Genomic DNA, 128540 nt, shown 5'->3' with positions numbered 1-128540 from the left:
AAAAAATAACAAGCATTTCTTTGTGTCTTACACGTACCAAAAAATATTTTTTTCTCTAATCCTGATTAATCGTTGAGATCATAGGGTCATTTACAGCATGTCCAGGGGACTTTTTTTTTTTTTAACTTGACCACAATAATCAACACTTAAAAATTTAAAAGAATACATAAAAAAACATCATAATAAAAAATTATATTGTTAAAATTTAATTTATGCATGATTAATTCGACAATCGACAATAAATAATTCAACAAATAAATTGCAAAATATATATATTTTTTTTCATATATTTTTACGTGAACAAAGAAATTATTTTTGTTGATTATATTAACAAAATTTTACCACTCAAAATGACGTCATATTTTATTTGTTAATTATGCATCTCACGAACTCGATAAATTCGACTTCTTCTAAACGACTGATTTACGACTTGCATGTTACTGAAGATTCTTGGGATTGCAAGGATACATGGATATTTCACATATGTGGCAGAAAAAAAAAAAATTTATTTACTTTTTTTTATTTAAAATATATAAGTCTACGGATATTTATATGCGGATTGTATATAATCGTTTAAATAAAACCAGACGATATCATGAAATTATTGAATCAAGTCCGGTGATTTAGTTGCAATTATTATCTGAACGGGTTTTCGATTGGCAATTAACGTTTTTCATAACGAAAAATAAATCTTAAATTGTGTTGTTGGCTACTTTTTAAACTGTTTATTTTTTTATATTTTATTTTTTTAAAAATATTCAGTAATTTATTTAAATTTATATTTTTCTTTTGAAAAAAACAAAAATTAAATATCAAATTTTATATAATTGATAATATTTTCATATAAAAATTATGTTTACTGTTAATTTTTTGATTTATTAAATTCAAAAAAATTATACTAAAATAGAAATTAAATTTTTTATATACAAAGATATTTTGAGTGTTAATATTTATTTATTTTTTTTTTTTCAAATTTGTTTATAAATCATTTAAAAAAAAAAAACATAATTATTATAATTATTTAAATTATTCATTACTACAATAACGCCGCTTGGTTCACCAATGATAATATTATTTTTTTTTTAAATTCTACAACGACCTTGTAAAAATTGAACAGTCATTTAAAAAATTTTATCCACAAAAAACGAAAGTCAAGAAACTTGAACATAAACGAGCACAAAACCAATTAATTTTATCGACATCATGTTTAAAACTTGCCATAAAAAAATACATATATATATGTTCAAAGTTCAAAAAATAAAAAATTTATAAAAAAAATAAATAAATAAAAACATAAATAATATATGAAACTTGGCAATTAAAATGAAATTAACGGAGAGACATTTCAAATTGCAATATAAGAAAAAATAAGTAAAACTTTTTTTTTTGTTTAAACATAATAATAGCAATAATAGTAATGATAATAATAATAATTAAGTTAAAAAAAAAAACAGAAGGCGAACACGACGACGACTCGCATTTCGGTCAAAGATCACAAGACTGTAATGGAAAAAACTTGTCCATATGAACAAAAAGTCGACGAGTTAGCCATAGTCCGTTGTGTCCAAAATTGAATTAAGTTCATAAGACACATATATAGAAAGAGAGATACATACCCCTTCCATCAACGTGGTCAGGGTAAATTAAAGGCAAGAAAATTGTTGAATCGAGGGGGTGAAAAATAAAATAAACGTTGACAACGCTCTCTCACACAGACACAGCTAAAAACTAACTAAAAAAAATTGACAATGAAAGGCAAATAAAAGGACAAAAAAATTAACAAAATAAAATAAATTATAACAAAAAAAAAAAACAACCGTAGATATATAAAAAGAGTGGGGATTGAGAAAAATAGGAAGCGACCAAGGGTCACAGATGGGCGTTGCCCAGCACCTATCAGATTTCAAAGAGCCACCAGATCAAGCACCTTCACATATCTATATATATTTTTTCTTTTATTTTCGATTTTGCCCTTTTTTTTTTTGCTGCCCTTGATCGTTGGCAGGTAATACGCCAGTTCGTTACGCGAGCCATTGATTACAAGAACGACCAGTGGTCGGTTTTACCTTTTCTTTCATTCTTTATTCTCAACTTTGTCTTATTTTTCTTCATCATCATCGTCATCTTCTTCTTCTTCTTATATTTTTATTTTTGCCTTCTGTTTCATTTTTGAACCCAATAATAAAAAGAGGGACACACAGGGCACGTGCGACCTATGGAAATACTCTTCAATGTACATACGTTACGACCTTTTTTTTTTTCTTCTTTTTCTTCATCAAAGTTTTTTTTTTTTTGTATGAAAATGTTGCGAATTGGATATAAAGAACATACAGTGACCGCGGACAGAGTTTGAATTTAATCGGACAGTGGGGAGTAAGAAGTGTATATAGGTTTACTCTGGGGAACCCATGGTCAAAGAAGAAAGAAATAAAAAGTAACGGATATGTAAATTTTAATGTAATTTTTTTTTTTTTTCTTTTTCTACTATAACCAACGGGCGTTTTACGCTTTTTTATCTTCTAACTTGGCGCGTTTTTTTATATATACTTTATTTATTATCAAATTGATGAAAGACAACTGGATATTTTCATTTTTATCATGAGGTGTTATTTATGATAAAATTATATGTCATTTATTGCTTTGAATTGTCAACGATTAATTATAATAAATTTTAATTTTATATAAAAATAAATATAATTATCAATTCATGTATCCAAAGTTTGAATGATTTTTTTTTTCTCTCTTATTTATAGATAATGTAGTCTTGTGTATTTTTAATTTATTTTTTGTTTTTTTTTCGCTCAGTTTTTATGGGTATAAAGTGTGAATGAATGAAAGAGGATCCTTCACGCCCTATATATATTTATTTATATACATGTATATGTATCTTGCGATGCTGGTTTTGATGGTGAAAAAAAAGAAAGGGAGAGTTCGGGAATGCCATCAGGATTGTGGTCCATATTAATGCGTGGTCTTCTGGGCACAGAATGACACAGGTGTTGGGACTTTTTTATTTTTTTCATATCTATCCCTCCTTCCCCCGTTATTCCACCCAGGGGTTATTCTCTTGATTGTTGTAATACTTTGATGCTGGTGTAACTGGAGCTGTATGCAACACGTGCCTTTGGTCAGTTTTTAAGCCACGAGCTGGACCATACATTTTTTGCTTTCTCTAGTATATTTTTTTTTCTTCTTTTCATACACTTTACTTTATTATTTATAATCTTGTTTTTCATCCCTCGTTGTATACTGAATTCTGTATGAACCTTCATTCCAGTTTATTTTTATTTTTTTTTATTTTTACATGGTCCAGAATAACAGAGAGACATATAAGGTATCCCATTTTGTTTCATGGCTTGACAGTAACATCAAATTATAAATAATAAAAAAAAAAAAACAGTAATATGAGTAAATAAAATGAATTTAAGTAAAGATAAAAAAAAAAATAATAATAAATAAAACTCGTGATGTATAATATATAATTTAAAAAAATTTTACTAATTGAAGAGACCAACTAAAACTTTGTTGTTTGTAATTCGTATGATGCCAAATTATTGTCACTTGAAAATATGTCATTGGATGTACAGCAATACTTGTATTTACATACCGCACTTGTCGAAAAGCCCATTAGACAAATATATATATATCAACTGAAACCATAACGAATGTCCGGCTTACCACAAGCCTATAAGTCAACGACAACTATATACATTTGTATATGTGTCGTGACAAAAGCTCTTGTGTTAGACATGTTGAGTGGTGTCCATCGTGTCAAACATTAATCAAGAAAAAATCCTTGTTTGACACGACTTGAAGACATTTATCTATTATTATTTTTATTATTATTTTTTGCTGAACTTATATTATGAATATTCAAGGGTTGATATCAAAAAAACGTTGCCAACAAATATTTCAAATCTCTAACGACTTTTTATTCTCAAAATAAAACCACATGATTTTTTTTTTTATTTTTTAAATGTGTAGAAGAAAAGTAATCCGAGTAATAATAATAAAATAAAAAATTATTGTCAATAGCTGGATCAGTTGAGTTATTGTGATCAATGAGATGCAAAATATATACATAAATTTTTATTTCTCTTTTTTTTCATAGCGGATTTAAAAATTTTATTATTCCAATATGAAAATAAAAAAAAGAATCATGGAGAATCAATCAAAACTTTTTTTTTTTTATAATATTTTTTTAATCGGGGGTTTGAGATTACATAATGCATATGCCTAAAAGACATTATGAGAATATCGAGAGCATCAATGATGAGGGACCATCACCATCAGGTATAAACATATATAAACCTGTACAAAAATTATTTTTGCATTCATTTTAATAATACGAAAAATACAATAGGTAATATATATTTTTAAAAAAAAATTTGTATAATCCAGTAAGCCTTTTGCACTTGGACGAATTTCGCGATTGATATATATTTTTTTGATGTATTTTACAGAGTAGATATATTATTTTTGTCAACGGTTTTTGCATCTATTATTATATTTAAGGTCATATTGATATTTTCTTATATTGAAATCACTCATCGTGACCTATAAATCGCAATTCGTAAATACGTTACCAAGCAAGAAAAAAGAGAGAAAAAATATAAATAAAAAAAAAAAAAAAGGGGAAGAGACAACAGTATGGCACTTGGATGGAAAGAAAAATATCACAGACCGCGGGAACGGAAGAGATGTTAGAATTATAATGTTAAAGGGATGCCACCTAGATCATTTGTGTTTGTGTGTGACTACATCATTGTATAAATTTTTTTATTTTTTATTTTTTATCAAAAGAACTTGGCAAAAGGGGAGAAATTAAAATGTAAAAGGGATGATGTGCGTGAAAAACCAGAGCCCAATTTCAATTTCTATCTTTCCCTTTTAAAAAATATATATATTTATTTTATTTTTACTTGTTATAGGTATAATTTTGCTGGGAAATTAACAAGAATATTGAGATAGAGGGGATGAAAAAAAATAGGAGGATAAGAGGTACTAGATGATGTAGAAGGGGTGCGATAGAAAACTCACGTGTTCGAATGAAGCGGAAGCTGACAAGCACACATACATCCTTCCCACAGATTTCACATTACTTTTTCTATTTTTTCTATATTTTTTCTTGATGATGAAACGGAAGGTGCGTATCAAATTCAATCTCAGATATTTATTTATATATAGGCATAAAACGCAGATGTATGTATATAAGTCGTCATTGTAACTCACAAATATATATAAAACCAAATCAAACATAAGATGATATTTATTTTATTTTTTTTTTCTATTTATTTTCATTGTGCATATTTATTGAGCTTAATTGACGTGAGATTATTTTTTTTTTTTCATAAATTTTGTTGATAAATAATTTAATGAATAGCTATAAAGTTTGATACCTTATTTTAAAAATTTTCTAATATTAATTAAAGAATTGATATGAATTATCCAAGAATAGAAAAAATAATAAATTAATAATAATTTATTTTTAATTATTATTATAATAATTATTTGCAAATGATGATTTTAAATTTGTATTTATAAAAATTGTGACACAAGTGAAGATGAGAGATTATATTTAAAAACAGGAAGAAGAAAATAAAGAAAGACAGAGGAAACAATACAGACAAGGTACCAGTTGGTTGTTCATATAGTTAGATGAAGGGTATATAACGCGTGTGTTTAACAGTAGATACAGGTGATCTTCTCCACCGTGAGAACATTCCCACAGCATCCCCATCATATACAGATCAACCCCTTTTATTATTTATTTTTTTTTTTTATTATTATCCTTTTCTCCTGAATCATCTTTTCGTCTCGCTTCTTCGATTCACCTTCACATATTCATCACTAATACTTCTATCTTTAAAAAAATTCATGTGTATATATATGACACAAGGTGGTACAGTAAATTGCCAAGGTTTTAAAAAATAGACCCCCCCGGCTAAATAACTTCAACCCCTCAACGCGGATTCTACGCGATTCATAATGGGAAACGGTTAGGGGCATATTTCTTCCGGGTTGTAGATATTTTTTTTTTTTTCTATCAATTTGATTTTTTTTTTTTTTATATTTATTCTGGCGCCGCGAATGTGTGTACCAAAAAGCAACGGGGCATCATTGTCCTAGATACAGAAACTGACAATTGTCAAATACTACTTTTGTAAAAATAAAGGATAATACTCAGCTGGATATCTCATCTTTTTACTCGTCTGCCAAAAACAAGTCTTTTATCTTTTTTATTTTTTTTTTCCCTTACGATTTTAATAATAATAATAAAATATTATTTTTATAGGTATTTTATATATATACAATATGATATTTTATTGTGAAAAATATATAATATTAAAAATGAATAAAAATAAAATACATGTATAGCTTTTTTTTATTAAAAAAAATATCAACAAAATATGAAAATTAATTCAAATGAAATTTAAGTTATTTCCGGAATTTGAATGATGAGTTTATGATTCATGAAATACCTTAGGATTGACTAATCTCTTTGGATGTTGAGGTCAAAATGTGTAGAAACAGGCGTAACATTATGGTTATTGTGGGACAATTTTAGTGAATGTATAGTAGAGGGGAATTGCTGGTTATACTAAATTGACTCGTCACTTGGTCCTTTGGTCTTCTGAGCAAACGCATTCACGCCCATCGACTCATGCACTGACCCGTAAAAGCCCAATGTCCGGTTTTCATCTGGACCTATGACCGCAAAACAGGTCCAGCGCACTTATTCTATACATTGTTCAAGCCAATGTCCAAGGCAATATACAGACATTGTCTGACATAGCGCCACTCTATTATAATATTATTTTACGATAAACATCCCTAATAAATTTATGCCAAAAATTATATTCAACATTTAAGATTATTATTTTCAAAAAAATAAAAATAAAAATATATATAATAATAATAAAAATCTTTTAATTTATTAATTTTCAATGAGAAAAATAAATAATTAAAACAACTAATTTTTTTTTTTAATTTTAAATCTATAAACAAAATATCTTTTTCAATATTATTTTTGTTAAAAAAAAAGAAATTTTTTAATCCCTTTTAAAAGTCAAACAAAAATAGAAAAAAAAGCTTTGTATCTATTAATAAAGATAAACAAAAAAAATAGTAAGTAAATGTACACCTCTGGGAAAATTTTCCAATGATTCAGGAAATCCCGTTGGCTAGACAGGTGATCCCAAAGAGCTTCCGTCTCCTTGTGTATACACCATCAGTACCATCAAGCGGATTTTCAAGTCTGTATATATGCGTGTGTGTTGCTGTTGTCAAGAATCTTGGCAAGATGCACCTTTTCTCGTGGGAGAATAATACATCATATACATATATAATATCAACAAGGCCAAAAGATCTGAACCTTACAAACCAACAACAAGCTGGACTGACTCAAACTACAGACACTCTCTCACATGCACACAGACAAATACTATATAGAATATAGTAAAACTTGCAATATAAGAATATTTGTGTTGGTTAAGTATATATACAAAGGCTAAAGTAACCATCATCATCATCATTATCATCATCATCAACTCATGTATACACAATTTCAAATTTAAACGACAAAATAATAAAAGCATGCACAAATTTTATAACATACACATTTAAATATATGAGTATAATTTTTTTCTTATTTCTTTGAGCATTGTATTAATGCAGCTAAGTATATGGTTAAACCAGGAAGTAATAAAATAATCACATGGACAAATCACTTATGATTACCAATCTAGATTTCAATGCGGTACGTGGCATAACCAGTTGATGGATAATACACCAATTGGTACTGCAAGTACACGATCAGATAAAAATAAATAAAAGTAAAATTTCTGATGATGGAATGATGGTTATGGTTGGGGTCATACCCGTGGGATCCTTAGGTCACTAAAGTCGCGAACTTGTCTATGAACCGGAAGACAAACTTGTAACAATTCAAAAACTTCAAAATATTTTTTCAAATACAAAATCCAGTTAAAAATAACTGGTAAAAATTATTTTATCTATGTACGCGAATTTTATTTATTTTTAAATATAGTAGAAAAAAAAAAAAAAAAACTTTTTATTCATTTTGAAAAGGATCGTTAGCACGCGCGCTATTCACTTGATACCTGTTGAATTTTTATCCTGTTTTTATATGGGTTTTTAAAATTCAACAGGGTATATCAGTGACAAGCTGAATTCATTGTTGGATATTGATATGATGAAGTTGTATTCCAAGTATTTTGTGGATTAATCAAGTGATGCATCAGGTAACGGTCAATTTAGGTCGAGTTTCAGGTCATGAACGTTGACCATTATCATCAACTTGAACTGGACACAGTTTTTGTTATAAACCGGTGATTGTAAAATAATATTAAATAATAACCTGATAAATCAAATAATCATCATGACAATAACAAAACTTGTTGGTGATTTAATACAATGTGTTGATGTCTAACGTAACGTCATGAAATTATTGTTGTTTTTTATTTTTTTTTTTTCAAGGTGAAACATGAAGATATAGACATTGACAAGGCAGTTCTGGATTATGATAGGATAATGGTAAACTAGATTTTATGGTACTGGTTAGTCTGGACTATATGTCAACGGATTATAAGGTGAAGAGTGCAGCTAATTGTGAGTTTGACCTCTTGTTATACTTGATTGTTCATGAGTGTTTGTAAGGGTAAACTTGCAACTTGCTATCACCTTTACAAATTATTTAAAAAAAAACAGGTAAATAAAAAAAAAAATCAGTCTATATACTTGAAGAGAATTTACGATTGTAAATATAATGTAAATTATTTTGCACAAGCTGAAAAATACTACAGAACTCGAGGCTATATTCTCAACCCCATCGTTAGTTTATAGTTATATAATATTTTTTCTCTTTAATACAACCTCTTAAATATTTAATATTATCATCAAACAAAATATATTTACATAAGCTAGAGTTAATGATTTTTTAATTCACATAAAAGTGATATTTTTTTTATTAAATCTCGTTTTTTTCTTTTTACGAATATATTTTAAATTAAATAAAAATATATAAAGTTTGTCAATTATAAAATAAAGAAAGGAAAAAAAAAAGAAAGGTAATTTTAAACAATTTAATATTATAATAAATTATTTAAATTAATATTCATTAAGAATAAAAAGAATAAAAATTTTTTGTTTTAAAATAGTAAATCAAGTTTTTGATGTGGTTAACCATCTGGAAGTTTGTTGAAACTTTTATGTAAGAAAAAAAAATTAAAATCAAAGTTATTATCAAAAAAATTCACCTAAATTAATATTTAGTTGCCTAAATTTAAATGTAATTAATAATTTATATCAAGGAGTCAAAAATAATTATTATAAAAATTTATAAATAATAAATGGAACGATATGAAGGAAGATAAATAATTAAAGTGATTGTTATTTTTTTAATCCACATTGTTTGTTTGGTTTTATAAATAGATAAAGACTAGAAATATATTTTCAATGGATTTGCAGCTGTGCACAAATCGAAAGGGTTTACACATACACAGATTAGATAGTACAAGAATTTAAGTAAAGTGATGGCATTGGTCTTGGAATAAAGCGCAGAAAAAAAATAAAATCACATGATGGCAAGACTAAAGAATAAGTCTCCAGTCTTCAAAACATATATATAGATCAACGACATGAAATTTTCTATAGAACGAATAGGATGATACTGCACATATACACAAACACTGATCTCTTTTGCCATGACGTAATCGTTCTACACACTAGACAGCTGTGGCTTTTGACCGAGCCAACCCAAGATTGATTGCAAGATTAGTCTAAGTACTTGGCTTCAAAATATAAAAAATATAAAAATACATAGGGAGGAGAAATGATGCACATCGATGAAGAGAAATGAAAAAGAAAAAAAGGGTAGATGATGTTTAAAGAAAAATAATAACAAAAATACTACTCGATAAAAATAGGCTCCATATCATTAATAGTCTCAACCCTTTGGATGTTGGTTTTTTTTTATTTTATATTTTTAATAATTCTACTTGTTTTCATGCCTTATGCTGATTTATGCCTCCATCGAGGGCAAGGTAGCTTTTTCATATTACTATACATTCTTTATGATTTTTTTTTTATTTCGCTATATATAAATTCTTTGTGATTATGTATAGGATTTACAGTTTTTTATTTCGTTTGTACAAAGGGTAACACCTTAAATTAACTTGAAATTATTCTGATTCATTCGCATGTATATTTCATTTTTTAGCAACAATGTCACTTTATGAATATTGATAGCTTTTTATGTTTTTTATTATTTTTAGATTTGGTAGAAAAAAAATTATAATTGTGAGAAAATGAATGATAAAATAAATATGATATAGTTGTTAACATTCACAAAGATTTACGAAAATTATTATTGAGCAGTGTTTATTGAAAGTGACAGGTATGATAATACATGAGACTCTTAAAAGTTGCCTGAAAAAACACTGGCTGTCCATCAAATATCCGTAAATATGACGTTGAGTATACAGAACACATAATAAAACCAAAGAAAAAAAAATAAAAAAAATTATATTGCAACTTATTGTGTTTAAAAATTAAGATTGTATATTTAAAAAAAAAAATGAAAAAAAAATTTAATAAATAAAGAATTTATTAAAATAAAATAAATACATAAAATAAAGATAAAAAAAATTTATTTAAAGGTTGCAATATGTTGGAAATAGAATCATGATATGTTTGGAGACCACACAGAAATTTTCAGAAGTGTAAAAAAAAAAAAAAAAAGAAAGTGTTGGATCTGATAAATGGCCAAGCAACACGATGCAATGCATTTGAGTTTTTTTTTTTATTTTTTCTTTTCTTTCTGGACGATGGTGTAGCAAACACTTAATACTTTGGAGAAATGTACCTGTTGCCCAATGTTTATGAGTTACATTAATATACTCTGCTTTGCTTTATCATAAAATTTATATATTAACTGTAGACTCAACTTGACAAACTATTGGTCAATTGGTTTCTTTCAAAAATTGAAAAAAAAAAAAAATAAAACAACCAAAAAGAAAAATCAAATGAATGAATAAAATAAAAAAAAAAAATAAAATGCACTTGTTGAATGTGTGCATTGAAATAAATAATATAAAAATAAAATTTTACTTTTGAAAAATATAAATAATTGTAAAAATAAATTTAATAAATTTAATAAATAATTATTTTTCATTAAACGAGAAAATAAAATAATCATGACAACTGCAGCTGCAAGATGATACTCTCTGTTCAATTGTACATAATATATTGTCTCTTTGATATTTTTAAACATCACATATATATATACAAACAATATAATCTCTACATATATATTTTATATTTTTATATATATAAATACCCAGTGTGCCAAGCTGTGAAAATAATTACACCTCGAAAGACAGAGAGAAAGATGAAAAAAAACGGTTCCCAGGATTCGAACGGCTTCGTATGTCTCATCTATATAAAGGGAAGATTGTACATCGGGGGTTGGATGAAGCCCCGGACCAACATCAATGTCTTTCTCTTTCATCCCCTCAACCCACCCCACTCTCATCTTTTGCCCACTTTCCTCCCTCTTTTTATCTCCATCTCTGCTTCACCACACCATCAACAAACTAAACTTGAGATATCTCTTTTTTTTATTTTATTTTATTTTATTTTTTTTTTTCTGTGTAAGCAGTACACATAAAACGCTTTATAAGGGGAAAGATACCTCTGCATCTGCCCCTTCGTTGTAATGATATCTGCTAAAAGTAGAGAAATTGAAGAAGAAAAAAAAAAATATATATAAAAATAAAAAAAAAATAGCGTATTGAAGGCGACACTCGGCCATCAATTTGGCTCGTAAATGGAATCTCTACCCAGCAACAACCACCCTTAAACTAGCCTCCCTAACTTAAACACCCTTCCTCTTTTACTCCTCCCTCCCTCTCCCTCCCCCCCGCAAGGGCACAAGATATATTCAACTTGACGTGTAGTGAGTGCGTGTGTGTTGTAAACGCGAAAATCGATTTATCCTTATTCTTCGTATTACACGTTTATACTCTGAATTTTTTTTATTATTTTTTTCTACTTTTTTAGACTATAATATTGTCTGTGTATATGTGTGTAGATATATAGGAAATAAATTTTCTTACTTGATGAAAACAAAAAAAAAAAATATATAAAAAAATAAAAAAAAAAAAAAAAACGACACTTATGGGCATAGTCATCTATCACCAAATTGATTTCATCGAATGGGGATTAAAAAAAAAAAAATCACAAATATATTTTTGATGTAACTATTTTTGTATTTATTCAAACGATTTTCTTGGGTTTTTTTTTTGTTTTTTTATCTATTAGGATATACATTATGTTCGTCAATCTCTCCTCCCCCTGTAACGTTATTATTTATATTTTTTTTTTATTTTTTATTTATATTTTGTTTTGGCATTGTGTGTCAAAATTGATGGAATTAATTAATCTCAGTCACTTATTTTTTTGAATTTTTAAAATTATTATTCAGATTTTTTTTTTGTTTTGAATTGATTAAGGGGGTTGTTTTTGATTATGCTAATTGAATAAATTCTAAAAGCCATTGTTGTGGATATAATTATAATAAGATTATATTTGTTATTTTTCTTCAACATTTAATTGAATAAAAAAAATTTAAATTTGCACAATAGGCATATCAATAAATTTTCATTGAGCTGTAGACTCCAGGTGGTTTTGAATTGAAGAAAATAAATTAAACAAAAGAACAATGAAAATCAGTTTTTCCTGATGGACAGTATACATTGATAATTCAGTAGAAAGAATAATAAATTCCGTTACAAGAAACTCAGCATGAATATTTCGTAGAAAACAATAAATATCTTGACGCCATCAACACCAAGGGGGTTGTCTGGACTGGTCAATATGACTAAAAAAAAATATAAAAAAAACCTAGTTTTCAGAGGGGGATGCATAAAAAGATTTCTCGAAAAATTTTCTAAACGTATTTATTTTCTAAAACGTATATTTGCAAAGCAAAAAAAAACCAAAAATAAATTTTATTTTCTATTATTTAAATATAGTAAAGAAAAAACATTTGACATAATTTATTTCTACGTATTTATTATGTAAATATTTGTTTAAAAATAAATAAAATATCGATGTGATATCTGAGATGTTTTGAGAAATCTGAGATAAATCAAAGGGTTTTATTATAATAAAAATTTTCAACTTGCCGATATTATTAAACATGTAATTATCAGTGTGTTCAATTATATCAAATGTAAAAAAAATAAATAAAAATATTTGTATATGTCTAAAGAGAATATACTAAACAAGCGATTTGAATATATTTTTTATTTTTTTGTTAAAGACAAAATGTAAAAAGACATGTGATGAATATTTATTTATTTAAAAAAAAAAAGGGCTGTTTAGAATAATAGTTGATGTTGTAAGTAAGGGTAAGTAATATATTCAAATGAATGATGGGTATGTACACACCCTCTAATAGTCATCTAGCTATTATCTTGTCCAATTGTTTTTTATCAAAATTAAATTTCTCAAAGTGTATTGTTAATTTTAGTAAATATATAACTACGACGATTGGCAGTTTAATAAAATATATACCATACATCTTAGACAATGTTGTCTCGTCTTTCAAATATTTATTTACGTTTTTGATGTTATTTTAAAATAATAATCTCTGCTATCTATACACTCGAGATATACATGGACAAGTATTTTCAGATGAGAAGCTTGACACTTGATATACCTGATGGTGCTCGTGAAACAAACGGTATAAAAAAAAAATTACATAGAACCACAAAGGGACATTAGAGATCTTTGATTATCTTTTCAAACGAAATAGAGCTAGTTTTTTTTTTTTTTCTTGTTCTTTTAGTTTTTTCTATCTTTTTATTTTTTCTTGGTATAATATATTTGATCTAGATTTTTGATAAATATATTTATTGATTATAATACACTATTTTTTTTTTGTTTCATGACGTCGTTTATTTTATGATGATAATTTGATGTGAAAATTCTTTTTTTTTTATTTTAAATTTTAGATAATGTATAGTTTTTATTTTCTTTTAATTTGCCTCAATATGTTGATGAAATTTTCAATTAAAAATTAAATATATTGCCAAAGAATATATACAGTATTATTATTATAATGTTTGAAAAAATAAAAAATTTAATTCTCGTTTAAAAAATGATCAATCTGGATAATAAAAAAAATTCTGGCAAAGATTCAAAGATCATTTTTCATTAAAAAAACGACCACACAATGCCAGAAATTTGAAAAATGTCGAATGGTCATTTCCCTGTCATCAGCCCTATACTATTTTTTTTTCCTAAAAACCAATGCTAAAATTTCCCATTTGAAAAAATCATCTATATAGAGAAAAGAATAAGACACTAAAATATATAGAAGACTTGTCAATACCCTATATTTTGGTCTCATTTTACTAAAAGCCGATCATATTTCATTTACAATTCTCACTTATATATTTTTTTTCTCTATCGCAATACTCTTGCACGTTCATTATAAATTTTTTTTTCACATTTTTTTGCTTTTTATATGTCGGAATTTTGGGGCTTTTTGTTACCCCATATACATAAAGTATTTCAAAATTGTAACCTGACTTCTTGTCGCGACTACTGCACCAGGGGTTTTAATTTTTTTATATATTTTCTTTATGTCTTTTGCCCCAATTTTCATCCCCAATATCGCTCAATATAATATATCGTTTTATATTTTTTATTTTGCTCTTTTTTTTCCAAGTCATTTTATAGTTTTTTTTTTTTTTTTAAATTGTAAAGTGAGCATGAAAAGGAGGTGTATTGAGACGCGGTCATTTGTCCGCAATTTGACCAGATATTGAGCAGGGAATACTATATATATTTACTCATTGTTTTTTTTTTATATATGTTTATAAAAAAAAAATTTTTTTTTTCATATTCTAAAACATATTTAGGGCGATCTCGTGTGTGCTTTTTATTGTTATTTCTATATGCAAGCCAACACGCGTGTGTATACAGTAAAGTTTTTTATTTAAAAAAAAAAATATATATTTATTTTTTTATGGTAAAAATGCCGAATGATATAAAGCATCATATCAGCTGAGATATAATATATCACCATGGGATCGTATGCCACGAACCGAAACGAGGAGCGTGGAAATTTTTAATTCTGGAGCATTTGCAACGGATTCGAGTCACGCGCAACTTTTTAAGGGGCTTATAAACAAACGTTAAATTTTTTAAATACAGCAAAAAAATCATACAAAATTTATATACAATATTTTTTATACAAAAAATAAAAAAAAATATATTAATACCTAAAGATTATTCTTGACTTGTTTATTTCATAAATTTTCATTTAATAAAATAATTATTTATCAGCTGTATTTTTTTTTTTTCTATAACCGTTGGTCATTTTTATCTAAATAGATGAAGACACAATATACGCATATGTATAAAAATGTACCTGATTTAAAGATACACGCATTAGAAAAAAAAAAAAAAAAAGAGTTCAAAATGTTTTGTATTTTTTTCAACGGACACTGTAAATTTTTTACCTGTGAATTTACAAATAAAATAATCAGGTCAGTGTCAGTTGCAAATTTTTAAAAATATATAGACCAATGTGATAGAAGGGTTAAAGAATACATTGTTCAAAGGCAAAATGTAAGTTGTGAAAAAAAAAAAAAATAAAAAAAAGGATAAAATCACTTTACGGACGATAAACGCAAGTGTCCAAGATAGTGTCCTTTTTTTTGGGGAATGATTTTTATGATTGAATAAAAGTAGAGGGGATATTAGAATAATTTATTTTTCATTTTGACGAATCAAAGAGTGGCTGTATAGATGAAGACTACCCACAAACAGATGATCCAAAGGACAGTATATATTTCGTGTCCTTATGTTATACAGAAGATCTCACTTTAAAACTTTATATACTGACAATGGATAGGATATATATTTTGGTTGGTTGGTTGGTTGGTTGGTTGGTTGATTTAGTTTGTTGGTTAGCTAGTTGAATTTTCTATTTAAAGTATAGAATATAATATTCAAGTACTGGACAAGAAATACGTCCGTTGGAAGATTGTACTCTCAGTGGACTCACAGTGGATTAGGGGGCTGCAGGCAATGTGCGTGCTTTATACAGATTTGAATATTAATTTTGGTTTTGGCATATGCATTATATATTGCAGGAAGAAAGGTTGACTGCTTGAAGGCAAACCATCAAAATTAAAATTTGAAAAAACAAAATAATAATTATAATAATAAACAATATAACAAAAAAGAAAAAAAAAAAATCTACTGTTTATATATTAAATAATTAATAATAATAAATTATTTATTAAAATGTTTTTTTTTTTTTTTTTTTTAAATTTCATATAAATTATTCATTGATAAATAGCTAGCTGAATTTTAAACTTTAAAAATGAAATTATGTTTTTTAAATGTTGAAAAATTAAAAAAAATAATAATTTTTATAATTTTTCTTGTTTTTTAATTGCTATTATATTGTTAATAATTAAAATAAAATAATAAATAAATAAATTTACTATTTTTAAGAAAAAAGTAAAATTTATTTTTAAATATATTTTTAGCCCCAAATAAATAAAACCTATAATTAAGTAAAAAATTTCAAAAAAATAGCGGAACATTTTTATTCGTATATAACGGTATTAATCAAAAACCTACTATTTTATATATTGGTTTATTTATATTTTGAACATTGTTTCATTCTTTTTAACGATATGTTGTTTTGGTACATATTATCATAGCAAGAATGTTCAAAAGAAGACCCTTTCATAAGTTTTATTTTGGCAAAACTTTATCTCATGTTCCCGCCTTGACTTTTGTTGTTTGATTTGTTTTTTTATTTTGAATTTAGTTTGTTATATATAGTTGAATTTGTTCGATGCAAGAATAACTATTTCGATCGATCCTTTGCGCAACATTGTCTCTTCCGAGAAAAACGTCCTTTCGCGGATACATTGGAAAGACAAACGCCGGTTGAAGGCCATCAACGAAATATCTCGTCGTCGGTAAAACGACAAAGCAACTGCCGCCGGCAAAACTAGAAAGTAATATTCCCGCGATCAAAAATCAAGCTTTTGTATACTATATCTAGTTATATATTTATTGATACGAGTGATGAGAATTTATTAAGTCCAAAAAAATATATATTTTGTTTTTTGATGTATTAAGGAATATTATTGTGGAAGATATTATAAATCATTAATAAAGTATATATTTAAAATTTTACAAAATTAGAAATATTTCTTTTTGAAATTACATATTATCGGAAAAAAAAATTAATAAATAAAAAATTAAAGTACATAAATTCAAAAAAAAAATAAAAAGAAAAAAAAAATATTATTGCGAGATATTTAATTTATTTATTAAAAAGCTTTTTAATTATTTAAAAATTAATTAAAATATTTTTTTTCTTCATAATACGATATAAATAATTTCTTTGTTTTTTTTTTTCAATTTTTTTGCTCTGTATAAATTTAGTGTGTGTGAACCCGGCGAGAATTACTGTCCAACTTTTAGTCGCATCGTGAATTTAGCAATAATTCAATTAGTCCGTTTGAATTTAGTGAAATGAAATAAACTATAACTCAAGTATGATATACGCAAACTATCAACAAACTGGACAAACATAAATTTATTTTTTTAGCATGTATATTTTGCTCGGTTTCTAGATGTTTTTGTCTAGATGTCTTTTGCTGTTGGCATAAATTTCAAATGAAAAAAAAAATATATATTTATATATCTAGCCCTTAGACACGATACCTTTTAATACAAATTTAAAACTCATTCATCCCTATATCTTTAGTGCGTAAAAATCCTCAAGGTAGGTATATATTTATTATTTTTTTTTTTTCTTCAAACATTGGACAGTGAACGTTGCAATAATTTTCCACATCTAATCTATGGATTCGTATAATATGGATGGTACACACAGTGGCTATTTGAACAATTAGAAAGGTCGAACATTAGATTCTTTTGATAAAGGGCTGTCCCAAGGGCATATTTTAATTTTAAACCGTTATATTGCAACGTTTTGTAAATTAAAAATGACGGGTCAGTGATGTATGGTGGACCTTGGTACCTGTTGGTATAAATACCGTTCATTTTTACATTTATTTTTCTTGTTAAATAATTTTATTATCATTATTAAAAAATTTAACAATAATTTTTCTTTCTATAAATATACTTGTATTTTATTTTTCATGTAATTTAAATAACCAAAAAAAAAGGACAAAAGTAATTAAACCCAGACAACATATAATACATAAATAAAATTTTCAATTTTTGCAAATCCATTTTTTTTAAATTGTAATTAAAATATTGAAATATTTAATAAACATATATCGTTTTCTTCTAGGACCATTATAAATTCATATAAATATATTTATAAAAAAAAAAAAAAAAAATATATATACATTTAAATAAATTGACGGCAATCAGTGTTCTTCCGGGTTTCATTCTGGGTGTCGAGTTGATTGTCGTTATAAGGCGGAGAAATGAGAGAGAAAAAAAAAATAATATATATACCGGTACGGCCCGTGCCTGAGGAAATAACTGGCGCGGTCAACCCTCGGCTATATCCTTTTGGTCCTTTGCTCGTGTGTTCATCTAGTTTATACATTTTTATATATACGAACCAATGACCAGGTCATTCACGGGGTCAGTGATGTCCGACCAATGACCTGTTCCGCCCCCTGAATACAATTATAAATGCATTAAACTCACCCCTTTACAAGATAATATTTAAATCAAGACTGTGTGTCTTGCAGTTGTTGAATTTACCAAGGGTAAATAATAATAATTTTTTTTTATATTTAAAACTTTTGCGTCCACTCATAAACCAATTTTATTGCGTGTATTTTCTCTTATAAATTTATCAAGGGGACAGGTATACATCAAGTATAAGATAATATATAAGACACATCAAAACCCTTTAAGGGTGAAACTATGCGCCACGTCATAGGGTCACTCGATGGCAGTTTTTTTTTTTCTATATACTTTTCTATTTCGTCGTACGCGTACACATCATATATTGCAAAACGGACAAGACATACAATAAAAAAAATGGCAATAAAAATATGAACAAAAAAATAGCATGTTTCAAAAGACCTATGAAATAGTACAATGAAAAATTAGATACATGTTTTTAGGACCTAGGGAACTTTTAGTATGTGTAAAACACGGTTAAGCAACTCGTATTTCTTCTTGTTCATTTTAATTTAAAATAAATATCAAAAAATTTACGTTTTTAAAAGATTTTTTTTTTTACAAATTGTAAATTTAATTTTTATTTTTACGATCTCATATATCACAACGAAATCCATATTATTATATTGACAGTTTATATTTTTAACGAAAAATATGAAAAAAAAAAAAGGTCGGTGATCTTTAAATTGCGTCTAGTAATGTTACTAAACTTTTACTGTTGATTTTTTTTTATTATTATTTTTTGTAAATATTGCCTCATGAATCAAGCATAAGGGTGTTAAAAATTTTATATATTTTATATATTTTTTTTTCCATTATTTCAAGCAAACGATTACGACTTAATAATACCATAATCATATCGAAATTTTGAATTTTTGAAATTAAATTTGCGAAAAAAAAAAGAAACCAAAAGAAGGGGATCAATAATTTTTGTATATAAAAATTTATAAAAATTATAAAATTCATTTTATTTTTATCTATGTTTAATTCATATATTACTCGTTTCCAAAAAACACTTAGGATGTATATATAGCCTCAAGATGAACTAGGTAAAAAAAAAAAAAAATTTAATATGTTAAAATAAGGCATAGAGAAAAAGGAAGAAAGATGAAATGGAAAAAAAAAAGAAAAAGTAATAAGCCAAGAATGAATTGATCTCAATTGAATGGCGAGTGAATTGGTTCAATTGATAATGAGTATTGGATGAAATCAATTGTGTCACCCACAACCACAAAGTATATACATTTACGAATGAATAAATCTCACGTGCAACTTTGAGCTAAGGTTGAACATTAAAATTACAATTCACCATTCAAGTTTATTATAATAGACCTAACGATGGTCTTATTCATTTCTCATTTTGCTTCAACATATACACCACTACTCTACGTGCCTAATGTCATCTCAAATCATCAAGTAACCACACTTGAATATATACAGCAAGTATTCATCATGAATAGCTTGATCGATAAAAATTGATAACAAAAAAAATATTCACTTCATTTCACTATCATTGATAGAAAAACGAGTACTCACTAAATTAAGTCGTTTTATTTTTCATGAAATTTTTGAATTCACATGAACATTGATTGAATAAAAAATAAAAAGAGAACTAAAAATTATTAAAAGACATCGGAAGTGTGGTAAATGGAACGTCAAGCTCATTCGGGTAAACGCGGAAGAGATCGACCCTTCTCAAACTCGGTCAACTGGGCCTGGTCTTGATATAATTCTTGCACGTTTTTTGCCTTCTGATTTACTATTTTTATATACACACACTGTCCAATTGGAAGGCCAAATGTTAAAATAAATAAAAAAACGATTATAATAAAAAAGGGAAGAAGTGCCAAGACCAAGAGAAGGATGATAAAAAAAAACAATGAAAAAAGAAGAAAACAATATTCAACTGGCCCTTGGAAAGTCTTCCAGGCAACTGAGCTGAATTAACGTTTATAACGAACGAAAATTCACTGCTTACACAAAGAGGTTTAACAAATGTATATAGCCTCAAGGATTCTACATAAAATTACAATTTTTGTTCCTTCTTTTTTTTTCCCACTTTGGGATTTTTAATAAATATATCTATTTGTATTTATTATTATAATATGGTCACTGATTTCATATGAAAAATTTTAAAAAGCTAAATGAAAAAAAAAACTTGTTCTCATATTATCTCAAATTTCAGTTGGTTTAATTTTTTTTTAAATATATGTAATATCAAAAAAATTTTGACATGCGAGGTCTCGAATTTGATGAAGTTTTTTGTTGGAAAAACTTTGATATTCATAAGGGTCGACATTTAATATGTTGGGAACTCGTGCGGGAGCTTTTGCATATGGTAGAAATATATCAACTATTATGTAAAACAAGAATTTTGTTTGTCAAGATATGGACATGTGTTGGAGACTTATATATACATTTTTAAATTAATTTTTTTTTTAAATTACAAGGAATAAATAAAATATGATATTGTAAATTTTAATTTTTATGTGTTTTATTTTGGTTAATTTAATTCAAATTAAAAGCACATGAATATTTCTAAGATATTTTGTTTAGTCTTTAAACATGTATTCCTATTTTTTTTTTCGTATTTTTTATAAATTATTTTATATGATATAAACTTTGCACTAAACTTTGCAAATAAATTTTGGAAGTGAATAAAATACAGTTAAAAATCTAAACTTGATCATTGAAATGAATTGTTGAAAAAAATAAAATAAAAAATAGCCATTAAAAAGCTTGATGATTAAAGTTGCAGGAATAAAAAAAATTAACCATTTATTTATTTTATCATGTCATTATATTAATTGTTAAAAATTATTATTTTCCCCAAATAAAATTGCTTTGATAGATTATTAGCAGAAAAAAAAAAAACATGCGTGTTCTATTTTTGAAAGTACTAATTAATGTTAATTTGATGAATAAATAATAATAAAAATTTATTATTAAATTTATCAAATGAATAATTAAAAAAAAAAAAAGAAGAGATAAACAGAATTTGAATTTGTCGACAGAATGGCGCGCTTTTTGACCGAACATGGCGAACGATCAAAGAATTTGCCATCTGCCGGAGAAAGTCGCAAGCAAAATTTCGCTGTTTTTTTTTTCTTTTTTTTTTTTTTTCGTGAAAAAATAAAAAAAAATAAAATAAAGTAACGAAAATAAACGTGGACATTGATATTTATGAAAATATCAATTAAAATATCAAATTGTATTTTGTAACTCTAATATTATTGCCGAGTATTTATAATAACTTATTTATCTGATTAAAAAAAAATAAAATCAGTTGAAAAATGTAAACTTGTTAATTGTGAGCAAACGCCGACAAAAAAAAAAAAAAAAAAAAAGTCATTGTCGTTGAGGATCGTTTGACAATAAATTAATCTGATTTTTCATTCGCATCATTGAATAATTAAATAGAAATATCAACAATATAGATAAATAATAAATAAAATAATGGCATTAATGAATTGTAAGCGCAATCAACTGATTCATCAAACGGCCATTTTTCAAGGACAAAATATCATGCAAAAAAAAAAAAAAAATTATAAAGACACAGTACCAGATAAACAGCAAAAAACAGGAGCACAGAAGAAGGTAATGATATCTACACTATGTAACACTGATAAATAATTTAATGACACAAAAAAAAATCCAACAAATGTAGGAGCACACACACGAAACAACAGCTTGCACTTGAAATTCAGACTAGATTCTGGAGTAATGCAGTACTCATGGAGTCATGAGTATTTATGAGTCATGCCTCCCACAAACCGAAAACTCGTCAAGTGCATTGGTCAAGTGATTTCCCCCCACAACAATAACAATATGGTGACATTGACCAATCAAAATAAATAACTTTTTTTTTTCTCTAAGCAATACTTGAATTATATACTTATGTATGATTAAAAATAATAATAAATAAAAGATCAAATATATAAAAATAAATTATTAAATAAAAAAAAAAAATTTAATTATGATAATTTTATAAATATTTTCATTTTATGTTTTGCGAAAAGACACAGGGCTTCAGCTTCATATAAAATTTAATATTATACAAGTAGATTAAATTCTTGTTTTTCTATTTTTTTTCACATAATTATTTATGATGAAATATTTAATTAGACGTAAAAAATTATTTTTTGAATACATTACGCTACCTGGAAAGTTGCTTTGAGTCAGATATAATTTCATACTCTCTTAATCTGCTAGTCTAGCATCAGAGGCACTGCAAAAATATCTCTCTCTGTCTCTCTCACAACAAAACTAAAAAATAGGCTTTTCTAATTTCTAGTTTTTTCTAGTTTTCTAGTCTTCTTGCCCTTGAACGAAAAAAGAAAAAAAAAAGATTGAGAACTCGATGTCAGGTGCGTCAGTTCTGGTCAAATATTAAATATTAATTTTAAAATGACACTACACCAAATAATTGTTTAAACAAAATTATTAAATAACCAGTGAAAATAAATTGAAGCCACAAAATTCATATAAATCCATAATCTAGTGAATTTTTAAATATCAAAAACATTGAATCCAAAAAAAAATTACATCATCTTGGATAATCTTGGTAAGTGTGCCATCCTATTTTTAATATAATACATTTATAATTAAATTATAAAAATTAATAATTTTTTTTATATAACATATTTTAATTAAAATCAATCTAAATCAATGACATTATGATTAAATAATCTTTAAATTAATAACATAATTACATTTACAAAACATAACCTAAAATATAATTTATACTTTTAAATTGAAACAATAATAAAAATTAATTTTATTGTTTAAATAATTAGGAACAAGACTATCTAAAATCATGGGCAACACAGTGACATCAGCAACAACAGTGTTTGCAGCTGACCAATCATCATCAAAAACAAAATCAACTCATCAACATGTGCATCAAAGCATGGAAGGTACACCACCACCAGAATGTCCAATGCATAAACCAGCTGATCCGAAAGAAAAACAACAACAAGCTCCAAAAAGTGAATGTCCAATTGATCACACAAATCAAAATGACATTAATCCTCTAAATATGGTTAATACAATTTTTATTTTTATGCAATTGAATTAATAATCATATAATTAAATTAATTATTTTTATGTTATATCAACAGATGCCACCAGCAAATCAAACACCATCTCCAGATCAGCCATTTCCATTACCAACTGATAGACAAGTATCAACAATACCAAAAGCATCTGGTGATGGTGACTACTGGGTTTATCCATCACAACAAATGTTCTGGAATGCCATGAAAAGAAAAGGTTGGGTATGGCAAAAAGATGATGTCAAACCACAAGACATGGCTGATATTATTAAAATTCACAATGCAAATAATGAACAAGCTTGGCAAGAAGTACTTAAATGGGAAGCACTACATGCAACAGAATGTTGTAATCCAAAACTCAAAAGTTTTGGTGGAAAAGCTAAAGATTATTCACCACGTGCTAAAATTCGTAATTGGATGGGGTAATTTTATAATTAATTTTATTATATTTATTTTCATGTAGTTTTCATGGTTTGATTAATTGTTTTATTTATTTTCTTCAGCTATGAATTACCATTTGATCGTCATGATTGGATCATTGACAGATGTGGAAAAGATGTTAGATATGTTATCGATTATTATGATGGTGGTGAAATTGATAAAGATTATAAATTTGCACTTTTGGATGTCAGACCAGCAATGGATTCATTTGACAATGTTTGGGATAGAATGAAAGTTGCTTACTGGAGATGGAGATTTGCTGATAATAATGATCAACAACAAACTGTAACTGGATCATAATTTATATATTAGAAATTGAATTAAAATTTGATGATTCATAGATTTTTTTTTTCTTTTTCTTTTTGTCTACCTTGGATAAATACTCAATGACCTAGTTAACTTTTTTGTGATTTTAAAAATATCTTAATTTATTTGTTGTCATTTAATTTCATCAGTAGAATTTACTTTCAACTTTTAAGTTCAGTATTTAAATAGAAAATTAAAGAAACCAAAATGTTATTAGATTAATAATTTAACATTTAAAATGTCAATTGAGGTAAAAATAAAATTATTGATAATAAAATCATCAATTTATTGACACAATTGTTTTTTTTTTTTTTTTTTAAATAAACCTTATTACTTATTTATTCATTTTAATAATTGCTTTTTGTTTATTTCAACTTTCTTTATGATATTTTTTTTTTTTGTCAACGTAAAAATTATAATGATTTTATTTATTTATTTTTTTAATTACTGACCAACAGCTACGTATTATTTATTTACAGTCAATTTTTTCCTTGGTGTTTTCGAGTGGTTTGCTGTTTTATTTATTTTTATTTTTTTTTAATCAATAAATTCATCGATGCTATATTTAAAAATTACATTTGTTTATTTAATATTATTAATTGATACTCTTGTACTAGTTTTATTTTTTTTTCTTTCTTTTTTCGTTGATGCATGATAATCACCAAGTGATACAGCACATGATAAAATAATTAGCTTAATATTCTAGCTTTAAAAAATAGCAAAAACAATTTAATAAAAATACGTAAATAATAAATAGTAAATTGAAAAGAAAAAATAATAAAATTCAATATTAAATTGAATGATGAGGCAAAAATCCTAAACAATTATCAGAGCCACAAAGACATGGTGTCTCACTAATATTATTAATATTTTTATCAAGACCACCAGCATAATCAAATGTTATTTCTTCATTAACAATAATATCTCTTGATGCAAATAAACATAAACGTGGAATTAAATTATCAACACGAACAGGCACTAAATTTGCATTTGGCTGACAACTATGATTACAATAACGTCCAATATTACCAAAATATTTTGGATCAATACAAGTTATTATTTTTCTATCACCAATATTTTCTGTAACAACAAGAATATAATTCATCTCTTTATTTATTTTATTATTTTTATCTCTAAATTTAGCTTCATCAATACCAATTACTTCACCAGCATATTCGCAAATAAATTGATTTTTTTTAATATTACTATTTGTTATTAAACCAAAACCTTTATTATTATTAATTATTTTTAAACAATTTAATGGACCATTTTGAACAATTCTATTATTGCAATTGCTATTATTAAAACATGAACATGCTGAATTACATTCAAATATTAAATCATTTAATTTTTCGTCATTTAATAATAAATTGTCAATATAATTGACTTTATTTCTTACACATGAACACATATCATTGCATTGCATTTCTTCACATGAACATCCATTTAAAAATACAGATTCAAAATCATCAATATCAATTCCTTTACCTGGAATGTTACTAACAACATACATCACATTGTTCAATAAATGCTCGTATTCATCAATACTACCTTTAGCAATTTCCATAATTAATAACTATAAATTCTAATTGTCAATTAGTAACAATAATAATGATAAATTTAGATGTTGTTTTTTATTGACTAACAGCAACTTTAAATAGTCCCTCAACCGATGACTTTAATGATGATAATGTTGAACCAATTGGTAATGGAATATATTTATAGCCTACATATATAACAGCACCAATTAATGATACTTTAACAGTAATTTTAATAATTTTACTTGACATTGTTTTTTCTGGTATTTTCATTATTGGTATTATTTCATCTGGATTAACTTTACCCCATAGTTTAATGATACCAGGCATATGTCCAATACCAACAATACCAACAACACGTGATGGAATAAAACCACGTGAACATTGTATTGGATGTGATGCCAATTGAAGTGAATGAGTTAAATATAAATCACGTTCTTTAACAAATACTTCACCAAGACATGGAAATTCATAACCCATTTCAGCTAATAAATCTTCAAGTAAATCACGACGTTTACAACGTTCAACATCTTCTTTACTTATTGGATCTTTTGAACGTAATAAATTCCATACGAGTTTTATTGTTTGCCACCATGTTAATGAACTCAATGCACGTTGAAGTGTTATATTAATTGGTCTATCACCAAGATGAACTAAACATTTTGGTATTTTAGTTGCTTCAGAAAATGCACGTCTAAATTCACCACCTGGTGCCATACCAAGTTGTTTTGTTAAATGTGCTGACATATTTAATAATAATACATAAAGCATACCATTGAATAAACCATTTTGTCTTATTGTTGCACGAATTGTATCGAGATTTAAATTTTCAGCTTCTTTTAATATTGTTTTTTCATCTAATTGTAATATATGTACACGGGCTTCACATAATTCAACCATTACAATATTTGGCTGTACTGCTTGTATTATCATTGACACATCATTTTGACTTTCTTCACTAAAATGAGCAGTACCAATTAGATAAACTTTACCACCATCTGGTGTTCTTAATAGTGTCACTGTGTCTGGTAATCTTTCATCAATTGTTGGATCATATTCTCTTCTTTCTTGTGTCGTAACAATCATTTTATTTTTTTTATTAATATTGTCATGATTATTATCTAAATCTCCAGGTGTTAAACTGCTATCTGTTGATGAAAAAAAATTATTAAAATGATTCATCAATTATTTGTTTATATAAATTATTAGCTCAAGTGAATTTTTTTTGTAATTTATTTATTTGATTAGTAAAAGTGCTAATTTAATATATTCACTATGAAGCCAAGTCAGTTTTTATTGTCAATAAAATATGTGTCTTCTTAAAAAATAAAAAATAATCAATTAATTAACTTACTATCACAATCTTGATTTGTTGATGTTGATGTTAATACAACTCCACTTGCATCATTATTTTTTTTATTATTTAATAAAACATTATTTGACAATTTTTGAGAGTCCATTTGATATTCTGATGAATCAAGTTGTCCTTCACTTTGATTGTCTATTAAATTTTTCTCCATTATTATTATTTTTAATAAGAAAAAATAAATTCTGTTGAAATAAATAAAAAAATTAATTAAAAACTTTTTTTACTCTTAATCGATATTTTTTTTCCCCAACAAATGTTGAATAATTAGAAGAAAAAAAATGCTAATCATATATTTTTAATCTTAATAATAAATTAACACATAAATAAAATATAAACAATATGTTTTTTTTTTTTTTTAACTTACATGACTGGTTACTCCAATTTTTTTATTTCTCACACAAAGAAAAAATAAATAAAAATATAAAAAAAAATATATTGACAAACAATAAAATATTATAATATTTACAAATTAATTTTATATAGTAATTGATAAATAATAAACAAATTATTCTGTTAAATAATATGTTTTTTTAAGAATGATTGTAAGTGTAAATTTGTAACGTGTGTAACATGGAGAAAAAAAAAATGTGTCAACGAAAATAATGCCAGCTGCCACGCACTAAAAATTGTCTTGTTGATATTACGAAAGATGGGGCTCAATGACAATGTCAACTGTGTTTGTTTACATTTTAGCTTGTCAACCAAGCATCTGTCAAATGTCAATTATAAATAAACTAAACAAACATTTAATATTACATACAGTGTATAAAATAATAATATTAACAAATAAATTTATAATGAAATTAATTTAATAACAAAAAATAAACTTAATTATTAATAATTAAGAAGCTCAAAATGTTGAAAACAGAGATAAAACCAAAAATCAGGTAAATCCAATATCTTAGTTACCACATTTTTTAATTATTTCAATTAAAAGCCAGTATATAAAAATTAATCATTTCTTTTTATTTAAAAATTAAATTAATCATTTATTTTATTTTACATATATTTATTTTTTTTTTTTTCAGCAATGATAATCGAAATTTAATAATTGACGAATACGAGACGATTATTGATGATCTTCAGCATGAATTAAAAACTTGCAAAGTGAGTTTATATTTTTTCATTTGACCTGTTGAAAAATAAATTAAATTATTTTAAATTTTTAGATAGTACAATTACAATTGAAAAATGAATTAGAAGCTGTAAAAGAAGAAAATAAAAAAACATCAGTATTAATACGTGAAGAATTTAATCATGCAAGCTGTGTTGATTGTCCAGGAAGTAATATTAATACTGAATTAATTGATAATTTAAAAAAACAAATGACAATTATACAATTTGAAAAAGAATCAATTTATCAATTATGGCAAATGTCATTGAAAGCTGTTGATACACTTGAAGAAGAAATAAAATTATCAAAATATAATTTTAATGATAAACAAGTTAATACTATCAAAGAAACATATTCAGAAGCAATAAAAGCACTAGAGGAAAAACTTGTTCAAGCTAAAAATAATTTTATAAAATATGAAAAACTTTGGGAAACAGGAAAATTAAAAATTGAAGAATTAAATAATGAAAAAACGAATATTGAAAAAAAATATAAATCATTGCAAGATAATTTAATGAAAAATAATGAAGATAATCAAAAAATTATAAATAATTTGCAGCTTGAATTAGAAAAAAAAGAAAATGAATTATTAATTAATAAAAATTCAATGAAAAAATTAGAAAATGATATTATTGAAACGAAAATATTGGCTAAAAAATTGACAGTTAAAGATCAAGAGTCAAAAAATAAAGTAGCTGAAGCTATTGAATTAATTGAAACAGCAATGAAAGAAAAAGAATCAATAGCCCAACGTGAAAAAATATTAATCGATGAGAAAGAGAAATTAGAAAAACAATTAACAAATCTTGCTGAAACTTTTGCAAAACGTTTAGAGAATGAGCTTGAAAAATCCAAAGATAATTATGATAAAAAAATAAATAAATATATTCTAGAAATAAAAGAATTAAAATCAGAATTACGTGAAAAAACAACATATCTTGATCGTTCACAAAGAGAATGTCGATTATTTGAACAAGAGCTAGAAAAAATGAACCATGGTTCTGATGATTTTAATGAAAAGACAAGATTAAAAGTAATTGAACTTGAAGAAAAATTAAAAGAAGCCAATGAAAAATTAATAAACAATGAAGAAATTTATAAAAAAAAAATTCAAGATAAAATACGTTTATCTGATGAGCGAATTGTTGAACTTGAAGAGAGACTAGCAAGTGTTAATGATCGTTTAAGGCGTAATCAAAGTTATACTGCTAGAGAAATGGAAGAAAGAGTAAGAGAAGCAGATGATCGAGTCAAGGATGTTGTTGATAGATGTACTGGTCTTGATAAACGTTTAACTCGTGCACTTGATGAACGTGAAAATACAACAAGTGAATTGAGATCATTGCAAATAACATTTGATCGTGAAACTATGCGAAGAGAAAATGAAAGACGTTTGTTGGAAAATAGAATAAGAGAGTTGCAAGATAATTTAAAAATATCAAATGATACTCTTGAAAAGTCAAATGATAAAATCAACATGTTGACTAATCAAATAGAATTATTAAAAACTGAAAATATTCAAAATAAAAATTACATGTAAGTGAATTTATTATTTTAATTAAGTAAATAGTAAATAGTAAAACTTTTTTCTTTTTTTTTCGTTTTCAAGTAACAGAAATGAAATAAATCAGTCAATTGATGCTGAAAAATCATTTAATTTTAAAATGATTCAAGAAAAATATGAAGAAAGAATAACAGAGCTAACAAAGCATGTAAAAATTCATCAAGAATTGTCAAACAAGTAAGTACAATAAAAAGAAAAAAGTAATAATTAAATTTAAAATATAAAAAAAAAAGTAAAATTAATTATATTTAAATTATCTGTTAGATGGAAAGATGAAGCTGAATTTTTGGCTGAAAAATTTCAAACTCGTTACCAAGAATTACGTTTAAAATCAGTCAATTTACAAAAAGAAAATGAAGAATTAAATAGAGAATTATTATCATGTCGTCAACAAGTTGCAATGTGTCGTGCCAGGATAATGCAAAGGTAAATAAAAATATTGATTTATCAATAGACTCACCATTTATTTACATTGTATTTTTCAATAATATACATTTTAATTTCCTCAGATGCCAGACAGATGAGAGTGACAGGTGACGTCAAAATAAACCATACACCATCATTAGTCAAATGTGGAAAAAAACTGTAAATAATAAATTAAAATATGTAAATAATAATAATGAAGATGATGATGATGATGATAAATTAAATATTAAATGTATTACCATATTGATAGTATTTATTTTATAAAGTTGAAGTTGATACACAAGCATTGAACATACTGGGAAACCAATAAAGAGTAATAGTATCAGCTTGGTCATCTAGCCAAGCAAGTCCCATTTTAACCATGTGATCCATGGCTTTTTGTGCTCTATCTTTTTCCCATTTTAATTCATTTTCTAATATTGATACTGATGTAAAAGCATTGCCAGATGCACTTGCTTGTTGAAGAACTGCTGTATGATCCATACTCAATTCACCAGGTACTGATTGAACTAAATATTTACCTCTACCAATTGGTACAATTGTAAATCCATTACCAAATATACGTAATTTTTTAGCAGCTTCTAATAAATCTTCATTTGTTATATCTTGATGTTCTTTTCTTCTTCCACGTGCTTGAACTAATTTATCACGTAATTCATCAAGTGTTATTAAACCACCATTTTTATAATTTGTTGCAAGACATACTTCAACAATTTGTACAGCAAGTTCATAATAAAATTCACCAATACCAAGTACTGACCAAAAACCTTTACCAGATGCTAATGGATCAACACCAATTGATGCACACATTTCAGTAAATTGACGACGAAATTGGGCATTTTTTTTAATATCAATTTTATGCTTTGATGAAAATTCTTCAAGATTTGTACGAAATATATCCATTTGTTTTGTCATTTTATCAAATTGATTGTCTTGTATTTCAGTACCTTTGTCTTTGTATTTTTCTTGTTCAAGTTTTTGTTTATGAATTGCACCAATTCCTGCTCTTCTTCTCATTGTTGTTGTTTTTTTTTTTTTATGACCTTTAATTAAAAAACAAAAAGAATAACATTGTTGTGTTTAGTATTATTTTTTTTATCTACAAAAAAAAATCGTTACACTTACTTATTCAATTAGGTAAATTATATTTTTAATGTCAAAAGTGTCAAAAACATACAAAATATCAACACAAGAACACTTTCTCATATAAAGAAAAAAAAAAAAAACATTTAATAATAATAACAGTAATAATGCGCTCAGTTATTAAGCCCAGTTAGTAACTAAAAAAATCTACGCAGACATTTTCCCCAGATATAAAGTTGAACAAATTCAAAACTTGGAAAATTAAATTTATCGAAAAGATGTACCGATGCACTGGATGCACTGCGGTCTGCGATGCACTTTCCAGCACTTTCTGATGGAGTGTGCAGTGTGTATTATCATAATTATCATCCCCGCTGAAAATATTTTTCCAGCTATCTTGGATATTTCTCCGCTAGTGACCTGATCCCCGAAAGTTTTTTCTGTCGCTGTCGGAGAAATATTTCCACCGTTGTGTATAAAACATTCGACAGACCTTTTTTCCAGCAATTTAAAAATATAATTCAATTTTATTGACTGTATAAATCATTTTTTGTCTATTATTATTCAGCAAGTAATACTACAAAATATAATATTCAGCATTCTGACATGATTTTTTAGTATTAAAATTCAGTCATATATACATATAGACAGCTGTAATTCATGATAAGCAATAATAAACTTACAAAGTAATATTGAATTTTTAATCATTGGAAACAACAGTAATCACTATTTGATTCAGTGGACCAGTATACTTTTTGTTTAAATAATTGTATAACCAAATATAAATATGTAAGAATACAAATTATATAAAAAAAATTTTATTTCCATCGTATAAGTATACTATATAGTATTTTATATTATTAATATTATAATACTCATACTGATACGATAAAAATAAAATTTTTTTTTTTGAAAAAATATTTGTTTGATAAGAAAAAAAAAATTTACATTCTAAATATGTACTTATTAAGATGCCGAAACTTTTCTTTTCAAATAAATATTTTTTTTCTAGTGTCTTCCACGAAATAAATAAATTTAAAAATTATAAATTGATTTGAATTTTAAATTTAAAATAATCTTCCAAAAACACTGTATACATTATTATAAAAAAAACAAATATCACTAAAAAAAATTTTATATCTTTTTTCGTTAAATAATAAAGATATATTTGATTGTACACATGTATTAAAAATTAATTTACTAATTTACTAAAAGTACATGGTGAAAAAATAACAAGTACAAATTTAATTGAAAAAATTATTTTATATAAATATTTATTTCTTTTTTTAATTATATTATTTAATTGACAGTAATAATATTATTATTTTTTTTTTTTGCTTAAATAAAATAGAGAATAGCTGACAGAGTTCCAAGCTGATCTATCTCAACGAAGAACCAAAAGTTGAACAAAAAGTTCTGATTGTATCAGGTAGCTGACTTTAATATATGTTAAATTTCACCAATAAATTACCAAGAAGATATTGAACAAGTGGTTATTGTTAACAAGCTGATGTTATTCGTCTTTCAAAAAAAAGGAAAATTTGACTTTTTAAAATATAATTTTATTAATTCCATAAAATTTAATTTCAAGTATTCAGTGTGTTGATATAATCACACATATTTATTGACAATACAAAATATATAAATGTTCATATAAATAAATATAAAATTACTTGAATATAAATAAATAATTTTATATTGTATATATATTTTTTTATTCACCAGTTAATAGCTTATGAATTTTTTCTTGATTTCTTATAATATTACCCTTTATTTGATAGATACTTTGTTTCTGTAGCTTAACAGAATTTTCAATTTCACGTAGTGATTCTTCAAGTGGTTTTATTGATTCTTTAATTGAATTTTTTTCAATTTGTAGCTGTTCATTAATTGTCTTGTATTGATTACGCCAACTCATAAGTTCTTTTTCCATTATCTCAACATCTTCTTGAAGAAAATCAAATAATTTACCCAATGGATTTGTTGTTCTTGTTAATGTTTGGATGGCACCACGAAGTTTATCAATTTCTTTAACAACCGTATCACGATCTTTTTTCAAGCCAATGTCCCATTCAATTTGTACTTTATTTGGAATAATATCAACATTACCCTCATTAACTAATTCACGTTGTGTTTCAAGTATTTGAGCAACAAGATATCCATGCTCTTGGGTCAATTGATTATTCAATAAATCTGTACTACCCATCTGTGTATTATCATAATTACTCATTGTTTCCATTACCACCATGCCATCTTGATCATCTTCTTTTGTATCAAATGTCTCAACAATAACATTTACATCACCCATTTGAGTTAATGCATTGGGTTTTATAACAAATTCATTTTTACCTCTAATTCTTGGTGCTCCTGGACGAGCACTAGATGGTCTAACACTTGGTGGTCTCAGTGTCTCATTTGCTGGTAGTGGCATTTTTGATTCTAAAATAATTTGAGATTCTAAATTTTTTTCATTTAAATTATTTGATTCTGTTGATAAATTCATAGCTTTAACTGGAATTGTTGAATTTTTTTCTTCTATTTTATCAATTTCAAGATGATTTTCTTTTTCAGCTTCCAAATTTTCATCAACTGGCTCATTTGAAATTTCTTCAATCGATATATTTTCATGAGAGCTTGGTTTTTGTTTTTTTTTTTTTAATTTTTCACCTGATGTTATTGATTCATGATTTTTTCTTGATGTTTTAATACTATCAGATGAATCTTTTTTTTTATTTTCTTTTATTTTAATTTCTTTCTTGTCAATAGTATGATCTTTAGATCCTCTTCTGATTTTTTCATCTTTCGATTTAGATTTTTCTTTTGATGACACACGTTCTGATGATGGAGTTCTTTTTGATGTTGATTTTTTTCCATTTTCATCAGATGAAATTGATTTTTTAACTCTCTCTTCAGATGAGCCATGAGCTTTATTAGATTTTTCCTGCGGTGATGAAGATTTTTTTAATTTACTTGTATTTGTTTTTTTTTCACCTGATTTTTTATAATGTTCAATTGCTTCAACACTTGATATTTTTTTATTCAATGCTTTACCAATTGCCTGGAGTAATTCATTTGTTTTTATTGGCTCTTGACCTGATATTATCTTTGATGCTCTGACACCAATATCATTGCCAGTTATTAATTTAACAACATCAATTAATTTTGTTAAATATGATAACTTTGCATCTTTTTCTTTAATATTAACACTGTTTGATTCAAATTCATTAAATAATCCTTTTAGAAAACCTGTCTCCTTGACTACTGCTGTCACAATGTCATGTAAAAATCTAAAAGGTGGTTTACGAAGCAATTTTTCAGTTAATGGTGGTTTTTTAATATATTTACCCAATAAATCTTGAGTTTTTTTTATGGATTCTTGTAATTTAATTTCTTCAGACATTTTTTATAATTATTTTATTATTGTTAATACAATATAGCTTTATTATTTTATCAAAATCAAGATAAACACTCTCTGGTGAACGCACAAGTGTTTTTGTTATGATTTTTAAATAATCAATGGTTGCCATTGGTTACCTACTTTTGACATTTAATTTTGTTTCATTTTTTGTTCACCATGTAGCGCTTACATAGCAAATTGTGTCCGCAATTGCCGCCAATAATTTTAGTCGCCATTGGTGTATTTTTTTTTTATGTTTTTGTCATGTTCATGTTTGTCTATATAAAAAAAAATTATAATAATTGTAAATAATATTCTATAATAATTGACTAATGAGTGAAAAAATAGTTGTATAATTATAAAAAAGAAAAAATATGGCAAATTTTAGTTTTGGTACACCATCAACAACAACAGCCAATTCTTCATTTGGTGCATTTGGTGCAAAGTGAGTTTGAGAGGTTAAACACCACACAGTATACAAATAAATGTTATTCATTATTTTAATTAAAATTTATATTATTATTAATAGACCAGCAGCACCAGCATTTGGTACACCATCATTTTCTACACCAGCACCAGCTGCTGGTGGTGGTTTAACATTTGGAACACCAACAGCAACACCAGCAACAAGTGCACCAACAATAAATTTTAATTTTGGTGGTACATCAACACCAGCAGCAGCAAATGCAGGCTTATTAACAAATCCAGCAACGTCAACAGGACAAACAACAAATTTTTTTGGTACTCCAGCACCAGCTGCAGCAGCACCAACAACAAATTTATTTGGCACACCAGCATCAGCAGCTCCTTTAACTGGTAGTCTTGGGTTTGGAGCTTCAACTACAACTCCAGCATCAACTGGAGGATTAACATTTGGTGCTGCTCCAACTGGGGGTTTAAATTTTGGTGGACCAACAACATCAGCACGTACGTAACTATATTATCAAATATATAAACAAATTTGTTGTTTAAAAAATGTAAATATGTTTGATTTGTTGTTGTTTTTTTTTTTTTTTAAACAGCATCATTTGGTGCTGCTCCAGTTGGTGGTTTATTTGGAGCAAAAACAACAATATCAACTGCACCAATTACAACAACAATCAATACAAATAAAGGTCTTGGTGGTTTAGATGTTTCAATTAACAACAAAGGGCTTTCACATGGAAGTAGTAGTCCAACAGTTGCCAAAGAAAATCAAATTCCCAATGAGCTCATCCAAAATATTGATAGATTCAAGTAATTTTATTTATTTATTATATATTTATTTATTTATAAATTTAGCTATTTGTTTATTAATTTTAATTATTAATTATAGAGAATTTGTAAAAACTCAAAAAGGACTAAGTTCAGATATTGCCAGAGGATCAGCAAGACCATTAAATCGTTGTGCTGAAGATACAGCATCATTGATGGAAATGCTTACAACTCTAGCTGGATCTGTACAGCGTGATCGTTCACTTGCTGATAAACTCAAACAAGACACAGCAAAAGCACTACAAAATGCTGAAATTGCACAAAGAACTCATGACACACCATCTGGATTACAATATGAAAATACAGCTCCATTATTATTTTTCATGGAATTGGCTGAAAGTTTTGAACAAGACTTGATGTTATTTAGATCACAAATTGAAACAACTGAAAAACATATACAAAGTATGATGGTACCAAGAGCTCTTACACCACAAGGTATTTATTTTTTCTTTTTTATTTATAAATAAGCCATAATTAATAATAATTAAATGATTGATAAATAAAAATTAATGTTTTTATAGAGTTGACAATGGCAATGAGTAAAATATATGAATCATTAGTTGCTGTTGCTGGTAGATTACAAACAGTTCATGCTAAAGTACAGCAACAAAAAGAACAATATCTTAATTTACGAAAATATGTTCTTAAAGATAGTACAAATGTGTTTGATGATACTAGTAGAATTGTTGGTAAAAATAGTCAAAGTAATATTGGAAGAGTTACAAGTGGTCCAACACCATTTGGTCCAGGTAAATTTACATAATTAATATTTTTATTTAAAAAATTTCATTTATTAAAAAAGAAAAACAATTTTTAATTTACAGGAAGTACTAGTTTTTTATCATCAACGACAATCAATTCAGGTAGACAACCTGGTTATAGTACACAGAATTCTCTTGGTGAGTAACTTTGCTATAAAAGTGAATAAGATATTAAAAGATAAATTGTATAAAACTTTACGTGTGAATTGAAATCAAGTATATAAATAATTACAACCATGAGTATGTCTCTACCATTGAAGTGTCCTCCGTTCAGGTCTTGCCTGGATCTAGCGTGAGGTAGAGAAACACTAACTATATTTTGCAAATTATGCTGTATAAAATATTAAAGTTGAATTATTCTTTAAATTTTTTATTCAATTCTTTTTACAATTTTCTTTTTCTTTAATTTCACGAGTCGAATCTTTTTCACACATGTTTTTTATCGTTTTTATTATTTCAATCTTTTTTCTTTTTTTTTTTTTTCATTTTCCAGGAGAAAAGTAATTGCTGTATTTTTTTTTTTATTATTGAGGTATTGAAAAATTTGAATATTAAATTAATATTTGTTGTCCTATTACTACACTGAAAAAAAAATGTATAAAAAACAAAATACAATTTTTGAGGGCTTTCGTTTTATAATTTTATATAAAAAAATAAACAGGGAAACAAAACTAATGCTTATTATTTTAGTATAAAAACATGATACTACTTTTTTTTTTTTTTTAAATTAATTAACTCACTGATCACACCTTGACTATAATAATTTTAATTTCATCTGCGTAAAAAAACTAAAAATGCTTTTTCTTTTTGCTTGCGGCTAATTGCTTTATGGTTTTTGTTTTTATAAATTAATAATAACCAATCAACTAGTTTTATTAACAATTTTAATATTTATAAATTTGCTAATTAATAATATTAAAGTAATTTTATTTTTTTTTATTAACGAGTTTATTTTAACTAAGTAAAGGAAATACGAAGGAATTTTCTGGTTCGTATACTCTGTTATTTAGTCGTATTGACTTCAATAAAAATAGTTGAATAACAAATAATGGTGTACAAAAAAATGAAGAATGCAATGATTAATCAGCTTGTAAATTTAATTATTACAAATGTTTAAATTGCAGCTTGGGGAAATGCAACACCAGTACCATCAGCGACAAATATTTCATCAAATACATCAATGAAACCACCAACAACTGGTTTAAATTTTAATCCACCATTAAATTTGACAGCACCATTGTCATCAAATGAATCAAACACAAGCTTTCAATTACAAAAACCACCGGTTGGTAATAAACGAGGAAAACACTGATGCAAATGATGGCGTAATGCTTGATTAATTTAAACAAAATTAATCTAGTAATACGCAAATTTAAATGCCTTAATAATTGCTTCATTGCTCATGACAATTAAAAAACAAAAAAAAAAAAAAAAAGATTGAAATTGTCATTCAAAGAACACGAAAGTATTCCACAATTGAATTTAGAAATTATTTGTTTAATTTCTTGACTGGCATCTAGCCATGCCGACTAATAATGTAATTGAAAAAAATAAAATAATTTTGTAAACATTAATTTGAATAACAATGATACTCATTGGCAGATTTTTATTTAAATATTTCCCATGATTTATTAGTAATATTATAAAGAAAAAAAAAATTAAAAAAAATATAATTTTAATAAACAATGATTTTTACAATTATTTGTTAGTTGAATAAGAATTCCATTTGTAAAAAAAAAAAGAAAAATAATTATGATTAAATTTAATATCAAAAAACAAAAGAAATATTTTGTTAATTTTTTTTAAATTGCGCCAACTTGCAAAATAGGCATCAACAATCGGAAAGCATCTTGTATGTAAGAGCTTGCATTGCTTGCCTCCAAAAAAATGGTGGTTATATCAACAATTTCACTAGGTTTTTTATATTTTTCAATTCGTTCATTGAGGCACTTTGAGAATAAACTGGCAGCAATACCAATTTGTCCAGATAATATTTTAGTCAATTGTACCAATGCATCAGCTTCATTGACTGTACTACGACGTTCTTTTATTAATAATAATTCAGCTGTTTTGTGAAATCTTTCAACTGACACAGCTGTAAATTTAGCAAGTGTTGATATGGCATTTTGAAATATTTCCAAGTCAGTTATTGATGAATCTGGCTTTGAAATATTATCAATATATAATTTACTTTCTTCCCATATCTAAAACAATAATAAAAACATGTTTGATTTAATCATTTTTTTGTTATTATAATTTAAAAAAATAAAATAAAATTACCTCATTAATTTTATGATAATTAATATCAACTCCAAGTTCTTTGCATGAATTATTTAATTTATCATTTAAATTTTCATCATCTTCATTGTCTTCTTCATCATCTTCATCACCAAGATCACAAAGTTCTTTGATTTCATCAAGTGTTTCTTGAATTGAATTCATATCATCTAAATCAAGTGTTACTAATTTTTGTTGTATTTTCATAACACATTGTTTTGATAACATTTCAAGTGCCTCTAGATGTACAAGTCCCTGAAAATCATCAAATAATATTTCAAAATGTACTTTACGAGCAAATTCTTTTCCTTCAATTGATTTTTCTTCAATTTCAGCTTTATCCTTAGCTTCTCTTAACATTTGTGAAAGTATTGGCTTATCACCTTCATTCATAAAAAATGCTCTTTTCTTTTTTAAACCAGGATCACCATCTTGTAATACTTCCATTGTTTTTTTTCCAATTGTTTCTAATGTTTCTAATCCACCATTTATAACTTTACTTCCTGTACTTTCAACTAATTTTGTTATTGATGATACACCATACATAAAATTTTCAAAACCAAATGAACTTGCTTGACCATCTTGAGATGTTGTTTCTACCTTGTCTTCTTCTACAAAAAAAAATAAATAACAAAATAAATAACTCCCATGAATCATTAAATAAATTTTGTTTCCATCAACATTTAAATGACTCATCATTTGCCCAATTTGCCAATTAATTTGTCCTACATAATTGACAATTTACGTTTTAAATGAATAAAAGTAAAAAAAGCTGCTACATTGTCTCAATGTGAACAATGTTAATTAATGACATTTAAATTAGTTAAATGAAACAAAAATATTATTAACTTACCAGTCATTTTTTTTTCACTCAATTGTTCAATTGGTTTTTCAACATCTTCTGATTCTGGAACATTCATTGTTTCTTCTAATAATGTAAGACCATGTGACACATGACTGCTAATTGTTGATACTCCTATACTCGCTGTATTTATAAGTGAATTTACACCCCAACTACCCCAACTTCCCCATCCACTTGATGAACTATCATCAGGTGTTGTTGTTGCTGATGGTATTTTTTCTAAAACTGATTGAATTTTATCTTGACTTAAATTTTTTTCAATTTTTTCATCATTAACTGCCTCCCATTTATCTAATTTAAATACTTCTTTGAAACTTTTATTTGACTTTAATTCTTCAGGAACATCAACTAAATCATCATGTACATCATCTTTACTTTTACTCCATTTAATTTTACTTTTTTGACTTTCTTTTTGTAAAATTTTCATAGCTTCTTCATCATTAAATTCCCAGCATTCTTGATTACTTGTTGATTTTTTTTTTTCATCATCAATTGATGCTGACACTTCAACAGATGATTTATCTGGTATTATTTTAGATCCTAATTTTTTAGCACCAAAACCAGATGGCTTATTATCTGTCTTTTGTTTACGTTCTGGTTTTTTACGTTTTTGTAAATTAATTTTTTCCTCAGATAATGATGATTGTTTTTTTAAATTAATTTCATCATCTTGACTTTTTGTTACATCTGTTGATTTGTTATTTTTTACTTTAGATACATTTTGTACATCTGATATTTCAGTTGACCACGAAGCAGTATTAACATTTGTTGTAACAAACTCGTTGTCATCATCACTGTCTGAATCAATTGCTGAATTAAAATTACTTGACATTGTACGGTTTTTATTGGCTGATAAATTTCTCGTTGATGTACCACGACGTACTTCAATTTCTTCATCAGCACTCTCAAATGCACAATCACTGTCTGAATCCATTTTTTATTTATTTATGGTTCACTTACGAGAAAGTTCAAATTTATGATAATTATTATTATTTTTATAATAAATTACGTATTATCAATTTGATAATATTTTGTTGTTATCAATGATTCAAGCAACAGTGACGTGATTAACCTCTGCAATCTAAAATTATATTATTATTATTTATTATTTATGATTAAATTAATTTATAAACTTACACAAATTGTTGAGCGATATGTCAAATTTAACATGTGTTGAAAAATAATCCTGTCACGTGGTAGTTAAGTTGTAATTTGTTTTTATTTTTTCTTTATTTAAGCAATATTATTGTCATTTTGACTCGTCGTCGTGGCGTTTTTTCAATGTATTTTTTTTTATTTTTTTCTTTTTTTATTTCACAGGTCACGATTTTATTGCGCATGCTCGGTATAATATCAGGGCCGTATGTGCTTCATACATTTGAATTAATAAAAAGACCAGAATTATTATTGTTAATGTTTTTTTTTTTTTATTATTTATTTCTCTATAACTTGGCCAAGAAAAATCGTTAAATTTTATTTATTATATTTTTCGTTGATTTATTCTATTGTCAGCTATTGATTAATCATCGATAATATTTAAAAATAAATGGAATTTATATTGATAATATACAAAAGCCTCGAAGGATCATTATTATCAGACATGAAAAATATTTTATCAATAAAAACTAATTTATATAATTCAAATACAATAACAACTATGAAAAAAAAAGATAAAATTTAAAAAATGAACTAATCCATTATTTAAAAAAATATTCTAATCAGTATTAAATTAATTTATAAAATTGAAAAAATAAAAAAAAAAACAGTAAACAAAAATATTGATAGTAATTTTTAATTTCTTAATAATATATCAAAAAAAATTTTACATAAAAAAAATGAAGAATTTTTAAAACCAATAAATTTACAGTAAATTTTAAATAATTAAATTTTTTAATTTTTAAATATTGGCTTGTTAATTAAACAGTTGATAATAAAAAAATTTAATAAATGATTATGAGTCTCAATAATGATGAAATAAAACAGCTGGATATGTATTTGAATTTTTGTCATTAAGCGACAGGTGTTCGACGTAAAAATATCTCATTTAATCGTTAACACAAATCATGTTAATCATGTCAATAAAATCTTTAATTCAAAATTTTTTATAGAAAAATTATAAATAAATAATCATGTCTTGAATATTTGTCAAAATTCATTAGCCACAAAAATTTCAAAATCATGACAAATAACAATAAAAAAAATAGTTAAAAAATAAATTAACATATAATTTTAATTGATCAAAAAAAACAAAGAATAATCAATCAATAAGTTGGTCATTGATGCTATATTTATTTAATCAAATACATAATTATTATTAAAAGAAAAAATCAAGAAAAATATTAAATACAGACAGAATGCTAATGAATAAATGCATTTATTTATTTAACAATAATTTTAACTTGCTCATCTTGTAATTTTATCGTCAATTCAATACGCATTAGCCATAACAATTACACTCGACATTGTATTTTTATTTGAGCACGTGCTCACGCATAAGCAAAATAATATTTAATAAAAAAAAAAAAATAAAAAAAGCTTAATAAATAAACAACATACAACATTATTATCACTATACACATATTTAGTTATTGATATATTGAAATTTAATTCAAATAAAAAAAAAAAAACTCAATAAAATATATTGCATTGAAATTTAACACCTCAAGAATTCAAAACACAAACTTATCTCCAATAAATATTTAATTATCTTTAAAAATATTTCTGATTATTTAATTTATTATATATTTTTTTATAAATAAAAAAAAATTCTTTAATAATAATCTCAATGAAAAACATCTGTATTATTTTAATTTTCAAAAAGTCAACTTGAAATAATAAACAAAAAATTAAAAATTAAATGACACCGTATTGCAATTTTATGTCCCTCGAATTTTTCAAATTCAATTTTCAAAATTACATCGAGATAATCTTCGATATTTTCTATAAAAAAATTTCTAAAAATTACGGAGTAAAAAATTTTTCATAGCTTGCCCGGAGATTACTCCGAAAATCACCCTGTAATTTTTCAAAATCCTCCGGAGGAATTTTTTAACAAGTACAATTTTCAATCATATAAATAAAAATGATTAAAAAAAAAAAAAAAAAAATTATTGACACGAGCCAAATACCATTATATTAAGTGCCGTCCATAAAAATTTTTATTTAGTTTTCCCGCCCCCTGTTTATTACCCTCTCCTCATCGTTCTATTATTCTATTTCTTTCTATCCTCAATGAGCTACAATTTAATTTCCTTTTACATTTACGCACCTGCAGTCCTGCACCACATGAGATGAAATATTTGCATAGTTCAAAGAGAGAAAAAAAAAGAGCGAGAGAGAGAGAGCGAGAATTTTTGCACGTACAGTGGCGCCACTATAAAAATTTATACGGAAAATATGTGAATTAAGGATCGCAAAAGGCATTGGTTTGTTACGGTCACAGGCGGGGGTAAGGGGGCGATGAGAGGGGAATAAAGTTGATGGTTACAACTTTGGAGTTGTCGTTGTCGTTGTCGTTGTTCGTGCACACAGCGGTCAGAGACACGAGAAAGACGTTAAAATACATACAGTGGGAGACAACGACGTGACAGTGTAACTGGCTATATAAAATTATATATATGTTTTTTAAATAAGGATAGATGCTTATGTGATATAACGTGCTCAAGTGAGATAAACGCGTGTGTGTGTGTATTGAGGCAAGCTGTAAAAAAGCTGAAAAAAAAGAGAAAGATAATCAACGCGAGAGAGAGAAAGAGAGAGGGGAATTGAGAAAGACTCGCTTGGCACGGCATGAAAATGTTCAGGCATGTCTCGAAGCCCGGCATGCTCGTTGCTGGCGAGTCGTACGTTTAATATTACACTCACTATATTTTAAATTAAAACAATATATATTATTATTACATTATTACCATTGTTATTAAATATAAATTTCAATTAAATAAATTATATATTTATTATTAAATTTTTATTAACAAATCATTGTGAAATATAAAAATCAAATTTGAATTTCGGAAATTCTTTTTTACATCAATTTTTTATATAAAAAAATAAAACACAAAATTTAATTTTCTTAAAGAATTTTTTTATTTGTCTTTTTAACAAAAATTATACAAAAATATATACAGGGATAAAATTATTTCGCTTTTTTATTTATCCGAGACATGTCGATTTGTATTTTCGTGACTTGACAGTGAATTACCGTGTTTATTATTATTATTATTATTATTATTTAAAAGTGTATTTTGTGTTGGTGATTTTTTTTTTAAATTTTAAAAAATTTTTTTTATTATTACTTGACTTGAAAGACACTTTGAAGAAGATTCAAGCATTGTGAGTAAGTGACAGTGCGTGTTTTGTTATTTATTTTTTAAAATAAATTTTTGAGTATAGTATACTTGACTCCATATAGTTGAGGTGTTTCAAATTGATAATTCAATATACAGCCAGACATGGGAATATAAAAAAAATATATTTTTTAAAACAAAAGTTGAATTGTTTTATTTAAAGTATATCCAGCTGTGCAAGTCAAGCTTCGATCGGATTATAATCGAAATATTCAAAGTCAATGACAAGCTGTCTTGTGTCATATGCAAATAACACAAACGTGTTGGTGTTTTTACAAAAAATAAAAAAAAACATTAAACATATATTCTCAAAACTGAGGTTAAATAATTCAAAAATTCCACTATTAAATACATCACTGGAAGCGTAATTAATTTAGAGAAAAAAAAATTAAATATATTTTTTAGAAAAAAAAAAAAAAAAATTCTTGAAAAAGATATTCTTTAGGAAGGAATGAAAACAGGTTTTTTTGGTGATGTGAGTGCGTTTTAAATTTACCGGGAAGTGGCTTGGTTTTTTTTTTGGTTTTCTCTATTTTTTTTTTTTTTTTGTTTTGTTGAATTGTTACTTGTTTCGTTGAAATCAAGTGTAAAAGAGTAATATAAATAAAAAAAAAGAAAATTGAATGAAAATAAATTGCAAAAAGGGAATTTCAAGTGCAAGAGAAGAGAATAATCCAAGAAAGTGTGTCTTTAGAGAGGAATATTTTATTCATTGGTGATCGTGTTTCGCAAATAATATACTTGAAAACATATACAAAGTTAACATATACACATATTTGTGAATACATGTACCCTGGTTCCCGGCAATGTTAACGGTGGAATTTCGCTCAAGAGGAATCTGAAGGCGGGGACTCTGACGTCACTCCGCTGCTCATGATAATGAGGTATTCATGATGGCGGATATTATTTTTGCAAAAGAGTGCATTGAGATAAATATAATTCCATTTTTTTTTATCATTACTGTAATTTTTGATATTACATTCAGCATTTAAACAAAAATATCTTCTTTTTTTTTTGCCTTTTTGGAGCACAATTTATCCAGTTTTACTCGATTTTTTGAGTCCATCTCAATGAAAAATAAAAAAAAAAAACAACCTGACCATCTGTCGATTCTTCCATCTGCCTTGTGTCTTCCAGAATACTTTCATATATCCATGTATTATGCATATAAACACACTATCCAATAAAAATATTTCAAAAAATTCCATTTGCTCTGCGTGTTTATGTAAAACTTGATTCGAAAAAAATAAATATAAACTTGTTGAATATAGTAAAATTAATGAGATAAAAAAAAAACATTAATTTATCTCAATTCACTGTTTTAAATATAAACAATATTAATGATTATTAAATTAATTTAGAGCGCTGTAAAATATGCCAAAGAGACGAAATGGGGAAATACCACTTCCGGACGGGTGGGATGTCGCCGAGGACTTTGACGGAAAGGAGTATTTCATTGATCACAATACTAAAAAAACCACATGGATTGATCCACGAGACAGGTAAATAAATAAATTATTATTATTTTTATCACATGAAATTAATACCATGGCTTTTTCATGATTTTGTCTTTAATTTTAGTTGCTCTTGTGTGTATTATTATTTTCTATGAATATTATATAGATACACACGCGTGTTAGTTTAATTTTTTTTTCAAATTTTTTTATTTAATTTTTTGTATATATGTGTATATTAAAGTGAGTGTTACTCTGGTGCACGCATACAATGTCAGACCAATCGTTCGCCGCGCCCGCATTCCAGGCGCCAGGGCCGACGTTATATCTTCAATATGCCCCAGGCTATTTTAAATGATTAAATAAATAAGTAAAATTATTACTGGAGAAATGTGAAAATCTCATTTCCAGGCCATTCAACGGTCCTCAATAACATCCTGCAACCAATCATAAATTTTTCAAATTGAAATTACATTTATATTTATATTTTTTTTATTATCATTATTATTTTATTACTTTGCGGTAAAAAAAAAAAAACGTACGATGCACTTTCGTTTCAGATTAATATTTTTTTTTCTTTTTTTTAATATTGATAATTCTAGTTGTTTTTTTTTATTTTGAGTAATGCTACTCTTATGACTAGATACAGTGCATATTGTAATCATACTTATTTTATTTTTCAATGCGGAAAAGTCACATTGAGAAATAAAAATAAATAAAAAATTACAAATAAATAATAATAATGGTGTGAGGAAAGACGAATGATGAAAAAGGACGGGTGATCTTGGAATGCGAACGTCACGTTTACTTTCACTTGCTTGATAAAAAAAAAAAAATAATATTCAGACGTTACCTAAAATGATGTTTATGTATATGTAAAATAATATGTTTATTTATTGTGGGAATTTTTTTATTTTTGTATTATTATATTTATACACTGGATAAATTCAATTGTAAATTCTTTTGTGGAATTTTCTTGAGAAATTATTTTACATATATTTTTGTTAAACTTTATGTCAAATAGTTTTGGAGCTACTTTTTTAAAGGGATTTCTATTTTTTTTTTTTTTCTTTCAGCCTTTTATAACACGTGTAAATTGCATTATTTATTTATTTTTATTTAGCTACTGTGTATCAAAATATTACTTTAGTCTGCCGCGATGGAATTTAAAAATAATAAAATATATAGAAAAAAAAAAAAAACAAAATTCATCATGGGAAGTTGTGTGGTAATGCCCGTGACATATTTTTGATAATTTTTTTTTATAAATATTTTTGTTTTATTTTAACAACATTGAGCGTATTTCTCAATTGGGCAAAAAACTTGTTTGATCAAGGTTGCGAGGTTTATAAAAAAAAAAAAAAACAAAAAGTATAAATAATAATAATGATAATAATTAAATTTTAAATAAAGATTGAGAGAAAAAAAAATAAAAAAAGAACGGATATCCGGCTAAGAGTTTTGTCGTCGTGTAATATACAAATACGTATTTTTTTTTTTCACTATTCTTTGGTAGAAATATTTCTCTGGATTATCTCGATAATTTTCATGAGATAGCTCCAAAAATTTCCGGCCAATTTGCGTGAAAATTCTAAAAAAAATCCAAAGAATTTTTTTCACCCGATGCTTTGCTTATTTATTCGCGAGATTATTTATAAATTTTCTCAATTTAAGCCAGGAAAATTCATCAGAAAGTTTTATAAATTTTCGGAGTAAAAATTTATATATTTATTTGATATTAGAGCAGAAATTGTTGACAGTATTTTTTTGACTGATCCGAATATAATAAGCTAATTTTTTATCAAACGTGATTTGATAAAAAAATCTTCCAAGTCATCACCTGGCCCAATGGTATCCTCATCCTACACACTTATTTGACTTAATACTCGGCCAACATATTCCTAAAATCGTGATACGTTTGCTAAATTTAAATTCTCAGTTGTTGCACAATTATTTTAGTAATATAAAATAAAAAATTTAAAAATTTCTACTCATAAAACAGATTTTATTATATCTTAAATGTTGTCATTGGTCAATTGAATATTTATTAATTCGATAATAAAAAAAAAAAACAACCTTGATTAATAACAATAAAAGTATTTCGTCAATATAAATTTCAAGAATGTTAAGTCTTGTTCTAGGTCAAACGAAATATCATTTATTTTACTTTAAAATATATTCTTTTTTTTTTTTTTTCATCAAATTCTTTTGAAATTTTTTTGAAAAATATTTGTTCTCGTTATCTTTTAGAATTTTTTTTTGAAAAGAAACCCAGTGTGAGATAAGATTATGATAAATGTCTACATTCATTTCTTTTTATTTTTTTCTTTTGTTGATTTTTGAAGGGTGCTCTTCGGGGTACATTGGAATTTCAATGACAAACAAATCAACCTGCAGTTGCTTAATAAATAATAAATTTTTCTCATTTTTTCTTTTTTCTTTTACTTCTATTTTCCTTGGAAATTTATATTAGATGAAAATTCTTTAAGACACTTTTCACTTAATCTTTTTCTACTACATTCCATACACCCTGCATTTTTTTTTCTGGAATAGTATTATCATTATTTTTTACTACTTGATTCTTTTACTCAAATAAATTTTGAAATAAATTTATATTCCCAGACGACTATCAAATTTATCTTCTCAAGTTAAATTCCAAAGGTCTTTATTATTTCAAAATAAATTTATAATAAAAAAAATAATTCTATTTCAGCTACTTTCTTATATTTATTTTACAATAATTTGTTATTTGTTATATATATTTTTATTTACACACACACAAAAATAAAACAAGTTAATTTATTCTTTTTTTTTTCTATCATTATCTTTATTATTTACATGTTTTTTTTAAATAACTAATGTTTATTTAATGTTCTTGAATTTACCCTTATAACGTCATAATAAATACTCATAAATTTATAGATATTAAATCAACATATAGTGAGGTAATCCCCATGGTGTGTCTGATATTTGCATTCGTGGAAACGTGACCTCAGTTCTTGGAAGCTGATCGTCACCGGTAGTCCTTCTTAAAAATAGTTTTAAAAAAAAGGTGCTCGCGAATTGTGGGGTCCAAGGGGGGATCAACGAAAACAGTTAAATAAAAAATAAAAAAATTACCAAAAAAAAAAAAAAGGTATACGCACAAGTTCTCCAAAAGAATGAAGAATTTTTTTTTTTTTTTTAATCCATTGGTTTAGACTGCCTGCCATTCTTTTACTTTTTTTTTTTCTTCCTTCCTAATGTTTTTTGTTTCTCATTTAAACATTTTTTTTTTTACTTCGGTTTATCTACCTTTGCTAATGGCGAGAAGTTCCGAATCACCTTTTGTTAACCAATTTGTAAGCCGTCGTGAAAGATGGTGATCTTTTTTAGAGGATGGAAAAATGATTTACGATCAAATGCGTAACGGCTACTGTTTGAAAGGATTAGAGTCACCAATGAGTGGGTGGTCACTAAAATGACTTACGTTATATCAAAAAGAGAGAGAAAGATTTAACGAAGATGAAAAAAAATAAATAAAAAATCCAACATACATATATAAAGATAAATAATAAAAAAAAAAAAAAACTTGGCTTCTGAGTTCCTCTCAGGTAATTTAAAAAACTCATAAAAAACATTGACATTAAATTTTTTTTTAAATATACATATATTTTGTTTGAATATAGTTTTTTTTTTATATACATAAATATTTTATTCTTTGATTATAAAATATTATATGATTGATTGATCGTTACAAAATAATTATTGACTATAATTTTCGAAATGATAAAAATATATTAAACTCATGTTGAAGGTCTGTTGAAAATTTTTATTAAAATTACTACAATCAATAATAGTTAGTTTTAAAAGAGAAATTATTAATTCCGACACATTATGAAAAAATAAAAAAAATTTGAAGATTTATTTTTGAACTACTATCAAAAAAAATTTTACTACTATCAACTACTATCATAAAGGAATCTAAAAAAAAATTATAAATTTTTTATTTAAACTTCGGGGGCCAAGTTCACAGACCTATGTGTTGATGCATATTTAAAAACATTTTTTTTTTTTAAATTCTAAAATCTTTAATTATTATTATAAATGAAATACCACAAATATATATACTTTATGTGAAAATAATAAAAAAGTATGTAATTGCAGTTTGAGTATATGAAAAATAAAATATAAAGATTGTTAAATCCCGCAGGGTCATAAGTACTGATGTTTAACGCACGATGGTCACGTAGTTGATGAGCCATTACATCTATGGTTATTACGATGTTAGACTTGCTTCCACTGTGTATAATATATTTGTGATAATTAGGCATAATCATGAATACATTTTAATTTAAACTCACTATACTTTATCGAAATTCTTGGTTTTAAATTTTTTTAAAAATATCTTGAATGTTTATTTATATTTTTAAATTACACTTTTTTTTTTCTTTCAATTTTATTATCAAGTATGTAATTGCACTGTTAAGTGCATGACTTTTGTTAATGGAAATAATTATTACAGTATTATTTATAGGATCCATTTGATATTTAAAATATAAATAACATTGCATTTGATAAAAAATTTATTTCTCTGATGGTTTTAATCGATAAGCAACAAGTGTTTTTTTTTCTTTTTTTTATTTTTTCAAAATTTTTGTGGTTGATGTAATTCCCAACGTGGGTGGTCAAATTTTTTTACGACAATTTTTGATGCTCAAAAATACCATCAATTATTGACACACCCTTATGAAATACCACAAAAAAAAAATATAAATATATCATGATAATAAAATTGTTACAAGTATAATTTAAAAATTTTTTAGTTGAAAATAAAAAATAGTATTTTTATTTTTTGAAGAAAAATATATAGAAAAAGTAAATAATTACTAGGGTCTGAATATCCTCAATTTGAACCATGAGGATGTTTTGTTAATTTGGGTCACCGTGACGTTGCCTGGTATGCATTCTGGAATGCGTTCCGCATCCGAAAAGAATTAAATGCTGAAATGCCAGACGAATAAACCGACAGATTTTTACCGCCTACGCACATTTGCGGCTTTCCAAAAAAATATATAAAAAATTAAAATAAAAAAAAATACTGGGTCGGTTCTTTTCAAAGCCAATAATATCCCTCACCTCTCATTGAGAATTTCGTCAATTTTGAAAAGCAATTATGCCAGTTTTAAGGAAAAAAATAAATAAATAAATAAAATATAAAAAAAAAAAAAAAAACAATAAATAATAATGAGAAACGCTAAAATGAAAAAAGAAAAAAAAAAAAAAAAATTTTCTTAGCCAACAGATGGTGCTCATGATTCGATCGAGTTTTGGAGTGTCTGGACCATTTGAAGAAAGAACTTGCAAAGTATTATTATCTTTTTTTTTTTTTATTTATTTATTTTTATTGTTTAAAAGTTGTTTATTTTATTTGGATGTTGTTTTTATCCGAGTATGGAGTATACACACGCACGTGCAAATGCATACATGCATCTCTTCGTTGGTTGCATTGAGAACTGCCTTTTTTTTATTTTTATTTTGTTTTTTGAACGACTCGTTCTCTTTGCAACCGGTATATAATGTATGTAACCGGCCACTTGTGCCTAAAAATAGAACCTTGCCGGCTTTTAAGTGCATTCCCAACGAGAGATGCATCCGTGCGAGTCAAAGAGGGTTGCCCCTTGGGGACACATACATTTTTCGTACTTGACTTAATTCCTTATTTTCTTTTTTTTCTTTTTTTTTTTTTATTATATCAATCCTCTCTCTCTCTCTCTTTACTTTTTTTAATATGTATCGTGTTTTATATTTTTTAAATTATTTTTATACTTCACATTAATCGGTCTTCATTGATAACTGACAATTTCCTTCATAAATCGTCTCTTCAAAAATTCCTTCATTAAAATACCAATATAATTTTTATTTTTTTTATCAAATTATCTTATTATTTATAATTATTCGAATGATTAAAAAATATATATATGCTGAATTCATGAGACATTCATTGCTTGTTAATTCATATCGTGAAATTCTTGACACAAATATGAACTTTTTGGATGCGAATCTAGAGTTGTTTTATTTTTTTAATTTTTAATGTGAAATATAAATTTTTTTTTTTTTTCTCTGAGTGGTTAATGAACTTGTTTATAAGGAAATAATGTCAATTGAATAATTTTTTTATTATTTAAATTAAATATGCATTTTATTGTTGTAAAAAAATTTTAAAATTTAAAGATTAAAAATACTTGGTAATTGAAAATTAAGTATGACAATTATGTATAGTGTATATTAGATAATTTTGTAGTCAAGTTTTCCTGATGAAAATTCCAACGTACGTGTGCGTAAATCTATTTTTATAATAATACTTGTTGGGCTAGTAGTTTTGGCTTCGATAGAAGAAAGAATGCCATGAACTATAAACACACCAACCACGAAGACCAACATGTAATCCTACGAAAAATAAAAATATCAAAGTGAAGGCTATATACAAGTCAAAAAAAAAAAAAAAAATAGACATGATTTAAGAAAAAAATTAAATAAAAAAAAAAAACATATATGTTTTTTAACGACTCAAAGAATGTGTGAGAGATTTTTCCAAAACACAGATGGCGACCAGTTGGTCCACAGACTTTTTATTTTTTTCATCATCATCATCATCATCGTATTTTAAATTTTTTTTAAAAGTATTTTTTTATTTTGTTTAATCTCTTTCACACTGTGTCATTCTCCCTACTCTTCATCTTTCTTCATCAACTTAATATATACGCAAACGGTGCAAAGTGCAGCGTTCGCATTCCAAGAGATTCCAAAAACGGAATCTCAGGAACTGTGGAATTAATTTTCATTCGTTTTTATTTTTTTTTTCTTCATTACAAATATATATTTCTCTATTTTTTTTTCAAATTTATATAATGTTAATATTTATATATGCATTTACATGAATTCTGTGAAAATTAACAGAGGTTTTATAGCAAAATCACACGTGTGGCTACCACCACACTACCACCACCTCAATTTGTCTCTTTTTTTTTTTATTTTATTTAGTATATTTATATGCACGCGATAGTAACTTGAATTATTTCTGTCCTTGTTATTCTCTTGCATTATTTTTGTTGCACATAAACATACCACTCGAGAGAGAGAAAGATAGTATGTGTAAAATAAAAAATATAATAAAAAACATATAAAAATAATGTTGCGATCAGTGAGGACCATGACACGAATTGTGCCTGAGGGGCTTCAGGAATCTTTCCAAACTTGGATATTCAAGACATTCCCCTTGCGTGACGAATAGTCATATACCCATATTCATATATAATATGCATTTATGCTACAACACTACATCTCCAATAATGGATTTATACCATGCGTTAACAACCAACCAAAATTAACATTACATTATTATATTCACCTATGCATAAAATTGATAATTTATTAATTAAAATAATTTATTTTTCATTTAGCAACTATTATCTAGTCGTACAGTATAAATTATCATTTTTTTTTTTTTTTTTCAAAATAAAATTTCAATGATGCCCTCGATACCCTTGATACTCTCAGGGCCAGGTACAGCAGGTAGCTCCGCAAGTAAATGAAAAATTTACCTATATACAAATTAAAATATAAATTTTATATTTTTATTATTTATATCTGTTAATAAATTCATGTGATAATTCAAGTGATATATGTTCACCATGCCCACACATATCGTATATAAAATATTGGACATATAAAATACATGCTTTTTTTTTTTTTATATTTTCTATATATCATATAGATGTTTAATGTTGGTAAATGTGTGGGATTTAAAAGAGACAAAATATATATGCATATAATAAAACGCGTGTACCGGTAGCATTTTGCAAATCCACCTGACATAGTCACAGGTCGTACTGAAGTCTCAGTAAGAAAATAAATAAAATTAACAGATTACTATATACTCTATGCATGTACATAATATATACTTGTTGATTTATATAATATACATATTTTATTTTTTTATTTTTTATTATTTTTAAATTCACATGTAATTTGTGGTGAATGTCTGATGGAAATCAAAGCTAATATCGAGTTATTTCAAGACTCGTATATATTATAATTTATAAACTTGCATTACAAAGTAGCCTGGACCATGCAATACATAAAAAATTACACAGTATATGTACAGTATGATATACAATGCGGCGCCGTGTCTATCTTGCCTCAAGGAAGCAAGGCAATACGCCCACGGAAAATATTTGAACGCCGTTTAATTTTCTAGACTAACCGGAAAGAATATTTAAAAAAATTTATATTACAAAAAAATGCTTTAAATATTTTCATCGACTTTTATTATAATATACAATTTAAATATATGTATAATTTAATATATATCATTTTAATTTATATAAATTATATTTAAAATTTATTATGATTATTATTATTTTCACTGAAAAAAAAAATAAAATAAATAATTTACTCTGATTAATTTTTATTGAATGATTAAGAATGATTCTTTTATTCAAGAGAATTCTTCCACCACTTAAGTCGTTTTATGTCGAGAACGTTCGGACAAATTCTGGGTCACTGGTCGACAACGAGTGAATGTGTATGTCGAGTATATTTAATTTTTTTTTAAGTATCATTGCTTTCTCAAACACCATGAATTACATGAAAACTAGTTTCTACCAGATAATGAAAAAAAGTCATTTAATCTATGCAATTCATTCTTCATAATATATTTTGAATCGTCGTGTTTAAAAATAATTATATCACACACAAAAAAACAAATTGTTTGATAATAAATAAATAATTTACATTACACAATAATGATTGAATAAAAAAATGCTTATTATATAAAAAAAAAAGAAATGATAATTAAAAATATATAAAAATTATTCGGAGTAAAAATTTAAAATATAAAAAATAATGATAATAAAAGCTAGGAATTTTTCGACTCATCGTTCATAATCTGGGCGTATAAAGAATATATGTTTCTTTAAGAACAATAGGATGACTGTGTGAAAAAATATAAAAAATAAGGTGAATATATTTATTGTGCTATATGGACAATTGGTCTCATGGTTTATTCCTTCTACTCTCTCTCCACTGATTTAATTCCATCACCGACAATTTTATACATATACATGTACATATAGATAAATTTATTGTGTACAGGTATATATATGCATGGTGCGCCTACTTTTACGCGTTCGGTGCTTTGTGCTCGTGGGATAAAATACAGTTTGTACAAAACTATTTGCAATATAGTTTTTAAGGCGCGAGCTAAAACACAAGCAAGCATCGTTGGAATGCAAGTGAAACCTTTGTATATAACCAGCCCAAATGATATGACTTTTTTTATATATCTATATCTATATAGGTATGTTTTTTTTTTTTTTTTTATTTCAAACTCGTTGTGCACTCTTTTATGTTCTCTGTTTAACAATTACCTTATATAAAATATTTTTTTTATATGAAAATATATTTATAACAAATATCTAGAAAATAACATTTCAAATATTTAAAATTCTTTACAATAATTATATTCATTTATGTGTTTTTTTAATATGTTAATTTATTATTTATTAAAACAGTTGAATTTATATTTATTATTATTGTTTGGAATTTTTTTTAAATAAACAATTGGAATATTTGAAATTTTCAATTAGAAAAAATAATTAAAATTCTTGGAAATAGTTATGCATAATTTAATTATAAATCTGCTGAATTTTTTTAACTGTAAATTTATTATATTATTGTTTAGAAATTTTTAAAACACATGGAATAATTTTTCGATAAGAAATTTGTTTTTTTTTTTTCATTCCTGAAAGTTTTTCTGTTTATAAAACAATTTTTATATTTATAATTTTTAATTATTATTTAGTTTTATGTATTGTCATATTTATACTATTGACTGTTTATCTTTAATTTGCAATTCACGTGTTTACTCGGTTGCTTGATTGCATTATGTGCTTGGAATGTTGGGGTCATGATAGTGTTATGGACGAATCTCAAGTATGTACAACGTAAACATTAATATCCCAAGGTACATTACGTATATTGAGTATAAATAAATGAAGATAAGACCCATATCTTTAAATATAATAAAACAACAACGATACAATAATTTTAAACACTACCATATTTTTTTTTTTTTCGACTAAAAATTCCAAACATTAAAAAGAACAAATAAGGGAAATAATTTTTTACTTTTTTATCATTCTTTTTATCTTCATGGTAGTTTTTTTTTTTTCATTTATTTCTGATCGTAATCTTAGATATGTCATGTGAAAATAAATAAAAGAAATTTATCTTTAGTCATTAATTATTCAAGTCATTAAAAATAAATAAATGAAGTTATTATTTATATTTATTCATAAGATTAATAACACAAGTATACAAATTTTTTAACAATTAGTTCCTTGTTTCTTTAATTTGATATATCGTTAAAAAAAAAATATATATTAGATTATACATATTTAAATTTATTTATATTTAAAGGTATATGTGTAAAATTATAACTTGACTTTAAACAAGACAACTCCACCCAAGTGTATCGAGATGCAATCTTTCTTCTGTCATCGTTCACAAGATATATGAGTTTTTGAATTTTTTTTATTTTTCAATTACCTTTTAAATTAAATGACGAGTATATAGGTTTTGTACAAATTCAGAGCACGTATACACCTTTTTCCTGTCATTGTAATAAAACCAGAAAAAAAAAAATTATATATTTATAAAGATAAATTAAACAATTAAACAAATCAAAACATATTTTTCATATTTTTTTTATGAAAAAGAATGTAAAAGATTCAGCCAACAAAAATTCATTTAATCTAATATATAAATTCCCTCGTATTAAAAATAATTATTTCTACAAGCATATATTATTTAAAATAAAAAAAAAAAAATGTAGATTCATTCATTGAAAGTAAACGATAGATTGACCTTCGTGTTGAATTAGCCTTGTGAATAAGTGAGTCATTATATTCTCGGTTAAATTCTTGGTGGAATGAGCATTGCAACAAATTACTCTGTTGATTATTACACAATAATGTACAGTATACAATTGTATATAATACGATTGTATATTCAGATTTAAAACATGACGTTTAATAAACAAATTAAAATATAAATAAATTAAAATATTAACTGATGCATTATTTGTTGTTGATTTATACTACTGAATATTTTTTGCTTGACTGCATTCATTGACTCTTGTGTATGATTTTTATTTTTATCTATTATTATTTATCATCAAAATCATGATGTAACAATATATTATAAAGTTTTATTATTAAATAGATGTTGTTTTAAAAGTAGCTACCTCTTTGCGTAATTGGAAATAAAATTAACGTTCATTTTTTAAGTATGATATATGTCCACTTGTGCATCACAACATTCCAACGATTAATTGCAATAATTTTCTCTCATTATTTTACTAAATTCATTCTTAAATGTTGAAAAAAAAAATTTCTTATATGAAAAATTTAATCATCATATTGATGGCTGAGTTATTTTATTATTATAATTTTTTTTTTTGTCATTTTTAAATTTTTATCTGCTAACGAATTGGTTTTTTTTTTTTTTTTTGACTAAATAAAGATATTTATGTATTTTTATATTAAATTTTCATGCGATCGTTAAATTTTAATTGTTAATATAATCCAAACCGTGGGAAGCAATATTTAATGACTATTTTATAAAAATTTTTATCTCAAATTTGTGCTGAATTTTCTTAAAAAACTTTTACGATATTAAATTTTGAATTTTAAAGCTTTTACATATGTATTTTGAATTAATTTTTTCATAAATAATAATTATGATTGTTTTATTTTTAATATTAATAATTCATCATCGATATAAATTTTTGATTATTAGCACTACCTTGAGGGAAAAAAAATGATAAAATTGTTGAAATGACAAAATTATCGAATCAAGATATGAAAAACAAGATACATAATCTTAGCTTGAGTTTGGTTTTTCATTTATTTTTTTAATTCGCGATTTTTTTATTTTAATAATATATTTTTTTGCCTCACGCTGTGATTACGTGGAATTTTTTTTGGGATCATGTGTCTGATGGTTTTTATGCCAGGGGACGAAATATTTCGCAGCATCGCAAAGTCAGACACTAAGTGAGAAGAAGACGAGTAAAGTTTCTCAGAATTATTGTCATTATAATTATGTTTTTTTTTTTAAATTTTTTCTTACGCTTAATACAAGTATATATTATGTATCTGTATGGTGCGATTCGTCTTTCATATACAGAATGTTAATTAGCTTTTTTTTTTTTCTTTATTTCTGACGTACGAAAATTACGATATAAATTTATAAAATTTCCTTCAACAAAAATAACATTGAATAAAAAATGTAAATAAAAAGAGACAAGAAATTTAAATAAAAAAAATATGTTATTATTTTTATTTAATTATTTTGATGAGGTGAATTTGTTGGCAACACCAAGACACATGACAGCTCAAGTCACTTGACTCGTGAAACTACTTAACCTTGGCATACCAACGATCGCAAATAAATGAAGAATAAGCATTTTCTTTTATTGTCAAATAACGTCATCCATCGAGTATTTATACATATATCTTTTCTTTCATTATACTCTTTTTTCTTTTTTTGTTTCGTTATTTAAAAAGTAAATAATAGATAAGATTATATATGTGGAATTAATGTAAACAGTTTAAATTGATAATGTCGGCAAGTTTTTTAGTATGAATGAATTTTTTGTCAGAAAAATTATTGATATTGTATTGTTTATTATTTTTTTTATTTTTTTTTTTTATTAAAATGCTTATATTATGTTGATTAATAAAAATTCCTTGATTCATTTGATGCGTAATAATGAATCATTTTCTAGTCTGTTGAACTTAAAATTCATGAGTTTCCATAAACAGTTATTTTATTATTTTTTAAAAATAATATTAATAATATTTGAAAGATATAAAAAAAGAAAAAAAATTATACATTGAGAACAAAGAAAAGAAAATTATATTTTAGGTCAAAGTCAAATGAGTTTTATTTTTATTTAATTTTAAAATAATTTTTCAATGTTTAAAAGAGAGAAACTCGTATGAATATTAACTGGGCCAATACAGAGGCCAGAATTGACTCGACTAAAATAAAAAAAATATAATATTAAATTAATGCAAATAAATATATTTAAATAAATAAATAATGAAATGAAGAGGAAGGCTGGTCTCACTTTATGATCCAACATTAAAAAATTTACCAATTATTCGGTTGCATTAACACGCCTCTGATCTCGTGTCCCAAATTTTTTTTGACTCAATATTTACTTTTATCGTACATTTACCTTGAGATTAACAATATTCAACTTGAATTAACCCTGCTATATTTTCCATGATATCAAAAACAATTTAATGAAAAAAATATAATTTTATTAAGAATATTAATTATTATAAAATAATTTAAATCATCAATGACCTTTTATAGTAATTAATAATTACATTTCACATAATAACATAATAAATTAAATTAACAATTAATTTCAGACCCATTGTCTCAATTGCCAAACATCAAATTAAATAATTTAAATTATTAAAAATAAAATTAATATATATTATTTAAAAAAAGATATAAAAAATTTATCTCTCGATGAGTCACTAAAAATTCAAAAAATACATGATGTCATATATATTTTTTTCTTTGCAAACATGTATATCTTGTCTTTGATGTGTTACAAAGACTTTTAAGAATATTTATTTCCTGTTATCATAGTGTGAAACGTTGATGGATGTGAGACAAGATGAAAAAGAAAAAAGCAAGAAAACGAAAAATATTTAAATACATAATATAACATTGTGATGATGAGTTTTAAATGTGCATGTAAGGGTAGAGACATTATTTTATACCTCCCCTATATACCTGTACAATTTATAATAAAAATAGTTGGCTTGCGGAAACGAAGGCTTCCCATCCAACAACCTCACATTCCATTCTCCTCCCGCCATCAGCAAATAATAACGCTCGATGCGCGCTGATGCCTTATCGCACCGGAGAAACACACCAGTATACCTTACCCTTTTTTAATTTTTTTTTTTTTAGTTTAAATTTTTTTTATCCTCTTTAATTCCATCGTAAACCCTCCTCTTTTGCCGACCCTCCATGAATAACGTGCGAGCACAACAACATGCTTCTTTATAATTTTTTTTTTTGATTTTTTTCAACATCTTTTATTTAACCCTTTTTTGTATTTTTTTTTATATAAATTACATTGTTTCTCAGCTAAAATTTTTCTCAACATAAATTAAATTAATAAATTAAAAAATAATAAAATATTATTATCAATGAATAATGTTTCGTTTTTTTTTTTGTTCAACTTGAAATGTTTGTTTGTATTTTTTTTTTTTTTTTTTATCTTTAATGGCATCATTTGTCTGATGATGATGTAGTTATCATGATGAGAGAAAATTTTTTAAATTAAGATCAACATTTGTTTTTTATTACAGATTCACGAAGCCTCAGACGTTCGCGGATTGCATTGGAAATGAGCTGCCATTGGGCTGGGAGGAGGCATATGACAAACACGTGGGCGCTTACTACATCAATCATGTTAACCGTAAGTTTTTTTTTTTTTTTTGTTAATTTTTTTGTAGTCTAGTAATTCATAACATACCATCACTCCATATGTAATTTTAATATATTATATTTTTCTTTAATTACATTTATTTGTAAATTATTTTTTTCATTAAAAATAAATGTTGAACTATCGAATCAACTGAGGCACATATTTTGCTATTTCTAGGAGTGCAATTTTTGTGTTTTATTGACTCTATATACAAAAATGAAAAAAAAATATTAATAATAGAAAAGGGTTCGATTGGTTTTAAGTTTCATTCGAAATAGTAGGTTCAAAATTGATTATTTGAAAAAAAAAAATTTTATTTTTATTATCAGAATCAACCCAGCTTGAGGATCCCCGTCAAGAATGGCGAGCCATCCAGGAGGCAATGCTCAGAGAATACCTTGAGACCGCACAAGATGTCCTCGAGGTAAATTAACTATTTTAATATTTTTTTAACAATAAATTAGTTCAATAATTCAGGTCAATTTTTTCGAAATTTTCTCTATACGAAATAAAAATAATTATTTCAACTATTTTTCGGTTTTAATAATAGACTGTGCGTATAAGCTTCCAAGAAAATTTGTTTTCATTCAACATAATATATATATTTTTAAAATAAAAAAAAAAAAACCCACGTCAACGAAAAGTTAATGAGGCTTGTGTCAAAATATTCGTTGAAAAAAAAAGGAAAAAAAATGGCATCAACGAGATGAAGAGAAATAAAAAATTGGTAGGAATTTGAAGCATCAATTCTTAACGACGACATAAACATCACATTGGGTCCGAGTGTATAGCTTTGGATGCGGGTCATATTTTTAACGGGGACTGGTTGTGTTGTCTTCCTCATTTTATTTAGGTGCCATCGTGTCTTGAATTTTTCAACTTCCTGTTTAACATGAATAAACCGTTTGAAATGAAAATAAAAATAAATATATCAAGAGATATATATATGATAAATAATGTCTTAGAAAATAGAGGAAATAAAAAATATAAAAAAAAAAAAAAAGGAGAGAAAGTGTTAAAGATTAAGGTGGGCGTTAACGACAATCTGAGTCATACGCAATTGCGTTGATACTAAAGAATCTCACTTGACCATTGTCAAGTCACGAACTCGAATCTTCAAGTTTCTTTGACTCTACTTGCAAATAGATATACATTAATAAAATTATTAAAAAAAAAAAAATACGTACTGAATGACAAGCTTCTCTGAAAATGTTGTTCCTTATGTACTTTTATTTTTTTTATTTTTTCAATTTTATTTTTCGAGTCATAAAAATTGTATTTAACGATACCTCGTATAGTCATGCAAGTTATTCTTTATGTCAGATTTAAATGCTGACTTAACTTTTCATACTGAGCATTGAATAGGAAATATATCTTGAGCCACATTTTTGATGGCCTGTTGATGGCTGCTTCAATGCCTCAGCATTTACAAAAGAATGTATCTTTACAACCCCTCTCTCTTTACCATTATTTATTTTTTTTTTTTTCATTCTTTTTTTTTTTTTTTCTGCATTCTTTGACAATTGACGACAAACAATATATATACCTTAAAGTCTTCTTAAAGCAGTGCCATTGTGTATAATAGAAAAATGCAAGGTGGACTTGAATTGAAAGTAGAAATTTTTTTTTTCTTTATTTTCTTTTTCATTGAAAAAATTTTTACAAGTTTCGAAAAACCTTGAAGGTATATAAAAGAACAAATATATTGACTAAAACTACAGACCGGAAATTTACCTTGACGTGGGAAATTGCAAGGTTTCCTGTCCTAAAAAATATTAGTAATGTAAAACACGATGTTGCATTTAATTTTGTTATTTTTGTGTTACCTTTTTTCGTTTATTATATTTTTATTTGATTTTTTTTTTTGCTTAACGAGATGAGTAAACACGTCTATGTGTGTACGTCAGCAGTGATTTTATATATTCCCAAATGTTAAATTGTTAAAATTCTTGCACGCAAAGTTATACAGGCAAAATGCCGGGTGATTTACTGCTCAGTGACTGTGTCGCTCCAAGGTATTTTGGTATTTACACACGGGCTTTTTTGTCCTCCTTTGCTATTTTTCATTTTAGATTTTTTTTTTTAAATTTTATTTTACTCCGTATTTTAAATTTTCCAACAATAAGATTTTTTCCTTCATATATTCTCCGTATTAGAAATTTATTCCATTATTATCAAATATTTTTTTGAGCTTTATATTCATCTAATTAAATAAAAAAACCAAATTATCATAAATTAATTTGTTTAATAGCCAAATGTGAAATGAAAGTTTAAAAAAAAAAGAAAATTCTGTTATTAAATGTCGAGAGTTTTTTAAATACTAATTACGGTAATAATTAGTTGTAATGATTTTTAATTTTATTTGTGTTTATTTTATTTAATGACCTGTCTAATTGACATTTTATATATCGCCTAGTCATTAGAAATATATTATTTTTGTTTAATTAAATTTGAAAGTTTGTTATACAACAATATATTGACAAAACATTTATTTTTTCATACATAATTTTTATTTAATTTCTATACAGAATTTTATTTATAAATTCGCATGGTTGTATTTGCAAAATGAAAAAAAATAAAAATATTAAATTTACACATGGTCAACGAATAAAATACGTAAATTGTGCTTGCAGTGAAAATGTATACCATATGTTTATAAGTACATGAATTGAAAATTTATATATGCATTTGTGTATATGTTTGGCCAAAGCGTGTGGCATGATGCGGGGGCATGCATTCCGATGCAAATACTCCTCATCCCACAATATTTCTGGTCCCGTCGTCCTCGCAGCCACTCTTGCTCTTCTCCTTCTCTTGCCTCTTTGCCCTCTGATACTCACAAACCACCAAGGGTCTTTCTTTTATATATATTATATATTTTATTTTTTCTTATTTTCTATCTTGCCATGGTCAAACGGCCCATACCACCATCAAATTCAATACATACTTTCCTTTCTCATCTCAAGCCAACTTGCAAAAATTCTCAAAAAAAAGAAATTCACTTTAAATTTTTATAAAATGATATATATTTTTAATAAATTTATATATAATTTAAAAAAAAATATAAATATAAATACATAGTTTAAAAAAAGCTCTACAGTGGACATGTATAATTTTTTTGTTGAAATAATAAAATTAACATTGCTCAACATAAAGATTTAAATAGATATAAAATTTATATTGAAATATTTTTATAATATACTGATTTTAATCATTTGATAAATTAATTAATATTTCTGGTTGATTATTGTTATTTTAATTTTTTAAATCAACTTTGGAATTTTTCTATTATTTATTTAAAAATATATAAGCAGAAGGCAAAATGTCGTCGCTTGTTTCATTCGAATATGGAATCGTTGACCCGAGAGTTGTGTGTGAGTTGACTGTGTGAGAAAAATAAAAAGGGGTACAGAAGCCAGCCACTAGGGTCTTTGGAATGGTTTTGCGCGACTCGCGGAAAACGCAAAATGGCTGACGCGGAATCTTGCAATGCGGCGTGCAACTATGCCAGACGAGGTCACACAAATCACAAAAAAATATCAATAAATAACAAAGAGAAAATAAACTAAAAATAATCACTATCTCAACAAACAACAACAACAACAACAATTATTGCACTTTGAATTATTTCATTTCTTTTATTTCTGTACATATTTTGAATCTTTTTTTTTCCTTTTTTTCAATGTTCTCTACCATATATTGTTTTATTACATGTATTTTTTTTTTTTCGTATATACATTTAGTTTTATTTTGTTTATGTATACAAGATCAATATAAACAAGTTGAAAATGTTGCTGGCAAGTGTACAAGTTATAAAAGAATATACTCGATGAGTGCGTTACACCTGTTTGACTTAGCAAAATCCGACTAGAGTTAAAACTTGTAAAAGCAGTATATTTTTATGTTATTTTTTTTTTATCTATATGTATTTTATGTTTATACAACACATGTGTATACATGCATGTATGAAGTATATTCCTATTTGAAGAACATGGTTTTATTTGCACCATTGAGGTTGGTCAGTCACCACAGGGTTTATTCGTTATTTATAAACAATATATAATTGATTTAAATAACTTATTTTTATTCATTAAACAAAGCTACAGCAAAAAATGCTGATAGCTATTTAAATTATTATATATTATATATTTTTAAAAACTGCATGTTTGGTAATTTTTTGGTTCTTTTTTTCCATTGCTTTATTCAAATTACAAAAATTTTATTTTTTAAATCATTTTATTATATAGCAACTTGGGGCACTTTGAGTTCGACTGCTAAAGTATTTATATTAAATTGGTAATTAACATTGCTGTATCTTTGAAATGTATACGATGTACTCATATCTGAAGTTATATATCACGAATTTTTTATTCTTCATTTTGCCATTGCCTTTTTCGTGTATATGTAGAAACAGTGTTAAAAATTCAGCTTAATGATAATAAACACGGAGTAATTTTTGCGTGGTCGTTCAAAAATAAAAAAAAAAAATAAATATGTCAGCTTCAGGCCAAAGAGAATATCTTCTATCGCTTCTAAAATTCAAAGAATTCTTGGCCATCAAGCAACAGCCAAAAGACATCCAGAATGATTTTACACACACACATACAATTTCGATATATATTATCATCAATTTTGGCTACAAGAAAGCAAACACACAATTATTCTTCAGAATAAAGTTCAATTTTAGTTGATGATACAATCTCCTAAAATTGTAAATTCCAAATGATCAAAAAAAAAAAAAAGTAAATAAATAATAATAATAATAATTTTTTGGCTCATAATTTTAGAGGCAATTCTAAAATTGATTTTTCTCCATCATATAAATAATAAAAAAAGGATATAATAATCGTCCCCCATCATTAATAATCCATTTCAAAAAATTTTGATAGACTTCTCCGAATTGAAAAATAAAAAATTTGAAAAAAAAAGGAGAAAAAAAAGCACGTTCACGCAAACCCACCTGGAGTGTGTGTCTCGCCTGAAGAATCAAAACAAAAAAGATAAATGAAAAAAGTAAAAAAAAATTGAAATAATAATAATGTTAAAAGTACATTGAAAAATTGAATTTTATTTTCTTGTTTAGACCCCCGTTGAGAAGTGAGATAATTACCGTCAACTAATCTCATGGGATTAAATTTCGCACCATATTTTATATGAAAAAAAAGTAAAAAAGAAAAAAAAAAAAAAAAAAGAGTAATAAGTGCACGCGTGTATTGTAAAACCATATACATATATAAAATGATATAGCCAAGAGGCAACATGGATCTACATTGGTTTGTTTCTGTTCTCTTGATTTTTAACATCACATGATGATGATTCTTGATGTTGCTGTTTTGTGGTATTAATTCTGTATATACACATACATGCGACAATAGTATGGTCAATGTTTAAAATGTGAGTAAACGAGAAAGAGCATAAAAGTGACTTGGCAAAAGCCAAGTTGAGAGCAACAGGCCCTGCCACGAGAGATTGGAATGTCTCCTGCTTTTTTTTTTTTTTACCTTTTTTTTTATTTCTCATCTCTCTTTACAAGACATCTTTTTATCTTTTTTCTTTCAACGTCTATTCTCGCGCCATTCGTATATATCTTGTCTTATCCCCCTGCCTCCCACTTGAATGCATCGCATAAAGAAGAAGCAAAAAATGTGGGCCCCAAACATCTCTTTACCCTTGTCCTCACTTGATCCTATATCGTTGAATCGTTTTTTTTTTTTCATTATATTTCTTTCTCTTTTTCTCTTTCACGATATACTTTCAGTTGTCTAGATGAGGCCCCCGCACATCGACTCCATCCAAGACTTTCGGCGTAGTGGCTCCCGGTGTTACGCTCGTAGGGCCCCTCGGGTATTTTAACCGAACGACACCGACAATTCCCGATGTAACAACACAACAGGATTGGTCATTATTACAATGTGATTGCTCTACACTCTTATTCATCTGCTTTAAAACCTCTTTCACATATTATACACAACATTTTTTTTTACCAAAGGCCCAAATATATATACATATATAACATTTTTATATACGATAAGGATATACCGTAAATCGCTTTTCAACCAAAAATAACTTCACCCTCGGGTGCCATCCAACTGCTATATAACCCGCATGCTCTCCTGACATCATTTGGATATTTCTTTTTGAATATTATTTCTACACTCAAAGTATAATTTTATTTTTATTACTTGTATTTTTTATTTTTAAAATTTATATACTTTATTTCATTTAAAGAGGAAAAAAAAAATAGGTAGTTTAGGGATTTATTGAGTTGAATAAATATCTAAACATATTTAAATTTTTAATTAAATAATTTTTGATTTGTTTTTTTTTATTTTTTATTATTTACTCTTTTTGCAAATATTTGAAAAAATATCAAATATCAAATATAATTATATGTAAATTAAATATAGCTATACAAGTTTGAAAAAAATTTTTTTTTTTTTTTTTATTACATCAATATAATTTAATTAAAATTAATTTAAAAAATAAATTTTTATTTATCATGTTTTAATATAAAAATATTGAAACTTATTTGATGCTGGTGAATATATTAAATTGGAGAAAGCATTGTAAATGTCTGTTGTATTGTGGTGATGACGCGTACATCATACAGCTCTTTTTATTCGTAATGACTTTGACCTTTGAGGTCGATAGGTGTAGTGAACAGTTGGATTCTCAAGAAGAGAAGAACATACACTATCTGTTTATACATACATACACGCTCCATAAAATATTTCATCATTAAAATAATAATAAAAAAAAAATTAAAAAAACATTTTCAAAGTAAATTGAAATTTTATTTTTCAACAAATTTTATTAACTCTTGTGAAGCAAATAAAAAAATAACAAAAATAAAATAGAATATAAAAATTGCAGGTTTATATTTTTTAATTGACAATTCAACAGTTAATTCTATGCTCATCTAAATTCTCATTTCTGCATTTATATAATATTATACACGTCTGCATACCTGGCAAAATATTACAAAGTGTTTCTATAAAATTTCAATTGATAACTAATAATTATCAAGTCGTAAAATGATTCTACACATGATCATTATAAAATTTTTTACATTTAAATTGTTCATACAAAGTAAGCACAAGAAAAATTAAGGTAGACGTAGAATGTGAATAATAAATACACGTTTGATACTGTCGTATTTGAAAAAATGAAATGATTATTATTAGTTTATTTTATTTTTATATTTTGTAAGGGAAAAAAAGCGTATTAAGTCAGACAGGTAAAAGGGGAATATTTAAATGCAATGAAGCAAAAACAAGAATGTAGATGTAAGAAAAAAAAAAAACATACAAAAGGGACTGGAATGGTAGATAAAAAGAGAGAGAAAATCTTTGGTTACATGGTTCCCTTGGTTGTTGGTTTGTATGGTGGTGACCTTGCCATGTGTGTATAGGGTCGACGTACGCAATTGACTGGCTTCATAGTAATATACTTCTTCATACTTTTTACTTGTATATATATTTTATCAATATTATATTTAATATCACTTGTTACCTTCCTTGAAGCCAATATGTGCTCCACTGGGATTTACGTAATTTCAAATATCCCATGTCACACATCTAAGATTCTTAGAAGCCACATATTTTTTAATCCATACTTTTCTCAATTTTTTTTTTTTCTTTTCATTTCTTAAATATCTTTAATGTATAAAATTTACTCTTTTTTTTATCTCATGGGAATTATATACTTACTTGATAAATATTTCTGTTTTTTTTTTTATTTTTTGTTTAAACACTTTTTTTTTCTTTTTTTATATTTCACATTACGTATTATTTATGAGTTTATTTTCATTTCCCACAGGTTGTTTTATATGATATACCTATAAGACGCATCGTTCATGTTTTTACTATTTTTTTTAATTGCAAAATGTACAAGAAATTTGATCAATATACTTGTCTTTATGATTACAATTGACAATCTCGCTCCATTATTTTCTTGTTGGATAATAATTGATAATTGGTTTGTTTACCTTCAACTCACGAGGTTATTTTATTTATTTATTATTATTATTATTATTATTATTATATTTATTATTGTTTGCTGCATCCATATATATATCTCAAGGATTGTATTAATATATATATTTTTATTTTGATATAAATTTTGTCTCAGTTTAAATTTAAAATGAAAAAATAATACAAGCAAATTCTTTTTTGTGTAAAATTAAATGAACATCAGATGTTGATAAATTTGGCATGATATATTTAAAGATGTATATAGTTGTAACAGCTGTGGAATTTGTAGGTAATACTTTGGCTAGTATTTTTGATATTTCTAAGAAATATTTTGTGTATATATATAAATTTCATAATAGCAGAGTGTGTGCATGTGTGTTTTTAAAATACTTGTGGTAAAATTTGATGCGCATTTGTAATCTCAAATAGATGCTACATAAATACATATATGCGTTGGTATTATATCTGTATAATAATGTACATTTAGATTTGAATAAGAAAAAATAAAATGTAAAACGTGATGATCGGCTAGGCAGATGGGTTGGAAAGTTCGATGTCCGGAGCATCGAGCAATAATCATATACCAATCTGGCTTCCTCAATTCACTGATCTCATTTACAAATAAACAGTTGGACATATTTAATAATAATAATATAAATATCAATATTCCATTAATCTTTTAATAAACTTGATTTCTATTTTTAAATCATGCTTAAATTTATTTATTTTAAATATTTTATGTACAATCACATTTAAATTATCAAAATGAATTTTTTATTTTTTTATTTTTGATTAAACTTGTCATGATGATATATTTTTTTACTGATGAAATGCATATTCAATTGGAATGTGTTGTAATAAATCTAAGAAAAAAAAAAATAATTATTTATATTTTATGAGTATTTTGATACGTATATTTATAAAGATAACAACAAAAGTTTTTTTTAATGGTTAATTTCTTTAAAATATCATCAATTATTGTATTTATATTTTTATCACTAATACGTTTGATCTAAAAATAAATTACGTAATACAACATTCTAGTTCACTTGATGCAAAATGTATAATAATATTATTTTTTTTTTCGCCTTAATGCTTTGAATTATTTTTATTTTTTTATTGCATTCCTAGAAAGGAAAATTAATAGTCTAAACGTAAATAACTAAGGCTTATATGATTAATTCAATTGAAAGGAAACAAAAAAAAAAAAAAAAATATTAAAACTTTCAATTTTGTAATTTAAATGATAGATATTTTAAAAATGATTAATACTTTGATATTATATTTTATTAAAAAACATTTATTTCAATGATCATTCAAAGATATCGCAAAATGATAATAAAATATATTAACAATTGTTTGATATCATATCGTGATTTATTTTTAAGATATATCAACAATTTTGTTTCAATAATTTTTTATTTATTTATTTTTACATTTATTAATCGAAAATAAAAATCACAAAAATTTTGACACGTCGTGGGACAAAATATCATGTATCCAAATTTCCTCAGTTTGATAATTTTTTTTTTTTTCTCAATATCAGAATTTAACGAATTTTTTTATCATCAATTTAATGGAATTTTTTTTATGTGTCAAAGAGATATGGTTATATTGCGATAATACCATCACATTTCAATTTATTATGTCAGCTATAAATTTTTTGAATAATACCATCACAAACTAAAAATATTTTTTGCCTACGTGACTTCCTTTCAATTTTATAAACCACTCAATTATTTCTATTAATAAAAACCAAAACAATTTTTCTAGAAAAATATAAACTGTTTATTATTATTACTAATTTTGTAAAATATTTAAAAAAAAAAAAAAAAACTAATAATATAACGAAAGAATTTTGTTATTTTTATTTTAATACGCAACTTATCGATTTTAAATAACTGCGCACCACGTGCCAACGGCATCAAACATGCCACAAAACTCCGTTATCATCAATATTATTATCATGATATATAAACCATTTGTACATGTATGCAATTATTAAAATTACACACAAACACAAATGTGTTTGTGTAAGGTAAAACAGCGAACAACAACACGACGTATCATCGTTTCTTTTTAATTGGCGCCGGCGTCGGGTTAATTGGAAATTCGCGAGTAACTACCGTACACGAGAATATCGATGAAACAAAAAATAATATAAAATTAAAAAATAAATAAATAATTAATGTAGAAATAAGTGAAAAATAAAAAGGGTTGTCTTAACGATGAATAATTTTCAACACAAAAAATCATTTGAAAATAAAAAATAATCTAAATGAAAATTAAAAAAAAAATATTTAAATAAACTGTATAATTTTTGTTAAAAATAAAAATCAAGTATTATTATTTTTCTATTATTATTATAGTTTATAATTTTCATTTAATTTTTATTTAATAGAAGAATTTATTTTCTTAGTTATTTATTTTTTTTTTCATTGTGCCAAGTATAATTACTTGATTTGTCAGAGAAAAAGCAATAAAAACATAAAAGGCATGCATTAACTTTGTTTATTTAAAAAAATAAATAATTTCACAGCCAATTAGAAATAAAAAAAAAGTAAAAATGATGTGCAAATTTTTATAATAATGTGGTAATATTAAGTTTGATTTATTAATTTATTTTACCTGTTGGAATTTAATCGGTAAATATATTTTTTATTTTCTCTTAATGCTTGAGAAAATAAATAAAAATAGAGCATATAATTTGATGCAAATAATGAAAAAAAAAAAAAAACAAGTCATAAAAATAGAGATGTGTTGATCATCATCAGGCAAGGAAGTTGGCAATGATCTACGTTATTATTATATGAAAATCAAAGTAAAGTAATTATTCTGAGCAGATCCTGGGAACAATATGCAGTTATTTAACGCAACTAAAATGATAACAATAATATACTGTTTTGTATTAATTAAAGTGGATTAAATTATCATAGTTCTCACAAAGATTGATGGTAGCTTTTTAAATACATATTACACCCTTGTAAAAAAAAAATTAATCTCGTGACAAATCATTACCAACTTAAATACATAAATTTACAATTAAAACAAAAAAAAAGATTATTTTTTTTTTCTTGATTATTCTTTTTTGTTCAATTTAAAATTTTATATATTTAACTCGAGTTAATTACATGGAATTTGATAATTGGTAGAATGTGAATGTGACATGTATGTTACCTTACTTGGTAAATTGTACATATTACATGAAAACTTGTATCGATGAATTTCACAGAATAATTCAAACATTTTCTATATCACTATTCTGCGAATAAATCATGGGAATTTTTTTACATTTGTGTTATCCATGAAATTTAAAATTAAGTCAACAAGTCACTTTCACATATAAAAAATTAAAATATAATAATTTTTCAACTGACCTGATTGGAAAATGAAATAAAAAATAAAGCAAAATGCAACAAAATTAATTAATATTATTTATTTTCAATAGAAAAATAATCCTAAGCATTTCATATGAGTATCTATAATTTTTATTTGAATTTAAAAGTGGTGAAGATATAGTATCAACGTTGCCAATATATTTACAGGAGAGAAAAACTTTCCACAGTTGGAATTCGTAAAATATCTCGTTGAATCTTGGTCGGTGTAACGGTCCTTATGTATTTTTATTTTCTCACTTATGCGTTGTTGTTGTTGTTGTTGTTGTTGTTGTTGTTGTTGTATATGTTTTTTGATAATACATATATATAACAGCATCATATGCATTTATTGTGTGTATGCAAAACTCACATTGATAAGTAGCTCCTTGTCCTTCTCACCTATCTCGCATTTCACATTTGTCTTCGTGGTTGATTCTCGAGACACTTGAATTTAATATTTTTTCATATGTGTGTATATTTGTGTTTGATATAACCAGAAAAATTGCATTGACAACTAAAATATACACAACGACATTGACATATAAGATAATTACATAAAAAATATTTCGTGGGAAAGTCAGATAACCATAACGATCAATCTCCTGTATCAATTAACATCATCAGTCATAAAAAATTAAAAATTTAAATTAAAAAAACATTGATATTTCTAAATATTGATAAACTTTATAAATGAAAAAATATATTATATATTTTTTTTATTATTCATTTACTTAACATAAATATATTAAGAAATTTTTTTTTTTATGAAAAACAAGTAAAAATATAATTTTGTATTATATAAATTTGTTTTTCTTGTGTAACCGTTATTGCTTTGCATCATCAATTAAAATAATAGAGTATAATTTTCCTTCTATTGGATTTTTTTTTTTTTTTTCTGTCTGAATATTAAACAATAAAAAAAAAAAAATTAATAAAAAAATTTTTTTTGTACTTGAAAACATACATGTCATTATTATCATCCCACTAACAATAAAATTTGTTAAAGAATATGCTCCTTTGTTTTCATTTGTCAGTCTAATCAAGTCTACATTATTTTCATTGTTATTAATATTTAAATCAACAATTTAAATAAATTACATAATTTAATATATATATAAAAATACAAAAAAAAATAAAATACTTTTACTTTTGAGATATTAATTTTTAAATGAAAAAAATAAAATAATAATAATTATGATAAATAAAATTATATAAAATGAAAAAAAAAGCGACAAAATAATAAACATGATGATGATGATGATGATGATGCAGAGTGGGTAGACACTGGCTTGTTACAAAAGGCGTCACGGTATCAGGAGTTTGCAAGAGAGACCTGAATTCCACAGGTTCTCAATACCACATTGCTTGAGGGCAAATTTTATTATAAATTATGAACGCGTTTGAGTTTAGCTGGTATGGTATATACACGAGAAGCATGGCGCTATAGTATAAAACTAAAGAAAAAATTATTTAAAAAATAAAAAATACCCATAAGTTGGTTGTGTCATGGCGATGGTTGCAATATTAAAAAATGCATTCAAGTGCTTTCTTGTTTCTCAGGGACATCCGCCTTTTCTACATTATTATTATTATTATTATTATACACACACCCTCATCTTATTTATTTATTTATTTTTTCTACTTGAAATTATTTTTATATATATATATTTTTATTTAATTATAATTTATATAGTAAAAAACATGTGTGTAATTATAAATTTATACAATTCTGATAATAGCTATATACATAAAAATTCCTAGCTTCATTCCAAAATATAAATCCACAAAAATAACTCTTCTGGCATTTATGATAATTGCTCCTGTCGCGTATCAACGGCGCCACTGATCGTCATTCAAGTTATATATTTTTCTTCAATTATGTGAAAAATATAATATAACAAACAAGTATGTTTGTTATGTTTACTTCTTGATTCTTCTTTCCCGCCTCAATAAATTCCACAAGGTATATATATATAATACATAAATCTACATTGATGTATATCTATATATTTAATATTAAGTAGTTTCTCGGAATTGCAATTAAATTCTTCAATCATATTGTCTTGTTTTTTTTTATTCACTCTGTAGAGTGTATAAAAATATTTAATATTCTCTTTTTTTTTTTTTTTTTTTATGTTTTGCAATTTTTTATATTGAAAAAAAAAAAACTCATTAATCTAAGGATTGGAAAAAAAATATATTTGAAATTATTATGTAATTGAGATTTAGCTTTTAAGTTTTTTTTCAATGCATTATTACGGATAATGATGATATTATCAATGGTGCTCTGGTAAAAATATTGATATTATGAATTATATTTATTTTTTTTTAAATTTATATTTCCGGAAATCATTATTTTGTGATAATGATGATGATGATAGAAGAAGAGGTGATATTGAAAGGGGGGATTTTAATGAATGTTGAGAATCAGGCTTGACAAGCAGGATCAGAAAAATTGCATGCGTATAATTGTGTATTTCTGTGTATAAACTAGCTAGTTATAAGTGACGCTTACTACTGGTGTGACACTACCGGAATTCACGTGCATTCCTAAGCAAGAGTGTAGAGAAGGTAATGCTGATTTTTATCAGAATTAAAAGAAAAAAAAGAGGAACTCACGACCCCGTGTGTACGAAACTTGTATCCCTCATTTACTTTCTCACTTGCATCGTATGCATTATAAAGTCTACAGTTTTACTTGGTACCTGTATATTATCTTCTCATGTATGTACATTCAAAACGTGGCCTCTTCTTCTGATCATGTTGAGAATTTTTTTTTTTTAAAGCTTTCTAATTCTTCATTTGCTATAATTTTTCAGAAAAATTTAAATGCCTTGGAAAAAAAAAAAAAAAAAAAAACTGCCAGTTTAGTTGGTTTTTTTTTTTTTACACTTTTCTTGGACCAGGTGTTTTGGGATGACAACAACAACAGGTTGATTTCTTATTTTTTGATTGCCTTTAAAAGAAGGGATGATGAGGGATGAGATGGAACAATATATTTCTTTTTTATTTATTTTCTTTTTTAACAACTGAAAGATCAAGTCGCGTGTGTACTCTGGTGCCAGGTTTCTATCATAGTCACGTGCCCCACCAAAAATTCTTTCTTTATATTATCTGGTCTTTGTTCGTCAGCAGCTGTCCATTTTGGCCCATAAGAAATTCCTCACTAGTGCATCAACGAGGGCACTCCCTCTTTTTTTCTTTGTATCCTGTCTCTAACAAAAGTCTTCATGTCACTCAATAAAAAAATTTTCTATACATGTATCCAACTATATATCTATTCAGATTAAATCTATTCACACTTCTACTTCTTCAAGCTGTGATGAAAAATTCCATCGGAGAATAATGATAAAAAAAAAAAATTTATATATATATATTTTGATACATTCCTTCGTAAACAAGCGATGAAACCAGGACAAGAAAAAATGTCGAGGAAAGAAGGGGAGTAAACAAAGCATCAAGGTCATTTGGTGGTCACAGGTAGATATTTTTTGGTATTAAATTATGCAGCTGCAAAAAAAAAAAAATATTTCCGGGGGCCCAAAATGCTTTTCGTGAATCTTAACTTTTTTTTTTCCTCAACTTATTTATCTTTTTTACTTTGTTTTAATTTTGTTTCTCTCCTCATCATTATTATTATCATCATCATCTCTTTTTTGACTTTTTTCATTGCTTCTCGACTGCTGCCACTGTCTCGCTCATAATTTTTTTCATGTTCATTTTTTATCTTCTCTTTTTCTTTTTCGCCCTTTATTTATTTTTTTACGTTCCATGGAGTTAGTCTTCCAGATGGAAGAAGAGAGACTGGTTATATCTTCTAATTTTTGTTCTTATGTCGCCCTATTTTTCTATCTCTCTTTCATCTGAACGGCCCATTTCATACGGAATTCGGTAGCCACAGGGCAATCACGTGAATCCCCGGTAGCGCTCTAACTCTAAAATCTAATCATTTTATTCTTTTTGGGTCTCAAGTGAGGTTATAAGCTTTGTCTCTGTTGTTTTGTATTATTCGACTTTTCTCTTATTTTTTACTTTCAAATGAACATTGATTACGATGAAAAAAAAGCTTACAAAAAAAAAAAAAAAACCAGAGAAAACAACAGACAAAAAAGCAGTGATGAAGAATCATAGAATAGCAAATACAAAAGACCATTATTGTGATCTTTTCTTGACTCTTTTTATCTGTTGACTTCCATCAAATGTCTTCGTCCCTGGGTCCTCTCTCATCACTCAAGCCCTGCGGGGCCTGAAAAAAATTCTGCGAAAGATCTTGATCCAAGAAAATTACTCGAGATCCTTCAAACAATATCTCTAAATTCTTTACCATTTACTATATGTATGAATGCAAAAATGAGAAATTAAAGAATGAAAGGAAAACACATTAGAGAAAATTTTGAAGTATTACGAAAATGCTATTATAACTTTCACACAAACAATTTTCTGATCGCTTTGCAAACCAAAACACGTCCTTCCAAGAAACTTACGAACTGAGAAAGGATGAAGAGAAGGAAAGTACTAAAAAACAGTTCACTCCAGAAAAAAAATAAATAAAAATAAACGATAATAAAAACTCAGCAAAAGTGAAAAAAAAAAAAAAATGAACAATTTGCCTTTCTTTCCCTTGCAATTATTTTTGCTTGGAATCCAAATTCCAGTTCAATTTTTTTTTTTACTCTTGTTATATCATTTATTTTATTCGATATAATATCTATTTGAAAAAAAAAAAAAATTGGAAGCCGGAAGCTTTGAAAAGATTTAAAAAAATAAAAATAAAAAGAAACATTATTTCCTCTCTTTTGGTATTCGAAGGATTCATTCGATATGTATATGAATAGAGAAAGGTTATAAGCTGTTTTCGTGTTTGAATGATTTGCAAGGGAACCCGTGAGGCAATTATGAGAACTGAAATTCCTTGAGGCTAGGGCATTCCCAGATTGTTTTATAGGAATCGTTCACAGTTTTTACATCCTCGCTAGTGAGTGTATATGTATATGAAAAGAGAAATGAGAATATATCTTGCAGACTGTATCAAAACATGTTTGTGTATGTATATGTACATTCGTGTTTTAAAGTAGTGGAATTCATGCACACTGCCCCTCTCTGATTCTTTTCCCCTCGCCTGCGTACTATAAAAGGGGTCTCTTCTTGGTTGGGCCCTCGGGGCCCACCAAGAGCTGAGCGCGGCTCAGATAAATATGCGGGAGGGGCCGGAATTCCTCACTCGGCTGCATTCCAATCTTCTCTTTCTTTTTTTCTTTCTATCTCTTTTTATTTCACAACCCTGCATACCGCGGTTAATGTGTATAAAACTATAGCTTTCTTTCTCTTTACTACGCTATATATTTTCATCGAGGCATTTAACTATCTAAATCTCACTCTTTTCCGCATTTTTCCTTTCTCTTATTTTGTTTTTCTAGTTATTGTCAATATCAATAGTTTTTCCACCATGCTGCAGTGCTTTTATGGCCAAATGAAATTAAAGAGAAAAAGTGGTGAAAAATTCTCGAGCTTTTCTTTCAATTTTATTATCATTTTTCTGCACATGTACCAGTTGCAATATTATATTCACTTAATTTTTGGCTTCGTATATTTTTTTTTAGCATATTTTTCTTTTTATCTTAAAACCTTTCAAGGAGCTAAAAAATGTTGTTCAGAACTCTATATAGTTTGCGATGGAACTTGAGTGATATAAACTCTTTTGCTTCTCTGATACTGCACAAACATTTTTTTCTCTTTTTTTTCTTTTCTTACACTACAGAGTTTGTATACCTGAGCGCTGAATCTTACGAAGACCTAAATGTATATCTTCTCTAAGAAATTTGAATCTACTTAATTTTTTTAGTTATTTTGTTCATTTTTTTTAGCCCACTTTTTTTTCATATAGCTTGGTTAATGATGATGAGTTAAGCAATGACGTAATTCTGTTGAAAATTTAGTAATCTTTAACATAGTTTTGACCATTTGCGGTTCCTTTTATCTGAATTTTTTTTTTTTCAAAAACCTAAAAAAAATTTTAAAAAAATATCCAAGAATGATACATAAAATATATTAAAATCATATTTATGTATTTATTTTTTCGATCTCATAATTAAAAAAAAAAAAAAAAATTTCTATAGATAACTATAGGCATTCTTTAAATGCCAGCTGGAGTACAGCATGACTTGAATTCCGTCTTTCGTATCGCTTGTATTTATTTTAAAATGAAACAAGTAACATAGACCTCCTTATAGGCAATGACCTCTGGGTTATTCTCAAACAATATCCACCTAATCTATTTATCTTTTTTTTGATTAATATTTATTTTACTAATGACAAATAATATAAACGTAAGTAATCTGCACAGTTCGTGCACATTTTCAACTTATCGCAGTGCATTCAATATGAGGTCTAACTTTACCATCAAAATTCCAGTGTATATTCCAAAACTTAATAAGCCTAAATGACTTTTGTCATATACAAAACAATTTTTTTTTTTTTTCCAAAAATTCTTGAAAGGTATTCGGCATTGAATTCAAAATAATCTGATTTTTTTTATCAAGAAAAATTTTTAAAGTGTCATGATCGTTATTAAAGTGGATCCAAAATAATAATAAAAAAATTTATAAACTAAAAATATTTTGCAAGGATATTTTAAAAGTATCAGTTAGCAAAAAGAAAAAATAAAAAAGTCATTTTTGAAAGGCAAAAAAAAAAATGATCGGGCGACATGATTAGACATTATACACTAGATTAGTCTCACTAGTAGTTGATGGATCGTGTATAGTAAGAGAATGAGATAAAAGCATTGGTATTTCTTGTGACGATTGGTCAAAGTAAAATAGCCTCGTGCTGAGGCCAAGGGACGCCCAGAAATTCCATCGTTCTTAAGCTAAACTGTGTGTTGTTGATGCTCAACGCGATTTCAAGGTCGGTTATACTACAACGCGATGTGGCGGCGGTTGCAGGGTCGAGTCGTGACCTCGTCGGTCTTTGCAGGCCTTCTCCCTCGTCATTTTTTTTTTTTTTTTCATGAATGTTTTTTTTTTTTCTTTATTTAACGTTGTATAAGTAAGCATACATTCAAAGCCAGTCAAATGCATTACTACAGTTGTTGTATTTCTGCAAGAAAGGATACATTGTAAATATATAAAGAATCTTGATCTTGATCGCAGAATCTTAGTATCTTTACTTGTTTTTTTTCCTTCATCTCTTTTTTCATCGTTCTCTTTTCATCATTCAATATTCCAGGCCACGAACCGGCGAAAACTACTGTGGAATGCAGTTTTGCATGAAACGTGGGAGTCGTGAGTGAATTGAGAATATTCAAGAGTGCCTTTGGTGTACTTGGCTTGTGCTGATGTTACCTACATGTACCATTTGAGCGTCTCTTTAGTAAGGTCCATGAAAAAGAAGGTGGGAGGGAGGGAGGGAGGGGTATTAATAAAAAAAAATAAAAATGCTAAAAAAGCAAAATGCAAAGGAGGGATGTATTGAAGAAAAAATAAATAGAAGATGAATAAAAAAATAAAAAATAACAGTGTGGCTGGCGTCGTTACGGTTGTGCGCGATCAACGGTTGCGCATGATGTTGAGATCCGCGCTTTTTGCTCTGTAAAAAAAACCAAGAGTAACAAGGAGAAATGATATGAGATGAGCAGGACCAAGAACAGCATCCTAGTATAAGGGTCCCTGGGGCTGAAGACGTGTGTATACATTCGCTGAGGTATCGTGCATCGTATCAAAAGACGAAGAAGAAGTAGATGATGATGATGATGATGATGATGAAAATGAAGAAGAGAAAATAATAAAGAAGTGAAAGAGATGCAGCAGAAAATAAAATGAAAAAGTAATGGCAAGAGGGGTAAAGAGATATGTACCAGGTAGAAGAAGGACGAGAGAAAAAAATAAGGTGAGTCTTTGCATCGAGCAAAAGAAAAAGATGGAGGATAAAAAAAAGAGGTGGAGCAGTGGTAGAGGAAAAAGGAGAAGGAGTCTCTCGAATGTTGGTAGAAGGAGACGATCGTTCGCGCAAGAAGAGTGTATACATTTATATATCTATAGGAATATTAAGAAAATAATATATATATAAAAGAGAGAAAAAAGGATAATAATAAAAATAATAATAACAGAAGGTAAAAAAAAGAGGATCCCTTAAAAATTGAGTTTAGAAGGTGGGGATCAAAATTTTGAATCCGTGCAACTGGCCAGTCTTAAGGAGGCCTTCGCGAAGATGAGGTGAAACCGTGGCTCGGCGCGAACACACGCCTCATCTCAGTGTTATTTTTCTGTTGATTTATCAGAGAAGTAAGCTGGCACACTCTGGTTATTACAATCGGTATGGACCGACAGTATACACTATGTGTACTTGTACCAGCACAACAGTACCGTACATATATTGATAATTATAATAATCAAACTTATACTGACGATAAACAACAATTTTATCAGCATCATCTTCAACAACAACAAAAACAACAACAACAAAAATATCATAAACTTCAAGAACCCCTTTATTCAAATTATAATCAAAATCGTGTACAACAACAGTATCAAAATCGACAAAATCATCAACAACATCAAAGACAAACACACTTACGAAATAATAATCATCAAATTCAATATCACAGGGATTACAATCAAATTAATACAAAAAATAAACATAATCAACAAATACAACAACTTCAACAACAATATCAAAAAAAAAATAATTTACATCAACAAGAAGAACAAATTTATGAAAATATTGTATCACAATATCATATGAGAATGTGTTATCAAAATGATTATGAAAATGATGAACAAATTCAGCGTTTTTACTGGGAACAGTGTTATAAACGTGATGATAATGATGCTATGGCATACTATTACTGTGAATATGTAAGCAGTGAATTGTTATTATTATTTATTTTCATTTTAATTTGCATTTTTTTTTAACATTTTTTCATTTTCATAAATGTAGTACAATATTATTTTGTTAGATGTTTACACAAGTACTTCATAGTATTGTGAAGCTACTTGTTGTTTGTTGACAGGATACCACTTGTTTTACTAGTTTGTGTTATACATGTGTGTGAGTGTGTGTGTGTACGCAATATCATTGAGTTAAACAAAATGAAAAAAAAAAACCTGATTGGAATAATAACGTGATTTTTTCATAATGATTACGTGAATTGTGTTTGTTGCGAGTCTTATTTTTTTATTTTTCTTTTTTTCTTTTTATGTCATGATTTTTTATTTATTAATTTTTTTTTTTTTTATAAACCATCAAGTTGTGTGTTTATATTGATTTATTATCATTAATAAATGAAAAAAAAAAAAGCTCTATATTTTTATTATACGAGTTTATATTTAAATATTTAATATAAACAAATAAAAATGAAAAAAAAATTATCAATTTTATAGTAGTAGAATAAAATTTCAACATTCTCATTAATTCAATCACATTTAACTAAAAAATTCAATATGTCACCTTGAATTTGTTTCATCATGTGTATTTGATTTATTACTGATGAAAAATACGTGTGCCCACGCTGATCAATGTGAATGTATTAATTAAAAGAAAAAAAAAATGATTATTATTCAAATCCGTCATTTATTATTCATTCTTTTTTATTTGACATCCAAGGGCTAAATTCTGATATTAGTTTTCTTCGTGAAATCCTCGAGCTTTTCTTTCGATAATTGACCAATAAAGTTCACGCGGTTTTATAATTTTAGAAATGAATAAATAAAAATGACAATTTAACATCGAGTACATCTAAAAATACATTATGCCAAAAAATGACAAGTCTTCCATCGTGGTCAGTGCTTGTCAATATGACACTGATAAATTTCTTTCTATAGCAAACATATCTCATAAAATCATAGAGCATATTTTGTAAATTTTTCGTTACAAAATGTAATTAATTTTACAATGAATCTTGGGAGTATTCAGTGATGGCAAGTGGTGAAGTTTCGTGTCAGTCCACAAGGACAGAACATGACTAGTTCCCTTCTAATAAATAAGCTGAATAACATGTTAATATGTTTTACGCATTTCCTCGTGTGATTATGTTTACCAACATAAATATTACATGTTCCATGATAATCTATTATTTATAACTATATTAATAGTTTTATTTTGCAATTTGTTTTGTATATTTTAATATACAAGTAGCAAGTGTTGCATATTTATTTAAATTTTTATTTAATAATATAAAATAATAGTAAATTTCAATATTCAATTCATAGATAAATTTCATAATCATCTGTCTTATTCAAAACTTAAAATTGTTTTAAATATCATCGATAAACTATTGAAATATTTTTATCAATTTAAAGTGTCTTTTTTTTTTTATTTTATTTATTATTTTTTTTCGGTTTTTGATGTGTTGGTTGACTGTATTTAAAAAAATATATGCCAAGAGTCAATTTGATGATTTTAAATATGAATGTGACATTGATTTAAATATAAATCCGTGAAATAATCCGAGAGTGACTGTGGTGATACACGTGACATGATGAATTTCGAAGACATTTATCGCCTTGGAATTTGACGCCTCTGCGTATATATATATATATATTTTCGAATAAAATGAAAAATATTTAAACTGGCTTTGAAATTGTATGCGTATTTTGAGAAGAGAAGGGGTCAAACGTGTTATTTATGTCACGAGTGATTCGCTGGTTCAATAAGCCGACTACTTTCGCACCGTTAATTTACAACGGATGATCTTTACATCCATCTTTTCGACAGTTCATATATTTTAAAAAATTTTAAATATACCAAATTTATTTATATATAATTAAACTTGATGACAGATTTTTTAATTTTATATTTTTCATTATTTTTGTTTTAGGCAAAGAAAGAAATTTATGACGTGAAACAGCAGAGACTGTATCTTGCCCAAGATGAATATGATCATCTTAACAATGCCCTTACAACACTGGGAGCCTCGAGAACAAGTTGTAAGTTTAATAATAATCTAATTTTTTTAATATTTAATAAATTATTGCAAAAAAAAAAAATATTTAATGTATAGATAATTCAATTGATTATGATTTGTTTTTTTTTTCTTATTTTTAATCATAAAAATGTTGATTTTTTTACAGTATGCTCGAGCTCGAGTTCACTCAGTACAAAGTACGACCCGGATCTTCTCAAGTCTGATGTTGCGATGGCAAGAAGTCGAGTATCAAGACTCAAGATGGAATTGGAGCAGATACGTGCCGAGATGAATTGCACTCAACGTGGTGTCGATACATTAGCAAAGTAAATGTCAACAAATTCTTTAACACATTTTTTTTTTTTCTTCTATCTCTATATATAATGTAATTTAATTTTGTAAACTTTTTATTCTATCTAGTGTGGAATTGAAATTGAGTGCTCGTGATGGTGGCTGTTATAATATAACTGAAGCACAAGCAATAATGACAGAACTAAGAAATATACAAAAATCATTAATGTCTGGTGAAAAAGAAAAAGCTGAAATAATGCAATCAGTTGTACAATTAAAAGATGATTTAACAAGAATTCAAAATTATGAAGGTAGTCCAGATGCAAGTACATTAAGTTTACCAAATGAAAAATTAAGTACAGCATCACAAACTGATTTACTTGAAGAAATTGTACCAATTGGTACAAGATTAGCTGAAATGGCTAGAATGAGATTACAATATGATGAAGCACGTAAAAGAATACAAATTGTACAACAAAGACTTGCTGATATTGAAGAAAAAGTTATACCAGGTGAATCAGAAAGTGATAAAGATAAATTATTATTATTTCAAGAAAAAGAACAATTATTAAAAGAATTACGTAGTATAACACCATCAACAAGAACTGAACAAGAAATGAATAAAATACAAACTGAAATAAATAGACTTGAACAAGATTTAACAAATGCATTACAGCTATCAAATAAAACAATAACAGTTAGAGTACGTTTACATGAAGAAAAACGTGCATTAACACAACAATTAAGTGATGCATTTAGATCAATGACAATGTTAGAAAGTCAATTAAAAAGTTTAAGTGCAAGTACATTATCTGTTAGTAGTAGTTCAAGTTTAGGAAGTTTAAGTACAACAAGTAGTAAAGGAAGTTTAAGTTCTGGTTTAAGTTTTACTGATATTTATGGTGGACCACAGTGTTTAGGTTTAGTACAACAAGAACGTACAGTTGATATGGTTGATCTTCATAGAAGAGTTGAAAAATTACTTCGTCATTCAGATAATCATCTTGGTATATTGAGTACTCCATCACCAGGTAGATCACAACCAAGTTTATCACCAAGATCAAGTTTATCAAGTGTTAGTCCACCTATATCACCACTTTATGAAAATGCACCAATGGCACCACCTCCAGCTTATGAACATGTTGAACAACAAAGACGTCAGCAGCAACAACAGCAGCAGCAACAACAACAACAACATCAATCTCAACAGCTACATCAACATCAACAACAACCATCTCCACTACAACAACAACAACAAAGATTACTTGGTCCAGCAACATCACACCATTTAGAACGAAATCATCTTGAGGATAGACTTGCTGAACTTCGTTTAAATCAACAAACAATACAAGAACAAATAACAGCAAGTAATGAACATCTTAAACATAGTCAACAACCACCATTAGAAATGCAATCTGGTAATATGTCACAAGGTAGTGGTCTTGGCAGGCCAGCACTACCATTGCCACAAGAACCACCACTATCACCAATAAGTGAAACACCACCAATTATTGGTAGTAGATCAAGAGCAAGTAGTTCTGGAACAAATACAAGATCTGTATCAGCAGCTGTTTCTGATGAAAGTGTTGCTGGTGATTCAGGTGTTTTTGAAGCTTCAAATAGACGTAAATTATCTGGTTTAAAAAATATTGATCCACTTGCTTTTGGTGAAATTAATTTAGAAACAGCACAAGTGCAAATTAAATTAAGGTAAATATTATTTAATTCTTTTTTTTTTTAATTATTATCATAAAATTTATTAAATATTATTTTTATTTTTCATTTAGATATTCAGTGACTGATGGTCTTTTACATACTGGCATTGAAAGAGCAAGAAATTTAGCTGCACTTTTTATACCTGCAAATACACGAGTGTAAGTAATTTTTTTAAATTATTTAATAATTTAATTATGAATAAAAATAAAGTTGCCTTTTGCTTAGTTGAAAGTTTTTTTTTTTTTTGTTAATGGATTTCGGAACCCAGTTAAACAGGCCAGGTCAAAAATAGAATTCCATGTTGGTTTAAAAAACGAATTAAATAAATCTCGTATCATGGTCATCACGATGTTGACAGACTCGTTTTTTTTTTCTTATAAAAATCTTGCATGAACAAATATCATAGAAATATTTCGCAATTATTAAAATTAGTTACCAAAAATAGAAAAAAAAAAAACTTGAATATACACTAGGAAATCACTTCAACAATTAATATCACAGTTGACTAATTGCTCAATGTAAAAAAAAAAAAAAGATAAATAATAATAATAATAATTTTAATTTAAAAAAAAAAAAAAAACTACTCAAATATTAAATACAAAAAATAATAATTTATCAGCTGAAATAAAACCATGACATCAGCTTTTTCTATACGAATCTTAGTATAAGTAGAATTTTTACGGCAAAGTTTTACAGTAAAATAAAAAGAAGAAGGAAAAAAAAAAATTAAAAAAATTCCAGCCAAGATGATGAGTCGTAAAATTCTTCTTGATTTCCCCTTCAACAAATGTAACTATATATACAACAGTCAAAAAGATCAGCCGAGAAAGATTGGAATGTAATTATGAAATCTTTCTGACTGGCAAGCGTGCAGAAATAAATTGTTGGTAGGGATGGTTAGACAACTCAAAGAGTATCTTGACTCTGTATATATTTTCAAGTCAAAAGCAACAGCCATACTCTTTGGATCAATGACCAGGGCTTCTGTATATATATGCTTGCGTTAAAACGCCGTTATGCAATGATTATCGCCAATTCCGTTGGTTGATGGCGCGCACAAAGAATTCGTCGTCGTTGATAATTGTATAAGCTGATCATAAATTTCGTAATTGAAAATATAAAATATAAATTCATAGTTTACAATAAAAAAATGACCATTTTATTATTTTATAATGATAAAAAAAAAAAAACAAAACTCACCATTAATAATAAAATTAAAAATTATAAGCATGAAAAAAATAATAATTATATTTAAATGAAAATAAAAATAATCACAAGATATAAATATGATAAGTTGATCATTTTAATATGCTACTGTATTTTCAAGATGATAATTTAATTGACTAGCGTATAAAGCAAGATTATAATATTATAAAATCATTACATTAATAATTTCTTTTATGTATATATACAAATAATATTTATCATTTAGACATGTAGACATATTACTTGATAAAATAATAATATTAATAATTTTTTATTATTTATTTTAGATATATCAAAGCAGCATTATTACCAATGCAACCACCAATAAATCACATGTGCTGTACAAAAGCTGTAACTGATTTAGACAAACCAGTATTTGGCGAGACATTTCCAATTGCTGTTCCACTTAATAAACTCTATACAAAAACATTGCAGGTCAATGTTTGGTGTTCAAATGGAGAATCTGAGGAGTGCTTGGTTAGTTAAATTTTTATTAATTATTTAAATTAATAATAATAATTGATAAATATTGATAAATTATTAATTAATATATATTAATTTTTTTATTACAGGGTTCAGCCCAAGTCTCACTTGCAGATTTTAGTCCAGAGTCTCCAAGTATTAAATGGTATAATTTATTATCATTCCACTTTATGCAACCATCAACAACTGATAATGCAAGTGGAAGTACAAGTTCTATCTCTTCCAAACAAACAAGACATGATAAGCAAGAATCAGATATATCTGTTTATCGTCAATCACAAAACACCAAAGAGGAAAGTAGTGATGAAAGTACAATAATTAGTTCTCAAACATCAACATTAACTAGAAATCAAGGATGTGATGAATTACAAACAGCTGTATCATTGAGACTTGAAGAACTTGCAAATTGTCTTGGTAGTCCAGAGGAAGAAGATGAAGAGCATGATAGTGATAGTGGAAGTGATGACAGTGATGAAGAAGGTATTCTTGTTGAATTTATGGTTGAAGAAAATGTACTTGAAGATGTACTTGAGCATGAAGAGGAAGAAGAAGAAATTGAAACAAATGAAAAACCTAATAAAACAGAAGATAAAGAAACAAATACTGAATGTACATTTATACCTGAACAAGGAAAACATAGAAAATTATCAGCAGCTGGTGTTATGCCTGGTGGTGTTTATGATGATAAAAATTCAATAGTCATTAAAAGAAGTCAAACATTTTCACCAAGTGCAGCTGTTAATAGAAATCATTATATATGTAGATTAAATCGTAGTGATAGTGACAGTAGTATGCCACTTTATCGTCGTGGTGGTCCATTTCAAAGAAATTCAATTGAAAGACGTTCATTACGTTGGCGAAGACCATCATCAGCATTAAGCTGTAAAACAGTATCAAAAAAATCATCAACTCATTTACCACAAACAGCTAGAACATCACTTGATTTAGAACTTGATCTTCAAGCTCAACATGCTAGATTAAGTAATCTTCAAGAAGAATTAAATAGATTACGTAATTTAAAATTACGATTAGAACAAGCACGTGAAAATGGTGATACAGAAATTACAAATTGGCTACTTGAAGATAATAAATTTCAATCACTTATTGCACAAGCTGAAAGTGAAAAAAATGGTAAAAGTGCTGAAGATAAAAGAGTTGAAAAAATGCTCAAAAAAACATCAAAAGAAATTTATAAACTTCGTAAAACAAAAGCTGGAAAAGGAAAACCTGATATTATTTCATTCAAGTAAGAATTAAATTACATTTATTTTTTAATCATTTATATAATTTATTTAAAATTTTATTAATTTATTAATTTATTTATATATTTATTTACAGAGAAAAAATGGCTTTCTTTACACGTGTTAATATGAAAGTACCAATTTTACCAATTGATGAAAATAATTCAGAACAATTGACATGTCATCATAGACGTCATTCATCTGAACCAAGTACTTCTGGTCATAATTATCATCGTCAACACACTGTCAAAGATAATTCAAATAATACTGAATTAATTAATTTACGTAATGAAAATAGTATAATTCATAAATTAAATCGTACAAATACAACTGGTATAACAACAATTATAAATAATACAACAAGTAATACAGATGTTAGTAAAACAATACGTGAAGTTGAAGAAACAATTGATGATGATACAAATAATGGTGAGCCTAAAAGATACGAGTATGTTGTCGATCGAGTACTTGGTGTTGAAGTTTAGAAATTTATTAAATTAATAATAATAATACTGATAATAATAATAATGATAAAATACATTTGTAAATATATACCATAAATTATTTAATTCCAACAAACAATGTCATTCATAAAATTATTTAATTATTTTTTATTATTATTATTATTATTACTATTACTATTTTTTATTATTATTCTTTTTATTATTAATAATATTATTATTGCTATTATTATTATTACTATTATTAACGATTATATTATTGATACCAGTCTTTTTTTTTTTTATTGCATTCAGTTTTTCCGTTCTCGTATCATTTTTTTTTTTTTAAATTAAATTTTTCTGCTGTGAAAATTAGTACTGCCTTGGGATGCACTACCCACCGAGCAGCTGGTCTGCAATTTTTTTATAAATAATATGATGAATTTACAGCTGTTCATCATACATTTTTGAAAACCTTTTTTTTTTTTCTTTGCTCCAACAATTTTTCATTTATTTATCAATACTGAGTGTATAAAATTTTTGAGCTTGACAGAATGATTTTATTTTTAATCGAAAAAAAGGATCAATGGATATTTTTTTTTAATTTTAAAATACAAGTGCCTTTTTTTTATGAAAAATTAGTAAACTAGTGCCTTGATGTAATAAATTAAATTATTGTTAATTACGTCGATGTGATAAAAAATTATAAACAATGAATATTACAATTTTAAAAAATTAAATTTAAATAAGTGTAATTTTTGTTTTTAAATTTTTTTTTTTTTTACAATAATTGTAAATTTCTGTTCAAGCTCGAATAATTAAAATAATAATGATGATAATAATACAAAAATATTCTAAAAATTAATAAACGATCATGAGAACGAGAAAAATAAAGAAAAAAAAATAAAACAATTAAAATAGTTAAGCGTTATTTTGTAAATAAGTTTGTAAATATTATCAGGTTACATGAACATAATTATAAATAAATAAATATATATAAATAAAATATCTATGCATACATGTGTTGTGTACATAGATACACTGAATATTTTTTAGAATGAAAGATGAAAATTCGCAATAACAAATAATGCATTACATTATAATATGCATATTATTTTTGAACAAATTAATTGATGAATCATTTCATTATAGCCACTGAAAACAATGCCTAAATTAATGCAAAGAAAAAAAGAAAAATCTACAAAGTTTGATTAAAAGAAAAAAACATTAAAAAATAATTTAAAAAAAAAACGAAAATCACTTTGTGCCTTCGTCCTGAAAAATGACAACAAAATTATAAAAAAAAATGAAAAAAAATGCTTTGTTAGTTATAGTTGATTAATGATAATTAAAGAAAAAAAAAAAATTATACAAATAAATTATTGAATTATTTATTTAACCCTAAACTATTTCCATAATTTTTTAAAAATGTTTTTATTATTTTTTAAATTATTAGCAAATTTTTCAAATTAAAATTTTTTTAACCGCCATTGAATTTATATTTCGCAAGTACGTTAGATGTCGCTCAATGCAATTTTGCAATTATTGGCATATTTTTTTTTTTCAATCGAAAAAATAAATAAATAAATAAACACACCACCAACAAAGATACTCCATATTTCGAAAACAATTCATAACATTATTCAGTGTTTTCAAGTTCCACAAATGGATTGTCAAATAAAGTTAAATAAATTATTAAATAATAAAAAAAATAAAAATACTATTCAATGAAAATTATAAACAATTTAATTACAAAATAATATTCACTATTATTGTTATTATTTTGTAATATAAAAAAGCGGGAAATTGGTAAAAATGTGTAGTTTATATTTTTGTGATTATTTTTTATTATCTCGATGAAACATTGTTATATTTTGTGATAAATTTTGAGGTATCTGTTTATGTTGGATTGTTAAAACTAGTTACAACAAGAATAGCAAGTTTATAAACAATTTAATGTCTGGGTATTTGACCTAATTTTATATAGAAAAAAAAAAAAAAGAAAAAACAATTTAGAGCAAGTGTTTATTGTGTTTTCATTGTCAGTTAAAATATTTTTTTATTCAACATTTATAGTTTTTTATTTTAGAATAGAAACAAAGTGAAAAAAAAATTTTTTTTTTAGTGAAAAAGTGTACTTTAATACTGTAATATATTATTTTACAATTATTTATTTGTCATATGACATTTATAAATTATTTGAGATGTCAACTTGTTATGCTCCAAAAAGACTGAATCACGGTGAGTTATAAATATTAATTAATTTTTATTTATTTACTATATTATTAAAAATTTATAAAGTTAAAATTTTTAATTATTATTCAATTATTTTCATTCGTATTATTTCTATTTATTTATATTATTTTTAAGGTTAGATTTCAACTACTTTTTTAATATATAACTAAAAGAAAATAAATTTCGTTTTGTTTGTTTATTTATTTTTTTGCTTTATTTTTACGAGACAAATTATGTCATTAATGTCTATATATTGTATCGATTTTCATTGTGACATGTGTAAATTTCCGGTAATTCGAATAAGGGATGAATACATTGTAATTGAGTATGAGGGTGATGTTTTTAATGTGTCGTATTTTGTAACACTAAACCAAAGTTTATTTCGTATATTTTTTTTCTAACAAAAAAAAATATAAATAAAAATAGTAGACTTTTAAAATTGCACAACAGTAAATTTAAAAAACCTTTTATTAAAATTAATTCTTAAATAATAGCCAAATTTATTTGTTAATTTATTATAGAAAATTAAAAATAATAATAATAAAAAATAAAAAAAAACTCGGTCGTATGTTTGATTATTTACAACTGCAGTGGCTATAGTTTGATGTTGACTGAATTTAGATTTTCTTGGTTGAATGACAAAGTGGAATCAACTTAACAATATTTCATTCTATTATTGTATAAATATGTGTGTCTAATGTCTACATTCCAACATCTGAATTTAATAAATATTGTCAAATTAAATATAGACTATTTGTTTATTTATTTTTGGTATGATATTATATACTTGATTTCATAATTTTACTTGGAGTAAATATTTTTTTTCATTTACAATTACTTAAAAAAAAAGGCAAATTGATTTTGATTTATTTTTTATTAATAATAGTCGTGTGTTATTTTTTATTGTTATTGTGTTTAATTTCAATTTCAATTTTTTTTTTTTTTATAGTTGGAATAATTAAAGGTTGTTTTCTTTTTTTTTGCAAGAACTTAATTCAATTTTAAATTAAATATTTTTAATGAATTTAAATGAAGATATGTGTACTGTTATTTTGATGTTGAATTATTTATAATTTTGTTATTGAATTTAATATTTTAAAAATAAAAATAATTATAAATCAATATCATTGCATGTCGAATATTTTTCCATGGTATATGAACGAGTGTACCACTGATTTGCTACATGAATATTATTTTTTTTTTACATGGAATAATATCTATGTAATTGTATTTATATGGTTTCAAATTTTTTTTTTAAATCAACATTTTGCTATTTTTATTTCTGCCAGGAAAAAAAAAAAAAAGGGAATAATAAAATAGAAAATAACGAGCTCGTTAAAAATTATTTTTTCTTTTTGTTTTGGTTCTTTAAATTATTTATTATTAAATTTGTAAGTTATTTTTAAACTTATATTTTATTTAGTAAACTTTTTCATTAATGAAAAAATTTTTTTATTCGATATTTATTATTTACTTGACAATTTTTTTTTATATTTAGTTGTTGAATAATTTATTTACTTAAAGACAAACACTGAAAATCTATTTGTAAATTAAATGAATGTGCTGTTGTAAAAAAAAAAAGCTTAATTGAGCTTATTTTTATTTTATAAACTTGACTATTGCGTGATAATGATGAATAAATTTTGAATAAGCTAAAAAAGTCAACTGACAATCAAAAAAATTAACGTAATTAATTCAATTTTATTCATAAACTTTAAACAGTGTTATAATTTTAATACTCATATATTTATTTATATATATTTTTAATTATAAAAACATTATTTGCAATTTTTATTTTGAAATTTAAATTTCATTGCAGATAATAACATTTGTCTCGCATACTAGATCGTAAATTTTATTTTTATAACAAACCTAACAGAGTCGTCGTCATCCACCGTTACACTTTCGCAATTCGTTTTTATTTTTAACTTTGTATTCATGGTATTAAACATTTAAAATTATATTTGTAAAAAATAAAAAAAAAGCAAATTTAAAGAAAAAATTTGCAAGCCTACAAAAAGAATATAATTCTTTCTAAAAATTAAATAAAATTTTTAAATTAATTAACAAAGCGAAAATTTAATTATTCATTTAATTTAATTACAAAATAAATTTATTTTTTATTTATAAATAATTTGTCACATTGATAAATATTTAATTGATATTTTTATTTTGTTTTTATATTTATTTTTTCATCACAAAAGTACAAATGAGCGTGACAAAATTATTGAGAGACGACTGACGAGAGCCGCATATAGTCTTCACTCTTCATTGCGTTTTAGTCAGACGAATAACAAAGTAGAATAAAATGTCATGGGTGTGTCAGTCTCCTCAGGAAAAACTTAAACTCAATTTACCCTATATTCGAAACAAAAAAAAAAATAGGTGTGTATATTTTTTCACCCTAAATTTACTAGTATAAAAAAATCAACTTCAGGAAATGACTTTTTACCCCATCAATCTTTATTTTTTTTTAAATTTTTATTTTTCTATAACACGTTATATATTTCCTGGTGTTTTGCCGATTTATTATACTTAGATATAATGTATTTTTTTTTTCTTATTACTCGATAATAGATTAATAGAATTTTTCCTTCTTCCATTTCATTTACAAACTGTTTTTCTATATGAAAATTAAATTTTCGATTCGTTGAAATATTTTTGTCTTATTCGAATGTTATATGAATTTTTTTTTTTATAAAATTAAAAATTATAGTTTATAAACGGGCTATAAATTTTTCTCAAGTATTACTATTCAATATTCAAGTGAGTAATTTCATTATTGAGGATAAATATTTTTTTTATCGGACAGCGACCTTTTAGGAAAAAAATTTTCATGTAAATCATATGATATTTTTAAATGTCGTGGCTTGAAATAAAAGTCATTGTCATTCAATTGACTTTTGACATTTAAATAATTTCCTTCAAAAGGAAAATATCATTACTGTTTTGCCAAAATATTAATTTGTTTTGCTGAGGTAATTAATGTTTCGTTAATTATAAATAAATAAATAAAAAATTAATAATTTTAATTATATTAATTAAAAATTTTTTTAAATATATTTTTTTATTTATTAAATATTCAATAAATATTCTGCAAAATTTTTTTCACCGAAAAATAATTAGCCTTGTTTCATTTCTCGGAAAATAATATAAAAGAAGCTTTATTATTTTATTTTTTATTTGCATGAACCAATTTCAGATTTAATTTTTTTTAAATGACTATTTTTTTTGTCGCAATAAAATTTATAATAAAAGATAAAATCTCAACTCAAAAATTCCAGGTGTGGCTATTTATTTTTCATACAAATTGAGGTTTTAAAATTTTTTCAATCTAGCAAATAATAAATTCAAGATCAAGAAAATAATAATTAAATATTATAATATGTTAAAAAAAAATATAAATAAAAAAAAATAGGTGTGTTTTATAGCTGATGTTGTTTTGATAAGATGTCATCAACAATAAAAATGGTATTGATTATTTATTTATGATGCCTCTAAAAGATAAAATACTCTCCAAATTAAAAATAAAATTTTTCCATTCTTTTTTTTCCATTATATAAATTATTTTAATTCTGTGGTTAATTGATATATATTTTTCATACACTTTATATGTCGTAATAACGACTTGAGCTTGACAATAAAAACAAGCATTATTAACTCGACAAGAACGTTGGCAAAAGTGACACATTACAAAGTGTCTTAATTTTATGACTTTGCCGCCAACGTAACAAATCAAATCCTTTTTTTTATACTTCAATTATTTTTTTTTTTTCATTAATTTTCATCTGTAGGTGTTAACCTCAAACTTTTATATTTTTAAATAAAAAATATTAAATAACAATTATAAATAATTGTTTTGAAATTATATATATAGCAAAACTTTTTTAATCACATACTGATGTTGTTAAAAATTTTTTATCTAAATTTTTCTAAAACAATTTTCAATTAGTTCTTGCTCATAATAATTATTATTTTCATATTTTTTACAACTTTTTAATATCAAACTCGCAAAACTTTACTTTAAATTATTTTAAAATAAATAAATTAAAATTCATAAAAAAAAACTAATAAAAATTATTATTAGAAAGCAATGTTAATTTTAATGAAGAAAATTTATTTTTTACATTTAAATTAATCAAACAGAAAATAATTATATAAATCAATTAATGTCTAATAATTTCCATGAAAAATAAATGATAAATTTTATAAAACTAGATAATTATTTTCAATATTTATTTTCATTCGACCTTTATTTCTGTCACGGAAGTTTAAAAATGAAAAAAAAATTAATATTATATATAAATAGGGAGTTGTATCTGTAAATAGATAAAAATAAGGGATGAAAAAAATATTAAAAAAATAGGGTGTGCCTAGCGAGAGAGATAATGCAATACCCTCCAATTGCAAAAGGGCAGATTCCAGGTAAAATTATGTGTATACATGAAAAATACATAAACTTGTTAACTCGTTGTGTGAATGTATATGTGTATATGTTTATGTTTATATTGCACATATATATAAATGATAAAAAGTGGGGTAAAAAGGAGCAAGTTTCATGAAGCGCGTGTATGTCAGCAATAGAGAAGGTAACAGATAGTCAACCAGATAGTTAAGTTTGTGCACTACCATACCAGAATATTTCGAATCACAAGTTTTCGATTTGTTGCGTATATTTTCGGCAGTTTATTTTCTATTATTATTATTCACAATAATATTTATCTTTTATCAGTGATATTTATTTAATTTATTCACAACAATTTGATTTATTTTTTCTCAAAGTTTTAGCTGAAAAAAATTAAATAAAAAAATAAATTTTATCTTAATAAAAATATCAACAAGTCTATGAAAAATATTTATTTATATTATTATTATTATTTATTCAAATAATCAAATAAATAATAATTTTTTTATTCATATTTTAACTCGTTATATATTTTTTTTATTTTTTTATTTTTTCATTGAACGCTGATTATTGATACAATAATAATAATAATAGTAATTGTTGTTTAGTATTATCATTAATAGTAGTACGAGAAATAAGAAAAAAATACAATTTTTCAACGTGGGAGTTTAAATTAAAATAATCATGCATTAACAAACACGAGGAAGGCCATCACAAATATCAACAATTTTTCTGTTACAAGTTGTATTTTAATGCCCCGACAAGAAAAAATATAAAGAAAAAAAAAACCGCTATGAAGTTGGATACTTTTTACTATTGTGTTGTTACTTCATCAATAAGTGCCTTTGAAATTTGATAATAAAATTTTTACCTATAAAAAATAATCATTAAAATTTTTATAAAAATAATAAAATTTGTTTTAAATTAATTATTCTCTTTTTTTGTTGTTAAAATGATATTAAATGAAATTATAAATAGAGTGAATAACAGAAAAATATAAAATGTTTAAATCAAGTGAATTTATAAATAGTTCAAACTGGATATTAATAAGGCAAAAATTATCTACAAAAAAAAACAAAGTATTCGTATGATTGTTGTAAGTAACAAGTATACATTTTTTAAAATTTTATTTTCATTTTTATAATAACTATCAGTCACATGTTTTTTAAAAATTTAATAACTCAGGGAAATTTATTATTTTTTTGTGAAAAAAAAAAAACTGTTATCAGGAGTTTGATAACTAGATTTATTTAGAGAAAAAAAAAAAAAAAAAATATACCTACGTGGTCTATCAGTGTGTCATTAAGTTATTTCTAAAAAAAAATTAGTTCTTGATGAGTGAACACGCAATGTCATTTGTGATTTTATTATAGTAAAATAATATAAAGTTGAAATAATAAAATACTGTGCTTAGTGAACGTACTTGAATTTTATTACCTCAATTTTTCAGGTAATAATCAACACAATTTTTTTTCTTCTTCGTACAAACATAAAATAAAAAAAACCCACGTGTTTTACTGCGTCTATATATATTCTAATTATTATTTACGAATTTTTTTTTTTTTCCACCACAAACAACAAGCGTGTTAATAATTTAACAAATAAAATTTATAATTTATATAATTTTTTTATTTGTTTTTTTTTTTAATATTAAAAATAATGAAAAAACATTTTTTTTCAACAATATAATATTAGTCATTTGATTGTTTATTATTAATTTTATTTTTCAACTTATATTTTATTATCATTAATTTTTTTTTATTCCACCATTTTTTATTATTTATATAATCAACTAAATTTTTATTTTTTACCAAAAATATATTGTATGATTCATCAAGAATTGATAAAAACTTATTGGTTTTTTTTTTTCCTTCTATTTATGTGAAAAAGTTTGTTGAGTGTGTAAAATATGCCGGATTGAGTTGAGGATAATGATGTGTATATGTGTTGAATATACATATTGTCACGCCTTTATTACATAAGGGATTATATACAAATGAAATACGCGTTATTACTGGTATAGAATCATCACGTAGACTCGGTCTATATGCACTGATACTCGAGACACGCATTTAAACAACAATAGTCTTTCCTGTAATATCAACGGATATTTCAGCACAATAATATGTCATTTATGTTGCAAAATGTTAATAATATATAAAAATATTATCTAATAACTCGATAATTTTTTTTCATCATAATCAAATAGCAATTATTGATACAATCTATGAGTCAAAATTTTAATTTTTTTTTATCATTTTATATATGCAGTCATTGTTATTAAACAAATGTAATTTAAAAATCGATAAATAAATATTTCAAGCAAACAAAGATAAGAATAATCAATCATGTGTTTGTTTGGAATTCTTTGTGTTGAGATAACTGAATAACATCAGTTGTTAATAATTCAGGAATATACAAATTAAATTTTTTTTCATAGTGTCTTGTTGTGATCTTGTTTTAATAATTTAAAATAAATAAAGATATAAATTTTTTTGATATTATAGATACCGACAGAACAGATGCAGCCAAATTTGTGCCGGGGAAACCCCCGGATTTCAACACAAGAGCCACTTCGTCCATTCACACCACCAGATTTATCATCAATACCTCATATGGATGGTACACCAACAAATGTCAATCATAATGTAACGACTAATGGAACAATTGAAACAACTGGTCCATATATTGTTGGTAGTCAAATTGATTTAGGTACTATTGATAATATTGACAGCATTGGTCAACAAGTTGGTTCAATTATTAATAGACGACGTAAAACAAGAGAGCACATTGAACTTCAAGAATCTGAAATAACAGGTTTGTTTTTATTTTTTCATATTTATTTATAATTATCATCAGATTATTTTAAACAAACAAATTATATTTATAAATTATAATCACAAATTTACTTTGTTATTTTTTTATCTATTTTTTTGTTTAAAAAATAATTAAAACTGTTGAAATTTTTTCAATTGGAACTATTATTTTCCTTCATATTCAGAAAGAAAAAACATTCAAGAAAAAATGAAAAGTTTAAGAAAATATAATAAATAACTTGACAAAAAATAAAAATAAAAATTAAAAGCCATACTTTGATAATAAATAATTTAAAATAATATTATTATGTGCTCGATGAATAAGTCTTTTGTAAAATTTAATTAAATTTTTAATAAATGAAGACTTGTGTTAACTATCGTACAAGTTTCAATCTTAAATTTTATATATTTTATTTAAAATATATAAAGGTGTGGATTGTATCTTTATCATTGAATCGATATTAATTTTTAAAACAAAATATGCATTCATGGAAAAAAAAATAAAATGAGCAGGTGCAAATATAGCAAATAACTGTACATCAATTCGTCCTTGACCAGCTAGACTTACATTCACATATTCAATAAATATTTTTTTTTTTAAATACATCAATTCATCGCGTGACATTAATCAGATCATTTTTATTGAAATAAAAAAAATAAAAATTAATTATAATACATTTTTTAATTTATTATTAATTATTTATGTGTAAAATTTATTTAAAAAAGATTTATATTATTAAAAATTTTTCAATTGTTTATTTATATTTTCCCGCGGGTCAAAGAAAATGTCAGCTCGGTTATCCTCGTTGTTATTCGGTTTTCCTTTTACACCGGCTACACCAGGCTAAAGATGCACGTGCGCAGATGTCACGTGACAATTGTTTTGTCATCCTTGTTTAACATCTGTAAGCTTGTATTAAACTGTCTTTATTTTATTTATTTATAATTGTTTACTATATACGTGTTGTAAAACTTGTCTGTTACGCATTTGGAATTTAGACAAAATGGCAGCACATTTTGACGTGACTACATGTCAAATCAGTCATCAACAGTTGTTGTAGTTTATATGTATATCAATCACCAGTGAAATTAAAAAAAAAATCGTGTTATTTTAAATATTTTATTTTACATTTTAGCAGTTAACAAGTATTATATTTTTTTTATTCCTCTGTTTTTCGAACGATAAAACAAAAAAAAATAGACAAATATCTACTGCTGTGAATTAATTATTGAGTATTAATTATTAAAAAATTTAAATAATTTATTTTGTTTAATTCAATACTTGGATTATCTTAACAATAATTTTTTTTTCATTTAAAAAAAAAAAATACTCATAAACTTGCATAAATAGCTGTTCTTGATTCAGTGAAATTTTTTTTTTTTTAATTATTTTCATTAAACAATAATAACAAGTACATAATTGCTAAATTTTTTTATAAATACAAATTAATTTTTCTATTTTTAATAACAATTAAAAGAAACAAAAATTAATAATTGATTAATTTTTTTTTGTTATTTATTTTGATAAAAATCTATAAAAATTAGCCGGATAAACTCAACAGGTTGAGAATCATGTGACGTGTTTATATTTTATGAAAAGTGATAATCATTTTTACTATGTATATAAACAAATAAACAATAGTTTTTATTTATTTATTTTCAAGGCTAACCGGTAGCATAAAAACAATAACATTTATCGTTTTTTTTTTCACGTTTCGTTTGCTCCAGAATTAAAATTAAAAAACAAAACGTAATTTAATAGTAGATTGTTTATTATCATTTAATTTAATAACAATAAACAATACTGTTTTATAAATATATCCGACCCGGTGAATAAAAAAATAAAATTCAATAATATTAATTAATTGAAGAAACCCCTGGGGGATCGATTGAGTAAATAAATTTTTCAATTTGCTAATAAACTCATTTGTTATATATCCAAATCAATGAATTGTTTAATTTTTTATTAACAATTATTATTGTGTCAGACTATTGAGTCGTTCCAGATGTACAATAAATGTTACACGATTGCGCGTTGATAACAATAATCATTACCATTTTGATAATAAAAAAAAAAATTAATTAAAAGCATAAATAAATTTCCAAAACAATTTTTCATTTTTTATTTATTTATTTTACAATTTATTGAAGCTTTTTTTTATTTTTGATTCTGGAAAATGGGCGTGGCAATTAAATGATTAATGAACATGATCATCATAAAGTTGGATTATTGAAAAAATAAATTATAACATATAAAAGTGCACAACAGGCAATTTGATCTAATTTTTTAAAATTAAATATTCATGTAGTTGTTTTTTAATTGAAAATAATTCAAAAGTTTCTACTTTAAATAATTAAATATATTTTACAAAATAATTATTGCCAGTTTTTTTTTATTTTGAATTATTTGTTGATATTATTTATTTATTTATTTTTTTTTTGGTCTTTATTTATTATCAATTCAATATGTAAAAGTAGAAATAAATAAATATCAGAATTGTCTTGTGTTCATCCATCCAAATCACTAGCATTTCAAAGATTTCCATATTTTAATGAAGCCCTTTAAATAATTAATAATCAATATATCTTTTTACTCGACCTATTTTTCTGTAAACAAAATATTTAATTAATTTATTTTGAATACAACAAAATAACTATAAAATATTAAATGAATAAATAAAATATTTTAATATTAATTTAAAAAAATTATTTATCAGTTACTTATATATTTTTATTTTTTATTTTTTATTTTTTGGTTTTGTGATACCAATGAAATCAGTAAAAAAAAAAAAAGATAATTTTTGGAGCAGTGAGACATGTATAATGTCAACGACTAAATGAACTGCTGTGATGTGATAAACTATCTTTCAAATTTATGTTAAAAAATTAATATTAAAACAAGTAAATACTAGTTGAAAATTAAAAATTAATCATGGATATTGTACGAGAGAGAATTTTGCGACGATTTGATGCACTCAGATCCCGTTGTAATGCGTATTTATATGGACATAATCGTAAGTTTAAATAAATAAAAATAAATAAATTTATTTACAGTAATATTGATCTATTTATGATATGTCAAGATTTATAAATTCTTCAACTGGCAGACATGTAATTCATCAACAAGTCGTTTAAATGTTATAACATATGTTGGTGCCATTTTATTATTTTGCTATTATTATTTGTTATAATTAAAAAAACATTTATGCAATAATCAGCAGCCACAAGTAAACTAGATGAATACAAAATTGAATTTATTTTTTGTCATTGCAATTGATTTTATTGTTAATCATGAACTTAAATTGTAAATCATGCATAAAATTGACTTTTAAAATTTGCTTTTTTTTTCTATGATAATGTTTGTTTAAACAATAATTTTTTTAACCAATAATAAATAGTATTTTTCAAGGAATTGACGTAGTTGATGTGGCAATGAATATTTCATTGTCATTTAACAGCAGGTCATTAACATTGGTTTGATATTATCGAAAATTATTCAAGAATAAAAATTTATTTCTATACAAGCACAATCGATTGATTTATTGAATTATTTATTATTAATTCTGTCGTCATAATAACATTTTAAAATAAAATTATCTTTCCTTTTTTTTTGTTTATTTTTAGAATATAGTTTAACTTCAGAATGTTGTTGATAACTGAGCATCAATATGATGTATAAAAATATAAAAAAATCAATACGTTTAATAATTTATAAAATAATACGTTGTAAAAAAAAATTATACAATTTATATATAAATTATTTTAATTATTTTTTAGTTGATAGATCAGAAAATGGTGGTTCTCAAAATAGTGATGGACATCCTGTTCAACCAGAAGATCTTGAAGAGAGAGTAATATTTGTAAACGCACCACAACAACCTGCCAAGTATAAAAATAATCATATAACAACAGCAAAGTACACTATTTTAACATTTATACCATCATTTTTATTTGAGCAATTTCGAAGATACAGCAATTGCTTCTTCCTTTTTGTTGCACTTATGCAGGTAATTATAATTATTTATATTTTTTCTAAAAGCCACACAATATCACAATATTATTGATGTATTTTTTAATTTTTTAAATCAGCAAATTGATGGTGTATCGCCAACTGGACGTTACACAACATTGGTGCCACTAGTTTTTATTCTTGCTGTATCTGCTCTAAAAGAAATAATTGAAGATATCAAAAGACATCGAGCTGATGATGAAATAAATATGCGACAAGTTGAAGTACTTCGTGATGGTAAATGGATGTGGATACAATGGCGTCAAATTGGTGTTGGTGATGTTGTAAAAGTGCACAATAATAATTTCTTCCCAGCAGATTTAATACTTTTATCATCATCAGAACCACAGGGTATATCATTTATTGAAACAGCAAATTTAGATGGTGAAACAAATTTAAAAATTCGTCAAGCACATACGGAAACAGTAACATTACTTGATACAGCTGAACTTATGAATTTTCATGCAAATATACAATGTGAACCACCAAATAAACATTTATATGAATTTAATGGTGTGTTGCGTGAAACACAAAAACAAAGTGTTGCATTAGGTCCAGATCAATTATTATTACGTGGTGCAATATTACGTAATACAAAATGGGCATTTGGTGTTGTTATTTATACTGGTCATGATACAAAATTAATGCAAAATAATGCAACAACAGCACCACTTAAAAGATCAACACTTGATAGACACACAAATACACAAGTATTAATGTTATTTTTTATATTATTAGTACTTTGTTTAATATCAACAATATTTAATGTTGTATGGATTAATGCAAATAGTGATGGTCTTTGGTATGTTGATTTAACTAAAACAATGACAACAAATTTTTTATTTAATTTATTAACATTTATTATATTATTTAATAATTTAATACCAATATCATTACAAGTTACACTTGAAGTTGTACGTTTTGTACAAGCAACATTTATTAATATGGATAGTGAAATGTATCATGCTGAAAGTGATACACCAGCAATGGCAAGAACAAGTAATCTTAATGAAGAATTAGGTATTGTTAATTATGTATTTACTGATAAAACTGGTACATTAACTAAAAATGTTATGGAATTTAAAAGATGTACAATTGGTGGTAAAATATATAGTTTACCAGATCCAACACAACCTGGTAATAGTCATGCTCATTATGATGATATTAGTGATTTTGTTAAAAATATAAATGATGCTAAAAAATCAACAGATAAAAAAATCATTAATTCAGCATCAATATTACATGAATTTATGGTAATGTTATCAGTATGTCATACAGTTATACCAGAAAAAATTAATGGTAATGTTATTTATCATGCAGCATCACCAGATGAACGTGCACTTGTTGATGGTGCACATAAATTTGGTTATATATTTGATACAAGAACACCAGCATATGTTGAAATAATTGGTCTTGATAAACGTTTAAGATATGAAATATTAAATGTCATTGAATTTACATCAGCTAGAAAAAGAATGTCTGTTATTGTACGTACACCTGATGGTAAAATTAAATTATATTGTAAAGGTGCTGATTCAATAATATATGAAAGACTTGAAAATATTGATAATAATGATGATAATTTTCGTCAAATAACACTTGAACATCTTGAATTATTTGCTAGTGAAGGTTTACGTACACTTTGTTTTGCATATGCTGATATAGAAGAAAGACATTATGAAACATGGAAAGAAATATATCATAAAGCATCAATAACAATGACAAATCGTGAATTAAAAATTGAAGAAGCTGCTAATTTAATTGAAAATAAATTAATATTACTTGGTGCAACAGCAATTGAAGATCATTTACAGGATCAAGTACCAGAAACATTACAAGCATTATTACAAGCAAATATTAATGTATGGGTATTAACTGGTGATAAACAAGAAACAGCAATTAATATTGGTTATTCATGTAAATTAATAACACAAACAATGCCATTAATTATTATTAATGAAAATTCATTAGATAAAACACGTGATGTTATTGTACAACATTGTGCTGAATTTGGACAAGATTTACGTTGTCAAAATGATGTTGGTCTTGTTATTGATGGTACCAGTTTAAAATATGCATTATCACATGATTTAAGAAGTGATTTTTTAGATTTATGTATATCATGTAAAATAGTTATATGCTGTCGTGTATCACCAATGCAAAAAGCTGAAGTTGTTGATTTAGTTACAACAAATACAAATGCTGTTACACTTGCTATTGGTGATGGTGCAAATGATGTTGCAATGATACAAAAAGCACATATTGGTGTTGGTATATCTGGTGTTGAAGGTTTACAAGCAGCATGTGCATCTGATTATTCAATAGCACAATTTTGTTATTTAAAAAGATTATTATTTGTTCATGGTTCATGGAATTATAGTAGAATGTCAAAGCTAATATTATATTCATTTTATAAAAATATATGTCTTTATGTTATTGAATTATGGTTTGCAATATATTCTGGTTGGTCAGGACAAATTTTATTTGAAAGATGGTCAATTGGTCTTTATAATGTTGTATTTACAGCAGCACCACCACTTGCTATGGGTTTATTTGATAAAGTTTGTTCAGCTGAAACTTTACTTGCTCATCCAAGATTATATGCTGCTAGAAATTCAAATAGAACAACATTTGATATACAAGTTTTTTGGATGTGGATATTAAATGCATTACTTCATTCATCAGCATTATACTGGCTATCAATGTTTATGCTTGAACATGATATTATATGGAAAAATGGACGTGATGGTGGTTATATTGTTCTTGGAAATTTTGTCTATACATATGTTGTTGTTACTGTTTGTGGTAAAGCTGGACTCATTACAAATTCATGGACGTGGGTTACACATCTTGCTACTTGGGGTTCTATTGCACTCTGGTTTTTATTTATAATTATATACAGGTATATATTTTTATTTCATTCAAGTAAACTTTAATCAAGTTTCATTATTATTTATACTATATTTATTGTATTTTAATTACAGTCGATTTTGGCCAACTATTGGTGTTGGAGCTGTTATGACTGGTAATGATATTATGCTCTTTTCATCACCTGTATTTTGGCTTGGATTAATTTTCATACCAACAGCTGTATTACTCATTGATGTCACAATCAAAGTGTAAGTTGTTTTTTATTTTCTTTACTATTTATTTTTGTTATTTATTCATTTATTATTGTTTATTTATTTATTTTATTAATGCAGAATTAAAAATACAATGTTCAAATCATTGGCTGAAGCTGCAAGAGAACAGGAAATACGAAAATCAGATCCAAGTGATTTATTTAGTAATCAAGACTACAGACCTTCGTAAGTTTTATTTTTAAAATTTTTATAATTTTTTTAAAAATAATACTACAGTATTGTTCTATTCATGACTAACTTTGTCATTTTATTTTTTTGTTTTTTTCCAATGTTAATGAAACTTAACAAATGAAAAATTTATTTATAAAAACAAAAAAATAATACTGGGAAATATCGTAAATTGTTGAGAGATAGAATTAATTTATTTGCAACCAATGTTTTGTTGTTTTTTGTCACAATATTATGTGAATTAGTTGATATTTATTAATTTTTAAATTTGCATGGCTTATTTTTATTTTTATTTTTTTTATCATTTTTGTCATCTTTTTTTTTGCTAGAAATATGCCTGGTGTTTGTGATATATCATTGCAAAGTAATGAGTTTATTTCATGTCCTGGGGAAATACGATCACTTGCTCATTCTGAAATTGAAACTTAAATTATAAAACAAAAAATGTATATGTAAAATGTAAAATCATAAAATCATAAACAGGCGACGGAGACCAAGTGTATTGAAGAAATGTTTGAACCGGTGTTGTTCATTTGCAATTCCGAGCAGGCGAAGAAGTTTCAGGATGAATCCATTGAACTTTGTAACACAACGTGGATCATGGTATCCAGAGTAATAAATCATCTGTGACAATCAACAAAATTCAATATCATTCCATACTGTAGAAAACCAATTAAACAAACAAACAATACAAACATATATCAAAGAAAAAAACAAATAAAACACAACCCTCTGTCGCTCCTGAGATTTTACAAGTACAAAACACTATAAAAACATTTACAAATAGAAAAAAAATAATATAGGTGCTTCCATAACATTCAATGATACAGTTTCACATTAAAATTTTTAAGCTAATCATTATTCAATAAACAAAATATATACTTTTAAATTTTTTTAACGAAGTTTTTTTTTTTTTTCTTTTTCGACACATCCTCTCATTCATTTATTAATCATTAGATAATAATTAATTCAAAAATGAACTTGTGATAAATAATGCAATGTGCATGAGTATTACTATAATTTTTTTCAATATTTATTAATTAAATATAAATTAACATTTACTTTTATCACCATTAAACAAAATGACAATGTTGAGAAAAAAAAAAAAGAAATACACATTCCAATAATTTATATTTATAATATATTGTTTTATGTATAATTATTAAATATGTTTTTATAATTATTTTAATTTCAATATTTATTTGTACGCATTAATTATTATTGCACCATTTTATATTTTTATTGTTTTATATTGATTCCAGCAAGCAGCTAAATTTTTGTAAATTTAGTAATTTTTTTTTGTTGAAAAAAAAATAGAGTTTAGTAGAAAAATTTAAAAAAAAAAAAATAATAATACTACGAAACAATCATAGATGACTTTGGCAATATATTGAAAATTTCATAAAGTTGATAATTGTAAAAATTCATTGAATTTAATGTATGTTTTTATTTTGGTACTTTTTAAAAGACGTAACCCGTACAGGCCTGTGCATGCCATCGCCGAACTTGCGAGGTGTAAGTACCCTCTGTTAGATAAAAAAAAAAAATTATTTTTAATAAAAATATAATTAGTATTTAGACACAGTAGATATACGACACCCCAACGGCTTTTTGCTTTCACTACAATTCAATAAACATTTACATTTACTTGAACATAAATTTTTTACAATTAGTTAATTTTTATTTTTCATGTATTTTATGTATTTTTATTAATTTTATGTATTTTTTTTTTTTTTTTTTGCTTTATTGTATGATTGGATGGTTTTTGATATGCTTGTATTGTGAATTTTTATTTTATTTATTATTAACTTGATGGAAAGTAGTTTTTTATTGAAAAATAATGACAAATTGACAATGCCAAAAAAAAATAATGAAAAAGACTGAAGATATATTTAATTGTAATTTGGATCATCACATGAAGAAAGAAAAATAAAAAAAAAAAATATGAAAAATGTGTTTAATTAAAATGGCAATTTGACACTTGAATTTATGGAAAATCAATCACAATGCACGAATTACAGATTGACCGAGACTGCAAGACTTCTTAAAAATGTTAAAAGCGTTTTTACGAGAAAATCAAATGCTGCATCAAGAGTCAATGTCGATGTGGAATTGTCACGTAAGTCAATATGACGATAATTCAAGTGTGATTTATCTAATAATTTAATTTCATCTACAAAATATATATTTTTTTTTTCTTATCATTAAAATTATTAAATCACTTTACTCAAAGAAGTAAAAAGAGAAAAAAAAAAAAAAACTAATATTGAAATTATCATTTATTAATTAATTTATCTTACAGTATATTTTTATAATTAACACTTGAAAAACTATTTACACAAAACACATGCTTATCGTCGTTTTACGACGTGCAAAAATATTTTTAAATAATTTTTTTTTTCAATTTTTTTCTATCGGTTACTTAGTAAATGCATGAAAAAAAAAAATTTCTTTTCTTTCTTTTATATAAAATGTGTTGAGATGATTTTTATAATTATTAATTTGAAATTTTGAATCAACAGATGGGTTTGCATTTTCACAAGAAGAAGGAGGATCTGTGACACAAACAGATGTGATAAGAGCATACGATACAAATCTTCCGAAACCTGGTGGCATGTAATTTTATATAACTTTTTTGAGTCTACCATCCATCTATAATAAAACAATATTTATTAAAAATATTCTTGCATATTAAAATAAAAAAAAAAAAAACTGAAAAATAGAAGCTAAATGTAAAAAATTATAATTTATAAAAAATAAATGGACCAGCCATTGAATGTCAATATTTAAAATTTATAAAATAAAAGTAATTAAATTCACTTGTTAATTCTACTCAAATTGAATTAATTTTTAATACATTTTATGTATTTTTATTTTGTAATTTTCATAAAAATACTCAGAAATGCACAAATTAAAAAAAAACGAAAAATAAATTTTATTATCTATGAACAATAAAAACAAATAAAAAGAAATTTTTTTTTAATTTAATTTTTATCAGGATAATATCAGTATTTTTATTTTATAATTTGTATTATTAAATTATTAATTTAAATTATTTTTGTAAAAAGAAAAATATATAAAGACAAAAAATTTATTGTTATTTGGATTGTCAATTTATAGGTAAATACAATTATCAAGTTAAAATAAATTATAATTATTGTTCAAAATGAAAACGATTAAACATTAAAGTAAATTATAAATTAATTGAATTTTTTTTTTTTTTTTATGATAATGCAAGATTAAAAATAATCAAAGTAAAAAAAAATTAAGACTGTTTTAATAAATGTCTTTTCATTTTAAAGATTTATTTTGAATTGTAAATTAATTGTATCATTAATGTCATGTAGATTAACCATAATAAAGTACAATAATTATTTATTTTTAACAACTGAAAATATAATTAATTTATTTGTCAATATTTTTTTATTACTTTGACTTGAATTATTTATTTATATTTTAACGTAAATTTATATTGTACATATATTTTTCAATAAAGATCAAATTCAAGTACAAGAATAATTGTATTATCAAAAATATAATGAATAAAAAAATACTTGAAAAGTTAAATATTATTTTGTCACCAATATTGTTTGAAACAATTAGTTGTTTTAAAAAAGTGTCTATTTGGTTTGGCTGAGAACCAGTAGATGACTCTAATATTTCAAAATGGCACCGACAAAGTGACACTTGCATGTGTGTGTGACGTGTGTCAACTGTCACACCGAATTTTATAACAAATATAACAATAATGTGTCGGTGAATCATAATAATTAACTAATTAAAAATTGGAGTAAATTATCCATCAAATAAAAGGTAAGCTGTTATAAATATTTATAAAAATATCAATTATAATCTTGGTATTATTAAATGTAGCTATTGATATTTTTGCTAGAGAATTTAAATAATTATTTGTGAAAAAACATTCGACTCCATTTTGATGTAGACACCTCCCTTGTTTATGACCCCCAGGTCGTTGTCATTTACAAGTAAACACCGTTAATTTTTTAAAACACAAAAAAGATTTAAAAAAAAACAATTAATTTAATATTTGTTTTAATTTATTTATTAACTCTATTAATAATAATTATATTTTTATAATAAATTCTTTTTAAATATTGTTAAAAAGAAAAAAATAAATAATTGATCATTATCAAAATACATACAATATGATTTAATATTTATTAATTATTTTCAGTCAAGTGGATACATAATCAGCATTTTATAATAAATTTTGGAGTAAAAAAAAAACAATAAAAAATGGCTGAACTAGCAGCTCTTCTTCGTCAGGATATTCCTGAAGGAAGAAGTAATCTTTCTGATAGTCATACAAATTTAGAACGTGTTGCTGAATACTGTGAGGCAAATTATTTTCAAGCTGAAAATAAAAGAATAGCACTTGAAGAAACAAAAAATTTTACAACACAATCATTAGCAAGTGTTGCATATCAAATAAATACACTTGCATATAATTTTCTTCAATTATTAGATTTACAAACATCACAATTAGCTGAAATGGAAAGTCAAATGAATCATATTGCTCAAACAGTTATGATACATAAAGAAAAAGTTGCAAGACGTGAAATTGGTGTATTAACAGCAAATAAAATGACAACAAGACAATATAAAATAATTGCACCAGCAAATCCAGAAAAACCAATAAAATATGTACGTAAAAGTATTGATTACACAACACTTGATGATATTGGTCATGGTGTTAGATGTAGTGGTACACCACGTAGTAAACAACGTGGTGGTAGTCAAGGTAGTGTACAAAGTCTTGGTGGTATATCAACTGGTACAAATCATGCTGCTGTTATTGTTGGTCCACCACCAACAACAAAACCACCAACACCACCACAACCAGCAAGAACTGGTACACTTAGTAAAGGATCAAGAGAATATAGAACACCACCAGTTGTTGCACCACCACAAGTACCAAGTCATTATGCACCAAATTATCCATTGGGACATCCAAGACGTGAACGTGCACCTGGTTATAGTACACTTCCACTTCATGCTCATACAACTCAACAAGTTGCTGGTCATACATCAAATCATAATGCACATAATAACAGTGCAAGTCAACATACATCATCAACATTACAAATTGGTACTGTACATCCATTACAAAATCATTCACAAATACCACCAGCACCTCCAAGTGCTACTGGAAGTACTGGATATCTTCAAGAACAACTCCACACTATGCCACGTATGTTGATATTTAATTTTTTTTTTAATTCATTCACTTGAATATATTGATTATATTTCTTTTTAATATTATTTTTTAGCACCTCCATCTCCATTAGTTGGAATGGGAAGTGATTTGGGTGATTATACGGGTCATCATACACTACCACATAGATTATCTCATCAAATGAGTCGTGGTAGTGGATCAAATAGTCCACCATTACCACCACCACCACCTCCAGAAGCTGATGAACATTCACAATTTGGTAGACCACAACAATCAAGTGGTGCACTTATGCCAATTGTACCAGATGAAGAAGATCTTCCAGGATGGGTACCCAAAAATTATATTGAAAAAGGTATAATTTACAAATTTTTATTTATAATTTAATTCAACAATTGAATTTGTATTAATTTTATTTGGTTTTTTTTCATCTTCTAGTTGTTGCAATATATGATTATTATGCAGACAAAGATGATGAACTGAGTTTTCAAGAAAGCAGTGTAATTTATGTTTTGAAGAAAAATGATGATGGCTGGTGGGAAGGTGTTATGGATGGAATAACTGGTCTTTTTCCTGGAAATTACGTTGAGCCATGTGTCTAAAGGTTTTTTTAAAAAAAATTTTATTTTATTTTTATTAATATTTTACATACATGCATTATGTATATTTACAAATACTTATTCAAGAACATGATTGATGCGAATTTAGATGCCAATGTAAGATGCATCTTTATATTTTTTCTTTTTTACATTTCTTTTCTAGTATGGAAAAAAAAAAAAATAAAAAAAAAAAAAGAATACAATATAAAGATAGGAAAGAGGAAAAATAAAATAAAAAAGTGTTGGCTTGCATTTTTGTCTGAGTCAATAGATCAAAGGTGCTAAAGTAGCTGAAAATGCTGTTCTTGCATGAATCTTTTTGATAAAAGTGCAAAATTGAAATTTTTATCATGGTCGAGACGTTTCTGTAGAACTTGAAATTTAATATAGATGTAAATCGAGAGCATTTCGCCAAATCAAACCACAAGAAAAAAAAATGAATAAAAAAATAATAATATATATTATAAAATATAGGCCAAAATGGTTTTTTATACTCGAACCGATAGAATTATATTTTTCGATAAATAAAGTCGATAATTTCTATCACGATTAATAGCAAACCCATCATAAATAATAATCATAAAAAAAAAAAAAAACAATATATTATTGATGGTATCTGCAACGTATTTATCAAGTATTTATATGAAAAAAAAAAAAACTATTTAAACTTGGATGAGGATAATCATTAAATAATCAATCAAAAAAAAAAAATGAATGAATATATAAAGGAAAAAAAAAAATGTCGGGTTGAATACACGATGTTTTTAATTTATAAAATATTTTCTCATTATTATTATTTTCACAGTAATTAATGTAACAATATTAAAATAAACTTGAATCAAATAAAAATAATTTTATGTATTTAATAAACCTGATGATTTATAAAATAAAAAAATTGATTTTAAACTTTTTTAATATTTATGTTGTATGATAATTAATTTTATCATAATCTGGAAAAGTTTGGTGCATGAAAAATCCGAATGAGGTATTTAAATTTAAAAAAATCAATCAACAAAATTTAAAAAAACAAGACAAAATAATTTTTAAGCGATTTTTTTTTTTGTCTCTGATGCAATATATTGTCACATATCGTTACAATAAAATAATATTTATTTAAACTGAACATTAAAATGACAAAATTAAAAAATTAAAATAATATTTTTATGACACTATGTTTAAATGAGTTCATTTTTATTTTTATATAAGTTTTTAACCAGTGACCTCGGTTTGAAAAACTACATATAATAAAAACTTTATTACGTTGTTTTAATATCAACTCCATTGTAATTGTTTTTTTTTTTTTTATAAACTCATTTTGTTTTTATTGTAGACCATGCTAGCAAAAAAAAAAACAAAAATTATAAATTCAAAATTCATTAATTCTTGCATTTGTATATGGACCTTTTTGTGAATTTTATTTTCTTGTACTTGGATAATTAAAATGTCAATTTATTTATGTGAAAAATTTTATTGTTAATCTCTAAGGATATTAACAAAAAATAAACGATGCATCAACAATGCGTTTTTTTACAGCAGTTAATATCAAAGGCTGAGTGAAATATAAAATATTTTAAAAGTATATGTAATTATTAATAATAATTTATTGTTTTTTTAAACTTGATATATTTACTTTTTTTTTAAATGGTATTTATCTTTTTTACCAATTTTTTATTCACCGACAATATCACAAGATAACGCACAAGATCCATATATCACAAGATGACGCACTTATTAATGGCAAAATTGGACATAATGATAAAAAAGGTTGATAAAACTGGATATAACATCGGTTTGATTAAAACAACAGGTATTGCCGGACATTAAATATTCCAAAGTTGATCAAGACAATAATTGAAACTGAATAACAATAAAGTTTAAATGGATTTTAAATTAAATAAGCAAATGCTATTGTAATTTATCAAACACAATTATTGAAACCAAGACTGGAAAAATGATTACATTGGTTTGTCGTTGGAGCCAACATTGTTTTACAACTGTGAGTTATTTTAGTTTTTCTTTTTTTCAATTAAACATTCAATTAAATTGTTGAATAAAAATTTCTACAAATTATTTTATAATAATTCAACACTTGAATTACTTAAGGTTGATTCCAAGTCCCATCGCCGTACCAATATTTATGCCACAAAGGGCCCGTATATTAATAACGCTATTTTTTATTCCCCGTATCCTGAAATTTTTGTGGCGCCACTGATGAAAAAACCAAGTTCTTTAGTAGTATGTGTGTGCGCGGCAACACACTAGCAAACAAAGTTTACGTCGTACGCCAAAACCATGCTTGTGTTCATGTCTGTGTGCCGCGCATCTAGCAAAATTTCGAAGTTTAAAAGTTAAATATTTATTAAAAGAAAAAGAAGAAAAAATTGAAATAATTATCAAAATTTCGTCTTGTCCAGGGCTACAATCTGATAGTAAATGTACAGTTTTGAATCAACACAAAAAAAAGTTATTCGTAAAAACATGAGGTAGCGTATATCGTGTGTTAAAGTTGTCAACTTTGACAGTAAATATCTCGAAAAAAGCAAACAAGAAAAAATTCAAAAAAATTCACAATATAGATAATTATTTCATTTAGAAAATAAGCCGAAAAAATCGAAAGTCTATCAGAAATTCAGATATTCGGAATCAACCTTAACAATGATTTTAATTTATTTTTTGTTTTTTTTTTATTATTACAGATACAGTAAATTTATTTGTGTTGAAAACATTTATCATTCAAGAGACTTTGACAAAGCTTTAAATTGTAGTACATAGTATAACTTATCAGTGACCACTGTCATCAAAATTCAATGATCAATGGTCATTTTGTCTTGTGGGTTTTCAACTTAATTTTTTGCCAATAATGCAAGATGATAGAAAGCAGTTTACAATTATTTATCAATATTAACAGCAATTTCAAATAACAAAATAATAAAAAATATATTGAATTTATTTTATAAATAATTTATTGCACTTGGAATAATAATTTCGTGAATATATAAAGCAAAGCCCCCTGAATATTACCCACCATATGAATTTCCAACCGAAACGTTTGCTGAAAAAAATAAATAAATTCAGTAACAGCCTCTGATAGTACAGATATCAATACATTATACATTTCTATTGATAATAATAAAAAACTTAAAAATTTATTAAAAACGGAGTAAATAGTTTAGTTTACTTTATTAAATACTGGGAAAATTGTAAATTGAATTCAAAAAAATTATATATAAAATATATATTGATTATTACTATCAGTACCATTCAGTTTCAATTAGCGACTTTAATTTTGATATATATTTTTTATTTCATTGATATATATTTTTGTATATTGTATAATGTTGCCGCGATAGACGATAATCACGATACGATACAATACGATAATCCAAATTTTTATCGTGACGATATGGCGAGACGATACGAGAATTTCCTCACGATAATTAAGATAATGCGATAATAGCGTCAAAAATTTGAAATGAGCTATCCTCGTTATTTTTTTTTTATTAAATTGTGTAGAACCTTAGCAAGTCTAGAAAAAAAAATAGGAATTTTTGAAACCGTCAAAAGAGGGTAGGGAGTGGATTTTAAGGGTTTTTAATTTTTTTGTCAATGATTTTAAGTGTTTTTAATTTTTTTGTCTATGGCAGAGTTGAGCTATCCTCGTTATTTTTTTTTTATTGAATTGTTTAGGACCCCAGCAAACTTAGAAAAAAAAATGGGAATTTTTGAAACCGTCAAAAGAGGGTAGGGAGTGGATTTTAAGGGTTTTTAATTTTTTTGTCAATGATGTTAAGTGTTTTTAATTTTTTTGTCTATGGCAGAGTTGAGCTATCCTCGTTATTTTTTTTTTATTAAATTGTGTAGGACCTCAGCAAGGCTAGAAAAAAAAATATAAAAGCTTATTGCTTTTTAAAAAAACTCAAATCATCAAAAATCAATTGACAAAAACAAAAACACGTACAAATATATATTTATTCTCTTTATATACAGTATAGAAAGAAAGAAAAATTCTAAAACATCACGTATACCTGATAAAGTCTAGAATGAAACATAAAATTCAATCTTTTCAAGTAAACTACAAAACTAAAACTCAATTGGTAAATCGGAAATGCTACTGTGTGACATTTTTTCATAGCCACAATATTCGTGAGAATAAAATGTAAAAAAGTATATCGATTTGCTTTGAAAAATAGAAAAAAAATTAATTGAAAAATAAAAATGAAAAGAATTTAAAAGAATATTAAAAAACGTATTAAAAAAAAAAAACAAAATCAATATAATAATTATTAATCATCGTGAAAATTTTCTTTGAAACTTTTTATAATTATTTTTTTTTTTATATAAAAATCGTAATCGTGACTTTCATTTAACATTGGATCACGTCTCATACGAGGTGTCTGTATCAACGCTTATCCAACCGTTAATCTTCACCACGTTTCAACACTATTTAACGCTATTAATTTCAATTGGATTTTTTTTTTATGAAATATAAAATTGAAAAAATGTCAATGGACTGTGATAAAAAATTTATTTGTTAAATATATAATAATAGAAATTTAGTTTGTGAGGTACTGTCTAGTTACAAATGTATTCGGCTAATGATTCATGTTCAAATGTCGGATACACCCACTCAATTTCCATAGTGTATATATATGATAGCTTGCTGTATCATTCCGGTGTTTCTATCGTATACAACATCACATACATGCTTAACATAAATTCATGTTGTCATGGGATTTCAGGTTAAATTAGGATTGTGTTTAACCAATTATTTTATCAATTATTTTTTATTTTATTGTTGTTTATATTATGGGCTCATGTTTCGTTGCCAATTTAGTTGTATTTTTTTTTCATTTTATTTTTGTTAAAACAACTTTAATTTTGCATAAAATTAAATGGTGAATATAATTATATTTGTCATTCAAATGTTGAAAGTGATGCATCATGATCCTTTCTATATACGCTAATAATTTTATCAGGATTAAGTTGGTATACATTTGCCAAATATAATAAATCAGTTATGTGCCAAGTATATGTCACTTTTTATGCAAAAAAAAAAAAAAAGTTTATCGATGTGGTTTTTTTCTTTACGTGTGTTGGCTCTTACTTGTCAATCGATCTCAACTCAAGATGTGAAAGTTTTTTTTATTTTTTTTATTTTTATATTTTCTTGTGCAAATTCATTTTTCAAGTTTGTAAAAGGTTTTTGAAAAGTTACTTGTAACATTCATTTAAAAGATGTAACACCTATTTTATTTTATTTTGATACGACACTCGTCGATAGACGAATATATTTTCAATAGTAATTTACCTAAGTATACTTGACAATCATGACGACATTGTGTCTTAAAACTTTTTATTTTTGTTTGATATAAGACGGTTTTTTTTTTTTCATCTTTTTAAATTTTATTTTAGACTTTAATTTATTTTTATAAATAATATAAAATTGTAGATGTGTTAAATTTCTTCATTGAAATGAAAAAGTTTTAATAATATTGGATTCAATGTTTTTTTTTTTTTGTTGGGTTATAAAAAGAATTCAATGAATATTAATTTGATTGACTTGTTTTATTAATTTTGATCTGATATACAGAGAAAATTATTTATTTTTGATAAGTTAATTATTAACTAATTTATATTTATAAAATTTATGTTTATGATATTTATAAACCAAGAGCATCGCAAGCCTTTTCATCTCCATCTTGCATATTATAAACATCTGTTGAATGCCGACAAACATTACCTTTTGAATGTGACCTTTCATCATTCAAAAAATGTACATAAATTGGCATTTTTGGTGGCTCAACTGCATTAGCTATTATTCTGACAAAATCAACCTTAACAACATTATTCGTTGCTACTGAAGTTGCTATGACAGTTAATATATAATTTTGTTCATAACTATCTTGATCTGTTGACATCATTCCCGTCACGTCAAATATCTAAAAAAAATATCAATAATTCACATTTAAATATAGGCATATAATTAAAATAATTAAGCAATTATTAATTATCAAAATAAAAAATAAAAATTATACGTACTCTCCAGCCATTGGTATTTGCTTCAACATCAATTGATGAAATTATATTTTTATTATTGACGTCATCGTTTGTAACGTTAAACACAGTCAACTATAAATAAACAAAAAAAATTATTTCCCAAATTTATACATGAATAGAATAGTCAATTTATTAAAAAAAAAAAAAAAAAATATACCTTGAGCTTTTCTGAATGTAATGACGCTTGATAGACATGAAATTCTTCCTTCACCACATCTTCACCTGGGCTTATTTCAATTTTAGCGAATTTAAAAAGATTTCCGTTTGTGGGAATTTCTTCAGGCCATATCACAAATCTTTCAGCACAATGAAGTTTTAAGCCATTTGGTTGAAAAGTATCATTTACAGTTTTGCTGGTCAATAATTTACAAGCTTTTCCAAGAAATTCTGGCTTATTTGTCATTTGGCGCTACAAAATAATTATTGTTTATTTTAAATTTAAATATTATTTATTAATTTTTAATTTTTTAAATTTTAATAATAGTTATAACTTACGTTTTCGTCAGATATCACCAGGGTCTGCGAATGAATTAATTCCACCAAGCTCAAAATAACAATGATACTTGAAATAATATACATTTTTTTAAGTTATATTTAAATAATTATTTTTCAACAAATATACTTGTTTGTTTTTTTGATTTTTTTTCCAGCTTATATACCCATTTTTATCAGCCGGAAAACATAAATTTTTAATTTAATTATCACGGATATTGATAACGATTCATTGAAGAATTACATTTTCCGGGAAAATAATATTTCCGGATATTTTATTATTTTTGTATTTGTAAAGGTATTTTTATTTTATTTCTTTCAGGAATTCAGGAAAAAAAATACACGTGTAATATTTATTTCTTCCTTATTGAATTTTAGAGATGCACACGAGACGAGACGAGACGAGATTTGATCGAGTCTCGTCTCGGTCTCAAAAAATGAACAAAACAACAGTTTCGTCTCGGTATCGTCTCGCCTGAAAAATCAGAGTCTCGTCTCGGTCTCGTCTCGAGTAAAAATCAGAGTCTCGTCTAGTTCTCTGGCTGTATAAATATAAAGTGAACAAAAGTAAACTTTTTTTTATTATCAATACAACATTTTTAAATATATACATTCTTGTATAGGTATATGCATATAAAATATTTTTTATTTTACTTTTTATAACGTATGAGTACTTTATTAGTTTTTTTCAACTATTAATTAACAACGAATATTGCATTTATTTTAACTCAAAAGTATGTATCGATTGTACTGAACAACAAACAAAAATATATAAAATGAATATAAATAAAAAAAGACCTGGTAACGTTTGTTGGGGCGTGTGGCTCATGTTACCCGTTGAAAATTAAAAATTTCAATACTCCGGCTAGGCCATGATTATTTCAAATTATTTCTGAAATATAATTTAAGCCTGGTAAAAAAATATTATTTATACTTTGCTTTAAAATATATATAATCAAGAAATTCTTTATTTATTTGCAATGTCTAAAACCAGAATATAATTTATTAATATTTTTTTAAAATATTGATTTAATTTAATTTTTATTAATTTTATATATTTTTTGTTTACGTTTTCGTTATTATCAAAGATGTAGAAGAATTAATTCCACCAAGCTCAAAATAACAAAAAAAAAAAAAAAATTAATAAAATTTTTATTTATATATTATTGTTGAACGAATATACCTTCGCGATTTTATCAGCGATAAATCTCGGACTAATGATAGATATCGTTCACGGTTTTTCTCGCCAAAAAAATTTCCGATATTTTATTATTTTTTGTATTTGAGGTTTTTTATTTTATTTCGAGGAAATTCCGAAAATACACGTGTAATCGTGTTCTTCTTATTGGATTTTTAAATTTTATTACTTTTTTTTTTTTTCATTCATTGATACTTTTTAATTATTGATTCTTGATTAATTTTTTGTTTTATACATTGAAATAATGATAATTTATTTTTGTCCAATTACAATATGATGTTTGTATAAACCACAAATATATTACACACTGGAAATAAATTGACTGAGACAAAATGTCATGTAAAATTTTATTCATTTTATTTTGATCAATCCTGTATGTAAATGTAAATGCAGATTTAAAGCTGAAATGATTTGTGGCTACATTCTGATGGATCATTCATGCATAAATTCATATTTTAGAAAAAATAAAATGAAATATTTATGTTTCATCAAAAATATTTGTTTAAATCAAATTTAGAATGAACGACAAATATTTATCTATTTACAAATGCTCCAAGCTTTTAAAATAATTTGTAAATATATATTTTAAAATTTATTGAATTTTATTTATTAAAAGTTTAATGTTTAAATAATATAATAAAATTAAAATATTTATTAATTAATAGGAATTTTATTTAATTTATTTATCAATTTCGAAATAACTCTTTCAAGTATAAATTTTATGTTTTTTATTTAATTATTTTGATGATACTTTTTAATAATTTCATTTTAACAGTAATAGCCCAATGAATTATTCTGATTATGATTATTTTCAAGAGTTTTTATTGTTTTATATATATATTTTGTGATAAAAATAAAATGAAAAGCAAATCCAGGTAAAATTAACCAGTGTGACGCCATGGAAAAAGGTATTGAGAAAGCCATTAAAACTCTTCTAGTCTTTTTATTGTGGTTCGTGGCAAGATGGTTTTTTTTTTGTCAAAGAAAAGTTCGAACTTAACGCAGTATGATTTTTCAAATTCATCGCACGTTCAGCATTTCTACCTGACAAAAACACCTCACTGTTTTTTAGTTATATATTTTTTATTTTAAACTTTTCTTTACATGAATTTTTAGCAACTTTGCCATTTTACAAACTTTTGAAAATCCATTTTGTTGATATGGAGGACAAAGTTCAAGTGACTTTATACTTTTCAAATTGGAGAAAATTATTAATTTCCTTATGAAAATTGGCATAATATATATATAGTATAGAAAAGTTTAAAAAGTTTTAAATATCACCGGAGGCAATTAAATTTCATAAATGATGTAACTTAAGTATTAATTAAAATTTAAAAAAAAAAAAAAAGCTCTGTTGTCTATTTGCACGGTGTCTTTGATTTTTTTCATGCTGAAAAAGCTTATGAAACAGTAAAATATATTTTTTGATTTATTTATTTTTATATTCTGTATATTTTTTTTTTTTATTTTCCATGCGCAGGGTTTTTTTTTCACTTAGAACCCATTTGGTTTACTTTCCATCCCATTTCACTCATCATCCAGACGAGCTTTCAATGTGTATGTCTGTGAGAATGTGTCAGGGTAGTAGCACTTACCCCTAAAAAAAAAAAATCCTGTAAAAAAGAAATATTTAACTTAATTTTTGAGCATTTTTTAAAATTTATTTTTCATTTTCCATATACAATTTTTTATTTTATTTTATTTAAATTTTTTATTTTTTTTTTTATCAATAAATAGTTGAAACAGGAAGTTAAATTTAATAATAATATGGTCAAAGAATTTAAAAACAATAACAAATTTTATCAATTGAAATACTTCCGATTTCCTCGCTTCGAATAAACAAATATATATTTAACAATGAATATACTGTATCGTTATTTTTCAAGGTTTTTTTTGTTACTATTTTCTATTCGCTTTTTTTTGTTTAGGTTTGTAAATTTTTTATTCATTTTTTTTTTTTTTTATTTGTTTGTTATTTTATTTATTTATTTTTTTTCGTATATTCCCAAAACCATCTGAAAACCCGATGGCCTCATTCGACCCTCACAAAGTTCAAACTAAAACTCGTAAATTTCAATTTATTCGTCGTTCCACAACCAAATAGATGCGCCCAGTGGCATTGGACCAGTCACGAGATTTGACCAAAACGAATGTGAATTGCATCGAGAGTACACGAAAATCAAATCTGTATAGTTGTACTATGATGTAATTAATGATGGCAATTAATTGTAATTTATTCACAATGAAATATCAACAATTTATATCTTGCATTTCAACGACTTTTTAATATTCATATGCGCGTATATAAATATATAATTTTTATCATAAGAATTCACGTTTGGCATTAATATCAAACAATCATTAATTTAATTACATGATATATTGAAATTTAATTTTCTTTCAATTTGTAATAAAATATTTAAATTTATCATTGAAATTAATTGAAAAAAAATGGTTAACTAAATTTTAATGACATTTATTTTTTAATTTATAAAATATCTATAAATGCTTAGTATTTTAAATTATTTTACAAGGATTTAATTAATCCATTGGTATTTTATTGAATTTATTGGATTAATAAAAATACCATGTCGATCGAAAGTACGTTCTTAATCACCAAAAGCAGATTCTCTTGTCTGGTCTTAATAGTAAATTTCTCAAAAGTCTCATTTGTCTTGACATAATTACCCTTTGCATTGTTCTAGAAAATTCAAAATTAACAATTATTATTAACTGTATTAAAATTTATTTAATGAAATTAAAAGTTACCCAGAAATTTATACAGTTCAATTATTTATTTATTTTTTTCTTATAACAAAGACAAATAAAATTTCCTCGCCTCTTCAAATGATACAATATTGTTTTTCTTTGATGTTATATCTGAGATAAAAAATAAATTGACGTTATAGTAATTTATGTCTTTTAATAAATCAATATATATTTTTTGAAGTAAACAACATTTTTCTCGTTTGACATAAATAAATTATTTATCAATATTATTCATTATTAAAAATAATATTTTTTTTTCATTTTAATTTAATTTATTCATTCATTTTATTTTTCAATTTTCACATGAGTAATGTGACATACATTTATGTGTTTGTTGAAATTTTTCTTTCGACAATATATATGCTAAAAGTTGTTCTGGATAATTTGCCAAAAAAAATAAAAAGTAAATAAATAAATAAATAAATATATTTTAAAGTGAACGAAAATTCAGTTTGTGTCGGTAAATGATGATACTTGGTGAACATTGGACACAAACTGAAAACATAAATTGCCATCTTATGTATCCTTGGGGACACCCACCACCATACCTCCTCTTTTCTACATTTTAAGAATGTACTTGTTCTTTATTTTTTCAAAAGCTATCTTTTACTGTTTTCTTTTTCAAAACCAAGTAAAAGTATCTTTTAGTTTTGTCTTTTGTACTAAAAAAAATAAAGAATAAGAAGACTTTATGGATTACTTTTTCGTAAGAAAGTCAACCACACCTTGGCTATTATTTATTACCCTCCTGTCGTCATTTTTATCACACGATGAAACTGAAATTTCAACAGATTACATCATATTTTTTATAATAATATTTAATGAATAATCATTTATTTTTTCTTTGAATTTTTTATATATATTTATTCAATTTTTTATCAGTTGAAGGAAAAATAATAAAATTACTTCCTTTATTATATTAAACAAATTTTCACAAACAATTATTTGAAATTGTAAATATCGTTATTTATTTACCGGTAATATATGGATAAATAATTTTCAATAATATCCAGCTATCAATTTCTGTTTTATGAATTTTTAATTAAAAATTTATTTACAAAAATATTTGCTAGTAATTCATTAACATTTTTCAAATATAAAATATTTAAAAAAGTTTTTTTTTTTCTTTTTTACTATATTGTTTATACCATATAATGTTAAATAAATTAATAATTTTTCATTAATGTACATTTTAGTATCTCAAAGTAATATGTAAATTTGTTTTTGATCTTGAATTCATGTTTATGTATGAAACTTACGAAATGACTAAAGTGAATTACCCTCGTGTTACATTATTCTTGCAATGTGAAAGTTTTCAACCCAAATGTACATCATGATCCTTGGAATGTACAAGTTTCACGCCAACATTCATTCATCATATTTGAAAAGGATTACGTATGTATATTTGAAAATATTTTCATGTCTTGAAATATATATGACTTGAATAAAGAGAATTTTTTTGCTCTTTGTTATTTTCATTCTATTATATTTCAAAATGAATGAATAAATTTTTTAATATATACACAAAAAAATATATGATTATTAATGTTGTTAAATTAAATAAAGTACAGTATATCATGTGTAATATATTTTTTGATAAACAATACATCATTCAAATATTTCAGGGATTTATGAAAAATAAATTTTTTAATTATTATTATAGAAATTTTCATTATTTAAAAAAAAATAATAATAATTTGAATAAAACTGGGTGAATGTTAATTAATTTTATCAAATTAATAATACATTATTTAAAACAATTATATAATTACTTCATTTTAGCTAATTTATTAAAAATAAAATGAAAAGAAACAAAACAAATAAATTCTTCTTTGATGTAAAAGCTTTAAAAATAGAACATAAAAAAAAAAATAAATGTAGAATATAGTTGAAATTTATGTAAACATATTTTTAATATATATTTCAAGTTGAATGCGTATATCAACGATCGTAATTTACAATTGTATTCAAGGATTTTCAGCATTACATAAATACTGAATTGAAATTAATTATTAAAATTTCATCTATTCAACAGTATATTATAATTTTTACTACATTAATTAAAAAAAAAATAATTAAAATTCTTTTGTTTGTATTTTCTTTTCAATTATTATAAATTTTTGCTTTTATTATTTAAAATATTTTATTTATTTTGAATATTATATTTGAAAAAACACTTCAACCTTGAACATAAAATTATTATTTTTCATGAAAGAATTTGAGATCATAAAATTTTTATAACTCAATATAAAATAAATCGTAGAAAAAAAAAAAATTGAACAAACAAAATACGTAACTGATAAGGAGTTTTTGTTTTAAAAAATAAATTTAAATTCTTCACATAATATTCACATGATAACAAATATTAGATAAAAAGAATATTTTTTTAAAAAAAAACCTCAATAATTATTTCGAAAAAAAAACATATTTAATATACAATATTTAATGAAAAATTTCAATTGTCAAAAAATTCAATAAACCACCAGCTAAATATTTATGTTCATCTAAAAAAATTTTCACCCATCATAAATATTTCAAGCTATCAAGTGAGTAATAAAAAAAGTTAAAAAAAAAAAAAACTTATATATTGTTCATATGAAATGATGTTACGTCGAAACAAGCTGACGCCACTCATATCAGCAACCAGTTAGGACAACAGTATCCACCAACAGATCCATGATTTTACCCCATCTATTTGCTGAATTTACCCAACAAAAAACCGCAGTTTGTTCCTTCGAATATCTATATACATACACAACCAACGAACAATCTAATTTTCAACGAAGAAATAAATTTTAACATCCGAATATCGTTTGAATTTTACATCTTGCAAACGATAAATCGTAAATTCAATTAACGGCTTATGAAACTATGCTCATGTATTACAGTAAAAATACATATAAATAATTTTACTTTATAAATTAAAATTTATCATGTCAATTTGAATGATACACGTTCTCATATTTATAATAATTTTTCTTAATTTATTTTTAAATTACACATAAACAATGAATATTTAATTGGTAAACAAAAAATAAATAAATAATAAATATCTCCAGATGGTTTTTATTATTATTATTGTATTTTTTTTTTTTTGTGGCTGACAAATATTTACTTGTACTACTGAAAACAGAGTTTTTTGTATTTTTTATTTTTGTTTAAATTAGTATAGCAAATGTCGTGTTGTTAGATATTGCAATGTTTAATTAAATAGCTTATCTCCATGGAGTAATTTCAATAGCATATCTCACCACTTAATGAGTGAGACAAGAAGAAATTTTCAAGGCTGTTTCATGTCACCGTCTTATGTCGTGAGATACTAATGAAAATTGTGTTGTGAATTATAAATATATCGTGGTATTTATACTAGCTCTTATATTAATTTGAATTTTATTATTCAAATTTTAAATTATAAATAAATTAATTTTTTTTTTATGTGACAATTTATAAGTAATAATAAATTGAAATTAATTTTTAATTTAATTTTAGTTGAAAAAATTTGTATGATAATTTTTTTTTGTTTTTTTTTTTATCGGTTTTATTTAATCTATTTTTCAAATGAAGAATTTTATTTATATAAAAAATTTAATAACAAAAAAAATGAACTATAATTTTTTTAGTTAGTAAATATTAAACTTGATGATGATACATTTACTTTTTTTTTTGTTTGTTTTTTTTTTTATACGTTAATTAGCAAAGAGCACAGAGCTTTCAAGCTTTATTGTAGAATGAAACGAGATTCGTGACTCGTTGAAAAAATATACCGACAATGGTTTTTTTTTTTTTTTTTCTCAACTTGAATTCGCAGTAAAGAAGAATCGTCGTTTTATCATCGTTGCCCTTTATTCACCTTTTGTTAAAGCCATATTTCTTTTAGCCCAATAAACCTTATTTTCTTCGTCTTTCTCAATTTTCATGGGTTTTTATTTTGGTTACAATCTTGACAGCTCACAAAAAAAAAAAACAAAAAAACTAACTAGATTTTTATGCTCTATATTGAGATAAAAAAAGAATATATATATATTGCTTTCAAAAATAGAAAAACTTTCCAATTAATATTATTTTTATAATCACATTGATCAAAAAATATTTCAAATAAATAAAATTTTAAAATGTATATATAAAAACTTACGATTAAAATCATCCCAATGCTTGAAATAGTTTTTTTTTTTTTTTTCCATAAAGTTTATTTAAATTTTCCAATACTCAATGTTGACTTTATATTTTATATACATCTGTGTATAAATATATTTTTAAGTATTTATTTGACGATGAAATCTCGTCGAAAAAAGTTGACTCATAAAGAGTAAAACTTTTTTGTTGATAACTGATGGAAAAAAGCCCAAGTATCAGTAAACGACAATCTCATCAATTTCTCACGATGAAAATTCAACTATATATATAGGAAAATATACTTTTAAAAATATATTTTTATTATTTATTTTAATTATATTATATTAAATAGAAGTTTTTTTTTCATTTTTTTATCAATAATAAAATGATTCATTCGATGTTTTATTACACAAGATGTTACAAGTTCAACTGAAGTTTCAAATATATAAACTTTGTTAAAGTATCTTTAAAGTTGTATTGTATGTGCGGCTTGTAATAATTGGCGAATGTGCTTTCGAACTAGTAATCACTAAGATTGTCGATATTAATTTTACAGCTTGCGGCTATATATCAATAAAGTTTTATAAAATATCAGATATTATTAAATATATTTTTTAAATAATTGACAAGATAAATTCAAACAAATTAATATAAATAATTACTCACTACAATTTATTATATATAAATGATAATAAATATTGCCAAAATTATTGTCGTGTAAATAATATTCATGTGTATATATGTGATTATTAATATTTACCTTGTGATGTTGAACTTGGGTAATTGCATGAAACACCAGTTTACAAATGTATACCTTAATAGATTCCCTGGAGACATATCATCAACAATTTCTAACTCTGACCCCTTGCCAATTTTGAGATTAACAATACAACATTGTTGATGTATATATACATAGATAGTGTTCCATCAACTCTGCCAGATAGAAATTAAACACGCAGACAAATGCTTGGTGAATATCTGTCGTCAGTGCCAAGTTTTCTCTTTTTTTTTATTTTCAATTTTTGCTTTACAATCCCTACGGGTGTTCCTCAAAATTTTCTCTTCTCTTTTTCACAACTAGTCAACGTTGTTCTGCTTTTTTTTTTTTTTTTACCCCTTCATTCTTCCTTTATTTGATTTTTTTTTTATGTTCGCATCTTTTGTTTTTATTCGAATCTTTTTTTTTTTTTTCTAAAAGAATTTTTATTTTATTTTTTTTTTACCGAGAAATTTCTTCGATGTCAGAATATTTGAATATGAAACTTTCACGTCGCTTTTTTGTATTCCAAACACAAAATCAAGTGACAAAAAAATTTTTTTTTTTTAAATAAAAAATAAATGAAAAATCTAAAAAATAGAAAAAATATATATATATTTTAATGTTTTTTTTTTTTTCTTTTTCTCTCGATTCATAGATATTGTTTGGTATTATTCTCAAAATAAAAAAAAAAATTTATATATATATTTTTTATTCTTTGAATTTTGGTGTATGTACGAAGGATAAAATGATTCGACAGGCAATAGTAAAATAAAAGAGGAAACAAAAGCGTAAAAAAAAACTAGAATATATATAGAAAAAAATAAAAAAAATTACTGAAAGGAAAAACTCGAAGAATGCGGAGTTGGTAAAATAGAATGAAAAAAAAAAAAAAAAAAAAGAGAACGATTGAAATCGTTAACGAAGGTAGAACTTTGTTCCCTGAGGTACTTTAAAATGAAAAAGCCTAGCTGATATCTACTAAAATCACTGCAATGTAATTGTCATATTTTTCTACCTGGAATAATCAAAAATTTTTGCATGCATTTATATTTTTGTGCAGTAATACATTTACACTGGACTTTTTATTTTTAATTTTTTTTTTTTTTACCATAAAGAAAGCTTTAATAATCCAAAATAATTAATAATCTGGTGACATGTGGTTTAAACTATTGTTTCATTTTATTGTTGTATATTTTTTATCTGAAAAAATAAAAAATAAAAAAGCTTCACGATAACAAATAAATACAATGGAACACATGTGACTCCTATAAACAATATAAAAGCAAAAATATATATAAATTGATTTAATCTTTGAACTTAAACTGAGTAAAAAAAAAAATAAATTGACGCTACAAATATCACTTGATGGAAAAAAAAAAAAAACAACTTGTAATTAAAATGTATAGAAAATTTTTATTTTTAAAAGTGTTACAGTAATGCCATCAAAATTATTAATATCTTGATTAAAAATATTTGTTTAAATTAGCTTTTTAAAAACAATTTTAAATGAAGAAATATAAAAAAAATAAATAATTTATTATTACTCTGTAAGAAACTTCATAATTCAGTAAAAAGTTTTTTCACTTTTTAATTTTTAATATTTTTAATTAACAATACAACTTTATTTTTTTTTTTTTTTTGTATAAAATTAAATTTTGCATTGTTTTTATTATAAATATAAATGATAATTATATTTAAAAAAAAAAATAAATCTATTATTGTATAAATAAAACATCGAAGAAATATTTATAAAACACATTACTGAAAATTTTTGTTGGGCATCACAATGGCAAAAAGTAAATTCAAACAAAAAAAAAAAAAAAAAACTCCAAGTTAGCAGTAGCTTAAGGGCAAAGAAAAACTTTATTTTTATATTTTTTTATTTTTTCTCTACAAATCTTTTAACTGTATATTTTTTTCTTTTTTCGTAATTATTTTTTATCGCAAAAACAAAATAAAATATATATAACAATTATAAACTATTTATTGGAAATCTTTTTTTGTTCTTAAGAAAAATCAATTACGATAAAAGTCGTAAAACAAATTATATTATATTCACCATAAAAAAGTATTTCATTTTAAAGATTGAAATCTTTTAAATGTATTATATTTGCCATTTATTATTCTAGCATCTTATCTATATAAGAATTTCGTTATTCCAATAGCCTCTCTCTCTCACTCCCTCATTTTCCAAGTTATTTCTGGATAAACTACTCGAGTCCTTTTCAAGTATCTTTCTTTTATTTTTACTCATCCTCTCATTTTATTTTTTTATAATATATATACCAAGTTTTTCTATAATACATTAAATCCTAGTACTACAGCCACTTTCGAAGATACTCAACTTGTATTTGACTTCAATATTGCTGTTTTCATATATCTACATACATGCGACAATGTAAATATAACCGAAA

The 128540-nt window shown here is 25.1% G+C and overlaps 12 protein-coding genes across 28 annotated transcripts; 6 read left to right on the top strand and 6 right to left on the bottom strand.

The window, feature by feature from the left end:
- The first annotated feature begins 23238 nt into the window (after nt 1-23238).
- On the top strand, nt 23239-24830 carry LOC122858949 (holocytochrome c-type synthase). Its single transcript, XM_044162203.1, has 4 exons — nt 23239-23286; nt 23529-23773; nt 23853-24208; nt 24290-24830. Exons 2-4 carry the CDS (start codon nt 23549-23551, stop codon nt 24525-24527), a joined length of 819 nt encoding a protein of 272 aa, XP_044018138.1. The 5' UTR covers nt 23239-23286; nt 23529-23548; the 3' UTR covers nt 24528-24830.
- Nucleotides 24831-25147: 317 nt separating this feature from the next.
- Nucleotides 25148-26100, bottom strand: LOC122858950 (histone-lysine N-methyltransferase SETMAR). The gene has a single exon (XM_044162205.1). It carries the CDS (start codon nt 26098-26100, stop codon nt 25324-25326), a length of 777 nt encoding a protein of 258 aa, XP_044018140.1. The 3' UTR covers nt 25148-25323.
- LOC122858948 (traB domain-containing protein) lies at nt 25148-28073 on the bottom strand. The gene is made up of 3 exons (XM_044162202.1): nt 27805-28073; nt 27426-27622; nt 25148-27219 (listed from the first exon to the last, which is right to left on the bottom strand). The coding sequence occupies exons 2-3, from the start codon at nt 27589-27591 to the stop codon at nt 26168-26170; spliced, it is 1218 nt and encodes a 405-aa protein (XP_044018137.1). The 5' UTR covers nt 27592-27622; nt 27805-28073; the 3' UTR covers nt 25148-26167.
- A 154-nt stretch (nt 28074-28227) lies between these two features.
- LOC122858947 (spindle pole body component 110-like) lies at nt 28228-30742 on the top strand. Of its 2 annotated transcripts, none has more exons than XM_044162201.1 (6): nt 28228-28327; nt 28469-28547; nt 28610-30090; nt 30170-30295; nt 30383-30544; nt 30628-30742. In XM_044162201.1, exons 1-6 carry the CDS (start codon nt 28296-28298, stop codon nt 30653-30655), a joined length of 1908 nt encoding a protein of 635 aa, XP_044018136.1. In that variant the 5' UTR covers nt 28228-28295; the 3' UTR covers nt 30656-30742. The 2 variants fall into 2 exon arrangements, with proteins under 2 accessions (XP_044018136.1, XP_044018135.1); XM_044162200.1 differs by having other exon boundaries at nt 30164-30295.
- On the bottom strand, nt 30602-31742 carry LOC122858951 (vacuolar-sorting protein SNF8). The gene is made up of 3 exons (XM_044162206.1): nt 31670-31742; nt 30784-31587; nt 30602-30701 (listed from the first exon to the last, which is right to left on the bottom strand). The coding sequence occupies exon 2, from the start codon at nt 31559-31561 to the stop codon at nt 30803-30805; it is 759 nt and encodes a 252-aa protein (XP_044018141.1). The 5' UTR covers nt 31562-31587; nt 31670-31742; the 3' UTR covers nt 30602-30701; nt 30784-30802.
- Nucleotides 31743-33341: 1599 nt separating this feature from the next.
- LOC122859693 (TRAF3-interacting protein 1) lies at nt 33342-35107 on the bottom strand. Its single transcript, XM_044163377.1, has one exon. The coding sequence runs from the start codon at nt 35025-35027 to the stop codon at nt 33342-33344; it is 1686 nt and encodes a 561-aa protein (XP_044019312.1). The 5' UTR covers nt 35028-35107.
- Nucleotides 35108-35232: 125 nt separating this feature from the next.
- Nucleotides 35233-38489, top strand: LOC122858946 (nuclear pore complex protein Nup58). 3 transcript variants are annotated; one of them, XM_044162198.1, is made up of 8 exons: nt 35257-35469; nt 35554-35951; nt 36047-36260; nt 36340-36713; nt 36800-37027; nt 37103-37177; nt 37314-37336; nt 38164-38269. In XM_044162198.1, exons 1-7 carry the CDS (start codon nt 35399-35401, stop codon nt 37328-37330), a joined length of 1377 nt encoding a protein of 458 aa, XP_044018133.1. In that variant the 5' UTR covers nt 35257-35398; the 3' UTR covers nt 37331-37336; nt 38164-38269. The 3 variants fall into 3 exon arrangements, with proteins under 3 accessions (XP_044018132.1, XP_044018133.1, XP_044018134.1); XM_044162199.1 differs by lacking the exon at nt 37314-37336 and adding an exon at nt 37533-37571 and having other exon boundaries at nt 38164-38263; XM_044162197.1 differs by lacking the exon at nt 37314-37336 and having other exon boundaries at nt 35233-35469; nt 38164-38489.
- Nucleotides 38157-41463, bottom strand: LOC122858945 (protein FAM114A2). 2 transcript variants are annotated; one of them, XM_044162194.1, is made up of 4 exons: nt 41316-41463; nt 40170-41259; nt 39320-39927; nt 38157-39243 (listed from the first exon to the last, which is right to left on the bottom strand). In XM_044162194.1, the coding sequence occupies exons 2-4, from the start codon at nt 41110-41112 to the stop codon at nt 38842-38844; spliced, it is 1953 nt and encodes a 650-aa protein (XP_044018129.1). In that variant the 5' UTR covers nt 41113-41259; nt 41316-41463; the 3' UTR covers nt 38157-38841. The 2 variants fall into 2 exon arrangements, with proteins under 2 accessions (XP_044018129.1, XP_044018131.1); XM_044162196.1 differs by having other exon boundaries at nt 38522-39243; nt 39320-39924; nt 41318-41451.
- Nucleotides 41464-43665: 2202 nt separating this feature from the next.
- LOC122858944 (protein kibra) lies at nt 43666-88617 on the top strand. 3 transcript variants are annotated; one of them, XM_044162192.1, is made up of 11 exons: nt 43666-45405; nt 45883-46023; nt 60420-60529; nt 60868-60962; nt 82705-82813; nt 82958-83117; nt 83212-84792; nt 84870-84956; nt 86292-86481; nt 86577-87733; nt 87826-88617. In XM_044162192.1, exons 2-11 carry the CDS (start codon nt 45896-45898, stop codon nt 88211-88213), a joined length of 4005 nt encoding a protein of 1334 aa, XP_044018127.1. In that variant the 5' UTR covers nt 43666-45405; nt 45883-45895; the 3' UTR covers nt 88214-88617. The 3 variants fall into 3 exon arrangements, with proteins under 3 accessions (XP_044018127.1, XP_044018128.1, XP_044018126.1); XM_044162193.1 differs by lacking the exons at nt 43666-45405; nt 45883-46023; nt 60868-60962 and having other exon boundaries at nt 60422-60529; XM_044162191.1 differs by lacking the exons at nt 43666-45405; nt 45883-46023; nt 60420-60529; nt 60868-60962 and adding an exon at nt 79416-80743.
- Nucleotides 88618-90288: 1671 nt separating this feature from the next.
- On the top strand, nt 90289-108356 carry LOC122858941 (probable phospholipid-transporting ATPase IA). 11 transcript variants are annotated; one of them, XM_044162180.1, is made up of 8 exons: nt 90289-90409; nt 97316-97625; nt 101402-101631; nt 101714-104535; nt 104618-104752; nt 104837-104941; nt 106966-107063; nt 107467-108325. In XM_044162180.1, the coding sequence occupies exons 2-8, from the start codon at nt 97331-97333 to the stop codon at nt 107562-107564; spliced, it is 3783 nt and encodes a 1260-aa protein (XP_044018115.1). In that variant the 5' UTR covers nt 90289-90409; nt 97316-97330; the 3' UTR covers nt 107565-108325. The 11 variants fall into 11 exon arrangements, with proteins under 11 accessions (XP_044018115.1, XP_044018116.1, XP_044018114.1 ...); XM_044162179.1 differs by lacking the exon at nt 90289-90409 and adding an exon at nt 95013-95904; XM_044162187.1 differs by lacking the exons at nt 90289-90409; nt 97316-97625 and adding exons at nt 98610-98770; nt 100404-100638 and having other exon boundaries at nt 107467-108356.
- A 273-nt stretch (nt 108357-108629) lies between these two features.
- Nucleotides 108630-110742, top strand: LOC122858940 (abl interactor 2). Its single transcript, XM_044162178.1, has 4 exons — nt 108630-108757; nt 109140-110156; nt 110236-110493; nt 110577-110742. The coding sequence occupies exons 2-4, from the start codon at nt 109202-109204 to the stop codon at nt 110738-110740; spliced, it is 1377 nt and encodes a 458-aa protein (XP_044018113.1). The 5' UTR covers nt 108630-108757; nt 109140-109201; the 3' UTR covers nt 110741-110742.
- A 5655-nt stretch (nt 110743-116397) lies between these two features.
- Nucleotides 116398-117231, bottom strand: LOC122859691. The gene is made up of 3 exons (XM_044163376.1): nt 116952-117231; nt 116777-116866; nt 116398-116676 (listed from the first exon to the last, which is right to left on the bottom strand). Exons 1-3 carry the CDS (start codon nt 117195-117197, stop codon nt 116398-116400), a joined length of 615 nt encoding a protein of 204 aa, XP_044019311.1. The 5' UTR covers nt 117198-117231.
- Between the last annotated feature and the right edge of the window lie 11309 nt (nt 117232-128540).

Source organism: Aphidius gifuensis, linkage group LG6, assembly GCF_014905175.1.
Source record: "Aphidius gifuensis isolate YNYX2018 linkage group LG6, ASM1490517v1, whole genome shotgun sequence".
Classification (NCBI taxonomy): Eukaryota; Metazoa; Arthropoda; class Insecta; order Hymenoptera; family Braconidae; genus Aphidius; species Aphidius gifuensis.
The sequence above is the reverse complement of the archived record's forward strand: the minus strand, read 5'-3'. Positions and strand labels throughout refer to the sequence as shown.

Coding starts and splice junctions, on each gene's coding strand:
- LOC122858949 (XM_044162203.1), top strand. CDS start 23,549: ATGGGCAACACAGTGACATCAGCAACAACAGTGTTTGCAGCTGACCAA. Junction 23,774..23,852: donor ACATTAATCCTCTAAATATG/GTTAATACAATT, acceptor TTATATCAACAG/ATGCCACCAGCAAATCAAAC. Junction 24,209..24,289: donor AAAATTCGTAATTGGATGGG/GTAATTTTATAA, acceptor TATTTTCTTCAG/CTATGAATTACCATTTGATC.
- LOC122858950 (XM_044162205.1), bottom strand. CDS start 26,100: ATGGAAATTGCTAAAGGTAGTATTGATGAATACGAGCATTTATTGAAC.
- LOC122858948 (XM_044162202.1), bottom strand. CDS start 27,591: ATGGAGAAAAATTTAATAGACAATCAAAGTGAAGGACAACTTGATTCA. Junction 27,220..27,425: donor AACAAATCAAGATTGTGATA/GTAAGTTAATTA, acceptor TTTCATCAACAG/ATAGCAGTTTAACACCTGGA.
- LOC122858947 (XM_044162200.1), top strand. CDS start 28,296: ATGTTGAAAACAGAGATAAAACCAAAAATCAG. Junction 28,548..28,609: donor ATGAATTAAAAACTTGCAAA/GTGAGTTTATAT, acceptor TTAAATTTTTAG/ATAGTACAATTACAATTGAA. Junction 30,091..30,163: donor ATTCAAAATAAAAATTACAT/GTAAGTGAATTT, acceptor TTCGTTTTCAAG/TAACAGAAATGAAATAAATC.
- LOC122858951 (XM_044162206.1), bottom strand. CDS start 31,561: ATGAGAAGAAGAGCAGGAATTGGTGCAATTCATAAACAAAAACTTGAA.
- LOC122859693 (XM_044163377.1), bottom strand. CDS start 35,027: ATGTCTGAAGAAATTAAATTACAAGAATCCATAAAAAAAACTCAAGAT.
- LOC122858946 (XM_044162197.1), top strand. CDS start 35,399: ATGGCAAATTTTAGTTTTGGTACACCATCAACAACAACAGCCAATTCT. Junction 36,261..36,339: donor CAAAATATTGATAGATTCAA/GTAATTTTATTT, acceptor TATTAATTATAG/AGAATTTGTAAAAACTCAAA. Junction 36,714..36,799: donor AAGAGCTCTTACACCACAAG/GTATTTATTTTT, acceptor ATGTTTTTATAG/AGTTGACAATGGCAATGAGT.
- LOC122858945 (XM_044162194.1), bottom strand. CDS start 41,112: ATGGATTCAGACAGTGATTGTGCATTTGAGAGTGCTGATGAAGAAATT. Junction 39,928..40,169: donor GAGTGAAAAAAAAATGACTG/GTAAGTTAATAA, acceptor TTTTTTTTGTAG/AAGAAGACAAGGTAGAAACA. Junction 39,244..39,319: donor ATTATCATAAAATTAATGAG/GTAATTTTATTT, acceptor TTATTGTTTTAG/ATATGGGAAGAAAGTAAATT.
- LOC122858944 (XM_044162191.1), top strand. CDS start 80,204: ATGGACCGACAGTATACACTATGTGTACTTGTACCAGCACAACAGTAC. Junction 80,744..82,704: donor CATACTATTACTGTGAATAT/GTAAGCAGTGAA, acceptor TTTTTGTTTTAG/GCAAAGAAAGAAATTTATGA. Junction 83,118..83,211: donor GGTGTCGATACATTAGCAAA/GTAAATGTCAAC, acceptor TATTCTATCTAG/TGTGGAATTGAAATTGAGTG.
- LOC122858941 (XM_044162179.1), top strand. Junction 104,536..104,617: donor TTATTTATAATTATATACAG/GTATATATTTTT, acceptor TTTTAATTACAG/TCGATTTTGGCCAACTATTG. Junction 104,942..106,965: donor AATCAAGACTACAGACCTTC/GTAAGTTTTATT, acceptor CACGAATTACAG/ATTGACCGAGACTGCAAGAC.
- LOC122858940 (XM_044162178.1), top strand. CDS start 109,202: ATGGCTGAACTAGCAGCTCTTCTTCGTCAGGATATTCCTGAAGGAAGA. Junction 110,157..110,235: donor ACAACTCCACACTATGCCAC/GTATGTTGATAT, acceptor ATTATTTTTTAG/CACCTCCATCTCCATTAGTT. Junction 110,494..110,576: donor CAAAAATTATATTGAAAAAG/GTATAATTTACA, acceptor TTCATCTTCTAG/TTGTTGCAATATATGATTAT.
- LOC122859691 (XM_044163376.1), bottom strand. CDS start 117,197: ATGACAAATAAGCCAGAATTTCTTGGAAAAGCTTGTAAATTATTGACC. Junction 116,867..116,951: donor TACATTCAGAAAAGCTCAAG/GTATATTTTTTT, acceptor GTTTATTTATAG/TTGACTGTGTTTAACGTTAC. Junction 116,677..116,776: donor CAAATACCAATGGCTGGAGA/GTACGTATAATT, acceptor TATTTTTTTTAG/ATATTTGACGTGACGGGAAT.